This window comes from Cavia porcellus, unplaced genomic scaffold (assembly GCF_034190915.1).
Source record: "Cavia porcellus strain 051 isolate PalLab524CR breed Dunkin Hartley unplaced genomic scaffold, mCavPor4.1 scaffold_15, whole genome shotgun sequence".
Taxonomy (NCBI): Eukaryota; Metazoa; Chordata; class Mammalia; order Rodentia; family Caviidae; genus Cavia; species Cavia porcellus.
Window position 1 is genome coordinate 47,107,094 of NW_026947498.1, and position 121,896 is coordinate 47,228,989.

General features: G+C 36.6%; 1 protein-coding gene and 1 long non-coding RNA gene across 5 annotated transcripts; one reads left to right on the forward strand and one right to left on the reverse strand.

Annotated features, from left to right (window-relative positions):
* The first annotated feature begins 29,501 nt into the window (after window positions 1-29,501).
* Window positions 29,502-117,091, forward strand: Tmem45a (transmembrane protein 45A). Of its 4 annotated transcripts, XM_063224836.1 has the most exons (7): window positions 29,502-30,117; window positions 55,126-55,265; window positions 95,002-95,194; window positions 96,495-96,701; window positions 98,039-98,223; window positions 110,347-110,492; window positions 116,585-117,091. In XM_063224836.1, exons 3-7 carry the CDS (start codon window positions 95,005-95,007, stop codon window positions 116,676-116,678), a joined length of 822 nt encoding a protein of 273 aa, XP_063080906.1. In that variant the 5' UTR covers window positions 29,502-30,117; window positions 55,126-55,265; window positions 95,002-95,004; the 3' UTR covers window positions 116,679-117,091. The 4 variants fall into 4 exon arrangements, with proteins under 4 accessions (XP_063080906.1, XP_003469299.1, XP_063080907.1 ...); XM_003469251.4 differs by lacking the exon at window positions 55,126-55,265 and having other exon boundaries at window positions 29,504-30,117; XM_063224837.1 differs by lacking the exons at window positions 29,502-30,117; window positions 55,126-55,265 and adding an exon at window positions 55,349-55,365.
* On the reverse strand, window positions 32,971-37,130 carry LOC134470480 (uncharacterized). Its single transcript, XR_010039405.1, has 3 exons — window positions 37,064-37,130; window positions 36,747-36,931; window positions 32,971-34,406 (listed from the first exon to the last, which is right to left on the reverse strand). It is a non-coding gene; the product is annotated as an uncharacterized LOC134470480 (long non-coding RNA).
* Window positions 117,092-121,896: the final 4,805 nt, after the last annotated feature.

Below are 121,896 nucleotides of genomic sequence, written 5' to 3' on the forward strand. Positions count from 1 at the left end.
CTATTTGAGTTCTTTTGTAGCTTCCTGGAGTTGCTGTTTTATTTCAGTTGCTATCATTTCAGCTGTATGGCTTATATTGTCTTCTATGTACATGGCTTTTAGGCTTTCCTGGGATGGGCTGGAGGTTTGAGACTGCATTTTGGTCTTTCATCTTGTCATTTTCCTATATATCTGTGTTTTCAGCAATGTTCCAAAGCTTCCCCTGGGCATATAAACAATTGCCTCCTATGCTCTTGGGACTGAATGGAGGTTTGCTGAGCACAGTCCAGTCTGGCCCACAGGACATCCCATGCCACCTCTAGTGTTTCAGGAAGCTGGGCAGGCTCCTAACCATGGGGATGATGGTCCAAATCTCTCCCTAGGCCAGCACCAATGCACTGGAACTCACCTCTCATGGCCTCGGCTCTCTGGGTTGAAAGCAGGTTGCTTGGGTGTGGTACAGTTAGGCCTGCAAAACCTTCTGAGTCTAGTCCAGTGTGTATGGAAGTTGGGCTGCCACTTAACCTCTGGGAGTGATGGTCGTAAACTCACCCAGCAACGTGAACTGGAACTCACCTTGCGCGGCTTCAGGTCCCCAGGTTGAAATAAGGTCTCTGGGCATGATCCAGTTAGGCCTGCAAAGCATCATGGGCCTATTCCAGTATGTCTGGAAGCTGGGTGGGCACTTAACTGCTTGGATCAATGGTCTTAAACTCTCCTGCACCAGTGCTGCACACTGGAACTCACCTTGTGCAGCCTCAGCTCCCCAGGTTGAAAGAAGGTCGCTGGGTGTGGTCCAATTAGGCCCTCAAAACCTGTGGAGCCTAGTCCAGTGTGTCTGGTAGCTGGGCGAGCACTCCACATTTTCTTTATCAGATTCCCTGGTGATTGTTATACAGGCCACAACAGAAACTTACATACTATGAATTGTGCTATGATAAACATGATATACACGTATCACTGTAATGTGATGTATTTAGCTCTTTTTTTAGTAAGATATCCAGGCAAGGGATAGCTGGGAGAAATTTCTAGATTTCTATTTTCAGGGAGGTGAGCTGGTTGCTTGGTTTCTCAGTGCCCTAAGTTCCAACATGGTGCAGATCTCAGGAGACACTGGATGGTTCTCACCCTGGGGTGGCTGCAGCTTTCCTGAGTGACAGCCACTTACCAGAGAGGTGAATTTGTTGCTTGGCTTCCCAGTACCCTAGTTCCAACAATGTTTATTTTTTTATCCTGATACTTCACTGAATTATTTTATTTTCCAAGTCTTTTGGTGCACGTGAAGGATCATATCATCTGTGAATATAGATGGTTTGTTTTCTTCCTTTCCTATTAATATCTTTTTAATTTCTTTCTCTTGTCTTTTGTCTCTAGGTAAAAATCTAGAATACTATATTGGATAGAAGTGGTGAGAGTAGATACTCCTATCTTCTTTGGATTTTAGCAGAGTAGTTGCCTCTACTCTTAGACTTGATACTATCAAGCATACAAAATTAGAATAAAACCAGTCAAGGCAAAACAGCAGTCTAACAAACCAGCTTCAAATAAGATCAGTCATAGTAAGACAATGTAAGTAATGCAGTGTTTCAGTGTAAGTTAATAGGAAATTAAGGATAGTTACCATGGTATGCCCTGCTATTTTGGGGTTAGCTGTCTGTGCCATCAAATCTAATATGAGTAGACAGACTGGAACAAAATAAAATCAAACTAAACAGAGTGATAAGACTACTGTGACTTTTAAATCCTGACACACTATTAACAATGTCCTCTGCCTTCTTTTTTAGGCAGTTTCTCACATTTCCCCTTCTCAGGATGCTTTGTATATTTTGGGTCCTACTAGCTTCTTTAGTTTTTAGATTAGGAGGTCAACCCATTATCTATCTGAGTGTCGTTGAACCTTTTTACTCCTGAGCTTGCTCTTGAGCTGTACTCCTTTACTTATTAAAGCCACAAGGTTTTCCTTCCTTCTAGCTGTGTAGTTCTACACTGCCCAAAAGTGTCATAACTTTCCAATCTATTTGTGGCTGCAGGACAAGTTGTCCCTATTTTTCTATGGTTTCCTGTCACATATAGCGTCATTTTCTCACCTTTGACTTTCAGTTTATTAACCCTCTTTCAGGTTGAGCATATTTCCTATCCAGAGCATCTTGATGGATCCTGCCTCCTAATCTACTCTGCCTGTGTTTCTTTTTGTTAGTGTATCAAGGCTATCTATATTAAAGATTATAGCCTACCTTCTCTGCCTCATTGCTGCTATTCTATTTTTCTGCTTTTATTTGTCCACTTTACTCCTTTATTCCACTGTCTGCCCTGTTCATTGAGGCTTCTCTGTCACTGTTGCTGGAATCCTGTTTCTCTCTCTCTCTCTCTCTCTCTCTCTCTCTCTCTCTCTCTCTCTCTCTCTCTCTGGAATGTCCTTCAGTATTTTTTGTATGGTTGGGCTAGTGGCCATGAACTCCCAGTTCCTCCTTGTCATGGAAATATCTTATTTCTCCATTAATTTTTAGAGAGAGTTTTTCAGGGTACATCAATCTGAGTTGGAGGTTATTTTCTTTCAGGGCTTTGTATTATTTCCCCCCAGGCTCTTCTCAATTTGAGAGTTTGTGTTGATAAGTCTGTCACTATTTTGATAATTTTTCCTTTGTAGGTGATCTGCTTCTTTTTTCTGGCTGCTTTTAATATTCTGTGCTTGTGGTGGATTTCTGGGATCTTGATTATTATATATCTGGGTGTAGATCTGCTTTGGTTGTAGGTGTTTGGAGTTCTATATGCCTCATTTATCTGGATATCATTTCTTTTTCCTATGCTTGGGAATTTTTCCTTAATTATTTCTATGAACAGTCTTTGTAATTGATTTGTGATTACTCCTGCTTCTTCACTCACGTTTTTTATTTTTAATTTATAGATCCTCTTGTCATCTTGTAGCTTTTGAATTGTTTCTTCCTGGTTCCTTGTTATTTTTAAGAGATCTTTTCTTTCACAATCACACATTATAAATCTCTCTTAATGTTTCAAAAGGCTAACTTTAGTTTCTGTCTGGCATTTTTCCAGCTTTCCATGGAGTTTTTAGTTTCCTGGTAATCTCTTTGGATCTGTTTCATGTATTCTAGATTTTGTTTATACACTTCATCAAAGGTTTCTCTTCCTTTTCTGGGTTCCTCCATTCTTTCCTCTGTGTTTTTTTGGGAGGGGCTTAGCATTTCTTTAATTAATCTTTTTATATCTTGCCTCACTTGGTTTAGAATTTCAGTTTTAAATTAATCTATGAGGTCACAAAGGTATTTCTTTATCTGCTGATGTTGTGTCTAATATTATATGATTACTGTACTGGTTCCTTCTGTATTTAACTCTCCTGAGCTTATTTTTCTAGGGTCAGCAGCTGGAGGTGTTTTTTTTTTTTTTTTTTCTGTCTCTTGTCATGTTTCTGGTTTCTTTCAGAAAGATGTGTTGTGGAGGTTCCTGGCCCTCTCCATACTGTTTATGGTTTTTCTGAAGTGTGCTGACTGGGATTTTGCTGCCCTCTCTGATTTGCTGTTATCTGAGGTGCATGCAAGGACAATGCAGGCTAGCCTCAAGCCACAAGTGCCTTCAGCAACTTAGGCTGTGTTTTGTGGATGTCACAGGGTTGGGACAGTTTTGTCGCTGGCTATTGGGTCCCAACCTGGGTCATGGCTCAGCCCAAGCAGATCTCACCAATCCTCTCTGGGTCATGGGTGGCTGACTGATGCCACTGTGGTGCTAGGCTCTGCCCCACTCCAAGATGTCCTCCAGCCAGTGACACCCACTGTGGGACCCAATCTCCAGCAATCACTGGGAATCAATGTAGTTCTCCACCTTGGCTCCACTCCACACTGCACCACGTCCTCCCACCAAGGGCCTGGGACTCACCAATTCCTGATATTGATGGCCATGGCTTCAGCTCGACTTTGAGTTGCACAACTCCATGGTGCTCCCAGCACAGCCCGGACTGTTCTCAGTGAGCATGTTGGGCTCCAGCCCTCCAGTTGAATTTTCACTTCCTCTTCCTATTTTTCTTTTCACTTCAGTTTCCTCATGGGTTCATGAGAGTCCCTCTCTGCTCATCCAGCCCTCTCCATGTTGTCAAATTCCAGCATCTGAGCTGTTTTTCCAGAGAGGTTTTCCACCCAGTGGCTTAGCAAACTGCCATTTTCTCTCTATCCATAGTAGTTTTTTTTTTTAAAGAGGAAGGACATAACACAATCTCAAAACACAATAGTTACAGAGTAACAATGGCTAATACATAGCATATTGTTACCTTTAAAATAGTTTCTCAGAATATAAGATATCTACATTTAATTGTCCAAATAATATTAGCACAAGCCATTCTTTTCAAATGAACCAAAAAATTAGTAGTATGACTATCTTATGATTCATACATGTATATATGTGTATTTAGGTATTTTTCATATAACATTTATATATGTAACTATCATATATATGTATATATATCATGTATATATACACACATATGTATATGTGCAACTATCATTTATATATATACATGCATATTATTTCTTTCAATTTCTCACTCTAGGGAGACAATATAATGTTTATTAAAGTAAGTATGGTTTATTTCACTTGTGAATATGATCTCTAGTTGCATCCATTTAACCATAAATGTCTCAAGTTTATCCTTCTTTATGGCTGAGTAGTATTCACTCATATGCAAATACATCTTTTGTAACCATTCTTCAGTTGATGGACAGTTTGGTTGTTTCCAAGATCAAGCTATTACAAATTGTGTTGCTATAAATATGGATGCACATATATCACTGTGATATGATGATTTTACTGCTTCTGGTTATATACCCAGAAGGAAAATAGCTGGGTCAAATGCAAATAGATTTTAGAGAAATATCCATACTGATTTCTACAGTGGTTGCACCAGTCTACATTCCCAGCAACAGTGGAAAAGTGTTGCTTTTCCACACATCCCTGCCAGTATTTGTTATTATTTGATTTCTTGTTAATAACCATTCTTTTGAGGGTGAGGTGAAATCTCAGTATTGCTTTAATTTGTATCGGTTGAATGACTAGTGATGTTGAAATATTTTCATATATTAATTTTCTGTTTGTATTTCTTCATCTGAGAAGTGTGCTTTTATCTCTGATGCCCATTTTTGGACTAGGTCATTACATTTGGATGTCTGACGTTTTTGAGTTCTTTATATGTTCTCAGTAGTAATCCTTTGTCTGTTGGCAAATATTTTTTTCCATATTGTAGGTTGTCTCTTCCCTCTGTTAGTGGTTTTTCTTGCTTTGCAGAAGCTTTTTAATAATGTGAGATCTCAGATATTGATTCTTTGTGATAGTTCCTGCATAACTGGGGCTTTATTCATTCAGTCTTGGCCTACACCAATGTCTTCAAATGTTTTACCTATTCTATATTCCAGGAGAGTTCATGTTTCTGTTTTAATATTAGATCTTTCATTCATTCAGAATTTCATTTAGTGCATGCTGAAAAATACGGGTCTAATCTTAATGTTTGGCATGTGCAGGACCAATTTTTCCAGTACCATTTATTTAGAGGCTATTTTATTCCAGTGAATATGGTAGCCCAATATGTCTGGAGTTGTGTTTGCACCTTCTAAGCTGTTCATTTGATCTTCAGTTCTGTTTTAGTGCCAGTACTATGATGTTTTTATCACAGTAGTTTACAGCATAATTTCAAGCCAGGGATTTTTCTGACCCCATAGTTGGCCAGAATTGCCTTTGCTATTCTAGATGTCTTTTGGTTACACATGAATTTCAGGATTGCTTTCTCTATCTTATTGGAATTGCATGAAATCTGTATAACAGTTTTGGCTATATGGCCATTTTCACTATATTTTTTCTTCTTATCTAAGAGTAAGGAATGTTTCTCCATTTTCTAATATCCTTTTCAATTTCCTTTTACAGAGTGCTGTAGTTTTCAATGTAGAGGTCTTTTACATTTTTCAATTGATTGATCCCTAGGTATTTTATTTTTGGGGATACTGTTGTGAAAGGTGTTGTTCCCTTGATTTCTCCTTCAGTGAGTTTGTCACTCATGTACAGGAAAGCTACTGATTTTTGAGTGTTGAGTTTTATACAGCTTTGCTACTTAATTTGCTTTTTTGTGGAGTTTTTGGAGTCAACATGTCATCTGCAAATAATGACAATTTAACTTTTTCTTTTCCTGTCTTTATTCATTTTTATTTCTTTCTCTTGTCTAACTGCTCTGGCTAAATTTTTTAGGACAAAGTTGAATAAGAGTGGAGACACTGGACATCTTGTCTTGCTCCTGATTTTAGAAGGAAAGTTTTCAATTTTTGTATATTTAGTATGCTGTTGGTGGTGGGTTTTTCATAGATAGTATTTTATTGGATTGAGATAAGGACCACCTATTCCAATTTTCTATAGGATTTTTATCATGGATTGGTGCTGGGTTTTTTCTGCATCTATTGAGATGATCATTTGATTTTTGTTCTTGATTCTATTAATATGTTATATGATATTTATTGATTTGCATATGTTGAACCATCCTTGCTTCCCTGGGATGAATTTCACTTGGTCATGGTGTATAATCTTCTCAATCATTTGCTGCATTCTGTTTCCCAGTATCTTATTGAGAATTTTTGCATATATATTCATTATGAAGACTTGCTTGTAATTCTCTTTCTTAGTTGAGGCCTTCTCCAGTTTTGGTGTCTGGGTACTGCTTACTTCCAGAAATGAACTTGAGAGTATTACCTCCTTTTCAATTTCATTAAAGAGTTGGAGGAGCATTGGCATTTAAATCTTATCTAAAATTCTTCTAGAATTCAGCAGGGAACCTGTCAGGGCCTGGATTTTTGTTTGTTACTAGGTTTTTAATTATATCTTTGATTTTATTTTTTGATATTGGTTTATTTAGGATTTTTATACCTTTTCAGTTTAGCTTTGTACCTAGGAATTTATCCATTTCTCTACATTTTCCATCTTATTAGAATAAAAGTTTTCATAGCAGGTATAAATGATTTGTATTTCTGCAGGGTCTGTTGTGATTTCATCATTTTCATTCCTAATTGTGTAGATTTTAGTCTTTTCTTAATTTTTGATAAGATTTTATAACAATTTGTTGATTTTAATCTTTCAAAGAACCATCTCCTTGACTCACTGATTCTTTCTACTGTTTCAAAAGACTCCATTGCATTAATTTCTGCTCTGATCTTTACAGTTTCCTCTCGTATGAGCTTTTGGCTTATCCAGCTCTTCTTTATGTAGAATGTTTGAGGTTCATCATTAAGTTGTTTATATATGTTTGTTCTGTTTTCCTGGTATGAGTATTTTCTGATAAAATTGCCCTCTTGTGGCTGCTTTTATTGTGCCCTATAACTTCTGGTATGCTGTGTTTTCATTATCATTTAACTGTAAAAATTGTTTAACTTCTTAAATTTCATTTGTGATCTATTGGTTGTTAGGGAGGATGCTATTTAATTTCCATGTGACTATGAAGATTTTGTGGTTTCTTTTGCATGATATTCCAATTTTTTGTACCATGATTTGAAAATATGCATGCGATAATTCCAATTCTTTGCATTTCCTTAAATATATTCTATAAGGTAGCATGTGGCCTATTTTGGAGAACATCTTGTGTGCAGCTGGGAAGAATGTTTATTCTGATGTTGTGAGATGGAACACTGTAAGTACATCTACAAAGTACATTTATTCAAAAGTTTAGATCAGCTCTGATATTTTATTGTTGATTTTTTTGTCTAGTTGATCTGTGTTTTAGTGATAGTGGGATATTGAAACCCTTCAATAAAATTATATAAGTGCTTTTTTGATTTTTCATGCCCATTAATATTTGTTTTATACAGTCAGGTGTACTGGTATTTGTTGCATGTATGTTTATGATTTTTATCTCATCCTTTTGGATGGTTTCTTTACAAGGATACAGTGATCTTCTTTATCTCTATTAATCAGTCTTGGCTTGAAATTCATTTTGTCTTCAAATAGAATAAGTACCTCTGTTTTTTTTCTGGGTTCCTATTCCATGGAGTATTGTTTTCCATCCTTTGATTTCAGCCTGTGAATTTCTTTTTGAACTAAATGTGGGTTTTTTTTTGTGTATGTGTGCAGCATAATATGGGATCTTGCTTCTTGATCCATTCTGCAAGTCTGGTTTTTTTATTGGTGAATCGAGACAATTAACTTTGGTGATTGTAACCCATATGTATTGAGTTAACCTGGGCATGTTATTTTCCTATTGTTGGTTCCTTTCAGTTTTCCTCCCTCCCTCTGTTTGTTTGCCTTGCCTGGTGAGTTCCTTTGGTTGGAGTTCATGAAGTTGTAGTTCTTGATATCTCGCTCTAGAATGTCATTCAAAACATTTTAGAGTGCTGATTTAATGGTTATAAATTTCCTCAGATGCTAGTTATCATGGAAGTATTTCTTCTCTACTAGTTTTGAAAGATACTTTTACAGAATACATCAATCTGGATTTAAGCTTGTTTTTCTTGAGAACTTTAAATACTTCACTCCAAGCACTCCTTGACTTGAGAGTTTATTCTGATAAGTCAGATGTGGTTCTGATGTACTTTCCTTAATAGATGATTTGTTTCTTTTCCTGAACAGCTTTTAAAATTCTATTCTTGTGTTGTATTTCTGGACTCTTGACTACAATATGCCTGGCTGTAGATCCCTTTTGGTTGTGGCTAATTGGAAATTCTATATGCCTCACTCATCTGCATGTCAATTCTTTATCTCCACCAAGAAAATTTTCTGTTATAGCATGTGAACAATTTTTTAATATCCCTTGTTTGGTTTCCTGCCTTTTGTTGACTCCAATCAATCTTCAGCTATTCTTTATCTCATCTATCAGATGTTGGATTGGTTTCTCATGTTCTCTTGCTATTTTTGAGGAATCTTTCTTTTCATGATCACCAACTTCAAGCATGTCCTCTATACCTGAGATTCTGCCTTCATATTGGCTTAACCTGCTTCAAATACTTTCAATGGAATTTTTATTCTCTTAGACATCTGCTTGAATTTGCCTTATGGATTCCATTTCTTTCTTATGTTGAACATTCATGACTTCCATAATTTTCTTTCTTTTTTAATTTCTATTTTAAAGAGAATATAATTAAAGAAAACAAAACAGAATAAAGCTAATAAGAAGAAAACAATGAAAATGACATGGAATTTGAAAACAAATAATAGGAAATCAACAATGGCTACCACAATGTCTGTTGCTTTCTTTGAGATAGCTGTCAAATGAAATCAAACAAAACTAAGTGAATAAAACCAATGAAAAAAGCATAATCTAAAGAGAATAAAACCAAACAAATACAACAAAATAAAGCCAATTAAAACACAACTGAAAATGATACATGATTTCAAAACAGGATAATAGGAAATCATCAATGGCTATTTATCTTCAGAATGTCCCTTGTTATCTCCAAAATGCTGCGTATACCATCAGACATAATAAAGTCAAACAAAACAAGACAGAATGAAACAAATCAAAACAGAATATTGAATAAAACAAACAAAACAGAACAAAACAAAACAAAATAGTGAAAACAATATTTAATTTCAAAAACAAGACAGAAGAAAATATCTCATATTGTTATTTTCTTAACATATTGTTATTTTCTTAATAGATTCTCAGACTACTGGCCTTAGGCCTGCAAAGTTAATAAAAAATATAAGCATTAATTTATTTTTGTACCTTAGATGCCATCAATAGCCCTTCCTCTGAATCAGTGGGTTGCTTGGGAAGGGGTTCTTGTCTCCCAACTCACTTGCTGGTTTACTTACAAGAAGGGTGAATGAGATTCTTGTTCTTCTTCTTACTCCTGTTCAGTCCAGCATGGCTTCTGCCAGCTCACAGGAAAGGCAGAATTGGCTTATTCTTCTCTTTGGACCTACATGGCTTGTGCCGGGTCACATGGAGGGTGAACTGGATTCTTGTTTTCCTTGTCACTCCTTCCAGGCCCAGTATAGCTTCTATTGACTCACAGGAAATGAAGATTTGGTTCTTTCTTAGACCCCTTAGACCCTTATGCCTTGCCCACTACTTTCTTAAGCTTGTCTGTTTTTTCTGTATCTGCTCTGGCATCACTAAGGTATGGTCTTTATTTTGGACACCATCTCTGCAGTCATCTGAGAGATTATTTCTGATTTGATTTTTTCAAGACCCTCATTCAATTGCTTTGTTGTTATCACTTCAGAGAAGCCAGATGGGAGACTTTCAAACTGTCTCATCTCATTTTCCCTTGTGTTTGCCTTTGGAAAACTGGATATCTGGGGTTTTGTCTTAAGTGTCTTTTCATTTCATTTTCTTTTTGTAAAATTTAACTCCTGGAGTGATGCTTTTAAAGTATCTATAGTGGGTCACTTTATTGAAACCCTTAGGTGGTGGTTACTTTTCTGAGGTATCTTCCAGTTGTAGTTGGTTTTTGGGTTTTGAGTCTTTTGGAAGATCTTATCTCTTAAATTTGTTGAAGATAAGAAGTTGTTGCTTATTTGGTTTAATCTCTGGTTCTTTGGCACTGTGCTGTTATATTTACTGTGACTTTTAGTTAACCTCAGTAAAGGATTATCAGGACCACAACTATTTAGAACAATCTTGGCTATAGTGGTACCACTAGCACCAAACACAGCCTTGAAAACAACAAACTGAGCTAACCCTTAATTCACAGCTTTTAACTGTATGAACTAGATGTATGGTTATATAACAAATTCTAAAATAAACCATAAAATATGTTGATTTTGTCCTCAGGGGTTAAATTTTAAAGTGGATTAAGAAAGAAATAGAGAAATGTAAGAAGTTGAAGAGATTAGAAATAAGACTGGAATATAATAAGGGACCATGCTAACATTGGGAAACTGGTGCAGAAGACTTGAAGGAAAAGGAGAAGGAAGAGATAAAAAGAAGAGAACAGAACCACAACTACAAAGAGTTTAGAAGCCACATTCACACTCATATAAAAACAAAGTCAAACAATGAAGGAGAAAAATAAAGCAAAAAAAAGTAAGAAATAGACACAAATGTGTGTGTGTGAGAGAGAGAAAAAAGAGAAAAAAAGTCCAATTCAAGATTTTTCCAGGTTTGTCTCTGCTTTCACTGGCAAACAACCTGTGATGACAGAGTCCTGATCCTTGTCAATCTATCTCAGCAAGCCAGCATTAGCTTTTTGGCAGAGTAGTGAATAATTTCAGTAGGCCTGAACTTTCTGGCCAGGATCGGCTGCTTTTGGCTCCTTGTCTTCTGAGCACCTTCCATGGGCATGAGTCCTGCTGGGAGCCACTGGATGAAGCCAGTCACAGTTCTGAGTTTTGATCTGAGCTGCCCATCTCCCACATAACTCCAGTCCAAATGCTCTCTCTCAAGGGAAGACTGAGCCTTTGTACTCACAGTCAGCCAGTGCAGTTCTTCACACCCACTGTTCCCTTTCATGTGTGATGCTTCCCTCCACTGCTACCTCCACTGCAGAGGCCTCTGGGATCACCAACAAACACCATGTGTCCACAGGTTCAAATTGTTCCTTGCTGGTGCAGTGAGTCTCATCTCAAGGAGAAGGCACCAGTGTCTACCTTTTCCTACACTGAAGTTTCTGTCTTTACTCTATGTGGGCTTCCATTATATGCTTCAGATTCTTCCTCATCTAAGGGACCCACTTGCTTCCTTATCTTCTTCACATTGCTGTACTCTAGCATCTAGATGTGACTCTTCAAGAGGCTCTTTCTCTGTTGCTTACCACTCTGCTGTTTTAGCTATCCCATAATCTTTTTCAAATCTCAATTTCATTAATTTTCACCATGATTCTAATATTTTCTTTTATCCTGCTAGTTTTGTATTTGAATTGCTTTTGTTTTTCTACAAAATTGAGATGCATCATTAGCTTATTCATTCAGAATTACTCTATTCTTTTTGCCTGTGTGTGGATTTGTTTTTATTGACTGGGATTTAAAGGATGGGAAGGAAAATATCACTGTGGGGCACACCCCACTCTCACCCACAAGGAATGTCCATTATAATCTTCCTGGGATGCTCTTTGAAGCTTTTTATTCATTTTCTTGGCACTGCCCTTGCTAGCAGCAGCCTCCTTAAACCTGATGCTGACTGGCTCTTCCTTAGAAGAAAATTTTCTCTTTGTCTTGGGGACACTCTTGGTTTCCTTTTCTGGTTCACTAGCTGTCTCCTTCTTTGGGTAAAGACTTCTTCTTCTTGGGTAAACTTGTGTTGCCACCAGCTGTCTCTTATATATCACTATTAATCAACTCTTCCTTGGAAAAAGATTTATTTTTCTTGGGTTTAGAGACAAAGACAGATGTATCACTCACCCATTCTGTTCTACTAAGGTGCCTCTTGGAGGTTTTTTGTTTTTTGTTTTTGGCTTTTCCTCTGCCTCCTCATGCTCCTCTGGAGTGCTACTGCTGTTTTCTGAAGATGCCAGAGCAGCCAGTGCAGCCAGCTGCTTCTTTTTCTTCTTCAAGTGCTTCTCCTATTTCTCCAGCTTCCAGGCAATTTCAGCAGCAGTTTTCTTGGCCTGAAGCATTGCCTCCTTCATGACATCCAGATTTTTCTGTGGAATCTCTTCAGCCTCATAGAAGGATAGGTTCTCCTTAACTGGTTCTCAAAACTTCTTCCCAAATACAATGGTGGGCACCTCTGAGAAGCCATTAATTCTGGAAGCAATAATGCACTTGTTTGACAGGTTTCAGGAGATGTGGCCTTTGTTCTTGGTAGCTGCTTGGCCAATGAAGGTGAAGTGGAAAGTGAGCCTATATTCTGATGTGTTAGCCCTTGTCTTCAGGGATCTGGAAACTTCATCCCTTTGCTGGGCCCTGGGAATCACTCAGACACCAGGACTGGCCACCACTCCCATATTACTCTATTATTTTAATATGTATATACAGAGCTTTAATTTTCCTATTAGAAATGCCTACATTGTGTTCCATAGGCTTTGTTATGTTGTGTTCACATTTTCAATGATTCATGGAAATTTAAATGTCTTCCCTGATTTCTTTTACCATTGATTATTAGACATTGTATTTTAATTAAGTAAATAAGTAAGTTTATTGGTACATTTTAGATCTACTAAACAATCTTTATAAATAGGTTAAAAACATATACATAAATATTTGTATGCTTTTAGAGAAATGTTTATGAGGTGGAAACAATACTTACAAACACTTTTTCCAAGGAAATGCTAGCAATATCTATAGCTAAGAAATGCTCATAAATTAAGCACTCTATAATCCTAAATCTAATTTTTTAATTCAAATTTTATTTTTATTTTTTATTTTATTGGTACATTTTAGGTTTACATAATAATATCATTTGCAGAGGGAATTTTTACCTTACATATTTTACTTCTTTCCTATTCCCCTCCCTCCCCTCAACCCTACTTCACCTCTTTATTTACAAAAGCTTTATTTCCATCTTTCCTTCTATTCCTTTTTCTTCTTGTCCCTTGTTTTTTTTCCTCCTCCTCCCTTGCTCCTCTTCTAATTCAAATATTGCCTCCCATTTTACAATATGTATGATACATTTTGGTCCTTTTTACACTTCAGTTTGTCACACCAGAGACACCATATGTTTAAATATGTGTCTAATTTATTTCATTTAAGAGTAGGGTCTTAAGATTCATCTATTTAGGTAGAAATATCTCAGTCTTATCCTTTATGACAGAGTAGTACTCCATTGTATGAAAAGTCAATTCTTTTTTGTTAGTTCATTTGTTTATGGGCATGTGGGCTTGTAGGGAGCCACTGACACTGGAGATTGATCATATGTTTGGGAGCAAGGCCAGCCCTAAAAACTCAGAGAGCCTAAAACAAGCCACATACACAAGCTGTTATGTCTCTGAGAAGGAAAGGGGCCCAGGCCAGCCAGGCAAACAAGTTGCTAAGCATTGGGGTTGAAATTGACATCTTCCTCTTGAATGTATAAATAAACATGCTACAGTGGTTGAGCAGTTACTTCTCTCCCATCAGAGGTGTAAGAGCTCTACCTGATCCCAGATTTTATATCCTCTTTATTTTCTCATCCTCTCACAACTCTTCACTCCAAGAACCTCAAGAGCCACATGAGTCATGGTGTGGGTTGTTTCCAAGGTTTAGCTATTACACACTGTGGGACTGTAAGTATGGATGTGCATATATTGCTTTTATATAATGCATTTAGTTCTTTTGATAAGATGTCAAAAAGGGGAATAGCTGGATAGAGTGAAACATCTAGTTTTTAAAATCAGTATTTTGTCTAGTTGGCCTATTTGTGAGAATGGATTATTAAAGTCCCTACTCCACACTGTGGTTATATTGATCTCTTTTTCTTTTATGTCCCATAGAGTTTTTTTTGGGGGTGCTGACATTTGTTGCACAAATATTTACAATTGTCATTTTTTATTATTAGATTGCTCCATTTACCAATGTGTAGAGGGATTATTTGTCCCTTTTGATTAGTTTTTGTTCAGAGTCTACTTTGTCTGAGAGATAGCTATTGTGCTTGCTATTGGCCTCCAGTCTCATGAAGTATTAATTTCCATCCTTTCATTTTTAGTTTATATATTTGTGGATGAGATAGTCTCCAGCTAGTGAAATATTGTTGGAGACCACTGTGAAGCAGCTTTGAGCAAGATTTAAAATTAACTAATTGGCTTTCTATGTTTATCTGTGAGCCTGTCCTAGGCCTCAGCCCCTTGCCTGGTCATGGGAGCTGATTCATAGTAAGTAAACCTCTATGAATCACTGGTCCTGGCTGAGGGCTGTAGTGGCCTGTAAGGCCAGAGACACCTCAAAAGCAATAGAAGGCCACAGATAAAGACACCTTGGCTCCAACACTAATTAAATAAATACAGACTACAGCTAAAAAAACCCTCACTCCTACAGTCACTTCCTACCATGTATGTCATCCTGGAGAGAAGATGGTTCTCCTAAATTGGCATAATTTGCTATTTAAAAAAGTCTTTAAAGTGACTTCCAAGGTCCTGCTCATTTCCAGTGCTTTCCTCAATTTCCACACCATTTATTTTAGACCTAATAAATATGAGCAGTCCAAAAAAGTCTTTGTTTTAACCCCCAGAGTCTCAAACTCAACTGAAGCATTTTGACCCTCCTAGAGCCCTAAAATCATACCATTTGTCTCATTTTATTTAAGCCTTCACATACACTCATTTGGGAAATCAAGGATCTAGGTCAAGACCTGATAAAATGTAGATGGATTTTGGTTTTTCATCTAATCTACTGGTTTTTGTCTTTTGATTGAGAAGTTAAGACCACTAACATTGATACTTAAACTTATTATTGCAAGGCATTTACTGAATTCTGTAATTCTACAGGTGTTCCAGTGCTGGTTTCTTTGATTTTTCCTTTTGTTTGGCTACACTCCCAGTTATTTATGTACTTTTTTGGGGGCTCTTTAGTGCAGGCGATCTCTTTCTTTCTGTCTAATATTACCTTAAGTAACATTTGTAATGTTGGTTTAATGGTCAAGAATTTCTTTATGGTATTTCTGTTAATTAAGAAGGAAAATGTTATAGTCTATATAAATCTGGTTTGCCAATTGTTTTTTTATTTAGGGCTTGAAAAGTTTGAGACAAGATCTAAATATTTATGTTGAGAAATCTGTGTTATTCCCATTTACTTGCCTTAATGGATTACTTGCTGTTTTTCTCTAAAACCTTTTAGCATTCTCTTTGAGCTACATTTCTAAAATTTTGGAAAGGTACCTTTCTGCCAATGGCCAAATGCTTTTTCAAGCTTCAAAGAAAGGCTTTTCTTACTTGAAAATGTAGCTCATTCACTATACTTGGAAATTTTTCTGTTATTATTTTCGTGAGTGCATTTGTAATATATTAGTCATATTTGAATATCTTTTTTAGTCCAAGAACACTGAGGTTAGTTTTTAAAAACTTTATGTAAAGTGAAAAAAAGCAGAACAGAAAAAAGGGTAGCAAAAACACAGAATTCCAAAAAATAAACACTAAGAAATCATTAGTTGATGAATTACATATTGCCGTCTTAGAAATAGTTGTTCAAGTTACAAAAGTAAATCATACAAAGTGGACATTCAAACAGTGAGACTGCAAATAGTTCTGCTCAATAATCCAACAAAAACTTAGCTCAGTGATAAAATCAGCATGGCACTGGCAAGGAAATAGACCTGAGGATCAATGGAATGGATTAAAAGATGCAAGCATAACTAAAAAACACTCAGCTGGCTGATATTTGACAAAGGGGCTAAACATGTTCACTGGAACAAGGATAGCCTCTTTAACAAATGGTGCTGGAAAAATTGGCTTTCCACATGCCAAAGACTGAAACTAGACCCATGCCTATCACATGCACTAAACTAAAGTCTAAATAGATCAAGGACCTAAACATTAAAACAGAAACACTAAATCTACTGGAAGCCAAGGTAGGTAGAAGTTTTGGAGACATAGGGGTAGGCAGAAAATTCATGAACAAAATGCAAACTGCATGGGAAACATTTCAAAGAATCAACAACTGGGATCTCATATTATTGAAAAGTTTTTGCACTTCAAAAGAAATCACCAACAAAGTGAAAGGAAAACCCACAAAATGGGAAAGAATTTTAGCCAGCAACCCCTCAGATGAAGGACTTATACCCAGAACATATAAAGAATTGAAAAACATCAAGCCTCCCAAATTCAAAAACCTTCTCCAAAAATGGGCATCTGAGATGAACACACAATTTTCAGATGAAGATATACAAATGGCAAAGAAATACATGAAGAAATGTTCACCATCACTGGTCATTCAAGAAATGCAAATTAAAACAACATTGAGATTTCATCTCACTCCAGAAAGAATAGCTGCCATCAAGAAATCAACTGATAACAAATGTTGGCGAGACTTTAGGGAAAAAGGAACACTGATCCATTGTTGGTGGAGTGTAGATTGGTGCATCCACTATGGAAATCACTATGGAGAATTCTCAGAAAACTAGGATTGGAAGTTCCACTCAATCCAGCTATTTCCTTCCTGGGTATTTCCCCAGAAAACCTGAAAAAGTTGTGTCACAGTGATATATATGCGCCCATGTCCATAGCAGCACAATTTATAATAGCTAAATCTTGGAGCAACCAAAATGCCAATCAATCACAGAGTGGAAGAAAAAGATGTGATATTTTTAACAATGGAATATTACTCAGCTATAAAAAGGATGATCTTGAGGCCTTCATAGGCAAATGTAGACAACTTTGAGACTATCCTCATTAGTGGAATAAATCAGAATCATATTTATAGATATCACATTGTGCCTCTAGAATAAAAAATAATAAGAAATGTAGGAGTAATAAAACACAAAATGTCTTATTGCTATTATAAAAAAGAGAGGAAAAGAAAGTGCTCTAAAGGATATAACTGCATGTATGTTCAAGTGTGTAGGATTAATAACCATATTACTAAGTTTTTGTTGGATTATTGAACAAAAGTGTTTGCAGTCTTGCTGTTTGAATTCCCACTTTGTATGCTTTACTTTTGTAACTTGAACAACTGTTTCTAAAAGAACAATATTTAGTACCAATTAGTGATTTCTTACTGTTTTTTTACATTATGTATTATTTCTACTCTTTTTGGTTTTTTCTCTTTAAATGAAATTTTTTTAAAAAACAAAAAAGGACAAAAATAATACAGAATTTTAAAAAATAATAGGAAATTAACACTAGTTAATGTATTGCATATTGTTATCTTAATTGTAGTTCAGATTACAAAATTTAGGCCTGAAAGAAATGATCAAACAATGAAAACAAATTGTGTTCTCTTTGATGAACTAAAATATATTAGTATTACAGTTACCTACCATTTAACACATATTTCCTTCCATTTGGCCTGTGACCTTCTCTTAGAGTCTATGTGCACATCTGTCCTTAGTTTGAATGATAAGGGCCTTCTGTAAAGACTAAAGTAGTGGACTATGTCAAATTGACTTCTTTAATGTGTAAGTATTTTAAAAAATTTTTATATTTATTTTTTATTTTATTTTAAAGATAATAAAACCCAACAAAACAAAACAGAACAAATCCCATCGAAACAAAGTAGTGAAATTGGTGCAGAACTTCAAAGCAGAATAATAGGAAAACAACAATGGCTACCATAGTATATCTTGTTATCGTCACTATGGTTGTCCATTCCATCAGATATAGCAAAAGCAAAACAAACCAAAACAAAATAAAACCAATCAAAACAGAATATTGAATGAACCAAAACAATTGGAACAAAACAAAACAGTGAGAGCAATATTGGATTTCAAAAACAGGATAGAAGGAAATCTCTCATATTTGCTATACTGAATACTGTTATCCTCCCTGAAGATGGTCAGACCATTGGCCCCAGGCCTGCAAAGCTGGTCAAACAATACAAACACGTTGTTGCTTTTTGAACCTCAGTTGCTATTAACTCAACCTGTCCTACTAACAAACTGGTTGCTTATAGGGGCTGGGGGTGGTGGTGATTTTCAGCCTGCACACCAGCAAGCTCATGGGAGGTGTTGACTTTTCTCTTCCTGGCTCCTGCATGGCTTGTGTGGCTTTCCAGAAAACTGGCTAGTTGACTTCTTGGAATGCTTCTCTCAGTCTCAGCATGGCTGATTCTCTGGATATTTCATTGTAAAAAAGTCATTGTGACTTTTCTTACATAAGTACAATTTATAGTATCAAAGTTAAGAAATTACTATTGATGGAATATTTCACACACACTTGTGTGCACATGCACACTGTTCTGAGAGAATGTAGAAGTAATACCATCTCAGTACCAATTAGGACACAGCTCCCTACTCTTGATTACTAAATATATTAGATTTGGGGGTGACAGTGCACATCTGTAACCACAGCACTTGGGAGGCTAAGGCAGGTGGATCACTGTGAGTTTGAGACGAGCTTGGACTCCTAAGTGGGCTCAAGGCCAACCTGAACTGCATAGTTAGATCCTGTTTCAAAAAGACAAAAAATATCCTATTAGACTTAAAGGAATCAAGGATATGTATAGGAATGTCTGTTTTCAGGTATAGGGCAAAGGAAAAACAGCTGAGTCTAGAATATCTTCTTGTGGCAGAAAGTAAGACAACACACCAAGAGTGATGGGTACATGTCAAAAGGATACAAGTACTAAATTGAGGTGACTCCTACTTACAGAGTTTGGCAAAAAAATTTTTTTAATCAGTACCGGGGATCAAACTCACGACGGCACACTTGCAAGGCAGGCTCTTATGCTGCTGAGCTAAATCCCCAGCTTGAGCTAAATCCCCAGCGAGTCTGGAAAATTTTTGAATCAAAATAAATAATTTTATAATGTTACCCAATATAAAATAGAATCTAAGAATCTGTGCCTATTAAATAAATACATAACTAAATAAATAGGAGACAATGAAAATGTTACATTTTTGTCAAATGTTAATTAACAAATGAAGTATAGAGTCAAAGTATTTTCCCACAAAATATTTATTCCTTAAAATATACACTGAGAAAACCACAGCATTGCTTTTTTAGGTTTTGCTTTCTCACATGAAAGAATTACAAGGAAACATCACGAGGACCTCAACTGAGAGATATTCTTTAAAGTAACCTGCCAGCTCTTCAAGAGAAATATAGATCATGAAAGACAATGTAGTTATGGAAAACAGTCAGGATAGTGGATCTATGGGATCTGTGCCAGTGGCTAATAGACCATGCTGAAGGTCCTGAGATTTTACCCTAAATTTAGACTAATGAATTTATCTGTCACTGTATCTTGGATATGACAAAAGACATGGGATTCTTGACTCAAGACAGAGGATGATTTATTATTCACTGTAATAGAAGTATTCAGAGTATCAGCATTTACATTGGTTCCAAAATTCCAAATTCTAGAGATTTGACACACTGAGGGACAATTTATGCATCAATATGTAGTGGGCTCTTGATCTTAGAAAAATTCAGTATTTTAATAATATTTGCAAGAAAATATTTCACCAACTGCCCTAGAAAAAGGCCTTATCTTTATTAAACAAAGGGCCTCTTTTGTAGATGGAGACATCATGTTGATTTCCAAAGTTGCTGTACAAATATTCTTTAGAAGATAGGCTAGACAGGCATGCAGTTGCTCAGATATCTGCGGACACTTGCCTCCTAACAACATTCATCCATTACTTCTCTACATCTTTTTTTTTTTTGGTTACTGGGGTTTTAACTCATGACTTCATTCCTCCTGAGCAGGCATTCTGCTGAGCTAAATCCCTGGCTCTCTACATTACAACATTTCTGTGACTATACCACTCCATTGGACTGATTAATCTCACCAACAGGGGTAAAGACCAAATCCATTTGCTTTGTCTTATATAGCATTCACTAAAGGCAACACCAAGAGGACTCCAAGTTGAAGGAGGTCCCACAATATTAACTTTCCTCCCGGCACATATCTGGGTCAAACTAGCTCCAAAAATGCTATATATCATCAGAATCTACTTTATTAAGTCATGTGGCTTTCTCTTTAGATTGCTGATTTCACATTTGTACTTGTACACAGTATTAATATGGTCTCACTAGGATATATTTGTGATGGTGTAGCTCTGCTTTGATGTGTATGGAGAAAGTCCATTATTCATAATTATTCTGGCCAGTGAGTTGAGGATGACTTGAATGCTTTTGAAGACCAAAGTGGTGACTTCTATTAAAACAGAAGATAATCTTGCACTATCTTTTTTAATTAAGTGACTCATCAAGTTGGCCAGCAAGTTCTTTGCAGAGGAAGTACGGGAACTGGGTCTACTCCTTACTGGCTGCAATAGACTTCTTGGTAAGCTTAAGGGGAATGACCATCAAATTGTGATTAGTTATGTATGAAGAACTACAGTAAGTTAAATTTAAGGTGCTTGAAATAATTTGAAAGGGTGTCACTGATAAATTTTCTTGAAGAGAGTAGTTTTCGTGCAATTTTTTGAAAAACTATCCTTTTCTCCTCTCATATATCAGTGTGTAAGGTGTTCATTTTTCAGGTGCCAGAGTGGATGGTCACTCTATTCCTACCAAAACAATGCCTCTGTAAACCTTGCCCCATTTCTAGTCATAACTATTTAAGCTGCAGTCTTTCAACCAGAGGTTCAGGTACTAGATGGACAAGTACATTTTAATAAAGCCTACACAGATCCTTATGTCCTCTCTTGGATTCACACAGGTTACTTTGGGAGATCTTGGTGAGCAGTGTACTCAGTCAAGTGTTCATTATTCTTATGATCTAGAACCATATCCATCTAACAGTTCAGGCCTTCACCTGGAGGGCATACTAACTCAACTGGCCCTGCATTTACAGTAAAGGAAAGAATGAAGCTTCATGCCCCAAAACAGTCAGAAAGGAATTCCAATTTCTCAAAAACAACTTCAGATAATCCTCTTCAGCTGTCAACTAGAACGAAACCAAAGAAGAATCTGAGAGATACTTTCCACCTGGGGAAAGTTCCACTCAGTAATTTGCATTACCAAGTTGTGTAGACTAAGATGAGGGAGGAGATAGAGTCAGAAATATTTTTGAACAAAACTTCTTGCTTTACAATAATTATAGATCCACATATAATTGGTAGAAATAATGCAAAGAGATCTTGGCCACCCATTATCCAGTTCACTCAAATGTTATCATTTGCAGAATTATAGTGCAATGTCCTAACAATATCTCACAGATAAAGTCAGATACAAAGCATTTCTGTTAACACAAAAATCTCTTATGTTGCCCCTTCATAACCAAAAGTTATACAAAACCAAAGACATTTTCCTCTATTTCATACCTCCTTTACCTTGATAGCCACTCATGTCTTCCCCATTTTGTCACTTTAGAATATTGTATAAATAGAATTACAAATTATATATGAGGAGCATCCAGTCTTTTATAGTAAGGGTATTATTTACAGTGTATCTATTAAAGTTGCTCCTTATCTAAGTGTGGAAGATTTCTTCTATTACCATTTATCTGAGAATTTTTGTGGTGGTGACTTTTATCAAATATATCCTACATTGATTGACACATTCCTGGGATTTTTTTCTTCTTTAGAGAGCTAATATCATGGGCTTATCTGAATTTAATGATTTTGGAATACTGAATAAGTCTTATATCCCTGAAAATACTCCCATTGGACCATTGCATATAATTATTTTTATATATTACTAAATTTTATTTTCTATTATTTCATTAAGAAAATTTCCCCATTTTCTTTTAATTATAGTCTGATTTCGCCTACTAAATGTGGAAGACAAGATTCTCACTGTCTTTATTTGGATGTGGGTGTGAGCAGGGCTACAAGTTTTACTTGGTGTTTGGCCGAGTAAAGTGGCTATGTTATGACAGGATTTTTTTGTCTTTTCTTTGACTATAGAGAAAAAGACTTGGTATAGGGGTCATGTTTGAGTGTGCGTGTGTGCACACGCATGTGTATGTGTATCTGTGCATGCACATGTGTGTGTCTATATGATGCTTGTCTGCTGAGATTTCTCAGTTATTGGCTGTAGTAGCCAATTTATTATCATCACTGTGACAAAATACCTTAGATAAACAAATTATATGGAATAAGGTTTTATTTTTGGAGCATGATTTTAAAGTCTATAGTAGGATGACTCTTTCCTTTATGGTTCTGGGGTAAGGTAAAAATTTCTGATGGGAGTGCATGAAAGAGCAAGGTGCTTAACTTCATGATGGTCAGAAATTACAGAAAAGGAGGCTGGGTTAGGAATCTAACAGTCCTTTATGGATCTTCCACCAGTACCTAACTTCCTTCTTCTAGATCAAACCTCTAAAATGTTCTGTAACTTCCAGTAGAGCCATGGGCCGAGGGTCCAGCTTTTGACACATGGGACTTTGGGTGACATTACAGATCCAAAACTTAGTACTGGCATTGTCATCTTAAAGTCTGGGACAGTAAGGCAAAAAATAAAAGACAGGGATACCACATTACATTGCTCTTTGGATTGTAAGATTTCCAGCTAGCCTATCTTCTCTTACAAACCTTTCAGATTCTTATATGGTTTATATATGTCTAGGATTTTAAGCTGTGATTGGGAGAAGAATGGAAAAAATTAAGTCTACTCTTCCTTCCTGAAAAATATTGGGAATCTTTTTTAGTAGATTTTAATTGATGGTAACAAATGTGGAATATTTGGAATATTGATCATCACCTGGACTATAAGCCCATTTTTAGTTGCTTCTATGATAACAGATATATTATGTCAGATTACAAGTGATAAGGAAATCTGAGTGCATGACACAGATTGCTCCTTTGTAGTTTTCATTAACTGCCAGAGAGATTAACGACTGTGATTCCACCCACATAGTTCCACTTGGTGAGCAAGGCACTGAAGTTTTTTTTGTATAACTTTTGGGATTATGATAACACCACAGTCAGATTCACAGAAACTGAGGTGTCTGACTACACAATTGTGGTGTACAGACTCTAACATCTCTCTCCTGAACTTCACCTCCTGACTTTTAGTAAGTTTCTAAGTAGGAGCTAAGGATCTTTTTGCTGATATCCAAATTGAAATTGGGGACTTAGCTCTACATTTCCATAGAAATGAATTCTGTCAACAATTTGAGGGATCCTAGAAGCAGATTCTTGCTCAGAAGAGACTGCATGAAGAACGCAGTTTTGCTGAGACCTTAACTGTGATGTTGTGAGTACAGTATCCAGCCTAGCCATGCCTGAATTTTTGAGATTCAGAAAATATGCAATCATGTTTGCATGTTTTTTCAAGCACTGTTTGCAGTAATTTGTTATACAGCAATAGATAAAGAATATATCAAACACTAGGACCTCATTTATGTAGTGAAATCTTTATTTTTAAAAATCTTTTTATGGAGGAGCTGGGAAGATGGTGGATCAACAAGCAGCAAAGTAAAAAGCCTCTCTGAGAGAAACAGTTCAGATCCTGGAATAGAGCATCCTGGAGAAGGCCAGATGGAAGGAGATGAATCCTCTTGACCCAAGACAAAACTAAAGTGAAAAAAAAAACAGAAAGAAAAAAGAAAAGAAAAGGAAAACATAGGAAGAAGGCTGTAGCCAGATGCACTCTCACTGGAGCCAGTCCCACTGTGGGCGAAACGCCACTGGAATCCAAAGATGTATGGTCATGGTGCAGTTGGAGGTTTGCAAGCCTAAGGGCCTTGGTGGGAGGACACAGTTGTGAGGGGAGTGGCAGACTGGAAATTTGGACCCAGTTCTGGTGAGTGTGGGGAGCTCAATCCTCCCACAGGAGTGGGTGATTGACTGGGTGACATTTTGGAGTTGGGTAGGATAAGTCCAGAACCAGAACTGTAGCCAGCTTCATTTAGCCACTCCTAGAAAAGAACAGATTGGTGAGAATTGCTTGTACTGAGTCCTACTCCTGTGCACAATCCATTAGCCAAGGACGAGGTTTCCTTGAAGCTATTTCTAACCAGCCCCATCCAAGTGGGACACACTAACATGGTGAAGACCCCCAGTGGTTGACCACCTCAGAAGGGAGGGACCAGGTTTCCCCATCCCTGCTTGTACTCCAGTGGTCACCAGCAAACTGGGGAGGGCAGCAACCCCTAGCCAGCATACTCCAGTGTAATAGTGAGCAATACAGGAAGTGCTGGAGACACCCACTATCCACTTATCTGGAAGAAACCAGGAACATGACAAAAGGAATATACAAAGGAAGTCTCTAGCCTCCAACCCAAACAGCACTGGCTCAGGAGAGGTAAACATGAAGAGATCGGGGGTTGCACACTGGAAGTTTCTAAAGAAAGATTGTGAAATTATAAAAGAACTTAAAACAGAAATATTAATATAAGTAAAGGAAGATATAAGAAAAATAATAAAAGAAATGTTAAGCACCTCTCAAGAAGACACAGATGGAAGAATGGAGGAGCATAGAAAAAGGAGGGAAACCTTCGATGAGGAATATAAAAAAAAATCTAGAATACATGAAACAGATTCAAAGAGATTATCAGGAAATTAAAAACTCCACTGAAAACCAGCAAAACTTCTTGAAAAAAACTAAAGATAGACTATCAAACCTTGAAGACAGATTTGCAATGTGTGATCATGAAAGGAAATATCTCTTAAAAATAACAAGGAACCAGGATGTAACAATACAATGACTCGAAGATGACAAGAGGATCTATAACTTAAGAACAAAAAATGTGAGTGAAGAAGCAAGGATAAACACAAATGAAATACAAAGGCTATTTACAGAAATAAAGAAAACTTCCTAAGCATAGGATAAGGAAATAACATTGAGATATATGAGGTATACAGAACTCCAGCCAGCTATAACCAAAATAGATCTATACCCAAACATATAATAATCATGATCCCAGAAATTCATCACAAGGACGGAATATTAAAAGCTATCAGAGAAAAGAAATAGATCATAAAGGAAAACCCATCAAAATCATGATAGACTTCTTTTTTTTTTTTTTGGTCTTTTTCATTTTTATCGGTACCAGGGATCAAACTCACGACTGCCTGCTTGCAAGGCAGGTGCTTATGCCGCTTAGCTAAATCCCCAGCCCCCATGATAGACTTCTTGATACAAACTATCAAATCAAAAAGAGCTTGGAGTGAAGTATTCCAAGTCCTGAAAGAAAATAACCTCCAACCCAGATTGATGTACCCTGAAAAACTATTTCTCAAAATTAATGGAGAAACAAGATGTTTTCATGACAAAAAGAAACTGGGGGAGTTCATGATTCAACCCTACAAAAAATATTGAAGGACATACTAGAGAGAGAGAGAAAAAAAGACCATGGTTTCAGGAAAAGCAGCAGAGGGTGCTCACTGAATGGGGTAGACATTAAAATGAAGGGGAAAAATAGACAAATAATGACAGAAAAATAGCATGGCAGAGATGAGGCAGAGAAGGTTGGCTATAATCATTAACTGGATGGCCTTGATACAGTAATAAAAAGAAATACAGGCAGAGTGGATCAGGAGATAAGGTCCATCAAGATACTCTATACAAGAAATATAATTAAGCTGAAAGAAGGTTTATGGACTGAAAGTCAAAGATAAGAAAATAATGCTTTATGTGATAGGGAACCAGAAAAAAACTGGGGTAGCTCACCCATCAGCTACAGATTGGTTGAAAGACATAGCACTTTTATACATTGGAGAACTACTCAGCTATACGGAAGGAAAACCTTGAGGCTCTTGTAGCTAAATAGATACAACTTGAGACCAACCTCAGGGGTAAAAATGTTCAGAACCACTTAAGTAAATAGCTGGTTGCCTCCCTAATCTAAAAACTAAAGGAGTTAGTGAGATCCAAAATATACAATGCACCCTATGAAAGTGAAAGGGGAGAATTATCTAAAAAAGGAAGGCAGAGGACATTATCTTGTATTGTGATTTGAAACCCATATTGTTTTCATCACTCTAGTTTGCTTATATTCTGCTCCGGTTTGTCTACTTGTACTAGACTTGAGGGCATGGACAGCTATTCCAAAGATAGCAGGATATACTATGGTAACCATTTTTAATTTCTTATTAACTTAATCTGAAGCTCTGTATTGCTTTCACTGTCTTGTTTCAACTGATTTTATTTGCATCTGTTTTGTTTGATCACTGTCTTGTCTTGACTGATTTTATTTGAATCTATTATATTTGATAGTATCAATTCTGAGAGTAAAGGCAACTACTCTGAAGACAATAAGATTCACTCTCATACCCATTCTGGTTTGACTATTACCTTCATTTGAAGTCCTATAGTGTCTCCAGTGTTTTGTTCTTATTGATTTGGTTCTGTACTATTACATTCAGTTTTATTGTGATTGATGTTATGGGCAATTCTATTGAAGATAACAAGAGACATCATTGTAACCATTGTAGATCACCTTGTATTTTGTTTTTGTTTTTGTTTTTGTTTTTTTTTTTTGGTCTTTTTTATTTTTTTATCGGTACCAGGGATTGAATTCATGACTGCCTGCTTGCAAGGCAGGCGCTTATGCTGTTGAGCTAAATTCCCAGCCCCGTATTTTGGTTTTAAGTCATGTACTATGTCCATCTTTTTGTTTTGACTGACACCAGTTGGTTTTTTCCCATTTGGTTTTATTCTCTTTAAAATAAAAATAAAAAATAAAAAAATTTAACAGAATTGCCTCTTCTTGGAGTCTTTTCAAATTAATTTTATTGGTACAGTTTTGATACACAATATTATTACATTCATGATACAAAGTTTGTACTACCATATAATATATCTTGATTCTTCTTCTTTCCTCATTTCCTTTCCCTCCTTTTAACCTTCCCTGTCTTTCTGATTTACAAATGCTTTGTTTGTATTTTATCTCTTCTAAGCTCTTTTGCTTCCTTTTACCTTCCTTCCCTCTCCACTTCTGTTCCTCTTCTCATTTGAACACTTTTTCCCTACTTCTTAGTATCTAGTCCCCATTTTGGTCTTTATTTAGCATTCAGTTTCTCACACAAGAGAAAGCAGTATTTTAACACATGTGTCTGATTTATTTCACTTAAAACTATGTTATAAAGTTACATCCATTTACCAAAAAATGTCTGAAGTTTATCTTTCTTTATGACAGGATAGTAGTTTATAAAAACTGTATTTTCCTTACCCATCCATAGTGTATTGGTAACTGGGGGTCAACTTAAACACCAGCTAAACTGAATCAGCGTGGTGCTGAGTGTGGATGGCCCTCCTGAGGACTGTTGCCAGCATAAAAAGGAGGCCTGGAGAGGAAGACAAGCATTGTGGGTTCTCCTCAGTGTTGCTGTTGACTAGAGAGGAAGAGCAATATTGTTGACTTTATTGGAGGAGCTTGTCTTGCTGGCTCCCCTGAAATGCACTCAGGTGTTATCATCGGAGGAGCTTAGGACCTTGTTGTTGAGAATGGCTGCGGTTCACTTTGGGGGAGCTTTGGTCCTTACTTTGAGTATTGTTTCCTGGCTCCAGAGGGGAAGACGTGTGCTCTTTAATCTCCAGAAGTTTGTCACATTGGCTTCCACGGAGCCACGGAGTAGACTTGCACGAGTCATTGTCATGGGCTCTAGGTTTTCAGCTGAACTCATGCAGGTTATTGCCATGGAATCTAGGTTCTCAGCTGGATTTTCTAGGTCTTTAGTGTTGTGGACAGATTTCCTGACTTTCTTTGTATTTGATTCCTTGGGTGACCATTATAAATAATACTATAAGTTATATGTCATGTATATAATTGTTATTCTTGCAATTACCTAGTGATGGTTATCTGTACTGGTTCCAGATTTAGATATTACAAATTTTGCTGTTAGCAACATGGGTGTGCATATATTGCTGTGGTATGAAATTTTTAATTTTCCCAGGAAGATAACAAGAGGGAGAACATTAGGGTCAAATGTAACCTTTAGTTTCAGTTTTTTGAGAAATCTCCAAACTGATTTCCATATTAATTGCACCAACTCACACTCCCATCAACAGTGGAGACGGGTTCATTTTTTTCCCAGCCTTTGTTATCCGCTGATTTCTTGATGCTAGCCAGTCTTTGTGGAATGAGATGGAATCTCAGTGCTTTAATTTGCATCTCTTGAATGACCAGTGATGTTGAACATTTTTTTATTTATTCATTCGCTGTTTGTTCTTCCTTATCTGAGAAGAGTCTAATCACTTTAGATGCCCATTTTTTTAATTGGAGGGAGGGTATGATTTTTTTTTGAGTTTTTAAATATATTCGAGATATTAGTCCTTTGTAGAATAGCTGGTAAAAATTATTATTTCCCATTCTGTGGATTGTCTCTTCACTCTGTTAGTGAAAGCTTTGCACATCAGAAAGGAGAGGGACTTAATAAATTCTGACTCTCACACTGGCGACAGATGAATTTTTGTATCTGTAATGAAACAATGCAAACATTTGTTTGGAGGCATATGTAGCTGTCTGGGATAGGCTCCGAGTCTTGATCTCTTTAGGTGAAAACAGAGGTTATAATACTTACTTCATGGGGTGTACATGAGAATTGAATATGATAATGCAGGTGAAAGCTGTTTAGCACAGGGCCTGGCACTTTCATGGTGTGCAGCCCACTGTGTGGGGGCTCTGAGCTTGCTAATATTACAATGAGGACAGGTTTGTAGTAACAGTTGCACAGAAAAATATCAATTAATTTGCAGATCTCTTTTATCCTGCCCTCAGATTTTTCAGTCACTTCCCCCAATCAAAGCTTCCTTTGCTGCAGTCTTTTCTCAATTCTCACAAAGAAACACTTTTTGTTTTCCTATGACTATCAACTTACAGGTACATACACACCCAAAACAACACAAACCACAACCATGTCCATTGAGTCACTTCAGTACCTAGGCTTGGGCTTCTATGCAGAAGCCATCGTTTTTCTGGTTAATAAACAGTTCAATGATATGTTCATTAACTGTCCAAGAAAAGCCAGCAGAGAGTAGGCTCTTAAACCCTGTTATTTGCTCCCTTAAGAAAGTGGGGAGGGTGAAGCCAGAGGCGTGGCCTGAAAGCCCATTGGAGGCCTGCAAATTCCACAGGGAAGGGCAGGAGGCTTGGCCCATTTCATCACCCAAACGGACAGAAGTCATCCTGTTTAAACTAGTACTTCTAACTACCTGAGGGGATGGGCCTGACAAGACAGCAGCAAGTTCTGGGAGTCCAGCGGCTCTTTCTCGCCTGCTCCTGAGCCTGCAGCCACAGTGCCACATCAGCGACAGCACCGCACTTCCAGGTTCCTTAGGAGGATGCGGCGAGCTGGCCCGGTGGGCGGGGGCGGCCTGAGGCCCGCAGGAGTGTCGGACCGCTCAGCCAATGGGTTGCAAGCGCGGAGCCGAGGCCACCAATGAGCTGGGGCTTCTTCCAGCCCGGGGCGGCTCCCGCCGGTTACCCGCGGTGGGACCAGATGAAGCACATCTGGACAGCTGTGCTAGGAGGCTGTGTAGCCTCTTCGGAGGCAGGACGTCACCTAGGCACGTCCCCCACGTCGTCTCCTGCTAGCTATTTATTATTTATTCAGTTTCGCCAAGAAGCAACCAGGGCACCAAAGTTGAAACTTCCCCCACCCACACCCCCATGAGAAAAGGGCTAGGCCCGTCCAACACATAGTTTAGTTTTCAGAGGGCTCTGGGATCAAAAGAACAGAAACAGCAACAACAAAAGCCCAGCCGCGGCCTGATTTTAAACTGGCAAAGTTAGAAAAATAAAGTTTGGGTAAACAGAGCAAGCTGGGTAAGTTTTGAATACGTGCTGGATATCATATTTCTCCCGCTGTGATCTCTATCCTGTCTTTTTGCTGTTCTCACCATCCTTGTCTCATTAGAAGAGAAAAAATATCTCTTGATGGCACACACGACACGGACATTTTATTTCCTATTCATCTGTTTTGCAAACATTAAATAGTTTGTCTACTTTTTATATTTTGTGGTTTGCTACTGTAAAGTTTGCCGGAAATAAAAGTTTGATTGGTATGTTACTGTAAGCCTCTCATAACTCCAAAATTGAACGATGTTTTTTTTTTTTCTGTTTCTTCCCTGCGAAAACATTGTATACATTTGTAAAGACTGAAATCTTTATTCATCCTCTACTGCCTGCTTCGATGGAAGATTGAGAGAGTTATCTGGCTTATTCAGAATTAATACAACTTTTGCTTCTTTTAATAGGATGTTTGATATTAAAGTATTTAAAATTTGGCTTATATAGGGAATTGTCATCTTTCATTTAAAGTTAGTCTAATTGTAATCCAAATATGTGTGTTTTCTGTTTGCCCCTGTCTCCGGTGCAGGATCCAAACACTTTTATGATTGTTAAAAAAATAAGTAAATACATGGCAGTGTATCCATAAACTTATAATTGTATGTTCAACTTGTAATTCTATCAAGGTAATAATCACAGTGATTGCTACATTTCAATGTTTGAAATGTATGAAATTTTTGAAATGTTTGAAATTTATGGTTTATATTTCAGTATTTAGAAATGGAATGAAGGAAAATGTTGAGCTAGATATATTGCTGAGGTATAGATGTATCTGCAACATCTATAATTTTCTTCGTATGAAAGAAAGAAGGTTTTAAATTTGACATTTTGTTACATGTTATTTACTTCCATGGGAGATCTAACCAGAACTGAATTTTAATTTCTGGCTCACGAAGCACTAGGTTGGAATTTGGCACTGAAATTATATGTGGTGGAGAGTGTGTTTTGATTCAGAAAGGTAGTGTACATAAAAAGGTGGAACAACTGACATGGGTTTGGAGATGTGGCTGAGAAGGAATATCGGTGCAGAGAAATAATATTTAGAGCTAGCTGTTCAGTTTCAATTGAAACCTCATAGTGTGACCTGGCGCAAATTATTTGGCAAATCTGTGCTTCAGTTTCTTGCTCCATTATGTGCTAAGAATCATAGCATCTACTCCAGGAGGTTGTGGACAGGACTGAGTTCACATATGCACACTTAGGAACATCTAGTACTTGGTAGGTCTTTGCCGTTGTGCTCATTATTCATGACTTTCCTCCCAGCCTTCCCTGGTGTACATCAGTTTGCCCTGTTGTCATTTTGACTACTGTGCTAGAAACTAGCATTTAATCTGAGTACTTGATAGCAGGACTGTGAGAGCCCGTAGAGAGGAGTGAGTCTTTCATGGGAAGTGAGGTGGAATTGATCAAGGGCCTTACATCTAGAAGATTCTAGGTATACAGGGAATATTTTAAAAGGCTATTGTTTGATGGCATTTCTGGAAAGAAGTTTCTCAATCAGTTTCAGTTGGAGTGGGATCAAAGAGCAGTAGTAGTATTCCAGGAGTAAGGGGAAACCGGGACAAAGACAGTGTGGAGCTGTCCTGGAGGCTTCAGGGTCATCTGTGGGAGGGGAGTGGAAATAAAGCTTGGCAGGTGGAAGAAGAGTAGGGAATGACACAGCTTTCCAGATGGAGGAGAGGTTTGCGAGTTTGACTGGTAGAGGTGGGTGAACTGAGCTGGCAGAAGTGACGTAGTAGAGATGTTTCTGGAATAATTCATGTTGTGGGTTCATTCTCTACTCCCTACCCAACATGCTTTCCTCAGCCGATGCACTGCTTCAGTGTCTTCAATTTGGGGCTTCCTGTTTGGGCCAAGCAGGGCCACGTAGTAAATCCAGGCCACATGTTTTGAATTCATTCTATGACAGTTGTCTTGGCACTCGATTTAAATGATCTAAAGCACTGAACCATTAACCAGGCCACTTCATGTCAAGAGATCATACTCCAAAGTGTTTCGCATGGGCATGATTGCTATAACTATCCGATGTCCCCAGATAAACAGTGTGCAGAAACACTTTGTCATCCTGCTAATGGAGTCATCATAAGTAGTCACATGTTAATACTTACAATCTTAAAGTTTACTTATAATTTTATAATTTAGTATTAAACTTTAATTTGCTATTCTAGATAGTATTTATAATATGTACCTAATTTTGACATTCTCTTGGCTTCTCTTTCTTAAGGACATTGTGCTATGATAGAGATCGATGCCCTTATGCTGCTTTTGACCACCTGGCTAACCTCAGGCAAGACACTGAGCCACTATAGTTCTCTGTGCCATCATCTGTGAAATGTTCTCTAAGGTCTTTTTCTCTTAGATGATTATTTTCTTCTTTTCATTTCGTCCCTGGAACAGCCTGTTGCTCACAGTCTGTTTCTCACAGTCTGTCGCTCACATATTTTCGGACCATTTAATAGCAGATGTTGTGAGGGTTTTACATGTCTTAGCCCTTGGTATTGAGGGTTGGTACCTACTTATGTCCTTTTTTTTATGACTGAGGGGACAGAGTCAAAGACAACTTGAGAAACTTGCTCACAATTAGTGAGTAATGGCAGGTACAGTAAGGGGCAGTCTAGTTCCAGAAACCTAGCCTTAGTCATTAGACTGCCTCAGGTGTGGGAGTAACGATGACTGCTCTTGTATGTGGTCATGATATTGAAGAAGTCCAAGGAATAAGCATTACTGAAGGCACAGACACATTTAAACAGACAGAATTGATAACATTTGACTATCTATGACTCCAGAATACCAACCAGACTTTTGTGTATGAAATGTGGTCCACCCAGAGACAGGAAACATGTCACTTGATTATTAGATGGATCTCATTGCAAGGAAACACTCTATCTTTTATCTTGGATGGAATCCACCCTAATACTTGAACTTATGGTAAACTAATCCGTCCTGCAGATCAGTCCGTGGGCCTTCACCTGGAGAGAGGACGGCAATAAAGGGCAGGGCAAGAGAAAAGAGAGATGGAGACAGGATGAGACTCCAATCGAGTCTCATTTATTCAGGAAGTGTACATGGCTTATATAGAGTCAAAGGGGACGTAGCCTTACAGGGTAGGCCGGCTTGGATTTTCTCATTTGTCGTGGGCCTATCAGACCAGCAGGAAGTCATACGTGGGTAAGTGGAAGTGATGTCAACAGCAGGGGATTGTGGGAGATGTAGGCTGAAGCAGGAAGTTGCTTTCGTCATGCGCACTGTAGGTGAGGGGAGGATCATGGGAAATGTAGGCTGACACACAAAATGCCCTCAGGTGGGAGGGGTAGGGCAGCAGCTGCCATTCTGAGCTGCTCCCTACATCTCCTCCCTTATTATTTTATATATTTTTTAGGAACATGGCAGGCCCTGGGAGGACAGTGCCTGTCTTGGGTCAAAGACTCCTCATATGAACCCAATTGAGCCTTACCCATCATGAGCCTGCAGACAGCTGTTGGTCCTGGACCTGTCTTAGGTGGCCGATTGGCACTACATATGTGTCCTAGTTGCCCGTCTCTTGCTGCCTGTCCAGTGCCTCAGGGCATTTGGGCCACAGTATCATGTGGGTTGTCAGTGGGGGTTCTTTCCCGATAAGTTTGTTGTTCTGCCATTTCCAACCGGTGGTAATGTACCTGAAGGGGCTTTGCCATAAATGTGTCAATCCTGTTATTAACGTTATTAATGAGCAACGTGATCCTCTGAAAAATACAAGGTCCTACAGTAAGCAGTAACAGCAAGGCAGCTAGGGGTCCTAAGAGGGGGGCAATGTAAGGGAAGAGACCCCCCCACATGGAGGAGAAGGTGGTTTCTCCGAGGCGCTCTTTTTTTCTCTTTGAGGTGCTCTCTTAGTTTACTCATGGACTCTTTGATGACTCCCAAGTGGTCAGCATAAAAACAACACTCTTCCTTGAGGGCAGCACATAAGCCACCCTCCTTCATAAATAGGAGGTCTAGCCCTCTTCTGTTCTGTAGGACTACCTCAGATAGAGACGTCAGGGACGCCTGTAGAGCCGTCACAGATGTTTCTATTTCTTTTAAATTCTGATCTACTGCTGCCTGTAATTGAGCTACATGCTGATTTCCCAACACTAGAGCCGTAGTCCCTGTTCCTATTCCGTTGTGACTCCTAATCCCAGTAATACAGCTAAGGTGAGTGTCGCGGGTTCTCTCTTAAATATATAGCCGGTCTGCGATGCCTGGAGGTAGTAGTCTCCTGGGTGGAAGGTTATGCGAGGAAGAACCTGTACAAGAACACAAAAATCTGTAGACTTGTTAAAAACAGTAGTTGCTATACAGGGTGAGAGGCCAAAATTGCAGGCCCAAGACATTCCTGGGGGTGGAATGAGGTAATTATTTGGCTTGAACTCTGAATAAAGCTGGGTACAGAGTTGTGCTGCCAGTGCTGGTGGACGGCTGGAGTCCCCAAGACAAGTCCCTCTACCTGAGATGTCAAGGAGAGTCAGCTTGTGGTGACATCTTGTGGTGTCACAGGCAGATGAGCTAGAACAACTGTTAAAGGTTAAATTGAGGGCCTTTCCTTCATAATATGGGGGAGGAGCAGCCAAGCATAACCAACAGGATTGGGTGAGATCAGGTTGGGTATGATTTAAAGCCATGTATGCCCCTTTAATCAAACTGAATAGGTTAGAATGTGAATATTGAGGGGCAGGTATATGATCTGCCTGGTGTGGGGGGGCTTGAGAAACCCTTATGGTTGGGTGACTTACTGTGGTTGTTTGAACAGCAGTAATAGGATCTGTATTGGACTGATGGTATTTTGGATTTGGATTATGTTTTGGCTTTAGAGCAGGATTTGGGCCTATGGGCACGGATGAAATCTGGAGGGGAACCTTTTTATGAGAATAAGATTTCCTCTGTCTTTGTCTGACTCAGGTGTGTCCTGTCAGCCAGCCAGGGTCTTCAGGAGTGGTGACAGTGACATTTAGAACCTGACAGGGTCTTTGATTGGCTGGTGGGTAGTCATCTAGGCTGCACTCCAATGGCCCCCATGTCAGTTTAAGGTGTTTATCGGGGAAGGCGGGCGGGTTGCCACCCTGTTGCAACTGTTTCGCAGCCCCAACGAACACAAAAATATTCTCCCAGGGAATTACAATATGATCTGCCCCTGTTGCTGTAGGACAAAGGTAGAATTGACTTTGTCTGGGACACTGCAGCCCCAGAAAGAACCAACAGGGTGTGGGCGCAAACCATGGGCTTTGTGATTCTACCCAAGTGTCTTGGTCATTCTACCGGCTAAGCTCCCATTTCTTTCTTTCTTTCTTTCTTTTTTTTTTTTTTAACCTCGACTTGTAATGGATAAGCTCCCATTTCCGGGGTAGACAGGGCGGTATGGAGAAGGGAGCATGGCAGTGCCATTTTTTTTTGTCTTTTTAAATAAAAACAACCCTACATTTATTGCCCCCAGTAAAAACATAAGGGTAGACAAAACAATATGAACAAACATTTTACAAATACTCCCAAGGCAAACCACTTAATCAGCTGCCTTTTTTATATGGGTACACACTGTAATTGACATTTATCTTAATTGCCTGCCATTGCTTCTCACTGCTTTCTTAATTCACTGATCATTTCTAGTTGGAGACACTTTGCAGCAGAGTAATATTATCTCCTTTCAGCATGATCCAACCCAGTTGTTTTCTTGACTTGGTTTTAGAATGAATTTCTTCTGCATCATCTGATCACCGTTTTTTTTTTTTTTTTTTTTTTTTTTTTGTCTTTTCCTTTTTATCGGTACCGGGGATCGAACTTATGACTGCCTGCTTGCAAGGCAGGCGCTTATGCCGCTGAGCTAAACCTCCAGCCCCTATTTTTTTTTTTTTAACAGTACCAGGGATTGAACTCATGACCGCCTATTTGCAAGGCAGGCGCTTATGCTGCTGAGCTAAACCTCCAGCCCCTATTTTTTTTTTTAACAGTACCAGGGATTGAACTCATGACCACCTGTTTGCAAGGCAGGCGCTTATGCCACTGAGCTAAATCCCCAGCCCCTGTTTTTTTTTTTTTTTTACCACCAGAGTCAGTATGGAGGCAGCGCCATTTTGAGTATCAGGGCGGTGCACGCCATTTTGAGTACCCTCATGGCCTCCAGACAAAGAGAGTGGCGGCACATCGCCATCATGAAAAGGCTCCAGGATATCAAGGACCACAGAGCTGGGAGGGCTGGGCACCTTAGATAAGTCCAGTGGTGGTGGAGTACAATTGCAGGAGGCAGGTAATGCAGCCTCACCCTGGGCGAGCGTCTCCGCGACCTGGGGATCTGCATGACATTGTGCCAGCAGCTCAGAGATTAAAATCCAATATGAAAAAGCGGTTACTGGAATCTTTTTTGGGCCCAAAACTCCATAATAATCTTTAAGAGCATCCCCTACTCTTTTCCACCTGTTTAAATTAATGGTACCCTCTAGGGGGAACCATGGACACACTGAATGTATAAACTGAAACTACTGTATCAAATCTTTTGTCTTAACCTTAATCCCTCTAATTTTGATTGCCTCCCTGAGGCCATTCATGAACAATTTGTGCTCACTGAGTGCTTGCCCATGCTAATTCCGTTCACTTACCGTGATTCAGGCGAGACGTAAGGTGGCGGTGGCCGTCTGCACAGATCACAGGAATGAAGTCCCGAAACAGTCACGCCGGCGCTTTACCCCCGTGAACGGTCCTGTGTCATTATCCCTCGTGCCAGGTCTGCCCCATGGTTGGACGCCACTTGATCCGTCCCGCGGATCAGTCCATGGGCCTTTGCCTGGAGAGGGGACGGGGATGAAGGGCAGGGCAAGAGAAAAGAGAGATGGAGACAGGATGAGATTCCAATCGAGTTTCGTTTATTCAGGAGGTGTACATGGCTTATATAGAGTCAAAGGGGACGTGACCTTACAGGATAGGCCGGCTTGGATCTTCTCATTTGTCGTGGGCCTATCAGACCAGCAGGAAGTCATACATGGGTAAGTGGAAGTGATGTCAACAGCAGGGGATTGTGGGAGATGTAGGCTGAAGCAGGAAGTTGCTTTCGTCATGTGCACTGTAGGTGAGGGGAGGATCATGGGAAATGTAGGCTGACACACAAAATGCCCTCAGGTGGGAGGGGCAGGGCAGCAGCTGCCATTCTGAGCCGCTCCCTACAGTAAACATTCAATAAATGTCAGTTAAATGATTGTTCCCCCATCTAAGAAAGGAAAGTATAACCACAATATTTTTTATTAAAAATATAGAAACTATGAAGTATTGCAAAGCCTGTTAAAAAAATGGGACCGATGTGATGTAAACACTGCATTTCTACTTCTTGAACTTTTTTTCCTCATCCTTTTTTGTGGACAAATAGTGGATTAGGGGCAGAAAATTTTATGATAAAGATCAAAGAAGGGTTATTTTAGGAATAAAGTTATTACTCATACTCAGTCTCGATTTGAAATCTTTTAAAAAATTCACTCCTTAAATTTTTTAGATATTGAAGCAACTTTAAAATACTACTTGGAAAAAATTATAACTTGTTCTTTGTTTCATTACTTTTATGTATTCACCCCTTTCACTGTATCATATGAAATAATCAAGTACAGAGCTTTCTGGTCAGAGTAGCAAGGTTTGAATCTGAGATCTGCTGCTTGTTAGTGTGATTCTTGAGCAAGTCACTTTCTCTAGGATGCTTTAGCATACATAAAATAGGGCTATCAAAAGACATTACCAGACAGAAGCCATGTGAAGCATTTTAATATAGTGTTGTCTTACAGTAAAGCCTAATTATAAATAATCAATCTTTTACTGTGGTGTTTTATATGTTTATCATAAATATATTTCATATATGATACAAACACATTTATTTATATTATCTATGTATTCATATTTATGTACATTTTTATACATTTTTAAGAGGACAATTGAATGGCATTAAACTCATTGAAAACTTTGTTTTGCAGTCATTATAGTCATCTATGCCCTGAGCTTTTCATCTTTTCAAACTGAAGAGGCTATACTCATTAGCTGAACAAAATTCATTTGTATGTGGATAGCAGCTTTTGTTAATCCATGAATCCATTGGTGGATGAATTTGGTAGTTAAATTTATGTGTTAATCTGATGTGGGCACAGTACTCAGATATTTAGCAAAACATTATTCTACATGGTTCTATGAAGATATTTATTAGATAAGATTTACATTTAAATCAGTAGGTTGAATATGCTTTTATAATGTGAATGGGTCTCAGTCAAACATTTGAAGGTCTCTACAAAAAATGATGTTAAAGACGATAATTCTGTCTCAAAGTTGCCTTTGTTAAGACTCATGTATCTGTCTTTCCTAGGCTTCCAACCTTCTGGTCTACTCTGCACATTTTGGATTTGTTAATCTGCAAATTTGTGAATCTGTTACTAAAGTCAATAATGTGCTCCTCACCCTCTCTTTTATTTTAAATAAGCTCTGTAAGATTCTTTGGCTATTATGGATCATGAAATTATGACCATTAATGTACATATATCTAATGTACAGATATCTATTCAAGTCTTGGTTTTTAGTTTTCAGGTGTATAGTCAAAGTGGAATTGCTGAATCATACACTAATTCTATTTTTAGCTTTTTGATGAACTTCCCTACTGTTTTTCACAGTGACTGCACTGTTTATTTTCCCAGCTATACACAGAAACACTTTGTCTACTTCTTCATCAATATTTGTTATTTTCTGACTATCTTTGGTGTTATACATTTTTAAAATTAATTTTATTGGCACACATTTGATATGCATAATGACCACATTCATTGTAGGGAATTTGTACGTTTAAATGATATAGGTTGATTCTTCTCATTTTTCCCATTCTCTTCCTCTGCCTTCAATCCTTCTTCCCTCCCTTATTTACAAAAGCTTTGTTTCCATTTTTCACCTTTTTTTCTCTTTTATTTCCCTTGTCTTCCTTTTTGTCTCCCTCCTCCTCCCTTTGTTCCTCTTTCCATTTGAACATTGTCTTTCTACTTCCCAGTATCTAGTGTCCATTTTGGGCCTTATTTGTGCATTAAGTTCCTCACACAAAAGAAACAATGTGATATTTAAACGTGTGTGTCCAATTTATTTCACTAAAAATTGTGGTCTAAAGGTGCATCCATTTACCCAAAAATGTCTCAAGTTTATTCTACTTTATGGCAGGGTATTACTGTATTGTATATAAAGTCACATTTTCTTTATCCATTTATCTGATGATGGGCATCTGGGCTGTTTTCAAGATTTGGAAGCATGGGTGTGGATATATTGCTGTGGTATGATGCTTTCAATTCTTTTAGGAAAATACCAAGAATAGGAATAGTGGGATTGAATGTAATTTCTAGTTTCAGTGTTTTGGGAATCTCCATACTGATTTCCATATTAGTTGTACCAATTTACATTACCAGCAACAGTAAAGAATTTTTTTCCCTAACCCCTCACCAGACTTTGTTATTGTTTGATTTCTTGGTAATAGCCATTCATGCTAGAATGAGATGGAATCTCAAATCACCAGTGATGTTAAAATTTTTTTTTCTGTTTGTACTTTGTACAAATTTATTTGCTGTTTGTACTTTTCTGTCTGAGAAGTGTCTGATCATTTCAAACATCTATTTTTGGATAGAGTCTTTAAATTTGGGGGGAAGGCATCTAATATTTTCCAGATGATATCTCAATATTTTTTAAATTTGTATCTCTCAAATAACTAAATGACAAACATTTTTTCATATATTTGGTTTTTTTTTTGATATTTCTTCATCTGAGAAGTACATATTCATCTCAGATGCCCATTTTTGGATTGGGTTTTTGAATTTGGGAGGACTGATATTTTCAATTCTTTATATATTTTAGTTATAAGTCCTTTGTATGAGGGACAATTGGCTAAAATTTTTTTCCCACACTGTGGGTTATCTTTTCACTCTGTTCATGATTTTTTGATGTGAAAAAGCTTTTTAGTAAGGTAAGATCCCAGTTGCTGATTCTTTGAAGTATTTCCTGTGCAATTTGGGTTTTGTTCATGAACTCATTGCTTACCCCTATGTCTTTAAGATTTTTATCTACTCTCTCTCTCCCATTAGATTGAGTTTTTCTGTTTTAATATTTGGATCTTTGATCCATTTTGACTTTAGTGCATAATGGTAGACATGGGTTTAGTTTTAGTCTTCACCAGGGAGAAAGCCAGTTTTTCCAGTACCATTTATTAAAGAAGGTATCTTTCTTTTAGCTTGGCCCCTTCATCAAACATAAGGTGACTGAGTGTGTTTGTAGTTGTGTCTGTATCTTTTAATCTGTTCCACCTATCCTCAAATCTGTTTTTCAACAGTACCATCCTGACTTTATCACAGTAGCTTTGTAGTATAATTTCAAGTCAGGGATTTTATGTGATACCTCCTTTTTTGCCTTTGTTGCCCAGAATTGATTTTGCTATTGTGGTCTCTTTTGGCTCTAAATGAATTTTAGGAATGTTTTCCCTAGTTCTGTGAGGTATGCTAATGATATTTTGATTTGGATTGCATTAAATCTGTGTAACAGTTTTAAGAGTCATACAGAGTTAACAGTGTTAATTCTTTCTATACATGAACACAGAATATCACTCCATTTTTTTTGTTATTTATTTGTTTTTTGGTACCAGAGATTGAACTCATGATCTTGCACTTGCCAGGCAGGTGCTTGTGCCACTGAGCTAAATCCTCTACCCCTGAATCACCAATATTCATTTTTTGGTACCGAGGTCAAACTTACAACCTCATGCTTGCCAGGCAAGTGCTTATGCCACTGAGCTAAATTCCCAGCCCCTCCCATTTTCTGATATTCTGTTCAATCTTCTTTTTTCAGAGTACTGTAATTTTCAATGCATAGATTTTCACTTTTGTTAGGCTGACTCCTAAGTATTTCAATTTTTTTGGATGCTGTTATGAAGGATGGGGGTTTGCTAATTTCTCATTTGGTTTGTTGTTTTGTTTTTCTTGATGGTATTGTGAAAGGTGTTGCATTATTCCTTTCTCTTTCAGTGATCTTATTATTTATGTATAGGAATCCATTTGATTTTTGTGTGTTGACTTTATATTCAGCTACATTGTTGAACTTGGTTATTAAATCTAGAAGTCTTTTGGAATCTTCTGTGTAGAGCATCATGTCATCAACAAATAATGATCATTTAACTTATTTTTTTCTCTTTGTTCCTATTCTTTCTCTTGTCTTATTGTGCTGGTTAATGTTTCCAGGACTATATTGAATATGAGAGGTGATACTGGGCATCTTTGTTGTGTTCCTGATTTTAGAGTGAAACGCATTTTTTTCCCATCACCATTTAGTGTGATGTTGTCTATTGTTTTGTCTTGGATGGTTTTTATTTGACTGATTAAAAACTTTGTTATCGTTATACATTGCATCAACCTGAAATATTTAGAAGTTTAACTAAGTAACTCATCAGTTCTACATCATAGGATGTAAAGGACATGCTTTTGCCACTCTAGCATGTTTCTCATCATGTCAGCTTGAGAAATTTAGAAATTTAACTAGGTGGCTCAGTAGGGGACCAGGGGTCATCACTTTGTAAATATCTAGAACTTGTGCATAGGAGGGCAGGGAAATGTGAGTGCAGACAGGTAGGCTGCATAAAGTATAAAGAGGAAACGAGATTCGGTAACTTCCCTTTTGGCTCTTGTTGCTTTTGTTGTCTTTTATCACCATGAGCTGCTGCCTCTCTGCCATGCCACCTGCCTTGTAACCAGCTGGTTATGGACTGAAACTCTGTGAACTGTGAGCTAAGTAAACCTTTTTTCCTTAACTTTGGGTGCCAGGTATTTTGTCACAGCAATGAGAGAAAATTAATCAAGATACTTTCTATTCCAATCTTCTCTAGGTTGTTTTTTTTTTTTTTTAAACCATGAGTGGATGCTGGAGTTTGTCAGATGCTTTTTATGCATCTATTAAGATGATCATGTGGTTTTTGTCCTTGATTGTGTTAATGTGGTATATTACATTTATTGATTTGCATATGTTGAACTTCCATGTATCCCTGGGATGAATCCTCCTTGATCATAGTGATAATCTTGTCCATGATTTGCTGCATTCTGTTTGCCAGTGTCTTATGAAGGATTTTTGTGTCTGTGTTCATTAAGGAGATTGGCCTGTAATTCTCTTTTTTGGTTAGCTTCTTAGGTTTTTGATACCATGATAATTCTCGCTTCTAGGAATGAGTTTGAAGTATTACTTACCTTTCAGTTTCTTTAAAGAGTTTTAGGAGTACTGGCATTTAATATTTTCTAAGTTTTTGGAGAACTCAGCAATGAATCTGTGAGCACCTGGGCTTTTCTCTGTATCTAAATTTTTAGATACTTCTTGAACTTTGTGGGCTGATATTGGATTACTTAGAATATTTATCTTCTTGATTTAGCTTTAATAATTCATATGTATCAAGGAATATGTCCATTTCTTCTGCATTTTCTATTTTCTTAGGGTACAGGTAATCAGAGTAGGTATTGATGATCTGGATTTCTGCAGGATCTTTTTTGATTTCTCTCTCTCATTTCTATTTGCATGGGCTTTAAAAGTTTTTCTTTCCTTTTTTTTGATAAGGTTGGCTCAGTGTTTGTATATTTTATTTAAGATTTAAAAAAAACCTACAATTTTCTCCCTCATATGTACTTTGAGTTTAATTTGTTCTTCTTGTTTTAGAAGCTTGAGGTTTAACATTAGGTTTTTAGACCTTGCTCTGTTTTTCTGATGTGGGAACTCACTGCTACAAATTTCCCTCATAGAACTTTCACTGTGTCCCCTAAGTTCCATTATGTTATACTGACATTATTATTTAATTGTAGAAACTAATTTCTTCTTTAATTTCATGTGTGAGTCATTGGTTCTTCAGAGGGTGTTATTTAATTTTATGTTTTAATGCAGTTTTTGTGGTTTCCTTTGCCATTTACTTCCAACTTCATTGCACTATGGTGTGATAACATGCATGGGATAATTTTAATAGTTTTGCATTTACGTAAGCATGTTGTATGAACCAATATGTGGTCTCTTTTGGAGAAAGATCCATGTGTAACTGAGAAGAATGTGTAGTCTATTCTGTGGTGTGGAATACTCTGAAGGTACGTACTATTTGTTCAAAGGTTTGGTTTATTGCTGATATTTCTTTGTTTATGTTTTGTGTAATTGATATGTTTATTTGTGACCATTGGGTATCAGTACTTATTTGATTTTTCATGTCCATTAATGTCTTTTATATAATTAGGTGCACTAGTATTTGGTGCATATACATTATGAATGTTATTTCTTCCTCTTGAATTGTTCTCTTAACAAGTATGTTATGATCTCTTTGTCTCTTCTGATTACTCTTAGATTGAAATTCACTTATCTGCAGATAGAATAGCTACTCTTGATTTTTTTTCCGGGCTCTTTTTTTTAAACTTTTGCCATCAACTTTATTTTTTATTTATACATATTTTAATTAATTATTATTTTAAAAGGCAAAACAGAAAAAAAAAGATAGAAATGACAGAATTTCAAAAAAGAAAAAATAAGGAATTAACACCAGTTAATATATTACATATTGTTATCTTAGAACTAGTTGTTCAGGTTACAAAATCTATCTGGGTTCCTCTTGCATGGCGTATTGTTTTTTATACTGCCTATTTCTTATTGAATTTAATGTGTTTCTTGTATGCACCATATTTTTGCGTCTTGTTTCTTGATATCATGTTTTTTTAATAGTGAATTAAGACCTTTTACATTGATGATTATAACTGGTATGTATTGAGTTATCTTCATCTCCCTTAAGATCCTTCCAGGGTCCCAAGGATGCACCTCCCTCCTTCTTTTCTTGCCAAAGGTGTTATACTTCAATGTTTGGATTAGAAAGGCACATTTTCAGCTGGTTATTGCTCCACCATCTTTTCAGAAGTTTTGTTATTTAGTTATAGAATAATAGCCATTCTAATTGGTATGAAGGGATGGCATATTTTTTATTGTTTTGTTGTTGATTGTTTTAATTTGCATTTCCCTAATGATTAGTGGCACTGAGCATCTTTTCACGTGCTTGTTGGGCATTTGTATATGTTTAGTGGAGAAACATTTTTGTGTTTCACTTTAAAATCAGTTTTCTTCCTGTTATTTCATTATGAGTTCAGTATATTATGGGTATTAACTCTTTATCAAGTATGTGATAGCATGTCTTTTATTCATTCTTTGAATTATATTTTCTGTTATAATATATTTTGGATCATAAAAGTTTTAAATTTTGATGTTGTTTAGTTTATCCATTTTCACTTGTTATTTATGTTTACAGTGGTGATGGTTACTTGAGTGCTCATGGGTCTCTAGAGTCCAGATTCTTATGTGACATGAACAAAGAATTGGTTGAGTTACACAGATACAAAAGAGCAAATGAGAAAAATTTATTGAGGTGATAGTATGCTCAAAGAGGAGCAGGGTTTCATTGGAAAGGGAATTGTCATGAGCACTACTTGTACAGTTCGAGATGTTTTTCATTTCTGATCAGCAGTCCAGTTCCCTCCTAGAGTGCTGTTGTGGTCATGCTTGACAGCACAGACTGAGTTTTGTCCTGAGAGTTAACTGTGCATGTGCTTAACCACAATTCATTATATTATGTGTATCCATGATATTCAATGCATATGGATGAGTAAATGAGTTTGTTCATGGTTAAAGTTTATTTTCAGACACTTTGAGGTGTTTCTGCACCTGTGCCTGAGTTGGGAATTTCCTCAACAACCAATTTATGGGCTAGTATTTTGGCTGTGGCTTTTATATGGGAGTTAGAGAAGGAGCTTCCAGGTAAGAACCAGGACCCTTAAGGATTGATTGATGGGGAGGTTGTTTTTGGCCCATAACTGACAGGAAGGCAAACTCTGACCTGTACTAACTGCTATTCTACTTTGGTGCTATATACAGTGTAACACTGCCAAACTCAAAAGTCATGAAGTCTTTTACATATGTTTTCTTTTAAGGATTTTGTGTTTTTTGCATATATGTTAAAGTTTTTGGCCCATTTGGAGTTAGTTTTTGTAGGTGATATACATTGAGTGCAACTTTTTAATGTGCATATTTGATTGATTTATTAATAATTTTATCAACCATTAAAATGCTTATTTCCATATAGATACGAAGAGTAATATAGCCACGGTATTAAAAGCCATGATTCTTTCTTGTTTAACTATTCTAATTATGCCTAGAGTATTCAGTTTTTCTCATAGACTAATTCACCATTTCTACACTTCATAGCATTAAATGTTTGTGTGTAAGAGATATTTGGGATTATTATTGTGAAAGGTCACTGGTTCCTGATAGTTACCTTTTCTTTTTTAAAAATATTTCCCTTTTTGTGGCACTTAGAATTTCAGCAGTAATAGATGTATAACTTTGAAACAGTCTACAGAGTTAAAATCAGTAGCTATCCCCTGTGTTTATCAGTTTTATTCCCATTCCTCTGCTTTGGAGTCTATTGTTTGGACATGTTCTTCAAAGATGTATATATTAAAAGCTTTGTCTCCAATTTGGCACTGTTGGGAGGTGGTAGAAACTTTAAAAGTTGGATTTAATAGGAGGTCATAGGTAATTAAGGAGCGTGATCTTGAAGTAGATATGAGAAGTCTGTCTTCCTGTCTTCCTCTCTTTTTTATACCTAGTCATGAGGTGAATGAATCTCCTCCATATCTCCTTTTCATGATATATTGTGCCCCTGCAGGTCTAAAGCACAAGGGTTAAGCAATAAATCATGGACTAAAACTTCCAAAATTGTGAGCCAAGATAAACTTTTCCTCTCTTTAAGTTAATTTATCTTAGGTATTTGTTATAATAACAAAAATCTCACTAATATATAACCTTTCTTAGTTTGATCTACATTCTTGCCGAATTTCTCTAAGAGTCATTTTCAGGTCTAGAAATAAAACATTAATATAGTTTAAAATTATAAAATTATACCTCATCATATATTGATCTGCATTTACTTTTTAAATTTTTGTTTTATTTGTGGTTCTGGGAATCAAACTCAAGTCTCATGAATACTAGGCAACATCTATAATCAATGCCTTTATTTCTTTAAAATCTCAATATATATAATATCTACATCTTGACCTGTCCATGGAAACATATTTTTTGAGCATATTTTGTCATGGAGACTGGCCAATAGTGCTTAAGTGAAATAATTTTCTATTTCTTTACAAGTCTCAGTCTCTTAAAGTTTAACGGTGGAATTGGGATAAACTTGTTAGTACAGGCTTGTTTGCACTGTTCTCTCTCTCAGACTGTTGGTTTCTGTTTGTGAGCCACAATACTATTTTCACTCTGGACTTCCATGCTGCTGCCAATTTTTCTGAACTAGGCTGTCTCAGTGAAATCTTGGAAAATAATAAACCCTTTCTCTGCCTCACCTACCATGATATCTGACCAGATTGTGTCCTTCTGATGCCATCAATAATTCTGAAGTGCAAGAAGTCTGAAAGGCAAGTGTTGCCTTTATTTTTTCCTGTCCCGAATAGAGATTCTATTCAAGAAAAATGAAAAAAAAAATGACCAGGAGGAATGAGGTGGCACTTTGCATGGCACGGTAGTAAGTAGCAATTCTATACTTTTCCTCATTTTATCTGAAATTTCATGAGTTCTAATGTATATGTTATTTAATTTCCTTTAATAAAGAGAAAAACTTTTAGACAAGTAACATCAGACACCCAGTGAAATTGATGTTCAGAAAGATAAATTGTGGTACTTGGTTAGTAAATAAAAGATATAATATGATATGGGGTTAATACTCACTTTATTTAGTATCCTTGCTGCCTCTAAAAGATATCACAGTGCCTTAGATAATTCTATAGACTTGCACTGTTGCCCCACCCCTAGAGATTTTCTCATAGGAGGAATGGAATTGGGCCACAGCATTAGGAAAAGCTCCTTTGAGGTCTGATGTAACCTGGGCTTAAGTTTAGAGGGAGATGTTTTCAGCCAAGGATCATTATCCATTTGGTATATGTATAGCTTTCATTCTCAGTGCTCAGAACTAGTCCCAAGAAGTTACCCTTAAAGGAAAGCTCTATGCCAGATCCTAATTAAAAAACAAGTAAATTGAGTGGGAACCTCTACTTAGAGTGTTTACAGAAGTTATCTTTTCATCCTGCGGCCTCATCCCAGTGAAAACTCACTTGTTTAAGCCCTAATTAGTGTAAAGCTCCTATTAACTTTACTGTTTTCAGAGCCAAGCTTCCCTCAGTGCTGTATTTCCTAGCAGTAGCTTAGATGTTTCGGAGGCATCTGAATTCTTGCTAATGACCTGAAAGTATCATTAGTGCATTTCTGATCTGAGTAAACAGAGAGTTACCCAATTAATCTTGTGTCAGAGACTGTATTTGTCTTTGGTTCAGTCTACCACTACTATTCAGTAAAGTGGGTTATGTTGAGCATGTGTTAAATTCAGTAAAAGAAAAAGAAATATGTAAAGTGTAAGGAATTGCTCAACTTCAGATAAATGTTTAAATAAAGTAACTGTATTAGTTCCTCCAAAGATTCTTTTAACATTAAAATTGTGGACTGAAATATACAAATATTGGAATTACAGATTGAACATACCTAATATGAAACTTATTGAGCATTCCAACAATGTTCAAAAAGTTTCAGATTTTGAAGCCTTTTGGATTTTAGATTTTCAGATTAGGGATTCTCAGCCTGTAATAACTATACAAATATCCCAAATATGAAAAAAAAAGTCAGATATTTTTGAAACATTTTTGAATGTAAATATTTAAGACAAATACTCCTCAACCCATAGTAACTATCTTGTGTAATTTTAAAAACATGCCTCATGTCCAAATAGGTCTATATTTTAACTTATTACCCTTACATTATAAATAACAACAACAGCAACAAAAATGGAAGCTCTAAATATCACTTTGATATGTATACTTATGGATCTTTTGCTTTCTTTTTTGGGAAATAATTCGGCTTAGATATAGTGATATAGGTAGGGTCTTCATGATAGCATTAGTGTATAGATATATGAACAGTTAGAGACATCTGAACTAGCCTGCTCACTCTTTCTTTCCATATGATGCCCTCTGCCACATTATAATACTGCAAGAAGCCCCTTACCTTCTTGTGCAGGGGCCAGTGCTAAGATCTTCAAATTTCCACTCTCTGAAAATATAAGAAATAGATTTATTCCATTGTAAATTACCCAGTTTTAAGTACTTACTTATAGCAACATACAGTGGACCTAGGGGAGAAGAGAACTCAGCCCAGTTCTCACAGAGTGCTGAGAATACTTCTTGTTCCTTCCAAACAGACTGAAAACTTGTAATTCATGGAGAATATGGTACAATAATGAGGATGTTTAAAAAAATTTTTAAGAGAATAAAACCAAACACAATAAAACAATAAGACAGCCAATCAAAACAAAGCAGTTTAAGTGATACAGGACTTCAAAATAACGTAACAGGAAATCAACAATGGCTACGGTAATGCCTCTTGTTATCTTCAAAATAGCTGCCCATACCGTCAGATATAATAAAATTAAAAAATAAAAACAGAACAGAACAAAATCAATCAAAACAAAACAATGAAAATGATACAAGATTTCAATACAAGATAATAGGAAATCAACAATGGCTACCATAATGTATCTTGTTATCTTCTAAATAGCTGTCCACACCACCAGATATAGTAAAATAGAATAAGACCCAACAAAATGAAACAATGAAAATGATGCAGGACTTTAATGCAAGATAATAGGGAATTAACAATGCTACCACCTTCAGAAGGAAATTCTTCATAGCTGCTATATTGCAAGTTGTTATCCTCTAAATAGCTGCTCAGACTACTGGCTTTAGGCCTGAAAAGTCAGTCAAACAGTACAGGCATTAAGTTGTGTTTTTCCTTCAGCGGCCATCATCTCAGCCTGTGTTTCTCTGAATCAGCCAGGTGCTTATGGGGTGGGAGGGTTTCGAGGGTGGGGCTGGGCACTTCTTGTCTTCCAGCCTGTGAGCTTGCTTGCTCACAGGAAGAGGTGACCACTTCTGGCTCACAGAAAGGGTTGGCTTCTTCTTGGTTCTCTTTTGGGATGTGTGGTCGCTACTGGCTCACAGGAAGAGGTTGGCTGAGCCATGACTATGGCTGGCTCACAGGAAGAGGTTGGCTGAGCTATGATCATGGCTGGCTCACAGGAAGGAGTTGACTTCTTTTTGATTCTCTTCCTCAGATACACAATCCCCACTGGCTCGCAGGAAGGGGTCTGATCAGGAAGGTTTTGCCTTGGTAGTGGGGAATAATTAGCGCTAGACTAAAGCTACCTCAAATGTGCCTTACAACTCAAATAAATGCAACTTCTTAAAAGATCAAACTGTTTCTAACTCAACCTCATCCTAGTAAACAGCTTATAAATTTTTATAAGAATTTTTAGAAATCTAGTGCACAGCAAACAATGATTCACAATATTTGGTACCTTGAAGCAATTTTGTTTACATTAGAACTACATTAATCACGATACCCTAGAGATGTGCTTTTCAGGCACATTTTTATACTATGAGAAAATTCACCACTTGTGTCTTCAGTGTAACATTTTGTGGTGACAAATTGTGATCTATGTTGATAATTTAATTTGGCTGCTGAGATAGCAATTCTTATTTTTATATCTACTATTTTAAGTGTGCTTTCTAGTATTTTATACTTCCTCATTGGATTATACTAAGATAGTGGCCAAGTTTATCATGTAGCCTAATAAAAGTATGTGTGTGAAGTAGGATTAATTTTCTCAAGATAAAGGATGACTCAAAATCAAATATCTTACTAGGCATGAAGGAACAAACCAGAGAGGTAAGATCTGACAAATTGAAGGGGATTGTCTAATCCCAGATCCAGAATCAAAAGCCTTTAAACCAAATAAGGACCAGAAAGTGAAATGAGCCAGTAGGATGGTGGCTGAGGCTAAGCATCAAAGCCTGTTTAGTACCAGAGGTTAGAGCCTGGTCAGAGAGGAATGTGGGAATCTCCCGGGAACTGACTGTTCTGGAGGCTCTTAATTGGACCCTATACTTTGAACCTGGCTGTCTATTCTCCCTTTGAAACATAGAAAGGTTTTAATTTGGTTACAATGCCTGCATCTCTGATCTGTTTTGAGGGCCTGATGCTTCATTTTCTGGTGTCTTTACCTAGACATTTTGCTGTTAGAGCAGACATGTTCTTCAGATTGGCAGGTTACAAGTACCTTGATATTATTCCCCAGTCTGTGCAGATATGTGGCTTTTCTTTATATAACTTGCTAATCTCTTAGCTACTGGAAAACTATCTATTTCTTAAAATGTTTCACCCAGAAAATTTATAGTCAGTCTCTTATTTGAAGATGATGATGAGACAACACTATCTTATTTTAATTGAAATTTTATGTTCTTTAGGAGATGAGATTAGGAATAAATGACCAGTCTTCAGGAAACTGCAGTTCAGTTTGTCCATTAAAGGAGAAATACTTCAATCACTTGTTATCTAGATAGGAGGTTTTTCACCAGTGGTCTTTGGGCCATTTTATTTCCTTTCCCAAGGCTGACCACTGTGGATTGGGTAATTAGAACTGAGATATATGGTGCATATTACTCAATATGCTTATGGTCATAATGATCATCTTCATGGTAGTAAAGATTCACTCACATCATTTAATAATGACAACAAGAATTGTACTATTATGTGGAGTATGTTTATCACTATTTTCTTTCAAGTCACCAAGGACTGGAGGAAGTTCTATTCTTCTGTTTTCTAGTGAGAAAGACATAGATACAATGTTCTATGTCTTTCTTGAACTAAAACGTTAAAGTGGGAATACTCTGCTTTATCTGATGAACCAAAATCTGCCCTCTATACTTGGTTGTTGAAAAACATCAGCTTTTATATCTATCTATCTATCTGTCTGTCTGTCTGTCTGTCTGTCTGTCTGTGTGTGTGTGTGTGTGTGTGTGTGTGTGTGTGTGTGTGTGTATACCAAGGGCAAGATTTTACTTTCTGGAGAGAAATGTACTGAAAATTGATATAGCCTAGTTGTATTACCTGTGACAGGTATTTCTAGTTTTCCAGTTGGCTTCATATTTATTTATTTATGTTTTGTGGTGTAGTGAGTAAGTGTGAGTGGAGTCATTAAATGACACTGTTCCTAATAAGTGGTTATGTCCTGATTGGTTCTCGTAAGAAGAAACTTTGCTTTACAATGTGAAACTATGGAAGACTAAATCAATAGCCTCAAGAGCATTTTACCTTGCTTCAGCCTTACTTTTACGTCTATTCCCCATTTTGAATTCACACTGTTTTTCCCTAAGCCTGGGTTTGCTCATCTACCTGCAAGTCTTTCAGGTTCCTCACTGACTCAAAATTCTGAAGAGTCTCTGATGGGTTATCTCCACACAGACGTACACCATCTGTTTCTGTAGATCTTATTCTTCATTTGGAAGTAGAATTTGCAAACCACTTAGTGATCCTTCTTCAGTTTACTTGAAATTTAGAGAGAGCATCTAGAGATTTTTAAAAGTAGTTCTTAAAAGTTAGGAGTAGAAAAAGATAATTGTTGAAATATTTTGATTTTGAGATATCCTAACTCTCATAAGAAATGAGTCTGTGGTAAAACAAAAGATGGGAGCACTCCTGGCCTTGGGGAGAATAGTCTTACATTTTATGCGGAGCAGAAGTGATTCTCCCACTAAGCACACTTAAGGTGCTGAATTTTCCTTTCTGTGTGTGCTTTATCAATCACTCATGGTGCTAAATCATGAGGTGTATCCCTAGATTTGGAGATGAAATATCATTAATGAAGAACCTAGTAAGACATGGAAAAAATAGATTTTCAGGACATAACATAGGCTTGAAGGGTTTTATCTCTAAGGGTCTTATCTTTCCTACATTACTTTGCCCATCATCACTTTTCCACCATTAACAAATGACATTTACAAATTACTTGTCTTGCACTGTCTTCAGTCTTCAAACTGAAGTTCACCTTTTTATATTTATCCTCAATTGTCCAAGGGACATTTGGGGATATAAACTGGTATTCTGTAATACAGTGGATGTGAGTTGGGAAGCACTTTATGGAGGATAATTCTGAGTCCATGGTTAGTGAAAAACAAGAATAAGCATGCTTGTACTTCCCATACTCTAGTAGGTTAAAAAGAGGATCACAAGTTCAAGTTCAGCCTGAGAAACTTGCAGCTTATTGAGACCTATTGAGGTAGGGATGTAATTCAGAGTCAGTTTTCTGGATTCAATCCCCAATATTGTCCAAATGAGAAAACAAGAAGGATGAATATATTTTTTTTAGGTTCAAAGTCCAGTTGGAAAATGATGAGTAGGTTACTTTTTGTTAGCTGAGTGTCTTATAGAAAACACTACGTTGTTGATGATTAGAGGAAACAGTTCATATGTAGGATCAGTTTAGGAAATTCTCTGGTTTAAATGAGCCTCCATAGTAGTCTTCATTTTAGGTTTATTTCCATTTCTAACTCATACTTTATCATCAATAATGTTTTAAAAATTAATTTATCAGAAGAACTATTGAATTTATGAGATTAAGTAGATTTTGAGGTGAAGGTGATGGCTAGAGTCACTGAGCCCCTGAACAGCATGGAAGCCAATGTTAGTTAATAAGCAGAAAAATCAATCAATCCAATCTTCTCAAAAACTTTGTAAGAAGTTACTTGAAGGGTCACTTTGCTCTTGGCTCCACAAATTGTGTATTTCCTATAGCCTGTAGGTTTTCAGATCTCTTAAGTATAATGAAACAAGGTCTCCTTTTTTTACCTTCCTCCATGTTTATGTGTTCAGATGAGCAGGTAATGAACATGCTGCTCATTCTATGGTCCTAATTGATTTAATGTTTAATATTTTTTAATAAAAAGTTTTCAGAGGTCTCTTCTTCTAAAATGATTGGTATTGATTTATAAATCAATAGTAATTAAAAGAGTGGGGGGAGTTCAATCCTCAGTACCAAAAAAAAATTATAGACAAGAAGATATTATAGCAACCTTTGTTCGTTTTCTGTTAGTTGGTTCTGAACACCTTGTAATATTTTCATTCTCTTGAATGGTTTTACACTGTCTTTTTACACTGTCTTTCCTTGAAATATTTGAGTATACTTTCATATACGATACTATCTCTTTCCTTGAAATATTTGAGTATATGAAGGTATACTCAAATATTTCAAGGAAAGAGACACTATGGTAACTACTGTTATGTAGGATTGTCTTGTGGTGAAACACTATGTTGCTTAAATTGTTCTGTTCTGACCTTTTTTGTTATATCCTCTTTTATCTTAATCTTTTTTTAATACAAAAATAAAAAATAAAAAAAGAAATAGTTTTATTGACTGGTAGGTTCAAATGCTGAAACCAGGAACAATTCTATGGTTATTCATTGAGATATTTTCTTATTCTTCATATACACAGTTCAGGTGCAACCTAGAGTATTTATTTATTTGTGTGGATGGGAATTAATGTGAATTGTGAGTTTTGGTTGGTTGTCCCAGTGAGAGAAACCGAGTTGTGAGTGGGTCTGATCTCATAGAGCCTTGCATTTCCATGCATAAACCGTGGATACCTAATTTGGCTGGTTGAATAATTTCACAGAAATAATTAATCAGGAGGTAGAATTGCTGAGAATGGAAATGAGTATGGTTACCTCATGGTTATTAGAGAAACACCAGCTAACAGTGACTCAGTAGTGCTTTCTTGACTCTACAGGACCATATCTTCTAATAAGCTGAAAGTTTGACCAGTGGTGTTACAGTCAGAATGTGATATCTAAGATGCTATGGGCACAGATTCTTTAGTTTGGTTGGAGGTGGAGGCCACTGGCACTGTGTCCAATTCCTAGGGAGAAACATGTTAATGGGAAGAAGAAAAGAGATTTTTTTCTGGGCTGTTGCATGGTTGATGTTGGTGACATAGAATTTTCTTGAGCAGTAAGCAACAGCTTCTAAGTTTAATTCCTCAGTAGCACTTCTTCAGTATTCATGACCAGTGCAAGACTTGAACAAAGGTAAAAGTGCAGTGGAAGATGCGTTTCCTTACTAAATTCTCTTGACTTACATAGCAATGGTTGTGTGTGTGTGTGTGTGTGTGTGTGTGTGTGTGTGTGTGTGTGTGAGACATTGTTCAAGAAACGCAATTGAACTTCAGTTCCAAGGCTGGTAAAATTAGTAAAGTAATAGCTTTATCAAGTAGTAAAAATGTTGAGATAATTTTTGCAAACAGCCTGGGGCAACCACTCTTGACTTTTATAGTTATAAGTGTCTTCCCACCTATTTAGTTTTGGTTGTAGCAGGGGCTGACCTACTGTATCTTTAAAAAATGATTCTGGAAATTTGTAGGTATTTTAAAAGAAGTCCTGCCTAGGCTGAGCCCAGTAGATGGATCAGCTGGTTTAGACCCACCCAGGATTTTTTGGAGCAGCAAGAACACTTCCTTGCCTTGGTCTGAACACATCTGCAGACAGTCTCCTCTCGTTCTTAGCAAGTAGCATGCCTGTTGCTTCCTTCTCTTACCTCTTGTCTATTCACAGAGGTCTCACCAATTTGGCTTATGAAAACAATGACAGGAACACAGAATATTGTTCTAGATTTTCCTTTAGGGGTCTGTTTTGATGCTAATAGATAATACATAAAGGCTAAATTATTGGGGTTCCCTCTTTGCTGGAGCTGGAAAGGGATACCTTCTGCTGTGTTATCTATGTGTTTTACATTGGGTATCCACCTATAGTCTCTTTTACATAGCCATTCTGGTCCCATTCTACATCCTTTGACAAATACTTGTGACTGTGGCTTCATGTGATTCTTTCTGAAGCTGGACCTCTGCTTTTGTCTTTTCCTTGCTTCTTAAAAGCCAGCCTAATTTTATTGTTTTGGAGAAGCAGTCTCTGCTACTGCCATTTGCCATCTCAAAGAGTGGGAGCAGAATATCTCATTACCAGTAGAATCTTCTTAATGTCCTTGTCTTTATCCAGGAGGTGAGCATCATGGGGACATTAATAAATCAGAGATGTAATGGTGTCACTACAAGGTGGGACCTGGAAGCAACATTTGCTGTATGAGAATCAGTCAACTCAAAGAAGCAACCTGCTCTTCCTTGTCCCAGTGCAGATGAGTAAGAAATTTTTAAGTTCATAAAGGAAGATACCTATTTGGAGGTCATTTTCAAAACATTTCAAAAAACAGAAATCCTTTTGAAGCCTGAGTAAATTTGGGTGAGTGCAGTTCTGTGGAGGTCTTTTTAATTTGTGACTTAGTAGAATTTAACTTCCTTCCATCATCTGCTGAGCTCCTCACTTGTGATACAGATTGATGGGCCCAAGACATACCTGTGTCTCTGCCAAGGAAGGACATAATCAGGACTTGCTTTAATTTCCTCTCTGCAACCTTAGTTGGGCCTATTTGGATCTTAAGAGATAGCACGTCCTTCACTAGCACACTGGCAGTGCCAAGGCATCTTCAGCATGTATACACAGCTTGAGGATGTTCACATTATGTCATCTTTGTGCCAGCTGAACTTGTTGTCTTCCTGCCTAGCTGGCTATAAGAAAGGACCAATGGCAGCCGGAGCTGTGTGGCATGTGCATCTGGTAAAGTTGGTGAGAGCTTCCTTGGCACATTCAACCGATGACCTTTTTCTGTACCAAGGCACAGCTGTAGGCTCATTTACTATGCCTGCAAAGAATATTTCTGACATCTAGGAGTGTATGTTCAACTGCCTCTTCCTCTTCCTCTTTTCTCCTTCTAACCTCCTCACCATTACTTGTTAGATTTTGATATTTATTTTTAATTTATTAATTTTTATATTAATAATTCTAAGCACAGAGAAATATATTCTCATTATTGTTTTGATTTGCATTTTCATAACTAATGATATTAACCATTTTCATATATTTAGTTATTTGCATTTTTTTCTAATTAGATCATTTGATCATTTTCAATTGGATTACATGGAAGTTTTGATTGGTTTGTCACCTTTTCTTGAAGACTAATATTTTATTTGCCATATATATTGGCATTTTGACTATAATGTTATAAAGAGGTTCTTTTTGAAGACTTGTCTATTTGGGTTTCTAAGAGTTTCTTGTACCTGAATTTCAGGTACCTGAATATTCACATCTCTTCCAAGATTTCAGGAATTTCTTCTGTTATGTCATTGAATAGATTTTCCTCCAACCTTAGTTCTACTTGGGGTATGCTGATTATGCCAGTTGCATCTTTTTTTTCAAATTTTATCTTAAAGAGGGTAAAATTTAACAGAACAGGACAGAACAAAACAAAACAGAACATAAGAAAGCAATGTAAGAGGCATCAATTTCAAAGCAAGACAATCAGAGATCTTCACTATCATTCATACTGCCTGTTTTTTTCCAAATAGTTGACCATATCTTCACATACAGAGAATTCACATGAAACAACATAGTATAGAACTGATCTGAACAAGATGAGGAAGGCATTTTAGGTTTTCAAGATCAGACAAAAGGGAAGTCAACAATGGTTGTCATTGTGTCTCTGATTCTCTTCAAACTAGTTGTTCATACCTTCATGTATATTAAGATTAAAGAAAACAAAACAAACTAAAATCACCCTGAACAAAGAATAATAGTATTACTGGATTTCACATCATGATGCTATGGGATCAGCACTGGGTAGTATAGTGCCTCTTTTTCTTTAAAGTAGTTGTTCATTTCATCATGCGTTATATGATCAGTTCTCACAAACTGTTTATAGGTTCTATGCATGCATGAGTCTCTACATGTATTTTATCCTTTATATATTAGAGGGAGAAACAAAACAAAGCAAGAGAACACAGAACATATTCCTCTAAAAACATGAAATGAAAAAGTCATATAAAACCACAGTACAAGGTGATCTGCAGTGCTTACTGTGTTGTCTCTTGTTATCTTCAATAGAATTGTGTATATCATCAGGCTTAGTATAATTGAATATAACAGTACATAACAATATTAATAAAAACAAAACATTGTAGATAGTGTAAAACTTCAAAAGCAAGTAATAATCAAACCAGAATGGGTATCATAGTGAATTTTATCATCTTTAGTGTAGTTGCCTATACTCTCACACTTGATACTATCAATCATAACAGTTTTGAATAAAATCTGTTGACACCAAATAGCAATCTAACAAATCAGATTCAACTAAGATCAGTCATGGTAGAATAGTGTAGTTTATACAAACTTCAGATTAAATTGATAGGATGATTACCATACTATATTCTGCTATTTTGGGGATAGCTATCTGTGCCTTCAAATCTAGTGCAAGTAGACAGGCTAGAACAGAATATAATCTATCTAAAGAGAGTGGTATGAGCAATTTGGATTTTAAATCCTGATACACTATTAAAATATGCTCTTCTATTTTAAGGCTGTTCCTCCCCTTTCACTCCCACAGGGTCCACTGTGCATTTTGGGTCCCACCAACTCCCTCAGTTTTTAGATTGGGGTGCCATCTTGCTATTTACCCAAGTAAGTCTGAACCTTCTCCGTCCTGGACTTGATCTCAAGTTGTATTCCTTTACCTACTACAGCCTGTCTTTCCAACTTATCTGCAGGTGCTGGTCAGTTGCCCCTATTACTCTCTGGTTCCATGTCACATGGAGCATTGTTTTCTGATATTTGATTTTCAGTCCATAAACCCTTTTTCAGGTTAATTATATTTCTTATAAAGAGTATCTTGGTGGACTCTACCTCCTGATCTACTCTACCTGTGTTTCTTTTTTTTTTCAGTGTATCAAGGCCATCTATATTAGAGATTATAGCCAACCTTCCTGCCTCTTTTCTGCTATGCTATTTTCTGCCATTCATTATCTGCTTTTCTTCTTCATTCCACTTTCTGCTCCATTCATTGAGGCCTCTCTACCAGTGTTCCTGATACTTTTTTTCTCTCTCTAGAATGTCCTTCAGTATTCTCTGTAAGGTTGGATTGGTGGTCATGAATTCCCCCAGTTCCTCTTTGTCTTGGAAACATCTTGCTTCTCCATTAATTTCTAAAGAGAGTTTTTCAGGGTACATCAATCTGGGTTGTAGGTTATTTACTTTCAGGGCTTGGAATATTTCACTTCAGGCTCTTCTTGACTTGATGGTTTATGTTGAGAAGTCTGCTGTGATTTTGATGGGCTTTCCTTTATAGGTGATCTGTTTCTTTTCTATGATGGCTTTTAATATTCTGTTCTTATATTGAATTTCTGGGATCTTCATTATTACATGCCTGGGTATAGCTATGTTTTGGTTGTAGGTGGCTGGAGTTCTGTATGCCTCATACATCTGAATATCATTTCCTTTTTATATGCTTGAGAAGTTTTCCTTAATTATTACTGTGAATAGCTTTTGTATTTCCTTTGTTTTTACCCTTGCTTCTTCATTCATATTCTTTATTCTTAAGTTATAGATCCTCTTGTCATCTTCTAGCCTTTGTATTATTACTGTTTCCTTGTTTTTAAGAGATCTTTCCTTTCATGATAGCCTTTGTATTATTACTGTCTGTTTCCTTGTTGTTTTTAAGAGTTTTTCCTTTCATGATCACACATTGCAAACCTGTTTTCAAGTTTTGATAGTATATCCTTAGTTTCTTTCAAATGGTTTAGCCAACTTATAATGGGGTTTTTAATTTCCTGGTAATCTCTTTGAATCTGCTTCATGTATTCTAGGTTTACTTTACATTCCTCATTGAATGTTTATCTCCTTTTTTGTGTTCTTCCATTTTTTCATCTGTGTCTTCTTGAGAGGTGCTTAGCATTTCTTTTATTAATCTATTTATATCTTGCTTTACTTGATTAAATATTTCACTTTGGAGCTCATCTATGAGGTCCCGAAGACAATGTGTCCACTGATGCTGTGTCTGATATTGCATGTTTGCTGCCCTCAATCTCTTTTTTATTTACCTCTCCTGGATCAGTGTTCTCAGGGCTAGGGGCTGGGGACTTTTTCTTATTTCTTTCTCTTGTCATGCTTTTGGTTTCTTCTATAAAGGTGTACAGAGAAGGCCCCAGCACCTCTCTTTTTTGGTTATGGTTCTTCTGAAGCATGCTGGCTAGGGACTTCTGCCCTCTCCATTTGCTGTCGGTCATTGAGGTGCAAACAGGGATGTCATATGTTGGCCTCTCCCCTCCAGGTCAGTCAATCTGTAGGAGCCTTCATTGCATTAGTGTGTGCCACACATATGGAATTAGTTTGGGATGACTTTTTGGGTCCCAGCTGGGGCTGTGACCCAAGCCAAGCAGATCCCGCCAATCTGGTCTGGGAAGGGAACAACTGACTGAAGTCACTGCTGTTCCTTGTTCCTGCCCATCCTGCCCAATTCCAACATGTCTTCCAGCTGGTCACCCCTTTCCTGTGGGAGGGTCTTATTCCCAGCACTCATCGTGAGTCAATGCAGGCTCCTTGCTGGCTCCATTCTCCTTTGGGCTCACTGACCTCTGACTTCAGCACAACTGTGGATCTCGCGGGTCGCACTGGTGTAGTTAAGGTGGCTCCAGTGAGTCATTGTGGCATGAGTTCGGGCTCTCTGGGGAGAGCATCATGGCCGTTAATCTTAGCTGCTCCAATGATAGCCCCAGGACTGCATGTCTGACCAGCTCTTTTCCCTTTAGTTTCTTCCTGGGTCGAGAGGATCCATCTCCCTCTGTCCAGACCTCTCCACAATGTTTTATTCTAGCATCTGAGTGGTTTGTCTCAGGGAGCCTCTGTATTCTGCCGCTTATCAATCCACCATCTTTAGCTCCTCCAAAACCAGTGTTTCATCTTTTAATGGAATTCCAGAGATCTTGAAGGTGCCTCTTTTTTTCTGAATGTAATATTTCAAGAAACCTATCTTCAAGCTCCACTGCTATTTTTTCTTCTACTTGACCTAGTCTGTTCTTGAGCATTCAACTGAATTTTTTTTCTGTCTGATTTATTGAAGTTTTTATTTTCAAGGTTCTATTTGTTTTTTTTTTTTTTCAAAATCTGTTTCTTCACTGAATTTCTCAAGTATTATCCTGCATTGTCTTCTGTACTTTATTCATCTATTTTCATGTTTTTCTTGGATTTCATTGAGTTTTTTGTGATAATTCCTTTGAATTCTTTATATAGCATTTAATATATGCAACATCTTTAGAATTTGTAACTGAGAATTATGAACTTTGGAAATATATAAACTTGTTTTTCATACTTTGTATGTTTCTACATTGAGATCTATACATATGTTGAAATATAATATCTTCTGCTCTTATGTAGTGGTCTTTTTAGTTAGAAACTTTCTCCTGACAGTGTTTTTTGGGGTATTGGTTTATGTGTAATGTTGAGTTTATTTCCAACTTACCATAGTATAATATCTTGTGGTTTCTTTGTGTGTGAATAGTGAGTTTGAACACAATGTGTATCATGTCTGAATTGGAAAGACTTATCATCTTTGTAGATTTTGCAATAGTGGGGATGCTGCAGTAAGCCAGGCAAATATGATTAGAGAGCAGAATATGTCAGGTATACCCTTTATGGTTACTTCTACAGTGGGAGTAATAGTCCATATGAATTGGTGAGAGTTTTCATGGCATTTTTGAGATAGATTCTGTTACCTGAAAGCAATTTTGAGGCTTGTTGCTCCAGTCATAGTTAAGGACCTGAAGCTGTGTCCTCTGTCTAGACACTGGTACAGATCTAGTTGTTTTTCAGGGAGACATAGGGGCTAGAACCACAGCTCTGCCCTGAAGCACTCACATATAGTCTTATCAGCAATGTACTATCTGACGAGGGGCAAGTAAATGTGATATAGAAAACCCTTGTAAATGCCATAACTCAAAGAATTGTATAATTACGACCTATTGTTATTGTGATGGCTTCTGCCATGAAACAAGAGACCCTCAGACCCCTCCTGAGCCAGGGCCACCTGCGTTCAGGTCAGTAGTGAGGAGCTTCTATTCCCCTATCCTTTAAATTGAAGTGTATGCCAGGGTTCTACTGTGAGAGTGTTGAGGCTAGAGCTAGGTGCAGCTCTTCTCAGCCAGGAATGTAGCTCCATGGCAGGAGACTTACCTGTATTAGACAGATTTTCATCACTGAATTCAAATACCTGACATACACACTTTAAAAGAGGAAACATTTATTCTGGCTCACAGTTTTAGGGATTTCCATGCATGATTGTCTGACTGTAAGGACGAAACAGCAGAGTGAAAAGTGATAGCAACAGAAAGTTTCTTAGTCATGGTAGCCAGAATCAGAGAGAGAAGGAATGACCTGGGATGAATAAACACCCTTTAGGCCATATTCCAAACAAATCACCTGTTTCAAACTGGCCCTATCTCTTAGTGGCACATTAAGCTGTCAACTAATCCACAGATTAATCCAAATGCCTCAAGGTCTAATTGCCTTTTGCCAGCCTCACCTTTGAGCACATAAGGATGTTTTAAACCATAGCACTGTTAGTGTTCACAAGGCCTTTAGCTTGATTCCCAGCATTGAATAAAAAATCAATAACATTAACAGCAGTAAGTGAAAAGAAAAAAAAGTGAAAAAAAAGTCTTCCCAACCAAGGTCCTCTGATGAATGATTGAGAGTGGATGATCACCACCAATGTTGAACACAGCTAGCTTCAGGGGCTTCTTAGGCAGAGTACTGGCAAACTTTTAAAAAAAATTTATTTAAAGAAAGACCAAACAAAACAGAAAAAGGGTAGAAATAATACATACTTTCAAAGAAAAAATAAACAGTAAGAATCCACATATTGTCCTCTTACAAATAGTTGTCCAAGTTATAAAAGTGAAGGCTATAAAGTGGGGATTCAAACAGTGAGACTGCAAACAGTTCTGTTCAACTGTCTAACAAAAAGTTAGTAATATGGTTAGCAATCCTATACACTTACACATACATGCAGTTATTCATATCTTCATTTATGCTAAGATTAAAGAAATCAAAGCAGGCTAAAATCACTCTGAACAAAGAATAATAGTATTGCTTGTTTTCACATCATGGCACTATGGGATCAGCACTGGGTACTGTAGTGTCTCTTTTTCTTCAAAGTAGTTGTTCATTTCATCATGTGTTATATGATCAGTTCTCATAAACTGTTTATAAGTTCTACACATGCATGAGTCTCTACATGTATTTTATCCTTTCTGTATTAGAGGGAATGATAAAGCATAGCAAGGCAAAACAAAACAACTTCCTATAAAACATGAAATGAAAAAGTCATATAAAACCACCATATAAGGTGATCCACAATGCTTTTACTGTGTTGTCTCGTGTTATCTTCAATAGAATTGTCTATATTATCAGGCTTAGTATAATTGAATATAGCAGTACATAACAATATCAATAGAAACAGAACACTGTAGATAGTGTAAAACTTCAAAAGCAGGTAATAATCAAATGAGAATGGGTATTGTAGTGAATCTTGTCATCTTCAGTGTAGCTGCCTATTCTCTCAGATTTGATACTACCTATCATAACAGTTTTGAATAGAATCCATCGGTACCAAACAACAATTTAACAAACCAGATTCAACTAAGATCAGTCATGGTAAAACAGTTTAAGTTATACAGGGCTTCAGATTAAGTTAATAGGGAATTAAGTATGGTTACTGTACTATATCCTGCTATTTTGGGGACAGCTGTCTGTGCCTTCAGATCTAGTGCAAGTAGATTAGAACAGAATATAATCTATCTAAACAGGGTGGTTTGAGTGATATGGGTTTTAAAACCTGATACATTATCAACAATATCCTCTGTCTTCTATTTTAAGACTGTTCCTCCCCTTTGCTCTCCCTGGGTGCACTGTGCATTTTGAGGTCTTCACCAACTCCCTCAGTCTTTAGACTGGGATGGGGCATCCTGCTATTTACCTAAGAGGGTCTGAACCTTCTCCCTCCTGGACTTGATCTCAAGTTGTGTTCCTTTACCTACTAAAGCCTGTCTTTCCCACATATCTTCAGGTGCTGGTCAGTTGCGCCTATTACTCTCTGGTTCCCTGTCACCTAGAGTATTGTTTTCTGATATTTGATTTTCAGTCCATAAACCTTTTTTCAGGTTAATTATATTTCCTATAAAGAACATCTTGGTGGACCCTACCTCCTGCTCTACTTTGCCTGTGTTTCTCTTTTTTAATAGTGTACCAAGGCCATCTATATTAGAAATTATAGCCAATCTTCTCTGCTTCATTTCTGTTGTGTTATTTTTCTGCCATTAGTTGTCTGCTTCCCTTCATTTCACTTTCTGCTCCATTCATTAAGGCCTCTCCATCACTGTTCCTGAAATCCTGGTCCTTTTCTCTCTCTCTAGAATGCCCTGCAGTATTCTCTGTAGAGTTGGATTGGTGGTCACGAATTCCCCCAGTTCCTCTTTGTCTTGGAAGCATCTTGATTCTCCATTAATTTCCAAAGACAGTTTTGCAGGGGTACTGGAAAACTTTGTTCATGCCTTCCCATTCTTTCAGTTGTGGTACTTACCAGGTTTTGATCAGGAGTAAGTAGTGACTTAAGTTAATTAAAATTTCTATCAATTTAATTATAGGCTGGGATGAGCTAGTGTGGAATGTGGTCCATGGAGGCCTTAGATTCTCTCAGGAAAATTTTGGTTATGCACCACAAGGATAATGCAAAAGATGCAGCCACAAAATGTTCCCTAGCCATCTCTGAGGATGGAGATGGAAGCAATGGAACTCCTAATTGCAGTGCTTGAGTGGGGATGGCATAGCCTGTGCCTTGGTTCTGGCATTGTCAGTCCCAGCACCTTGCTAGAACACTGGCAACTGGTCATGACTTTCTTTTTTTTTTTTTTTTTGTCTTTTTCATTTTTATCGGTACCGGGGATCGAACTCACGACCGCCTGCTTGCAAGGCAGGTGCTTATGCCGCTGAGCTAAACCCCAGCCCCTCTGGTCATGACTTTCATCTCAGTGATTCTCTAATCTGTCACTTTTATATTTTCACTCCCAGTGTTTTACAATGTGTATTCCCCACAGTATATAGAAATCTCAGAGGAATCACCATCTGGCCAAGACTATCTCATAAGGCAGCCACCTACTAAGACAGTGCAGTGGAATGTTTGCAGTATTCTAAAGATGGATTTTTGACCCTCTGAGGAGTATAAACATATTCAATAAGACCCTTCTCAAGATAGTCTCAGCATTAGCATTTTGAGAGTATAAATGCTTTTTCTAAAAGCAGTCTGCTATGTAGATCCTGGGTCTTTTAACTGTGAAACTCTCTCTCTCTCTCTCTCTCTCTCTCTCTCTCTCTCTCTCTCGCTCTCTCTCTTTCTCTCTCTCTCATACCCTAAAGCACAGGAGAATTTTCCTCCACCAGACCATGGTGCTAGGTGTTAGGTGCTAGATATTCTGTTGCTCTTCCTATGTTATTATCGAAACGCTCTGGATTTTACCAGGCATCTGTAGCTCTTCTGCTGAATTCTGGAGGTCTCCTGGGGCAGCTCACTTCAGCATGCAGATTTATGCTTGTTGCTTTGATCCTATCCTATTACCAACAGGAGAATGCTGAGTACCTTTGTCTTGGTTTGAGATCATTCTTAGAAGTTCTAACTCTTGGGGCTGGGAATTTAGCTCAGTGGCATAAGCACCTGCCTTGCAAGAAGGCAGTTGTGAGTTCGATCCCCGGTACCAATAAAAAGGAAAAAGACAAAAAAAAATTTAAAAAAAGAAGTTCTAACTCTCTCATGCCCTAATCATCCCTTGTAGTCCAACTCAGTGATTCCCAAATATCTTTTTGTCACAGAATATATATCCATACTATTACTTATGCATGTAAGAGACTTCATTTAGAGCAGTGATTAGTGAGGTATGTCTACCACTGTTCTTGTCATCCCTAGTTTTCTGTGGTTGTTTATGGGGTGCAGAGATATTGTGTTTTCCTCTGGCACACCTCTGCCAATTGGAGGCATAGAAGTATTCTCCAGCAAAGGCTAGAAGTTCTGGCCCAAGATGTAGCACAGACTACAGTCTCAAGATACAATAAAGTGTCTCATTTGTAAGCATTTTTCAAGGTGATCTCAGAGGATAAACATTTGGCCCAAGATGTGGTGAGTTAGGGTGAACTAAGTTCCTGTGGTTGTACCTACTTCTTGGTCTGCCTCTCTCTGTACTTCTGAGGGAAAGGGCAAAAGATATCATCACTATTTGTGCCCTTTTCCTTTTAGGTTAGACCAAGTTGCTTGACTCTGTTGCCATACTATAATATTAGCATTGCTTCTTTCTGTCTTACTACATTCTAATATTTCACCTGACTCCCACATATTCTTGCCCTGAAAACTTTGATATATCTTCTGCTTATCTTACAAAGTTGCTTCTTATGAAATGGTTGTAGGTGTTGTTGTGTGTTCTGGTGATATTGCTTGTTCATTATGGCAAGCCCACACCTGGAAGACTGGTACATGGGATAGCACAAGATTGCTGCCTAGACCTTTTAAAACCCTTTGAACTGTTGGTACCAGTGAGTGCTTCTTAGGCTTAAACAGGGCTGTGAGCATGGCTATCAGTTCATTCATTCATTCAGTCAGTCACTTATTCAATAACCTCATGCAAGAAATACTCATAATGGGGATATAAAGATAAAAGTGATTGTCCTTTTCTCCCAGGATCCCACAGTCCAATGAAGGAGAACCTGGAAGTAAAAAACTGACAGTTGCAGAAAAATTGCTTGGGAAAAGGGGAGGCTCTCACATACAGAAAGTAAGTCAGAAGAGGTTCCCTGTGATAACTCCTCAACTCTATTTTTCTTGCGTTCACTGCAATTCCTCCTTCTTCACTTTCTCCTCCTTTTCTTTTCTTTTCCCCCTCTGCCTCTTCTCCTTTTTCTTTGAAACTGAGCTATGTAAGACATATGTTAATTTGGTGAAGTAGGAAAGTCTGTTGGCAATGGGAAACTGTCTGGAGCCAATGATGCATTCTAGAGGGATTGGCACATTTGAGGATTATGTGGATTATTTCATTTGGTTCTGGCAAGTAGACAGCAGCAAATAAAATAAGGATCACTGCTATGAGAAAACTCTCACATTAGCCTGTTGTAGTGAAGCCATAGTTTTTGAAGAAATACACCAGCGGGATTAAATACGATATCTTATAAGACCACTGAAATGTGCCATCTTGAGGAGACATAGATTTTTAGTCATTTTGACCAATTTATTATGGATAACTTCTTGTAATTGCAGGATAAAATGGTGGAGGAGTTTGTATCTTGAATTCTGCTTCTCTCATTCAAAAGATTAGATGATGTTGGGCAAGTTACATGGTATCTGTGAATCAATGTTTTTTATCCTTAAATGATCTACTAATACCTACCTTACCAAGATTGATGTTAGGATTAAGTGACATAGTTTGTTGGTATAGGAAACTAACATAGTACCCACTCAACAAATATTCATGTCTCTTTCTTTCACACCTGTGGTTTTTTTTCTCTTTTCTTTCTTTTGTCTTTACCTCCCTTTTCAACTATTTTATTAGATAAGTAATATATGTTAGCCATCTTGCAAGATCTACACTGTCTATGATGGTAGCTAGTAGCCAAATATGGCTATGAAATACAGCAGATGTCAGCTGAGATGTGCTACATGAAATATATTAGACAGGTACTTAGCCATTTGCTTTGTTCCCTAAACATTATGTTCCTTGCATACCTTTGTATGGCCAGGTAATTAGGGACTTCTTGAATCCCTGGAGTTGTTTCCTATAGAAAGCCAGTCATTGATGGGTTTCTCAGATGGTTTTCAGTGTGGCTGGTGATTTCTCCTTTATTCTTTCAAGAACAATCTTATAAGTGTCAAAAATTTGCCTTCAAATTTTTACTTTGTTGTTTTTCAGAGAAGTCTAGAAATTTCAACCTGGTACAAAAGAAAAGAGAACAAAGTATACAGTGTCCTATTAATTTTTATTTATTGACTGCGTGTATAAATCATAATATTTGTATTTATATTATGAAGCTTGACTTTACCAATTTCTTTTTACTTTGAAAAATGTTACATAAAAATTTGAGATTACTTGCGTGGTTTGCATTTTATTTATTTGGGTAACACTGTGCTAGCTGCTGGAAATTTAATGGAGTAAAGAAAAACTGACTTTGGAGAGCGTATAGTCTTGTGGGGAAGGGACTTAAAAATCAATTTAGAACACATTATAATCCTAAAGTTACACATTATAAAACATGCTGTGAAAATGTGTTTCAATAGAGGGAAAATGGGAAGACAATTTGGCTAGTAAAGGTCTCTCTGAGAGGCAGACATTAGTGCTGAGCCTGAAGGAAGTCTCTTCCCACTCAGACTTTCAGGGAAAAATTTAGATAGAGCACTTTAGGCAGAAGAAAGGTCTACCAGAGAGTATTTATTGTATTGACCCAACACCAGGCTGGTGATGGCAAGCTATGGGAAAACTGTAGGCCTGACAGATGCATGAAGGAGGCTCCTTGATCCCCTGGAGCTTGTGCTTTGGTGAGGAGACAGGCAAAAGAGGCAAGTAAGTAGTACCTCAAGGAGGTACCATTACTTCTTTCCACAAGTCTGGTTGCAAATCAAATTGAATGAGAACTGAGATGGCACTGTACATGAGGATGCAGGGATGGGGCAAATCCTCACCTTGAATTGCCTTTCCTCCTTCCTTCTCTCCATTTCAGAGCCATCATTGACACATTCCGTCTCATTCAGGTCTCTAAGATGGGTCATTTTTCTTCAAGAGAGATAATAGCTAACATACACATTTGTTCCTTCAGTTCCTGTTCTTACTGCCCTGTTCTAACTCAGACTTACCTGACAAATGAGTGTTTGCAATATTTATTAACCAGTTTCTTTGCCTGAAACCTTTTTCTCTCTTTGATGTATTCTATCCATAGCTGTAAAGATAATCATCCTGAAATACCATTTAGAATCCGTAACTTCCTTGTTCTAGTTCTTTTAGTAACACCTTGCTGGCAGCTCAGTAATTTGCTAGGATGTACCCTACCTCTCTCATTTCTAATTTTTACCTTTTTCTTTCACAATGCACAGAGTAGAAGAGTCTATAGCTAATGTCTTGAGATAGGGGTGACTTTGAAGCCTGACATCTAGCCATCTTGCCATACTTCTATTCTTATGGTCCAGGCATAGAGAAGTCCTCCTTGTCCCTTCAATCCTAAAGGACACAGCTTTCCAGGGAAGGGTGACAGCATATTGGTAAGAACTCAGATTTTAGGATTGGTCAGACAAGATTCAAAATCCAGCTCTGCTATTAACTGATTGTGGGAACATTTTCAATAAAATTCCTTACCCTTTCTAAGCCTCAACTTCCTCAACTCTTACTACCAAGAAACTAACAGTAATTTTTCCTTTTGAAGTTGGGAGATGAGGCACTGTACGCAAGCCATTTTATAAGTACCAGACATCAGTGAGTCTTTAATCCATAGCCCCTGTTTAAATCCATGGTAAGCCATATATGTCTTGATTAACAGATTTGCCTCAAGAGACCACTGGTGTGGCTTTTATTCTGTAACACTTGTAATCATTTTGCAGTCTTTTTAACAGTAGTATTTGACTGAGGACCAGTTTTTGTGTGTTGGTGGTATCCTATTAATTTTTATCTGTTGATTGCATGTATAAATGATAATATATTGGTTGGTGGTGGCTGAGAACACTGGCTAGGAACACTCAGTTGTAGCATCCAAAAAATAGATTCAACGATGTTGAATTCTAACCTTGTGGGTTTATTTTTCTTTTTTGGCCATCTCTAATTGAACCCTCTACCTACCACAAAGTTATATAGTGGGTGATTTATCTCTTGCTTTTGGTTATTGTTAATGAAATTGTCTTTTGTAAATAAGGAATAGTGAAAAAGGCTTGGAGGTGGATGTATAAGAGATTGGGGTCTGCTCACAGCTCAACTCTTCTTCTTGTGTCTCTGTTCTTACTTTTTAAGGCCCTTCCTGTGGTTAAACAGGCCACAGACATGTGAATATCAAATTCACAAATTTCAAGTGCTATTTATTATCCAGTCTTTCCTTACTTAGAGGCTTTTTATTTAATGGAACTTGGTATCAGATCCACTGGTAGAAAGAAGAGCAAACTTAAAATCTTATAGGGAACATTTTTCAGCTGGTATTCCAGATAGAGTTAAAACAAATTGGCCACAAAGTACTCTCTTTTATTAAATGGAAATAAAATAAAAACCATACTCTGAAGTTAAGTAAGTCGAATGCACATGGAGAAACCCAAAGGGTAAATAAAGTCCAAAATATACATTAGACATTGGGAAATAGGAAGAAAATGTTCAAATGAGAAGGGGAACAGAGAAGAGAGAATGGGGAAAGAAGGAAGGAAAAAAAATAAAAAGTAAATAGGAGGAAAACAAAGAAGGCAAAGTCTTTGTAAATAAGGAGGCAAAGACAAGTTGAAAGGAGGGGACTGGGGAAAAAGAAAAATCAAGATATACCATGTATAGGTACAAATGCCCTATAATAAATGTCATCATTATGTGTATCTACATTATACCAATAAAAATAATCTTTTTAGCTGGACATGGTGGTGCATGCCTGTAATCCCAGCACCTGGGAGGGAGGGAAATCGCTGTAAGTCTGAGGCCAGCCTGGGCTACAAGGCGGGTCCAAAGCCAGCCTGGACTAAGACCTTACCTTAAACAATCAAAAGGCAAAACAAACACAAAACAAAACAACAACTACAACAATAAAACTAATTTACAAAATGTAATCTATCATAAAATTCTAGCTATTTGTTTTACTCAAATAGAAAGATCCCTCTTTATGTCATTATCCTGCAATTTCATAGTAGCTATACTCCTGGTATCTATTGATTGAGAGAGCAAAAGACATATACATACCAGTTCACATGGCCTCTTGCAATGAAAATTTGGCTTACAGATTCTCAGCTCATCCAGTGGGACCACCAACATTTTATTGTGATTTTTTTTCTTGTATCAGTACCGGGGATCAAACTTACGACCACCTGCTTGCAAGGCAGGTGCTTATGCCGCTGAGCTAAATCTCCAGCCCCACCAACATTTTAGATCAAACTACTAATTGTATAAATTAGGCAAGAGGCATTTTGGTAAGAAATAGCCTGTGTACTATTTAGAAAGACAACTCAGAGATTTGTAGCTCAAAAGTTACAATCAAGCTATGATTAAGTTGTCTCATTATACTGGGTAAGAGTCCCTGGGTATTGATTGAGAAATCTTTAACCTGATCTGTTGTTATCTACTGGAAATTCTGTCATAGGTTTCTAGATAAAGAACACTTAGTAAACTTTGAATGCCAGATAAGCAACATAGATAATGCATAGGGCATATTTATGCTAAAAAAGTATTCATTGTTCCTATGAAATTCAACTTTCACCAAGTGCCCTGTTATTGTTGTTGCTAAATGCAGCCACTTTACTTGCAGGTAACCAAATCAGTGCCAGGTGTATTAAAGGAAAGTGACTGAAAACATGTATGACACTCCTATACAGCTGTTTAAACAAATTGCTGTTGTGTTTGGGATTGTTCAGATCTCTGTCAAAAGCAATCAGCCTCTGGGCTAGGTTTTTTCAGACAATTTTGGAATTGTTTATAGATGCGCAAGCCAATTTAGACAGTGGGAGGAGTGGAGGCAGTTAGTGATTTTCCTTTATTCCTTTTGTTTATTTTCTTTTTTTAATTTTTTAAATTTTATTTAAGGAGGGGAAAAAAAGCAGAGAAAGGGTACAAGTTATACAGATTTACAGAAAAAAATAAACAATAGGAAATCACTAGTTAATGGATTCCATATTGTCATCTTAGAAATAATTGTTCAAGTCACAAAGTTAAAGCTTGTAAAGTGGACATTCCAACAGTGAGACTGCAAACAGTTCTGTTCAATGATCCAATAAAACTCAGTGATATCATTTTCTATCTTATACACTTAAACACACATGCAGTTATATCATTTAGAGCACTTTCTTTTCCTCTCTTTTGTACAATGACAATTACACATTTTGGGTTTTGTTACTCCCACAGTTCTTATTACTTTTTTGGAAGGGAGTAGAACCAAATGTGACATAACAGAACAGAGTCAATCAAATCAAAAGGGTGGACATAATAGATAATGTAAAAGCATAATACAAGGTGATCAATAATGGTTACCATAATGCCTCCCGCTATCTCTAATCGAATTGCCTATATCATCAGTTATAATAAAATTGAACAAAACAGAAAAGAACAAAACCAACAAAACCAAAACATTGGAGACATTGTAGGTCTCCAAAAGTAGATAAAAGTCATCGAGAATGGGCGTCATAATGAATCTCACTATCTTCACAGCTATTGCCTAAACTTTCGAACCTGGTACTATCAAGCAAAACAGAATAGGGGGATATCAGTCAAAAACAAGATGGTGAGAGTAATACAGAGCTTTAAATCAAGATAATGGAAAGTCAAAGTGGGTTGCTATAATATATTCTGCTATTTTTATTTATTTTTCCCTTAATTAAAAGGATAAAAATAAAAAAGTAAATAATGGAGTGGAGATTGAGATAAAAGAGGGCATAACAGCAAAACAGCGCAGATCAAAACGTAACCATTTAAGCAGAATAGTGTTTCACCACAAGATAATCCTGACATAAAAGTAGTTATCATATTGTCTCTTTCCTTGAAATCCTTGAGTACAACTGTGTATACTGTAGCATTAAATATATCAAAACAATGTAAAACCATTTAAGAGAATAACAGCATTACAGGGTATTTAGAATCAACTAACAGAAAATGAACAATGGTTTCTGTATAATCTCCTTGTCTTTAAAAGTTTTTGCTTATACTATCGTACATAATAAAATCTAATAAGATACAACCTGTTTAGACCAATGGAGACAGAAGAACAAAAGTTTGATGAGACTTCAAAACAAGATGATACTAAATCAGTATTACCTATTAAGACGTCATTTTCTCCAAAATAGCTGTTCCTATCATCCAATCTTCTCTGCCTCATTTCTGTTGAGCTCTTTTTCTGTCATTAGTTGTCAGTTTGTCTTCTTCATTTTGTTCTCTGCTCCATTCATTGTGGCCTCCCCGCCACTATTTCTGGATTCTTTGTATTTTTCTTTTTTAGAATATCCTGCAATATCCTCTGTAGAGTTGAATTGGTGGTTGCAAATTTCCCCAGTTCCTCTTTATCCTGGAAGCACCTTGTTTTTCCATCAATTTCCAGGGACAGTTATGCAGGATATCTCAATCTTGGCTGGAGATTATTATCTTTCTTTTTTTTTTTGTCTTTTTCCTTTTCATCGGTACCAGGGATCGAACTCACGACTGCCTGCTTGCAAGGCAGGCGCTTATGCCGCTGAGCTAAATCCCCAGCCCTAGAGATTATTATCTTTCAAAGCTTGAATTATTTCCCCCCACGCTCTTCGTGATTTGATGGTTTGTGCAGAGAAATCTGCTGTAATTCTGATGGGTGTTCCCTTGTAAGTGGTCTGTTTCTTGTCTCTGACAGCTTTTAATATTCTGTTCTTGTATTGAATTTCTGGAATTTTTATTATTATATGCCTGGGTGTTGCTCTGTTTGGGTTGTAGGTGGCTGGGGTCCTGTATGCCTCATACATCTGAGTATCTTTACCTTTTGCTAAATTAGGAAAATTCTCCTGGATTATTTCTGTGAGTAGCTTTTGTAGTTCATTTGTTTGTGTCCCTACTTCTTCTTTTATGTTCTTAATTCTTAAGTTATGGATCCTCTTATCATCTTCTTGTCTTTGTATTATTGCTGTTTGTTTCTTTGTTACTTTTAAGAAGTTTTTCATTTCATTCTCCCATATTACAAATCTGCCCTCCAGTTCAGATAGTCTGTCCTTAGTTTCTTTCAAGCTGTTATGCCAGTTTTCGATAGACTTTTTAGTTTCCTGGTAGTCCCTTTGAACCTGCTTCACGTATTCTACGCTTTCTCTATTTTCTCCATCAAACAATTCTCCCCTCTTTTTCTGTTCTTCCACTCCACCATCTGTTTTTTCTTGGGTGGTGCTTAGCATTTCTCTAACTATTCTGCTTACTTCTAGCTTCAGGTCATTGATAACTTCATTCCTGAACTGATCTATGAGGCTCTCTAGATGGCGCTTTATGTCTATTGGTGCGGTGTCCGCTATTACCTGTTTCTCAGGACTGGGGGCCAAAGGGCCTTTCTTGTTGCTGCCTCTTCCCATATTCTTTGTTCCTTATATATGCAAGTTTGTATAGGAGGCCCAGCTTCCCTCCCTGTCAGCCACAGCCTGATTGAATTGCACCGGCTAGGTGTTCCCGCCCACCGTAGCACACCAGGAAGTTGCAGACCAGGCAGCCTATGCAGGGCCCGCCCCTCCAGGCCACCCTCAGGCTCTGGGATCTGGGTTGGGCTAGCCTACTGGGTCCACCAGCAGCGTCACGTAGGCTAGGCACTTTTCACCAATCCCGCCTGAGAGGGGGATATGTGGCTGAAGTCACCACTGCGCCCTGCTCCCACAAGTCTGTCCAGTCCCAGAATATCCTCCACTGGAGTCAAACTGTGGTAGAGTGTCAGTTTCTCTCACTCACCTCACCAGAAGTCAGTGCACGGCTCCCCGCCCGTCCCGCTCTCAACTCCATTCACCGATTCCCGTTCTCAGAGCTTCCGCGCGTCTCTCTCCCTCCCAAGCTGATGTAGATGCAGCAGCAGCGGTGGGAAACCCAAATCCAGGCTTCCAATGGCGCTGGCTCCAGCCTCCACACTGAGGCTCTTCTGTTCCTGTTCTAGCACCAGGACTGCATTCCAAGTTGGTTTCTCTCAGTTCATTCCTGGGTCAGCAGAGCATATCTCCACCTGCTTATGACTCCTTACTCTGCACCATTCCTGAATTATGAGCCGAGTCTTTCAGAGAGCCTCCGTAGCTGCTGTTATCTGTCTGCCATGTTCTCCCAGAAGTCCGTTTATTTTCTTAGAAGATAGCAAGATATAAAATTCTCTACCTTTTCTGGCCCAAATGTAAATTAGTTTAGATACCTAATTTTTTCCCCAGGCAGTTTGCATCCCCATTGATTATAAAATCAATGAATTTGTTATGGAATCATGCAGAATGCTATGGCAAAACCAAAGAAAGAGGTTACTGGAATGGATATTCATGTCTAATTTTTCTGTCACCAGAAGGAAATGCTATGAGAAAATTAGTTTCATAACAAGTCCTAGAGGGTCATAGAGTTTTTGTTTCATATGAATTTGGAAAGAAAGCACTGAAAATTAAGCTCCTATCTGTTAGATGAGATTTTCTCTTCTATCGAGAATAGAGATTTTGAAGTTTTATCTTAATAAAGTTTTTAGTAGTGGATGCCAATGTTTCTACAGCTCTTCCTTTCCCTATAACTTCAAATATTTGGTAATGAGAGGGGAGATTTGAATTCAGAAAATATTGAAAAACTAAACATGGATCATTAATTGTGGATTCTAATAAGAAAACAAGGACTGGAAACAATGTGTCATATGAGTTTGAGAAAACACTGTTTAATCCCATTTCTGCTTTCATAGAGCCATTGGCTAGTCACATGCTCAGCACTGAATCATTCATCAAATGCCTTATGTGCACGACCTTGGTGCTGGGATAAGAGTAAGGAGCTCCTGGCTAGTGACAGAAGATGGAGAGTAAAGCAGGTCATCTCAGCATGGAGCATGTGGGAAGTGCTATGGTGAAAGAATCTGCAGGTGTCTTGAGTGTGGAGGAGGTGCAGCTGAAATCAGATATCAAGAGAAGTGTCAGTTATAAGAATGAGGCCTTCCAGATTTAACTGCTTCATTGTGAGATAAGGGCTGGATATCTCAAAATAGTAGCTTGGTTTCTGATAATATAGTTCTTCCATTGGACCTTGATAGTCTACACAGGAAAAGCAGATTTTCTACATCTTTTCTGTTTTTAAGAATTTAACAAAGGTTATCATATTGCACATTGTTATCTTCAAAATAGTTGCAGGTGACTAGATATTGGAACAAACAAAACAATAAAATAGAATAAAATATTGGATTTCCAAAGCAAGACAAAAGAAAATCCCCTACAGTTGGTATAATATATGTTGTTATCCTCCAAATAGATACTCAGCTTTAGAACTACAAAGTCAATCAAACAATACAAGCATTAAATTATATTTTTTACTTCAGTTGCTATCATCTCAGCCTGCGTTCCTTTGAATTAGCTGGTTGCTTACGCGGGGGTGGGGGTGTGGGTGGGCAGCATTGCTCTTCTTGTCTCCCGGTCGGTGTGCTTGCTGGCTTATGGGACGACATGGGTTGGCTTCTTGATTCTCCTCCTGGCCTGCATGGCTCCTCCTTACTTTTTTAATCTTCCCAATTTGGTAAAGGGAAACTTCAAGCAGATACAAAAATAAAGTAAAAGAGTGTATACTTTGTCTAGTTTCAATGGTTACTCACAACCAATTTTGTTTTTATCTACATACTTCTCGCTTCCTGCAGAAAAATTTTGTGAGTCAAAGTTCTCCTGAGAAACAAAACCAAAACTATGCATGTACATGTGTACCCATACACATGTGGTTCTCAACTTACGATTTTTTTGACTTTACAATGAGGCAAAGTTGATATACATCCATTAGTAATATGGAGTACAATATTCGCTTAAGATGCTAAGTAGCAATAATGAACTATAGTACCAAGCTGTTCTCTTTGTTGCTATGAGATGAGTATAGTTTTTACCAAAGTTTTCATGCATTAGAAACTTTGTTCTCAGTGGGTCAGTGTTGGGTGGTGATGGAACTTTTAAGAAATGGAATGTATTAAAGGTTGTTAAGTCATTGTAGATGCTGCCTTTGAAATGGATTAGCATAATATTCATGGGTCCCAGTTGGTTCTTGAGGGGGGGGGTTGTTATAAAAGAATAAGACTGGCCCCTCTACTACCTCAGGCTTTCTATCTTGCCATGTGATCTCTCTTTATGGTATATATTTCTAGTATACCACCTCCTGTGAAGCCTCAACAGAGACCAAAAAAATGGGAACACCTGATTTTGGGCTTTTACTTCCACAACTATGCTTAAATGAACTTTTGTTTTCTTCATACATTACCCAGTATCAGATCTTTTCTCATAGCAATGGAAACTGACTTAGAAAACTGGTATTTATTAGTGGGTTTGTTCTATATCACAAAATGAGGAAGTGGCTTTAGAAGTGAACAATATGCAGAAATTGGAAAAATTTGGAAGGAAACACTGTAGAAAGCCTTACAAACTATCGTGGTGAGGGCTCAGAAGATGAGGATCCTTTTGGAAACTAACCTCAATAGAAATGAGCATTCTGTTGAAAGTTAGAGTAAAGGCCATAGTCATTACACTATAGCAAAGATCTTGGCTCCACTATGTATGTGAGTCAGAAAATTATGAAAGACTGAATTTACTAACAGTAGAATAGATAATCTGATGAAAGAGGTTTCTGAGCATCCAAGTTTTTAGGCTGTGACTTTGGTATCATTGGCTGCTTTTAATGAAATTTGCAATGTAACTCAGAAAAAAAAGATAGGAGAGATTTGAAAAATTTATAGCTTGATGGAGAAAAAAAATCATGAATGACTTCTTACTACAAAGATTAATATGGATGCTAATTGTCACAACAAGAAAAGGGCCTGAGGGCATATCTGAAATCTTCAAGCATCCCTACCATCAGAGACCCAGGGATCTAAAATGGCAAATTTGTTCTAGTGTAAAAGCTTGGGATACCCTGCATGAATTTACTGCCCATGGCATTCTGAGGATTCTGTTCCCCACTTCCTACTGGCAAAATATTCCATGGCTTTAACCATAGTGGGTCTGCTCTTGGCTTGTGCTACAGCAGATTTTGGTAACATCCACGTGGTGCTGCCTTTGCAAGAGTATGGGATGGAATAGTTGTAAGACATGATGGATTTCACTGAGATTTTAGAAAAAGGCTGAGAGACTAGAAGTCTGTTGCAGAAGTAGAAACGTCACAGAGATTCCCCAGGAGGGCAGTGCTTAGTAAAGCCCTGTGAGTGAAACTGTAACTAGGACCTCAGAAATGTAAATCCATCAACAGCATGAAATGCCAGCCTTGGAAAACTCTTGCCATTAAAATCAGTTCCAGACAGCAATCTTGTGGGATGCATGTAGAAAAGCTGTTGGGGTGAGGTGGCCTCAGGCCTTGAGGGCCTGCCACATAGTTACGTAAATTGCGGGACTTTAAAGCTTTAGGATTTGATGTCAGTGATGCTGTGTTTAGGTCTTGCTTTTGGCTGGCTGTTCTCTTACCACCTTTTCTTTCCCTTTGGAAGAGAAATGTTTGTCTTATACCTGTGTTACCACAGTGTATTGCAAGTTTTTTTTTTTTTAGTTTATTTAAGTTTATTGGTAAAATTTAGGTATACTCAATGACCACATTCATTATAGGGAATTTGTACATGACACATCTTGACTCCTCATTTTGTTTCCTGTCCTTATTTCCTCCTTTCAAACCCCCTTCCCCTACCCATCATTCACAAAGGTTGATTTTCTTCCTTCCTTTCTTTCTTTCTTCCTTCCTTCCTTTCTTTCTTTCTTTCTTTCTTTCTTTCTTTCTTTCTTTCTTTCTTTCTTTCTTTCTTTCTGTTGTTATCTGGATTTGAACTCCACACCTTGCACTTGCAAGGCAGGTACTAGGCCACTGTGCTATAGCCCTTGCCCTGGGTTTTCATTTCTCATTTTTTTCTTTCCCTTCCTTTCTTTTCCCCTCTCCACTCCCTAGTCCCATTTTCCTTTTGAACAGTTCCTTCTTATTTCACAATATCTACTGTAGTTTTTATTTTTTTCTACATTTTCAGTTTCTCACATCAGAGAGAGAGTGTGATTTTACCCATGAGTCTGGTTATGTTCTCAAGGTCTATCCAGTTAGTTATAAGGTCTCAATTTTATCATTCTTTATGGCTGAGTGATACTTCTTTATATTAAAAAACTATATTTTTAAAACACATTTATTGGTTTATGAGTAGTTGGGTTGCTTCCAAGATTTAACTGTTACGAACTGTTCTGCTATAAACATGGGTATGCACATATCCCTGTGGTATGCTGCTTTTAATTCTTCTAGGAAGATACCCAGAAGAGGAATTAATAGGATTATTTCCAAAAGATGTGAAGTATAAAACAAAAGAGGCCTTTATTCTGAGAACACAGAGAGAGATAACTGACGCCCCCCAACTGCTGGAGTCTGGCTTTCTTTCTGGCGGACATGTGGCGTGTGTGTGTGTGTGTGTGTGTGTGTGTGTGTGTGTGTGTGTGTGTGGTATAAGTAGCTTAAGCTTAGGATAGTGCCCTAAGGCCATTAGAGATGCACAGGTATCTCATTGGCACACATTTGGCGCCAGGGGCAGATTCCTAAGGGTGGGGGGAGATAGAGTCACAGGTAAATCTCTAGGGGCAGGGGAGGTTCCGGTTGAGGCTTTCCTGGCTACAGTGTCCCATCTGGGCCAAAACCCTTTCAGGAATAGCTGGGTCAAATGAGAGCTTTAATCCTAGTTTTTTGAGAAATCTCTACACTGATTTCCACAGTGATTGTATCAGTCTGTACTTTCACCAACAGTGAAAAAAATGCTCCTTTTTCCCCACAGCCCTCTAGCATTTGCTATTTGTTGACTTCTTGCTAATTGCCATTTTTTCTGGAGTGGGATGGCATTTCAGTGTTGTTTTAATTTGCATTTCTCTAATTACCAGTGATGGTGAACATTGTTCACATATTTATTTGCCATTTGTACATCTGAAAGGTGTCCATTGCTTATTTTTGGATTGGGTATTTGAATTTGCAGGCTCTGATTTTTTTTAGTTCTTTTTACGTTTTAGATATTAGGCCTTTGTCTGAAGAACAGCTGACATACCTTTTTTTCCCACTCTATGAGTTGTCTTTTTACTCTGTTGTCTGGGCATGGTGGCACACAACTGTAATTCCAGCACTCAGGAGGCTGAGGCAGGAGGATCACCATGAGTCCAAGGCTACAAAGCAAGTTCAAGGCCAGCCTGGACTATATAATGAGACCTGACTCAAAATTTAAACAAAAAGAGAAAAGCTTTTTAGCAAGATGAGATCCTAGTTTTTTTATTTTTTGTGGTAGGTCCTGTGCAATCAGGATATTGTCCATAAAGTTTTTATCTACATCTATGTTGTATAGAGGTTATCATTTCTGTCTTCCAGCGGGTCTAGTGGTTCTGTTTTAGTATTTAGATCTTTGAACTATTTTGATTTTAGTTTACTGAATAGTGATAGACATGAATCTAGTTTTAGTCTTCAGCATGTGGAAAGCCAGTTTTCCCTGCAGCATTTATTAAAGAGGCTATTTTTCTCTCAATGAATGTGTTAGGTTCCTTTGTTAAAATTAAGGTAGTTGAGTACTTTTGGAGTTGTTTCTGCATCTTCTAGTTTGTTCTGTTGATCCTTAGATTTGGTTTTTGCCATTAGCATGCTGTTGTGATCATAGTAGCTCTATAGTATAATTTCAAGTTAGGGATTGTGATGCCTCCTGCTTTGCCTTTGTTGTCATCTAGAATTGCTTTTGCTATTCTAGGTCTCTTGATTCGAATGAATTTTAAGAATGTTTTATATAATATTATTCTGAGTAGAACTGCATTAAATCTGTCTAGGAATTTTGAGAGTATAACCATTTTCAGTATGTTTACTATCTTTCCCCTCCACTTTTTGATATTCTCTTTAATCTTTTTTTTTTGAGAGTATTGTAGTTTTCAGTGTAGAAATCTTGTACTTTCTTTGTTAGATTGATCCTTAAGTACCATTTGTAAAATGCTATTGTGAAGAGTATTTTTTCTTTAATTTTTCTCTTAGTGAGTTTGTTATTTGGGTTTAGGAATGCTATTGATTTTGAGTGTTGTATCTAGTTATTTTACCAACTCTGGTTATTAAATCTAGAAGTCTTTTGGTGGAGTTTTGAGGTTTTCTATAGAAAGTATCATGTCATCTGCAAATAATGATAATTTATATTTTCCCTTTCCTTTCTTTATTCTTTTTATTTCTCATGTCTAATTGCTCTGATCAACATTTGCAGAACTATATTGAATAGGAATAATGACAGTGAACATCTTTGTCTTGTTCTTCATTTTAGAGTGAAAGCTATCAGTTTTTGACCATTTAGTATGGTGTTGGCTGTTTGTCACTGATGACTTTTATCAGATTGTGCTACTGACCATCTATTTCAATTTTCCATAAGGTTTTTATCATGAATGGGTGTTGGGCTTTGTCAAATGATTTTTCTGCATCTATTGAAATGATCATGTGACTTTTGCCCTTTGTTCTGTTGATTTGACATATTATATTCATTGATTTGCATATTTTGAACCATCTCTGTATCCCTGGGATGAATCCTACTTGGTCATGGTATATCAGCTTGATGATTTGCTACATTCTGTTTGCGAGTATATTATTCAGGATTTTTGCTTCTATGTTCATTAAAGAAATAGGCCTGTAGTTTCTCTTTTATTGTTGAATCCTTCGCTGGTTTTGGTATCAGAATAGTACTTGCTTGTAGGAATGAGTTTGGGAGTGTTGCTTCCTTTTCTGCTTCATTAAAAAGTCTGAAGAATAATGGCATTAGATACTCTCTAAATTTTGTAGAATTCAGCTGTGCATCCATCAGAACCTTTTCTTTGTTGGTAGATTTTTAATTATATTTTCAAGTTCTTTGACTGACTTTGGGTTATTTAGAAATTTTATATCTTCCTAATTCAGCTCTGAAAATTCATATGAATCTAGGAATCTGTTCATGTCATCAGGATTTTGAATTTTATTGAATAAAGCTCTCAAAGTAGGTATTGATGAAACTAGATTACTGCAAGATCTGTTGTGGCTTTTCCCTTTTAATTCCAATTGCATGAATTTGTGTCTTTACCTTTATTTTTGAGAAGATGTGGAAAAAGCTTATTAATTTTATTTAATTCGGGGCTGGGGATTTAGCTCAGCGGCATAAGTGCCTGTCTTGTAAGCAGGCAGTCATGAGTTCAATCCCTGGTACCGAGAAAAACGAAAAAGATCAAAAAAAATTTTTTTATTTAATTCTTCAAAGAACACACTTTTTGATTTACTGACTCTTTGTATTGTTTTCTTAGTCTCAACTGCATTAATTTCTGCTCAGATCATTATAATTCTTCCCTCATACGAACTTTGGGCTTGACTTTTTTATTTTCTAGAAATTTGACATTCAATAGTAGGTTGTTTGAGCTTGTTCTGTCTTCCTGTTGTGGGTTTTCACCACTATAACCTTCCCTCTTCAGTGTCCCACCATTCCTGCGGTATGATTAGTACTGGACTGAATGTGGGGTTGATCTTGGCCTCCAGATGTGATGGCCAGTCATTAGCCAGCAGCTTTCTGGATAGCCTTTTAGAAAGTCTATAGGCCTCTTCCATTTCTCTTTTTCATTGGATCAAATTCCTTCACTCACTCTAACAGAAACTCAGGTAATTTAGAAACATGTGTCTGAGCAACAGCAAAATGAAGAGAACTGCCAGTAAAGGTCAAAGCAAATGGCTATGAATGTCCCTCTACTTAGAACTTTCTATTTTCTCCTTCTTAAATGCTAATGAAAGAGGTTTCTACGTTTACTATCTTATTACAGTCTATTCATTGCTTTAATTCTTTACATGATCCTAGTCAAAAACCTGAATTGGATGAGAATCAAATGAAATTCAATGATTAGGTTCAGTGTTGACCTCATGAAGACATTTGATTTGATTCTCTTTCAATATATTTTGCAACTAGAATCATGGAAATAATAACCAAGGTACCAATGTACTGAGATAAATTTAAGATATATTGTTTCCCAAGTGGCTAACAGAGTTCCCAAGGACTCCACCCTGATCACTTAGGAGTTTATTATTTCACAAGTGGCTAAAGGAGACTTCATAGGGCTCTACCCTTCTCTCTAAGGAATCAGTGGGCCCCAAGATGTGCTACTGTAAACACCCAGAGGATCCCAACCACCTCATCAGTAAGGTGAACCAGGAAATGGCAAAAAATAAGTATAGAAAGACAGTTACTATTCTTCAGATCTTTTAGGTCTTTTTGAAAAAAATCAAGGAAAATGGTGTAAAATATCTTATGTTCAGGCTTTTATGGCTCTTTATCTCTGAAAAGGTCTAAGAACAATGGTCTGTCTTACTGGTTGTGGACAAATACAGAGACCATGCACTTTGCCTCCTTAGCACTCAGTGGGACACACTAGAAAACTGTTACAGGGCCATGGGAAAACTTCTTGAATTCCCTAGATTTTATTAGTCTTTATTATCTTCTGACTCCTTGTCTTTCCCCAACAACCAACATCATAAAAAAATGTTAAAGGACTTATGCCTCCAATAGATAAAAGCCTATCCTGAGAAAGAAGTGGTTTGGAGAGGAAAGCAAAGAAGCAGACTTCAGCTTGAGTCCATAGACTTCAGGGAGAGAGGTGTGTAAAGGCCTTACCTCCTCCTGGGTAGCTTGCCGAAATATGTTCCCAGGTTCCATGCTGCTGCGATTTTCTTTTGGAGGTGCTTTCTAGGTTCTTTCTGTACTGAACAAAAAATTGAAGAAGCTAAATATGTAGAAAGGTTTTACATTTTTTATAGGTAGGAAAAGAAATATGTTCTGTGCTGGGACTGGGAAGAGCCAACAAGAAGCCATCTAGCCAGGCTTTCTGGTCAACCATGCAAGCCACGTGGCTTCCAACAAGAGAAAAGTCAGCACTTCCTGTGAGCCTACTAGTAGCGTGTGGGCTGAGAATCACCCCCCCACCCCCCATTTAAGCAGGTTCCTGGTTCCGACAGGCTGAGTTGATAGCAACTTAAAGTATATAAAGCAACTAAAGGATTGTATTGTCTGATCGATTTTGCAGGCCTGGGGCCCATAGTCCGAGCATCTCCTGGGAGGATGACAGTATGCAATGCAGCAAATATGAAGGATTTTCTTCTATTTCGTCTTTGAAATTCAAGATTGTTTTCACTGTTTTGCTTTGTTCTGATTGTTGCTTTATTCAACATTCTGTTTTGAGTGGTTTTATTCTGTTTTGTTTTTGGTTTGATTTTGCTATACCTAATGGAAGGGACAAGTATTGTGAAGATAACAAGATATTCTATGATAGCTATTGTTGTTTTCCTAGCATCCTGCTTTGAAGTTCTGCACCAGTTTTGCTGCTGTGCTTTGATTGGCTTTTTTCTGTCTTATTTTGTTGGATTTTACTATCTTCAAAATAAAAAAAAAAAAAAAAAGAAGTATGTTCTGCCGAGTGAGTGCAGACCAGTTAAAGTTAGGAAAAGAAGTATGCTGTACACATGAAAAGGATTGGTGAAAGGCTCACAGTGGCCATGAGCTTGCTGGCTTCCATCTTTTTGTATCTCCCACTCTCAGGCTGATGTCAGGTCTCTAGGTTGTCTTATCACAAACCTACTTGAGTTCTCCTGAGAATTGGAGCTAGTATTCCCTTATCGATTCCAGGTACAGGGCTTGCAGGCATGTCTCCTGAATCTCCATGACTAATACCTGAAAGGGTTGTTGACCCAGACCAGACACTGTAGCCAGAAAAAGCTCCAGCTGGAATTAGGGACCTCCTATCTCCCCCGCCCCTAGAGATTTACCTGTAACCCTATATCCCCCCACCCTTTGGAATCTGCCCCTGGCGCCAAACGTGTGCCAGTGAAATACCCGTGCATTTCTAATGGCCTTAGGGCACTGTCCTAAGCTTAGGCTATTTATATTCCCCCATACCACGTGTCCGCGAGAGAGGTGGCCAGACCTCAGCGGCCGGCATGCCAGTCATCTCTCTCTATGTTCTCAGAATAAAGGCCTCTTTTGTTTTATACTTCTCATCTTTTGGAAATATTTTTCATCTTTTGGAAATAATCCTATCAATACCCGCTTGCCTGGCCAGTTTGCCACACCCCAATGCCTTTCCTCACTACTATAATCCCCCCTCTTAAGAAGTGTCCTTAGCTGTTCTTAGGTGAGAAGGAATGAAAAATGAATGAATCTGGCTGCTTCTTGCTGAGAAGGGTCCAAGTAGGGAAGAAGGCAGTTAGAGATTTTCTCTAGGGAGCTAATCAGAGGCGCCCTCAGTAAAGGTTGGGTTGGATTTCAGCAGCTGATTCTATTCAGAGGATCAGTTCTGTGGACCTCAGTCAAAGAAGTTTGGCACATTTATCATTGGTTCCACTTGTCTAATCATTTGGAGTTCAGCAGATTTTAGATGATAAAAAACAAATTTCACTAAGAGATTAAGAATGTAGAGTTCAAATGTAAGGAGCAGAATGAAAAAACAAAAGGTATAATTAGAGGAAGAAAGGGGCCGGGTCTAGTTGCTGTCCTTAAGGGAGTGAAGTAGAGATTACAACCAGCTGGGTCCTACACCTACCTGTTCTCTCAGAAAAATGAATGAGCACAGGTATGGCCCTATTGCCGGCCCTACTCTTCCTTAAACTGCCCATGCTTCTGGATTAACCTCTGTCTTCACTAGAGGAAAATAGAGCACTGAATTTGAACGCATATAAATGATAGTATTTAAGAAGGATAGGATAGCTGTAAAAGGGGAGTTGGGTTTTCTGGCATAATTAGAAAAGCATGAGAAAATAAAAATCATCACAATGATAGCAACAGTGCTGTGAGAAATATCTAACTACAGCATTTCCAGTTATGCCTCTGATAGTCAGAATGTCTGAGAAGGGCAGGCCAGAACTGGAGAGAACAGAAGTAGACACTCCCAAATTGAGGAGATTAATTCTCTTCCATCACCTGGAACTTTTGAATGGTGATGACAGCAGATTTCTGGAAGCTCGTGAAGGGTGAGCCAGGTGCCCTTAGTCTTCTTGAACCAACTGAAAGACTGAATTTGATCCTGGAGACCTTTGTCTCTGGGGGAAATTCTACTTCCAGTAGTTTTCTACAGGTTGGGCACAGGGTAGGTGGTTCCTTGACCTTCTGGTTGTGACACCTTTATCATAGCATCGATGGAAGTGTCCTAGTTTTTGCGGCTGTAGCAAGCGGGTGTATCACCTTTAGAGCCACGGGGATTTGATTGCCCCTCCCCCACTTCAGAGGGTGACTAGTAGTGTACCTGCCTTTTTCTGATCTCCCTTATCCTTCTCCTTGGCCTCCTTTTGGTTTCAGTTGTGAAAGACCGTAGTGGCTAGTATGATGAGGGAATCTAAAGAGCTATCAGGTTCTAATGCCTTCTTTTTAGATTTTATCCTTGTGTCCAGGGCAGTTTGGGTTAGAAATGTATTTTTAAGGATCACCTCTAAGTCGTCTTAGGGTAGATGGATAACTTTAGTTAAAGCAACCTGGAATTTGAAATCTCTCTGTATACTTAGGAGGATCATCAGAAGTTTCCTAAGTCTTGCTTGATCTGCTTTAAATCTGTCAAAGAAAAGGGCACATGGACTTGGAAGACACTGAATTCTCTCACACTTACCTTTTAAAGAGGATAAAGTCCCTGTTTGGAGGCTTCTTGTGACCTGGGAAGCAGCTTGGCTTTGGGGGATGCACTAGAAAGTCTAGACAGAACTGCCTGATTCCCAGCAGGGCCTTGTGAGCCTGCATTGTCAGAAAAGATTGTGGTTGTCTGTTACAGCAAAAACATGTCTAGGCATACAGAACTTCTGATCATTTTCCCTCTCTTTTACAAATAGACCTAATTGAAGGACTGTTTAATAATTTATACTTCCCTGAGTTGGCCATTTTTGATTTTTAAGGCTGCAGTCAGGCCAAGCTTTTGTGCAGAAAATTTAGGTGCTTTTTCTTTAAACTCTGGAAGGTCAAATGAGTTCCAGTGATTTAGTGTACAATCCAAAGGCCTATAGAAAGCTGCTGAGTTTGAGTTTCTCATTTTGAAAAACAAGCAGAGAGGCACCCCTTTTGCCTGCTTATTTTAGCTAATAGTTTGGGGCATCCTCCAACTCAGATCCCTCCAGGGCCAGAGTTAACTCAGATCCCTCCAGGGCCAGGGCCACTTTCTTAAGCAATCACTTTTACCAGTGATTATGTGCCTTTCTCAAAGTCCTTTGGCTCATACTAATGACTGGGACATTTAGCCCTCATGTAGTATTTATTTCTCTGGCGGCATGGTCCCGAGGGAACCCAGCAATGGAAGGGCAGTTCTTGACTTTCACTAATATCTGTTTTGTTTAAACCTGCTTCCATCCCTTCAGACCTCTAAAGAGTTGTTAATTTAATCACCTATGTTAGGATTGCCACACCTTAAAAAAAGCGCAATCAGTTCACCCTGTCAAACCAGCCTTCCTGAGGGTATATGTGGGAGTGGTGGATGGGGGTGGAGATACTTCCTAGTTCTCAGAGCCCTAAGTTACAGAAAGAAAATAAGATAAATTGAGAACTAGAACAACTTTTTAGGGTGTATTTTTCTGGTCTTTAGTGAAAATATGCCTTCAAAAATGAGAATGTCGTTTCTCCTAAATGAAAATATGCTTTAGCAAAGTGAAAAGGTAATAAAATTCCTTAGGGTTTATTCCTTGTATAGACCCTCTAATGATGTTACCCTATGAACCTAATTTGTGGTTTGTGAGCCATGAGGAATGAAGTTACAAGCCAAAGGAGAGAGTTATGAAAGTTTTATGAAAAATAACAATAAGACAACGCTCATAATAGAGATCTATTACAAGGGAATTCCAAGCAGAAATTATGATCATGGATTTCTGTTCAATCTTACTGTATACATAAACAGAGCAGGGAAAAGGTCTGGAATTTAAGAGCTTGAAAACTAAACTCATTATCTTGCATATAAGTTCACTTCAAGTCCAGATAAAAAGAGCTGTTATTAAAGTCTAACCAAATCAGCATATTCTAGATTAAGAATCTTTTTTCTGGAGGAAAGAATCTTTCTCTGTCTCCATCTCAATCTTCTATCTTTTCCTTTTTGTGTTTATTTTTGCTTCTCTAAATTTGTTAGGTCACTGAATTAGATCTTAACCTAGGTGGGCTACTTTCTTTTTAAAAAATTGTTGCTGCTTTTGATTTTATAAAGTACTTATATTGCTTTGTTCTTCTCTCTGGCTTTTTAAAAATTTTTTTATTAGTACACGTTTACAGTGCATGCAATTTGCAGTCATCTTGGGGAGTGGATAAATGTACATACTGCAGCTCCTTTCTTTGTAAAATCTCCTTTCCTTTCCTCTGTCTACCCCTGTAACTTCCCTGTTTCAATTTTCATTCTTGTTGATATTATTAATCTTAACTCATGTTATGGGCTACATTTTTTTTATTTAAAAGTATAATAGGCTTCTTGCTTAACTTTTCCATTGGATCTTCTTTTAGGCTTTTAATTGCTGCTTATAATAACTAAAATAAACCACTACAACAGCATCCCACCAGCTACCTCCTGATATCTCTCTTTTAGGTTATTATACAAAGGCAAGTCCACCCCTCCTCTCCGGCTTACTGCATCACCACATGATTGCATTCTTTTGCATCCATTCTATTCATGACGCCTTCTACCATGAGATAGACTCTCACCAGAGTCTGAACAAATTGGGCTGCCCAATCTCAGCATGTCATCCTCTAATATTGAAAATTAAATGATTTAAAATGCAGAACACATAAATATGAGTGGGTAATGATACACAGAAAGCAATTCATAAATGTCAACTCTGATATTGATGTAGAGAAATTTTAAGTTTTTGGGGATGTTGTACAAAGTAGTGAAAGATTCTTGCTCCAGTATAAATCACTGTACAATTATGTTGGTGGTCTAACACGGTGGAAGGCCAAAGCAGGAACGCTTGCCACTTTCTCCTTTTTCTTCGCCCTAATTACAACTCCCTTTCCTGTTTGTGTGCAAAGAAAATTCCAATTAGTTCCTCATGTATCGTCAATGTCTGCTCCACCCACCACTTCTTAACAGAGATCATATAATCCTCTGCCTCTCTGTATCTGGTCAAAGGAGATAGCCCAACCGCCATGGGCTGTATGCTCCTTTCCATATCCTCCATAAACCTGTTCTTTCTTTTTTTGCTTTTCACTTCTCTATTGTCCCAGAAAACTCTAACAGGTGGATTTAACTATTTTTTGTTCTCGTCATACACTATAAAATTTTACTTCTATCTCTAACAAAATACATATTTAGAGATAAAATTGTCTATCCACTGGAATATGCCTCTTTCAGATTTACTGCTCCTATCCCTGATATATGGGCAGGGTCTTTATAATCTAAGGTTGGTGCCAAAACTAGCCATTGTACCCAAGGGAGAAGTCACAAATATTCCTGTCTTTTCAGTCTAAATTTATTTGCAGTGAAATTTACCCTTTCTAAGATCACAATGTGATAATTTTTGACAAATGCATACAGTTGTATAATTATCACAATCAACATGCAGAAATTCTGATCAATTTGAAGTTTTTTTTCCCTCTCTAGCAGTCATTATACTTACTCTAAAAAGCACTCATCTTATTTCTATCAGTGTAGTGTGCCTTTTCTAAACTTTCATATAAATGGTATTGTATGTCTGGTTTGTTTCACTTAGTGTAATGTTTCTTGGATTCTCTTGCATAGATCAGTAGTTTTTTCCTTTTCATTGTACAAATGTACTACAGTTTATGGGCATTTTGGTTTGAGTTACTATGAATAAAGCTATTATGAATGTTTAAATACAAATCTTTATGTGCACATAATTTTCATTTCTCTTGGATAAATATTTAGCGGCAGAGTTGCTGGATTGAGTGATAAATGTGTGTTTAATGTTGTAAGAAGTGGCAAGGTGCTTTCCAATGTATTTGGAAACATCAAGGTGCATTTCTAGGATAGCATTTGGTAGCTATTACAATTTATTATGTAGTTACTTTTTTTCTTTAATAAGATTTTCCCCACCAGGTGTAGTGGTGCATGCCTGTAATCCCAGCACTAGGGAGGCTGAGGCAAGAAGATCATTGTGAGTTTGAGGCCAGCCTAGGTAAAAGCAAAATCCTGACATAAAAAAACCCAAAAACAACAACAAGAAGAAAAGAAAAGCTTTTCCTATATAACATTTTTAAATTTGTTTTTAAATTGACAAATAATTATATATATTTATGGGGCACAGTGTAATATTTTGCAAGGCAGGTGCCTATTTCACTGAGCTAAATCCCCAGCCCCTCAGTGTAATATTTTGATACGTAGACATTGTATAAAAAATCAGGATATTTTGCATGCCCATTTTCTTATATGTTTATCATTCCTTATGATGTGAGTAAAATCCTCTCTTAACAGTTATTTTGAAACATTCAATATAATATTGTTGAATTTAGTTTCCCTATTTTGCAGAATAGCAGAACTTATGCCTCTTCTTTAATTTTGTGCCTACTGACCATTCTCTACAGCCTTTGGTAACCACTATTTTACTCTGCTTCTATGAAATCACCTTCTTTGGATTCCACATACGAGTGTGATAATGTAGAACCTTTCTTTTCTTTTCTTCCTTTCATTCTTTCTTTCTTTTTTGTTTTTGCTTTTTGTTTCACGAGACAGGGACTTGCTATGTAGTTCAGGCTGGCCTTGAACTAACCACATAGCCCAGACTGCAGTGATGCTCCTGCCTCAGCTTCCTAAGTGCTAGAATTATAGGCATATGCCACCATATGCCTATATCTTTCTTTTTGTGTCTAACTTATTTTACTTAATGTCCTGTAGGCTCATGCATGTTTTTACAAGTAAAAGGATTCATTTATTTTTCCACAGCTAGAGCATATTTCATTTTTTAAAAATCTAACCATCTTGATTCTATGGCCTGGATATTATGAATAGGGCTACAATAAGCTGATAGTATGGATATATCTTCAACCTACTGATTTTAATTCCTTTGGATGTATAACCAATCTTAGGACTGCTGGATCATTTAGTAATTATATATTTAAGATTTTAGAAATCCCATGTGGTTTTGCATAGTAGCTACAATAATTTACATTCCCACCAACAGTGTATAAAAGTCATCTTTCTCTACATCCATACCAGCATTTATTTTAAAAAATAATTTTGAAAAGTCATTCTAATTGGTGTAAAGTGGGGTTTTTTTGGTAAAACTCCAAAAATACAGATGACAAAAGCAAAAAGGGAATAGTATCAAACTATAAACTTCTGCATGTTCAAGGAAACAATCAAGAGTGAAGAGATAGTCTTCAGAATGGGCCAAAACATTTGCAAATCATGTATCTGACAAAGAATTTATGTGCAGTATAGGTGAAGAACTCAACTCGATAGTAAAAACAAAACACTAATCTGGTTAAAGAAATAGGCAAAAGATCTGTATATACTTTTTCAAAAGGAAAAAACAGTTGGGCTACCTGTATATGAGAAAATGCAAAGTATTGTTAATCATCAAAGAAATGCAGATTAAAATATGTTTTTATTCAAATAAGAGTATGCTGCCAAGGTGCAATAATCTGCCAAGGTGCAGTATAACCTGTGATGAAACACTCATCCTCTTCCCAATGGGATGATGGGTGGGGCTGGACTCTAGTGATTGAGAAACTATAGCAGATCAAAACTCTTGTTTCATCATTCTTCTACTTAAGACATTCTCCATTATCATTATGCTGATTTCCCACTACACACTGGTTGTCATCCAACCTATCCTTATCCTCTATGCTATTTTACAATTAGCTCCACCACATGCCTTTCTCATATAGAACCCTATTCCCATTTATGTGTGAAAGTCTCACTAACAATTCTCAAATAACTTATAATCAGCTTGTTAGTAAAGCCATGTTTCGATATTTCTGCTTTTATGGTTTTCCCATTTCTTACATTTGCTTAAGTAAAGGCAGTGTCTATCCTCTAGGAGGTTCCTCAAGTACCTATTTCCTACCATACAGTGCAGACAAAGATTAGGATATGTTTTCAAATGAAATCAGCCTTCTGTGTGTTTGTTCATTTCTATTATGACTTCAGTTATGCCTATGACTCAACTCTTATACCTGTATGACAGGAACTGGCTTCTTGTCTTAGAGTTTATATTAATCATATTAGTGTTACCCATCTTGATTGGCATAAAAAGGTAACGTAACTTTTGCTCCATTGGCTTTGCTTCTCAGAGCAGGCAGCACATTATTGAGGTCAGTACATTAGTGTGTGGGATAGCATGGTGATTATCACTTAGTCTATGGCAAAACAGCCAGACAAGGAGGCAGGATGGTCAGGAGGTTGGATTTAAATACATTGTGATATTGTCTGAAAGTTTATCTGCTTGACTTCATGTTGAAAAGATAAGCACACTGGTTTAGTCTTACAGGATGAGAAGGAAGCAGATTTAGATTTAGAGTCAGCCAGAATCTACTTTTCCAAAACCACTGTAAGTTATTAAGAGAAGAGATCTGAGTTGGACTTGACTTTGAGGAACTGCAAAGGTAAGGATAATTTATGACAATTCTATCAAAACAATTGAAATGTGGGAAAGTGCTGGAATGGAATGATGAAAAATCAAGAAATTTTAAAGCTACATATGCTTGTATATACTTTGCTGTTAGTGAGACAAGTGGTAAAATGAGTGAAATAATACAGTAAAGACATAGTATATATTTATTCACTGTTTCACAATTTAAAAATCTGTCTTGAACCATGAGTCACTAATTAAGTTTCAGGGATACAGTGCTTGTGGTTGTATGTGATGGCTCAGGATAAAATTTTAGCTTGAGTGTCTTCTCATCATAGTACTGCTTTCATTTTGCATTGAAATTAGCTGTTTGATTGAGATCCTACTAGAAGGATCTCTGGGCTATTTTTAGTTTTCTCTTTGATAGACCTGGCCTGTGCTCACTTTTTTCCTTTCACTCTGATTGCCTCATGTCCTTCATTAAAAACCTTCCACAACTCTCTATTGCTTACTTACTGTGTTCCGGTGCATGGGCTGAGATGTGTTGTTCCTCTTCTCTGTGAGGAAGCAGGCTCTTGCTAGTGGGTCTAGAGGTGGGTCAGGAATTATACGTTCAGGAGGGATCCTCATTGTAAAGTTTATGACATAAGCAATACGTTTTACTTGTTATGTTGAAAATACTAATAGGTAAATTTAAGCAAATAAAAAATGTATTTAAAAAGCAACTGTAATTTTTGCAATTTTGTTTCACATTCTCTTTTTAAAATATGCAAAAGAAAAACTAGAGATAGCTTGTCCTCTAACTTCTGAAAGGCCCCAGTTAACGTCCTTGTAGCTCTTATGATATGTTGAGATCATAGAGAAAAAAAAGACAATGTTTTCTACAACTAATCCCACATAGAAGTCATTAAAGTGGAGTGAAGACTGGGGCCTTGAGAAGACACAAGTGAAAACCTCTCCTGTTGGGGCATCAGAGAAATTTTGAAGAAGCACATGAAATTGAAGCAGTTTGGGGGAATTCATCTAAGTTTGTGTTGGGGAATGTTGATGTTAGGAGCAAAGACAATAAGTCTCAATGAGTAATTATTTTTAGGGACGTAGGAACACCCCAGGATGGGTTCATATTTGGATTTGGGTGAATGATATAGTGTTGTCAAATATGAATTACCCCCAGTAGGCAACTGGAAAAAGTTACTTTCTGGCTGGGAGTTGTAAATAAAATGTGTAGCTCACTTGTAGGTATGTTAGGTATGAAATAAATGCTTTCTGAGACATCAGTGATGTTTTATAAGTAAATGATCTTGTATTATAAGAAAAACTTGTTATTTTTATTACTTTAAAATTTAATAGTATATAAGACACTATTAACTTCAGTTCCAATGGGACTAGAAGAATAGATTTATTATTCCTTTTATCAAGGAGTTTATTTACTATTTATTAAAGAAGTTGAATGACCAAAGGGGGGCCCAATAACTCTCTTAAGATTACTAGACAAAATGTTGTAGTTGTCACATGAATAATTGTATAGAAATTTTACTGTTCTGTAACTAGTGTCCAATGAGTTTTTTATTTGGTTTTACTTTGGTAGTTTGAGGATAGCATGAGGTTTTTGTTTTTAAATAGTACTATATGTTGTTTGCTTTGGAGTAACTCAATTTAATTTTATGAAGTAAAAATTATTTATCTCATTTTCTAGAAGAGGAGATTTAGAAGCTGAGAGGTTAAATAACTTGCCAAAACCATGTAGTTAGTAAATAATAAAATTGGCATTCAGACTTACTCAATCTGAATTCAAGCCACTGCCCCTAATTTTTATCCTATTTTTGTCACTAAATATATGTCCTATCATTAAATACATTTTAAAACTGTGTTTTGGTAGATGCATAATCATTTATTCATTCTCCTAATTTTTGACACATATATTATTTTTAATTTGTGTATACATTTCCAAATGTGTTTTCAGGATAAATTCCTGCAAATTAGTTACCCATATAATAGAATATAAAATGTTTTATAAGATTTTATTAATCTTATATAAGATTTATAAGATTTTTTAAATCATATGAAATTTTTTAAGAAAAGTTCAAAAACTTTACAATCCCATAGAATTACTAGACAAATGTCTGTCGTTCTTATGGGATTGCCCAAATCAAAACAAACAGATAGCTTCAGTAACACTGTGATACAGGTGATGGTTGGGATAACGAAATAGATAGAGCAAGAACTGGATTATTCGGGCTCATTTGCTCCTTTTATTTATTAAGAACTAAAGCTAAGAAAGGTTAAAGGTCATGACCGGGACTCAAAAGTCAAAGTTAGGTTGAGAGCTTGCCCTGAGTACTATATGATTATTCAGTTTGATTCTTTTGGGTGGCCTGAATGATTCAAAGTTACACTAAAATGAGCATCTGGGATTGGTGTTTGGGTCCACTTTGCTGTTTTCTGAAAGTTTACCTTAAACTCAGAGGACCTTTAAAGTAACCTAAAATGGTCTGCCTTGCAACTGAGATGTACTGTACTCATTGAAGGAGATAAAGTATTCTCGTGGGCCAGGGGGACCTTTGAAACTCTCTTTCATGTGTTGGAATTGGATCTTTCTGACCTAGTGTTAAATAAACAAGGATGATCTTGACCCTGTTTTCATTATTCTGTTGATATAATATGTTTGAACAAAGAGCTACTTGTGTCATTAAAAGCTCAAGACTGATTTTTATATCATTGGCCCAAAATGGAGGGTGTTTCTATTAATCAGTGGTGACTCTATCATGTGATATAGTGTAAACAAAATTTTCAATATAATGTGGTTGGTATACGTCTGCTTAAGGACTAAATTGAAAGATAAACCTCAAAGTTTCAATAGATTAGTGCAATTAAGTGTTGTTCCTTGAAAATTCTGAAGCAGGGTGCGTAATTATCCTTTGTGTTCGAGATAATGCCATGCCAAAGATGTGAAGACAGGGAAAGAGAGAGAGAAAAGAATTAGAGCCCTGACAGCCTCAGGCTAGAAGTGACTCAGTGCATCAACCAAAACGTAAAGATATAGTTCCAGTCCAACAAAAAGAGAGGCTGAAAGGTGTGGAAAAGAACACAAAAACATTTGATGAACTCTCATGGTCTCAATCTGATGTTTGATGCTTTGAAATTATCTAGTTATAACATTGGTTTGCAAGCAATTTAATATTACTTTAAATTTTAAACATATGGATCAAACTTTTATGTTAGTTTTAAATATAATTAAAGGTCAACTGTATGCTAAAATACATACTGCCTTTTAAAGAAATTCTTTTGAGCAAGTCTTGCCTAATGGGTGTGAGATCTGGGCAAGTTACAAATTTTCTAAGCCAGTATCATAACTGAAATTGAGCTAATACTCTCTCATGCATGTGTATGCTACAAAAATAAGGTTACAGGTACCATGTAAACCATTTGGCATTGCTTATTACATGGAAAGTGTTCAAAAATGTGAATTTGTATTTTATATTCATTGATGTTGGTATAATAGTGGGATCTACAATGTGTCCATAATTATCAAAAGGTAGCATATTCTATGTAGATAAGAGATATTTTGGTCAATTCCTAAAATGAAATGTCTGCTTTTTATATATTCTTATTTTTGTAGATCATGGGAAGTTTTAAAGGTCATATCCTTCCTGGAAGCTTCTTTTTAATCATGGGTTTTTGGTGGAGTACAAAGAGTATTCTGAAGTATGTCTGCAAAAAGCAAATGAGGGCTTGCCACCTTGATTCCAAAACATTATTCCATCGAATGGAAATTTTGGAGGGAATTACATTAATCTGCATGGCCTTAACTGGTGAGTAGGACATTTCTGTATTCCAATTTCTTCTTTGAGGTATATCCACATATAAAAAGAAGATTCAACATACAAAATAGAAAATTTGCTATAAAGAATTTTGTGACTCAATGTACATCCTAATTATAACTTTTATCTGATAACAGTTTGTTAGGAAATTGATACTTTATGTTTACACAAAAGCCTATTCCTTAATGAATTAATCACAAAACTTAATTTGCTTACCCAGTCAAAGTGAATTTCCCCTACAGAATTTGTTAGAATCTTTGCAACAATTTTAATATAGATGGTTTTAATACTTGGAGAAATGAAAACTGTTAGAAACTGTTTTTCAAATGACACCAAAATAATCAAGTTCATGTGGTTCAGTAATATGGATTCTATGAAATATTCTGTTTTAGGGTCCTATTTAGGTTCCTAAAATCTTTCTTTTGTACAAGATAAAACCTCTTATTAAATTTTTTTTCATTCTTTCTCTATGACAATAGGATTTTGCTATGGCCATAAAATTACAGAGTAACCATTTCCAAGAAGAAATTTCCTTGCTAAATTCAGTGGATTACACATGCCTAGAAGAGCTTGATAGCTTGGCTTGCCTCATGATAGTTCACGCTCCTTTCTCCAGGGTGTACTGTTATCTTGCTTTTTCCTTTTACTCAGCCCAAGTTCTCTCTGCAGAGCAAGTTTCTCCCTCATTTCAAATAAACTTTGCCACTGCTAAAATAAACAAATAAACAAATTCAATGAATTAACAAATAAGGAAACATCTCAAAGAAAATTAAATTGTTTGTGTAAATGACTAGATCATATGCTATATCTGTCCGAGTCTTCTTTGTTATCTTATTAGGGAAAGCAGAACATTTTAGCACTTTTATTGAGAAGCCAGGACAACCTCTTATTTTGTGGAGGCTCCCCAAAGATGTAATATCTAAGAAGTAATCAGCCTTTATAAGGCTAATCCCATAAATCCAAAACCCTAAGTAAGTCAAGATTTACCTCAGTCATTAGAATGCAATAGACAATTTAACTAAAACCATTAGTATTGAAGATCTGAAGTAGCTGTTTGAATAAATTAGTAATTTTTAACTAAAATTGAAGTTTTAAAAAATACTTTTAATTTTATTTTTTATTTTTTATTTTTTAAGCCTAAATAACCATTGCTAGCCTATTAGGGAACAACTCAGAGAAGGAATCAATGACACAAGACAACAGCAGATTGGAACAGGCAATGGGCATACTTCTCTTGTGCTACTACACATGCTAGGTATAATTATGGAAACTGTGATATGTTCTTTTTCAGGTATAGTTGGGGAACAGTTTATTTCTGGAGGACCCTACCTGATTTTATACAAAGAAGGCCAGTGGAACCAACTGACCGGCTGGCATCATTGTACCATGTATTTCTTCTTTGGGCTGGTGGGTGTGGCTAATATCTTATGTTTCACCATCAGTCCACTTCCAGTCTCCTTAATCAAGTTAATATTGTCAAATGCATTTTTTGTGGAGAGTAAGTATGAGTATTTTTTTGTACTTTTTCTACTAAGTAGGCATTTGTGTAGCTCCTTTTAGTAATACAGCTTTAGTGAAGTTTTGATTAATAGATCAAAGTGAGACATTTTGGCAGTCTTAGGCAGGAGGCGAAGATCTTCCTTACAGATTAATTTAGTGGAACTGGTCAAGCACAGTTAAAATACGCTTTATTCACATTTCACACCTTTCTTAAGGAATTACCTGCAGTGGTTTCTTACCTCCTGGTTGTCTGGGAGACCGTAATTTTCCCGTTTTTAAGAAAGAAAACTGAACTTAGAGAAATGGACCAAGAATATTCAGAAATGGAGCAATCACTTACAGCAGAACACATTTCATTATTTACTAACCAGCTCCTAACATATTAGTATGGCAAAACTCTGTCACTAAACATGGAAAGTAGGATCTAAAACATTCAACTACAAATTGTGAGGCTTTAATTTTGAAAGACTGATAAAAATGAGTGTTTTTATTTAGCTGGTTTTCCTGTTTTCTGTAGAGAAAGTAAACAAGTGTTTAATGATTTGTTTTTATTTACTACAGATATAAGAAATAAGTTTATTATGCAACAACAAAAGCCCCAAATGACTAGGAGACAGTCACTTGCTGACTTTTCTCATCTCCCCCATTTGAAGATAAGAACTTTGAGAACAAAGGCTAGATAAAGGATAGATGCCAAACACTGATAGCATAATTCTCATTATCTCAGGATGTTTATATTTTGAAGGAATATCTTATTTTCTTTGAATAAAATGGCTAGATGGAACTGGACTCTGTCCATGAAATGAAAGAATGCAGCTAATTACTACTTCTTGGAAAGGCAATTCCCAGTTTGTTCCTAGGAAATGAGATTCTAGAAGGTCACACCTAGCAGGGTACACCTTTAAGATTATATTTGCATTTGCTTCCTCCTATGGACTGCATTCATTCAAGGAATCTTCAGCTTCAGTTTGTTCATTTGCAAATGTACCCTAAATATAGGCATCCACCCCTGCTGTGTTTATTATTTATCGTGCTAGATAGGTGATGTTTTGAAACATAGTTAATTGAAAAATGTCATGGCATGTTAGAGGCTAGATTAAAGATTGAAGAAAGTTAGATTTTCAAAATTCCATTATGAAAAGGTAGTTATGATTCCAAGAATGAAAAAAAATGCATTATTGTTGGAGTCAGTGTGGATCTGACCTTTGAAACAGTTGTGCCTGCGTGTGTATAAAATTCTGTGGGAAAAGAGAGAGGTTGACAGAAAGGCAGTGGGTAGCCTTGTGCTTTGCTGAAAAGGATGAACTGTGTGTGTGTGTTTTTTTTTATTATTAGCTTTTATCTTCCACAATCATACTCATGGTCGGGAAATGCTAGACATCTTTGTGCACCAGATGCTGGTGTTAGTCTCTTTTGTGACGGGCCTGCTTGCCTTTATGGAGTTCCTCATGCGGAACAATGTACTCCTGGAGCTGCTGCGGACAAGTCTCATCCTGCTGCAGGGAAGCTGGTTTTGGCAGGTGAGTTGGGCTTCCAGTTTACCTTGCTGTATCTTGGCATGTAACTTCGCCTTTATATGATGGGGCACTTTGATTTTAGACCTCAGAGATTTGTGCTGCCTGGAGTGAGAATGTGGGCCTCATGGAACTGGGTGTTTGTTCGAGTGGCTTAGCAGCCCTGGTGGGGGTGTTGTCAGAGCAGCTGGCTAGAAAGTAGCATGTGCACATCTTCATCGGATACCTAAATATCCATTTGTGTGAGATCTGTTAACTGATATTTTTAATCAGAAGACCTGATTAGAGTAATAGTAAATTGGTGAAATACATAGAAGGCGGGAAGGGAGAAAATATATTCTTCTTGAGAAACAGCTGTATGTTTAGTTCTTGTACTAGATTTTTGTGTATACATTATTTCATTCTGTCAGCGCAACATTCTAGAAGTTGGGCATTATTGTTTCTAATGTACAGCTAGGAAGCCCACGGTAGTCTCCCAGGCTTACACATAATGGATCTAGGTCCTTAAGATGGATTTATCTAACCCTAAAATCTAAGATTTTTTCCATTTTATGACATTAACTCCTTAACTTTCTTGTGTTGCTGAAAAGATGAGTTCCAGTTAGTGAACATGTATTTTATAAGTACTGACAAATAATAATCCAGCATAAAGTCTGGGGTGGAAACAAAATGTGATTTAATGAGGAAAGACATCTTAGAAGAGACTTTTAGTCACTAGAAAGTGGGATTTGGACTGATGATTGGTAGGTGAGGAATTAAGAAATATAATAGTAAAAACAGGATAGGTTTTAAGAAATATAAGGATCAAAACAGTATCGTAGCAAAGGCTTGTAAGGAAGGGCTGGATTATTGGACTACTTTAAAGGAACACTTTTTAGAAAAATATAAGTTCCCAGTAATGAATGTAAAAAGCTGATAATTTATAACTTTATCCAGTTTATATACAGAAGTTCTTTTGTTGCTTGTCATTTACTGGGAACCTAAGCAGCATAAATAGAATGGAGTATAAAACACTATTGTATGCCCTATTCCTCTTAATTGAAATCTTTTATTTTGTACATGCATGTATTAAAAAATAAAAATAAATCTTTAAAATTTTAAAAGAAGTAACTTCTGATCAGCATAACAAGTGAGTTTATACTTCAATGTATTTCATCTCCTCCAAATATGTCACAGTGACAGATAAGATACTATATTTTAAAATACCAGAAAAGTAAAAGGAAATTGAAAAGAAATAAATTCAAAACTAAAAAAGAACATGTAACTATATGTAAGTAAAAAATAAATAAAATCAGCGTAGAAAAACCTTGAGCCAGATACAGGATACAAATGCCCTTCAGGGGTAGAGGTGAGCCATACTTCTACTGGTTTGAGTTGTAGAGCAAAGACAGGGATGGATGGTTGCTGGAGAATAAAGCCAAGCATTTGGAACTCTTTAATTGTATTGTTTGTATATTCAGGATTGCTAATTTTTTTCTGCTTGATCTCTCACTTTATGATATTTGTCTCCTAGAGTTTATTAGTATAGTTCATTTTCAGTTTTTATTTTGTTATAAGGTATCATCTGATTTTCTAGTCCTCTTCGGAGCTGATTTGTGATTTCATTTTTGATTTGTCTTTGCTTTTAAAATAATATATTTATGGCTAAAAATTCTCTTCACTTACTACTGAGTTGCCCATTTGACTGACTTTGAACATTGATTTTCCATTAACTTCCTTACTTAATGTTTTTAGACTGAACATTTTTTTTGTGGTGCCTGGATTGAGCCCAGTGCCTTGCACATTTTTAACATTACCCCACCACTGAGCAATACTGCTCCAAATATATTTTCTTTCTTATTATCCTTGCTAAACTATTTTGTGGACAGATAATGAACTCTTTGTTTTTGGACTCGGTAGTATTGGGGGTTGAACACAGATCTTCATGCATGATAGACAAGAGCACTATCACTGAGGTACAGCCTCAGTCTTTTTTGAAAGTTTTGTTTTGTTACATCTTGGTAAATTGTCTAGTCTGGCCTTGAACTTTAGATCCTCCTGCCTCACCTTCCACATCAGCTAATATTACAGGAATGTGCCAACATGCTCAAATTCTTTAATTAAACAATTTATTTAATAGGCAAACAGAGGAAAGTTCCCTCTTAACCTGTAATACATTGCTTCTTTCCTGAATTATGTTAGATTTAAAGATGTTTTCTCAAAACCCAATCCATATCAAGCAATTAAAAACAAATCCTCATACCCCTTCATTTCACAAGTCATGTTTTCCCCATGTCTCTTGGGTGAGAGAATGTTTCAAGCTCCTATTATTCCTCATTAAAGCATGTGCAATCAGCCAAAGAGGAAGCTGCTTTCTTTGCATCTTTATACTTTGGACAGTAGTTTCCTCTGTATCTCCTAGATCCATCTCCCTCTTCAGTTTTTTGAGGTAAGATCTTTCTGTGTAGTCTAGATCAATCTTTCACTTGGTTTGAAGCCCAGGCTGACTTTGAACTCTTGAATCAGCCTCCCAAGTACAGGGCTCAGGCTTTGGGCAAAGGATACTGATCCACTGTGATTCCGACTGCTGTTTGTGTGAAGGCTGCAATAATTTTTCACCTAGTGAGTAACTTAAAACAACAGAAATTTACTCTTTTATTGGCCTTTAGGCCAATAATCTGAAATGAAGGTAAAATAAAGCCTGGAGGGAAAATCTATGATGTGTGCTCTCTGGTTTGGTTGTTAGAAATTCTCAGTATTCTGTGGCATTTAGTTTGGAACAGCACATCTTCACCCTCTGCCTCCATTATCTTGCGATATTTTCCCAGTTATTGTTTTTGTTATTCTCTCTTCATGTGATCTTTTTTATTATGATTCTCAACATATAATTATTATTAACTATTAATTATGCAGCAGAATGAGACTCACTCTGATAATAACACCCATGCCTGCATACATGTGGAATAAACATGTACACACCTTTTCCATCCTCATCAGCTCCTCACTCTGGCATCTTCCCTTCTTCCTAGTAATCCTCTTCTATTTAAACTGAGTAGCCTACTTTGTTTTCCAAGGATCCTCTGGTTCCATTCATTTTTCTGCAAAAAACAGGATTTCATTTTTGGCTGAGTCATACTCCATGGTGTATATACTATATTTTCTTTCCCCTTTCATCTGTTGATGGGTACCTAGGCTAATTCCATATCTTAGCTATTGTCAATAGGGATCAAAAAATACAAGTATGCAGTTATCTCTTTGTATGCTGATTTCACTTTCTTTAGCTTATGATCATAATTTCAGTAGCTGGAGTATATGGCAATTCTTCTATTTATTTATGGAGGAATGTTCATACTATTTTTCGTAGTTGCTATCCTAGGGTACATTTCCATCAAAAGTGCACAAGGAACTTTTTTTCTCCATTTCCTCTTTAGAATTTGTTACTTTCTATTTATAATATTCATTCTAATTGAGGTTAGATGAAATCTCATTGCAGTTTTGATTGCACATCCCTGAAATATAATAGTATTGAGCATTTTTCATATATTTATATGTCATTTACAATTCTTTTGTTGAAAAGCATCTATTCAGATCATTTACCTATTTTTTTACCTGAAATATTTATTCTTTTGTTATTGATATTTTTGAATGCTTTATATATTCTATGTATTAATTCTCCATCAGATAAAAAGCTAGCAAAATTTTTCTCTCATTCTGTAGGTTGTTTCTTCACCTTTTTTTTCCCTTTGCTGTGCAGAAGACTTTTATTTTGATGTAATGCATTTATTAAATCTTGCTTTTGTTTCCTATGCTTTTGCAGTTCTATCTAGAAATTCATTGCCTGTACCAATATCGTGAAGTGATTCCTCTATCTTTACCTTTAGTAGTTACAGAGTTTCAGGTCTTACCTCAAGATCTCTTATCCATTTTGTGTTGATTTTTGAACAAAGTGAGAGGATTTAGTTTCAATCTTATGAATATGGATATCCACTTTTCCCACAGGTATTAACGAGGCTTCACATGACATTTTATGAGGATGTTAGTCATTGGATTAGAGCCAAATCAACTCCAGAAATACCTCCCTTTAATTTGATTACACCTATAAAGACCCTATTTTTATTTTTTTTGGCTCCCTCTTCAAAGTTAAAAAGATCCTATTTTATAAGGAGCTCACACTGAGGTAGTAAGAATTAAAATTACAACATTTTGGAGGACACAGTTTAGCCTACAGCAGCTGCTGATCTTTATCTCTGTTAATTGGAGTTAATCACTTCAGAGTCAGGGGTCCATGGGTTCTGTGGGTGGCACACAGGAGCACTGGTGAAGCTGCTGTGTGGTTGTCAGGGAGCAGGTCTTCCTTTCCTTACACTGCATTCCTGTAAGCTGCCTTTCTAAAAACAGGATTTTCTATCACTTATAAGAATTGCATTAAGGGAAACACAAGAAAAGCAGATTTCTTGGATCTTACACTCTGGTCTAAAAGTGGGCCTTTGAACTGGGAGTTGAAAATGAGACTTTGCTCTTGTTGTTTCAAACAGTGAATACACAGAAGTTGGAAATGCTTGCTTTCTTCCAGAAGCTTCAAAGAAGCCTCTAATTACTTTGGTCTTCATAGAGAACTCTCCTAAAAGAATATAAAAGGTATAAAATACCAGTGTGTCCAAAGTATTAGGCAAACCAGCTAGCTAAAATTTTATCTGTATTTTCTGTGTACTGTAGTGTAATTTTCCTTCCTTCCTCTTTCTTGTTTCCTGCTTTCTTATCTTTCTACCTTTCTTCCTTCCCTCCTTCCTTCCCTCATTCCCTCCTTTCCTTCTTCCTTCTTCCTGTCCTTTCTTCCTTCCAGTTGGTATGTGTTTGTAATACATAATGATTACATTCATCTTGGGGAACTGACACATGTACACATTGCATCTTAATCAATTTTATCTCCTCTTCCTCTCACAGTGATTTCCTCTCTTCTGATTCTCAAATGCCATTTTCATCTTCATTAAGTCCCTTCCTATTCCCTGTCATTTCTGCTTTATTTTGCTTTTTAAATTATTTATACTTTGGGCATCTTATACACAAGAGAAACCATACAATGTTTAAACTTTTGTGTGGGATTTATTCCACTGTATTTTCACTTTAATACCTGATATATCTTTTCATCTTTATTGACACTTTTATCTTTCGGAATGTAGTTATGTTCTAGTGTAGAGTCCTATTTTTTGGTGAGCAAGCCATGGCACAATTGGTGTAGACACATTTACAACTGTAGAAGTTGGGGTGGCAAGGTCACACACTAACTTTCCTATCTGTAAACAAGTCAGAGCATTCTGTCTCCTGGGATGTAAAGGGAGGAAGAAATTAGTATAAAGTACTTCACTAATTTTAACTAAAGTGATATTTTGAGAAAAGTTATGACAAAATTTATGTAGATAAATGCATAGGTTCAGCACAAAAAGAGGAAACCCTGCTCTACTGTGCTCCATTATGTCAAACAGGTTGTCTGAGTGATCACTGGCAGGGTGCACATATTTCTATTCATATTTGCACCTGGGAATACAGGGTCCAGGTTGCCAGATATTTTTATTCTTAGAAAAAGCTGGAAAAGTGTTCAAGTGATAGTCCTTACTTTTTAAATGTTATCAATTAATTTAGCATAAAAATTTGCAGACTAGAAAATTATTCTTATGAATTAGATTTGCCAGTGCTTTGAATTAAATGGATTGCCCATATGTAATGTATGCTTTGATTTAGTGCAGTGCAGTGAGATATAATCTAGCTCATTTTTGTTACAGGGCTTGCTCTTTTGCCAGGATGCTCTTGAACTCCTGTAACAATACTCCTGCCTCAGCCTCCCCAGTAGCTGAGACACATACAGACTACTACTGTCTTTGATCATAATCTTTGTTTTAAGAGTAACTCTATCCTTGGTTTTGACTGACAGCTTTGTTTTGCCATATTTGACTTTATTCTCTTCCAAAAAAAAGTAATAAGAACTAAGGAGTAATAAAACCCAAAATGTGCAAATTTTGTTGTAAAAAAGAGAGGGAAAAAAATGCCCTTAAGGATACAACTCCAAGTGTGTTTAGGGGTGTTAAACAGCTGACCATATTAATGTTTTTGGTTGGATCATTGAACACAACTGTTTGCAGTCTCTCTGTTTGAATGTTCACTTTGTATGCTTTGATACTGTGACTTGAGCAACTATCTCTAAGACGATAATGTGTAATCTATTAACTGGTGATTTCTTACTGTTTTTTTTTTGTAGTTCTGTATTACTTGTACCCTTACACCGCTTTGTCTTGTTTTGTTTTTTCTCTTTTTCCTTTTAAATAAAATTTTAAAAAAAGAGTAACTCAATATTATGACTTCATGGGAAAGCTTCTTCCTTTTTTTTTAAAATCTTTTGGGACTGAGTCTCACTGTGTAGTTCAGGCTGGCCTTAAACTCTCTATATAATCCAGGTTGGCCTCAAACTCACAGCAGTCCTTCTGCCTCAGCCTCCTGAGTGCTAGGATTACAGGAATGCACCACCACGCAGGGATCAGAACTTCCATCTTGATTCTTATATTCAACCTATATGAGAATTGCTGAGATGTTGCAGACTGACATTGTTATCCAGGCCACTGGCCTCTATATTGTCCTATGTGGAAAGGATATATGGGAAAGACACATGGGATAGAGAAGAAAAGATAATAAATAATTGTTGAGGCCAGATATTTCTAGTTTGGAACCTTGCTTTAGTCATTCGGGTGTTTTCAATACTGAGGAAATTATTAAAGTTATTGAGTTCCATTTTTCCCTCTAGATAGAGATAACAAAGTCTCTTTCTTGGAACTGCTTTGAGGACTAAGAACTATTGTGAGATTTATGTGTACCAATAAAAGCAAAGATCCCAGCACCTGGGGAACCTTCTGTGAGATGCTGTAAGTGGTAGTTCTCTTGTAGTTAAAATGAATTCATAAATAGGAATCAATGGTTAGGGCACTAATCTTAGTTTTTGCTGATTTGCTCAGAATATCTGAAATTTCAAGCAGGAATGAAGTTAAAATTTCACTCACTATCAGACACTAATTGCTTTTTTCTGTCAGATTTTATTTAAATGTGTAATCATGCACAAGTCATTAAACCACTCACTTTTCTTATCGTGATAGTTAGGATAATAATGAACATGAGGGGAATAAACCATACCCAAAGGGCCACTGTAGGGAATCACTTAAGCCATGTACATGACACATGGCCAGTAGACAGGAGACATTTGGTGTTCCATTTTATTTAATTCTACAGACTTGAAATCTATCTATCTAACTAATATGGTGTGTTTATTTTTTGTTGGAATAAACTTCATATATCACAGAATTAGACCTTTTTAAAGTGTACAATTCAGGGGCATTTATTCAAAGTATTGTATCCTTATCACCTATAACAAGCTTCAAAACATTTTCATCTCTCCAAAAGAATACCCTGGACCTGATAAAAATTATTGCTCTTTCCTCTCAGTCCGTAGAAACCACTAATTGGCTATTTGTCTTTGCCGATATTTACATATTTTGGAAATTTAATGTGAAACAAAATCATATAATATGTGACCCATTTTTTCCTAGTTAAATAATATAATATTTTTTGAGTTTTATTGATGTTGTAGCATGTATTAATATTCATTCCTTTTTATGACTGATTAATATTACATTGTATGGGTATGCACATTTTTTTATCATCAGTTGATGGATATTTGGATTATTTTCTTATTTTGACTATTAAAATAATGCTGCTGTAGATATTTACATACAAATTTTTGTCTACTTTGAGTATGTACCCAGTAGTGGAATTGCCAACTCATATAGCAATTTGACAACCAACTTTCTAATTGTCAGCTATTAATCCATTGAGGCTACACATTCTCATCAACAATGTGCTGTGTAAGGATCCCAATCTCTCCTTATGCTTACCAACACTAACAGTTTTTTGTTAATTGTTATTATTGCCATTGTACAAAGTGATAGTTCCTTGTATTTTGATTTACCTTTCCCCAGTGATGGTGATATTACTCATCTCTCCATGTGCTTATTTACTATCTGTTTACTTGCTTTGGAGAAATGTTTTTTGTTGCCAATTGAAATGATTTTGGAGGGTTATTTTTCGTCTTTTACATTATGTACAATAATCCTTTATCAGATACATGATTTACAGATATTTTCTCCAATGTGATGAGTTGTCTTTTTATTTACTTAACAGTATCCTTTGAAAATAAAGTTTTTAATTTTGATGAAGTTCAGTTTATGTGATTTTTCTCTGATACATTGTATTTGGGTTACCAAATCCCAGGTTATAACACTTTCTGTTTTCTTGTAAGAGTTGTATGGTTTTAGAGTTAATTTTGTATATATAGTAAGGTGGAAGTCCAAATTTAGTGTTTTTAATATGAAATCCAGTTGGCCCAGCACCATTTGTTGAAGGGATTCTTATTTCTTCATTTGAGTGACCTTGAAATCTTGTTAAAATTCAATGGATCATAGATATATGGTTTTATTTCTGGACTCAATAATATTTCTTTGAACTATATGCATGTCTTTATACTATTACAATTTTGTTTACTATAGTTTTGTAGTAAACTTTGAAATAAGGAGGTGTCTGTCCTTCAACTTTGATTCTTTTTTCCCCTTGGTTAATTAGGTCAACTGCAATTGCATATGAAATTTGCAATCAATTTTTATTTATGCAAAAAAGCAATTAAGATTTTAATAGGAGTTGCATTAAATCTGTAGCTAGCTTTGGGTGGTTTTATAATCTCAACAATATTAAGCCTAGTCTTTATAAATGCAACACCTTTTCATTTCTTAAGATTTACTTTGATTTATTTTAACAATGTTGTATAGTTTTTGGTGTCCAAATCCTGAATTTCTTGCATTTCATTTTATTTTATTTGGGAAATGGTATTGAGGATTCATCTTAGAGCCTCGTGCATGCTCGACAAGCACTGTACAATACAGTTACCATCCCAGCCATGAGTTTCCTTGACTGGATTTATTTATTTATTTTACTTTTTTCAATGTTCTTGTAATTGGAATTATTTTCTTAATTACATTTTGGGTTGTTCATTGCTTGTCTGTTAAAATACAACTGATTTTCATGAGTTGATTTGCAACATACTAAACTGGTTCATTAGTCTTGATAATTTTTTGGGTAGGTTCTTTAAGATTTTCTCTATACAGTATAAGATCATGTCATTAGTAAATATAGATAATTTTACTTTTTCCTTTCCAATAGAAATGTAACCCCCTTTTTATTCCTAATTGCTGAGCTAAAATTTCTAGTATATTTTTGAAAGAAGTGAAGTAAGTAAACATCTCTTAAAAGTTTTTATTAGTATATGTTTGTGGTATATAACAATTATATTCACTTTGGGGTATTGGTATATATGAATCATATTTTGATTATTTTTTGACCAGCTCCCCCTTTCACTATGTCCACAAAGTCTAATTCATTGTTTCCTAAAATCTTTATTTGGTTCTCTAAATTTATACTTCGAGTTTCTCATGTAAGAGAATGTGTAATATTTTACCTTCTATGTCTGATTTATTTCCTTTAACATTAAGATACTAAGATCTATTTATTTTCAACTAATGATTTAAACTTACTCTTCTTTATGACTAACACTCCATTGTGAATACTTACGAGGGATCCCCTAGCCATTCATCTGTTGATGAGTATACAGGTTGTTTCTATAACATAGCTATTGTGAAGTGGATTGCTATAAACATGAATATGAATGTATCACTCTAATATGATGATCAGAAGAGGCATGGTTGGATCAAATGAAGCTTCTGTTTTTAGGTTTTTGAGAAATTTCCATACTGATTTCCATATTAATTGTACTATTTTACATTCCTACCAACAAGGTAGAAGGTTCCTCCTGCCCCCAACCTCACCAATATTTGATTTTTAGTCCTTGATTCTAGCTATTTCTTTTGGACTAAGACAGAATGTCAATACTGTTTTGAGTTGCTTTTCCTTTATAGCTAAAGTTGCTGAACATTTTTTATGTTCTTACTGGCCGTTTACACTCTTTTGAGATGTATCTATTCACTTTAGTTGCCTATTTTTAAATTGGGTCTTTTGTTTTGGGAGGCATAACTGTATGCCTAGAAAATATATGTATGCATTTTTTTGGTAGAGTTGCTAATTATTGACTCAGTTTTAATGTCTGTTGTTTGTTAATTCAAAGATTTCTATATTCTTGGGTTAATTTTTGTAAGTTTTGTGTGTCTAGGAATTTATCAATTTCTTCCAGATTTTCCAGTTTTTTGGATTACAAATTTTCAAAATAGTTTCATATATTACTGTGGATTTCATCAGTGTCTGTCATTTGCTTTCTTCGTTTCTAATTTCACAGATTTGGATTTTTTTGATTCGCTTGTTTGCTTTCTTTTTTATAAATTTAGTTAATGGTTTAATGATCTTTCTCTTCTTAAAGAGATAACTGATGCACTGATTCTTTGTATTTTTAGTCTCGATTTCTGTGGTTTCTATTTGAATCTTTATAATTTCTTTCTACAAGTTTTAGATTTGATTTGCTCTTACTTTTCTAGGCCCTTAATATGTATCATTAAGTTATTTATTTGGCAATACTGTATTTTTCTAATGTAGTTGCTCAGAGCCATAAATTTCTCTATTGCAACTGGTTTCATTGTGACACACAGGTTCTGGTACTGCCATTATCACTTCATTCTTGTAACCCTTAAATTTCTTCTCTGATTTTTTTCTGTCCACTGAATATTTAGGAATGTATTGCTCTCCACATGTTTGCATATTTTCTGCAGTTTCTTTTGCTGTTGATTTCTAGTTTCAATTTTATTGCATGGTGATCTAATAGAATGTAAAAAATTTTTTCAATTTTTTGTATTTATTTTAAATGGTTTATGACCAAACATATTGTTTATTTTGTACAAAGTTCTAGAAACTGCTAAGAAGAATGTGTATTCTGTTGTTGAATGAAATACTTTGTAGGTATCTGTTAAGTCTATTTGTTCAATGTTGTGATTCAACTCTGATATTTCTTTTTTTGGTTTTGGCTTGGTTGGTCTCTTTGTTAGAGTGTGGTGTTATCTTTCCTTCATGTCAAGAGGCTTTTGTTTTATGAAATTTCATATGCTGATATTTGATGCATATGTATTTACAATTGCTACTTCTCCTTTACCAATATGTAATTGGTCTTGATTTGAAGTCTACTTTGTTTGAAATTGGGATAGTTCTGCTTTGTTGTTTGGGGCTCCAGTTGCATGAAGTATAATTTTCCATCCTTTCACAGCCTGTGTGTTTTTTGACAAGTGACATTTCTCTTTTCTAGTTGAGTTTTGTTTTTTATTCCAGTTTGCCAGTTGATATCTTTTGATTGGTGAGTTAACACCAGGTACTTTGAGTGTTGTTACTGAAGGGTATTTACTGATTCTTATCACTCTATTCTTTTTGGTGATGATTCATTCCTATTCTGCTTTAGTTTAACTAATGTTGCAATTAGAGTTAGATGTATTCTTTCCTTTGGGCTCTTTAGTAACTTTGGTTTAGTAATTTTGTGTTTACAGTTTCCTTGACTATTTTCTGCAGTGCTTGTTTGGTGGTCATGAATCTTTTTAGATACTCTTTTCATTAATATTAAAGCATATTTCCAAGTTGTATTAATCTTTACTGGAAATTGTTTTCTTCTAAGGCTTGAAAAACTTCATTCCAAGTTCTTCAATCTAAGGCCTGTTTTGAGAAATCTGAAAGCAGGTATCTTTTTGTTGTTTTTAATCACAGAAGGAAAGCTTCCATGTTTTATTTAATGAAGTTTGTGTACATTCATTAATTTTACAACATTTTTACTCTGATTTTGAAATAGAGTAAAACGACACAATATAGACATGTAGCGAATTCTGAAATTTTACCCATCCCCAGAAATAAGTACTATTGGTATTTTGAAACTTGAACAATAACTACTCTTTTAATATTTTTCAGATATATAGCTTGGCAGATATTGTTTATATTATTAAAATAAGAAGGAAAAAAACCAATGTCATATCTGCAGTACCTCACATAAGTGATGATAGCTACGAAACATTTTGAAATGTGCTATCTTTGAAAATTTGTTGGTTATTTTAATATGTGCTTTCTGGTTTTGAATTTTAGATTGGTTTTGTCCTGTATCCCCCCAGTGGAGGTCCTGCATGGGATCTGAATGATCATGACAATATTATGTTTCTTGCCATATGCTTTTGTTGGCATTATGCCTTATCCTATATCATCATTGGAGTGGATTATGCTTTTGTCACCTGGTAAGTTAGTACCTTTTGCTCATGGAAGAAGATTCATTCTTTGGTATACATGTATGATCATCGAGGTTTAATATTTTTGAACTAAAAATTCAAAAGCTCTTTTTCATTCCTTACCATTTCATAAGACAGAGTAGTTTAGGTGAAGAATATCTATAAATGCAGATATTTTCAGTAAAAAGAATATATTCTGATTTGAAAGTGAAAAAGCTGTGCCTCTGATCCACGACTCATTTGTTATCACCCTCTTCTTTGCATGTGCTGTTTACTCTTTTGAGTGATCCGCCCCAGTCTGTAGTGAGTCATTTACCCATGTGTATAGATTGTATGTACAGTAGTTTCTAAGCTTCGAACTATTATTTCACAAACTCCTGTGAAATTCTTTAAATTTGAGGACCTGCAAATCTTGGCATGAACTCCACTATTTCCAAAAGTTATGTGGTACATTTTTATAAGAATCCTGATACAATGTTCCATGAACAAATGACAACCAGTCAACAAATAGGTAAGAACATATATGCGTAGGCATGGTGCCTATTGGCTACTTAATTTCAGAACAATTATTTAACCACAACAAGTCTCAGTTTTGTTATTTGTAAAATTAGGATAATAATGGTACCTAAATTAGAGCATGTGTTTAAACTGTTTAAAACATAGTAAGAGTTCAATAAACATTATCATAACCCTTTTGTTGTTGTTCTCCTCCCCTTGCATTTTCTTTCTCCTTTCTCTTTGGTACAAAAAAATATGAAGTTTAGATCTTACTTATGAGGAATTTTTAGTCCTGTAGTTAGGACCAACTTAGAGAAATATACAACTAAAATTCAGGAATTAAGGGGGAAAAAAGACAAAGCATTGTTAGAGCTTAGGGGATGTTTCTCAGCATTGAAAATTAAGCCTCAACTTGTAAGATAAGTGGGAATAAAAAGGATGATAATGATTTTTTTTCTTAAGGTATCTAGTGCCAAACCCTAATGAATTTAGCTAATCGCAGTTACCAGGTTTAAAGACTCCAGCGCCTAATCCTCTAGAATTCAATCCTGCTTGAAATGTCCTTTATCTGCAATGTTTTATATTTACGGTGTTCAACACGGCAGCCACTTGCTAGTGAGCATTTGAAATGGGGCTAAGTATCATGTAATTTTTCTGTGCATATGTAGGTAATTTAACTATTCATGTGCAGATACTGGCTACCATATAAGATGCTATACATGTAAAAGATTCCTAGAATGCTGGAGCCTCTTCGAGGTCTACTGGGTCTCAGCTTCAGTTAGAAACTGCTTTCATTCTCCCTGGATATAAACTCCAACTCAACCCTCCTGCTTTATGTTTGTGTTTTATGACTACTACTGACACTGGGTTTTAGAAACTATTCTCTTGTCTAATTCCCAAATGTCATTGCTAGACTTTGGGCCAGCCCATTTTCATCTGTGGTTGACTCCTTTTAGAGGTTTAAATTTTAGTGGGTGCCCAGAAATTTTGTCTCCTTATTGCCTGACTTCTACTTCTGTTCCATTCTCCAAAAGCATGTGCATGAATTCATCCTTGAGGCTGTCTCTACCTCTGAGTGAAACTTGACTTCTTCCCCTTTTGTTCTAGGCTGACAACTGGGCCTCATCTCCATAAGGTCTGGGCAGCCTCCAAGAATAGTGCCAGAATTCAAGGAAATTTTCTCCCCCATGTCAGATCCCCTCCAGAGTCAGAAGAAGATTATGACCTCTTCCTGTTTCAAAAACCTTCAGAAGACTGATATACTTATTTATTTACCGTTCTCTAGAAACCAAAAAGTCCTTTCTTGTCTTTAATAACAACTCTTCCTGACCCATCACATGTCATTTTAATCTTTGTGACCAGACATTCCCCTCTGTCAGATCTATCCACAATACATGCACATGTCTTCTATGAAAGCTTCTGTGACTCTTGTAGCTTTTGCTCATCTTGCATCCTAAGCTTTACTGCACTTTTGTATCTACTAGACAGTTCAGCAGTTGTGAACTGTCTTGTACTGTTGACTTCTGGGTCTTATGTGTTAGCTAGATTGTTGTCTGTTTGTGAAAGAAACCTTTCATAGTCCCACACCTGCCGGCACACTGCTAAACGTAAAGTATATGCTTAATAAACATTTGTTGGCTATTTTAATAAATTTGTGCTTTTTGAATATGTAAACATAGGCTTCATTTGTTGAAAACCATGTTTTATATGCTTTCTGGTTTCATTTTCTTATTGCTTTTGGGACGATAAAACCAAGAGTTCAATATTTCTAAACATATTTTGATAAAACTTAAAAATCATAACTTTAAAATATTTACAGATTCAGTACTACCTTTTGATGAGGTCATATGACTGGCTCTTTTGGTCGTAAATTTCAGGCCAGTGAGCCTTGAAAACTTGCTGGTCAGGATTTCACTGTGTAATACTTTATAACTAATTCATAATAATAAGTGTCAGGATTTGAGATAAAACTGAGACCCTCATTGAAGTGTAAGTAGGTTATGAACTGTATTGCTTCTAAAATATCTGAAAGATAAATCTGCACTACTCAGTTTTTCAGAGGAATAGTTGAAAGAAAGACTGGCCCATCCAGTTCCACGCTTGCAGTGTTATTTCCTTATCTATTAGTCATAGGTGAGATCAAACTGTGTGGAAATCTCATTACTTGATTATACTTTATTTCACATTTAAACACTTCTGTTGCACAAAACTAATTCAAAAGTCATCCTTTTATTGGTAGGAAAATGTTATCATACAGACGTATCTTCTAGGCATTGAATTGTATAAATGATTTTGACCAACACATAGAGAAGTCCAAATGCCAGGCAGTTTTCTGGAAGTAGATCCACTATCTCAGTTCTGGTTTTTTATCAGACTAATGACATTAAATGAATAAAACATGTGAGATCAAGTGCACAAACGCACCCTGACCCTAGTTCAGTGGCTGGCATCATATTAGTAACTAGCCTTTATTAACACTTTATCTTTGTTTCCTCAGATGTAAATCTGCCTTCAGTAGTTATATCCACATAAGCAAATCCTAGAGCTTCACTTGGTAGATAAAGCCTGATAAAAGTTTCTGAATGTGTTTCAGTTTGGCGTTCTGTAGCAGCAGCAGATGCACCTTAGAGACAAGAAGTGGGAAACAGGAGGAGTCATCAGAGTCTGTGTTAACAACTGTTTTCAATAAGTAGCCATGAATTGTTTTATTAATCACAAGAGTCTTCAGGAATGAAACTAATCAATTACTTAATTGTGTTTCACATGTATAGAACTTGTGTAATGTGGAAATAACATGGAATTTTTTTTCTTTTGGAGACAAGGTCTTGTTATACAGTTCAGGCTAGCCTTAAATTCATTATGTAACCCAGACTAACCTAAAACTTGCACATAGAGATCCTCCTGCCTCAGCCTGCAGAGTACTAGCATTATAGGTGTGTGCTACCATGCCCGGCCTAACATGTGGTTTTAAAAAGATGACAAAAATCCTCTTCAGTCTTTGATGTGTTAGACAGTACCAGCCTTTTGTGAGAACCATAGCTTAAAGGTGTGAGGACACTGGGTTCAACACAGTCAATTAATAATTAAGAAAAATAAATTTGAACAATTTTTCTTGGCCCTTAAGCTAGCAGATTTTATTGATACTGCTCAGACCTTGTTGTATAAAGGAGTTAATGTTAAATTGGAAGTGAAGAATTAACCTCTATGAAAATGTGACTTATATGAGCTCCTGGCACATTTTCCCAAGTAAGAAATGTCAAATGTGTGTTGAACTACTATTATGTACCAAACATTGCTCTGGATTCTGCTTTGGTTAAAGTAGCAAATAAGATGAAATCTCTGCTCTTATAAAGCCTTAGTATGACTTAGAGCACAAGTAAAGTCATGACAATCTGACAAGGACAGTCAGAATTTCATCAGAAGAGAAAGTAAGACATGGCTTGAATCCTTTGTAAGTCCTTAGTCATTCATGTGTGGTAAATAAAACTGGAAGAAAGAAGAAGAAGTATAAGAGGGAGAGAGAAAAGGAGGAAAGTCAGAAAATAAGAATTAAGAGCCAAAAGATGACAAGCCATACATAGTCTGAGAGGAGAAGCAAGAAGTTAATTTGCCCTTCCTGTGAGCTAACACAAGCTACGTGGGACCCAGCAAGAGAAACAACTCATTCTGTACTCCCTGTAAGTCAACGGAAGCCATTCTGGGCCTGGGAAGAGAAACCAGGAACTAATTTATCCTTCTCATGAGTCATCACAAGCCATGTGGGGCCCTGGAGGAGAAAGAAGCCAATATACTATTCCTGTGAGTGGGAAGAAGTTTTTTCTAGAAGGAGAAACAAGAAACTAATGCACCCTTCCCATAAGCCAGCACAAATTATGCAAGGCCCAGGAGTACAAACAAGTCATTTTGCCTTTCCCATGAGTCTGTAGAAGCCATGCTGGGGTCTGGGAGGAGTAATAAGAAGCTAATTTGCCCTTCTTGTAAGCCAGCACAAGCCTTGTGGGACCTGGGAGGAGAAAGAAGCCAATATGCCTTTCCCGTGAATTGCCAGAAGACATGCCAGGCCTGGAAAGAGAAACAAGAAGCTAATTCACCCTTTGCATGAGCCAGCACAAGCCATGTGGGACCCAGGAGGAGAAACTGGTGACCTAGCTGGTGTGTGGGCTGGAAGACAATAAATCCCCCCCCCTTCCTGTAAGCAATCAACTGATTTGGAACACTGGCTGAGTTGATAGCAGTTAAGGTACAAAAACAACTTAATGTTTGTATTGTTTGACTAGCTTTGCAGGCCTAAAGCCACAGTTTTAATGTGTATTACAAGGATAATTATATGCAGTATAGCAAACATAGGGCTTTCCTTCTGTCTTGGCTTTGAAATCCAATATTGTTTTCACTGTTTTGTCTTGTTCCATTTTATTGTTTTGTTTTATTCAATATTCTGTTTTGATTGCTTTTATTCTGTTCTATTTTATTTGATTTTATTATGTCTGATGGTATAGGCAACAGTTTTGAAGATAATAAGAGACATTATGGTAACCATTGTTGATTTCCTATTATCCTGTTTTCAAGTCCCCTATCACTTTCAGTGTTCTGTTTTGTTTGGCTTTATTCTGTTTTATTTCATTTGGTTTTGTTCTCTTTAAAAAATAAATAAAGAAGATGCAGATAGACCAGGAAAATTTTATCCAAAAGAAAATTAACTTTGATTTGGTTTATCAAATTTGTTTCCATTTCTGTATGCATCTCTGGAAATTATTTTATTGATGTATATGTAATGCAGTGTGTTAAGATAAATGTGCACAGAAAAAGCTTTACATAATTCTTTTTTCTTTTTTCGTGTCATCAGGGAAGTGGAGAGCCTGATGAACTTTGTCATTAAGCAATCTCAGATATTTCATTCTCAAAAATTATAATCCCTGTCCTGCCCAACCTGTAGTCAGTTTCTCTGGCACAATAAAATAGTCACAGGATCAAGGATACCTCAGGGCCATAACATGTGGTTGAAGCACCTGTTCCCTACTCAAAAAAGGGCTGTGTCTTTTTAGCAAGTGTTAGCTGGATTTGAGATCAGACTTGATATGAGACTTGTCTTGACCTTCCAGATTTATAGGGGGAGATGACTTCCTGCTATTCCTTTTTAGGGGTGAACATCTTTGAGAACCATTTAGGTGTGATTTTAATGAAGAAATTCTTCAGTTCTCTGACATTTAGGATTGCTACAGCCCAGATATTCTCTCCTTTATTTAAGAAATGTTCAATGTTGTTTTCTAATACCTGACTACACAATCACATAGCCAGGCATGGTAGTGCATGCCTATAATCCGACCTTTGTGAGAGGCTGAGATGGGAAGATTGTGAGTTCAAGGCCAGCCTGAAAACATGGTAAAAATAAAATATCTAAAAATAAAAATCACATTTTATGTGTTCACTTATATCATGCTTTAACAAACAAAATTTTTCATCTAGCTCCAAAGCTATATAAAAATGATTTTATATTTGGATTGTCTCCCTTATTTACACAAAAAATCTGGATTTCATTGCATTGTAGTTGAATATTAAGTTATTTTAGACATTGTCTAATCTGAAATGATTTTTTTTTCCTTTAGGTTGGTAAAGACTAGACTTAGGAAACTCTGCTCCTCAGAACTTGGACTCCTGAAAAATGCTGAACGAGAACATGAATCAGAAGAAGAGATGTGATTTATGGGCAGTCGCTCTGTTTAGATAAACATTTTTGTTTTTTGCACTACCTTTGATCATTGTTTTCTTTCTCGACCATTTGAAAGCAACTGGCTGAAGATGACTCTATACTGCTTGTGTTTTCAATTTTGTTGAAATATTTGAATTTGAGTATTTTTTTTTAGCTTTTAAACACTTTGAGTGATAAGTACATTTTGCTTATCATTCATATTATGGTATTCAGAGCTTAGACTGATTTTTTCAACATCAACCATAGTTTGAGGATCATACTATGAAAAATGTTTATTTGCCTTACAGATACAGGTTCAGTGTTCCTGGAATTGCTACCATTTAAACCTACTGAACATGGAATTATAAATGTTTATCTTTTGCTGCAATGAGAAATAAATGAAGGCATAAAAGTTGGTGCAAAAGCCTGAAATCTTTGATTTTGTTATTAAACTATGCTTTGTTATTTAACTCCCCTTGAATGATGCAGAAGCTGCATAACACAAAAATTCTTTTCTGTGAGACATTCCTAGCAGGAACATCTTGGTTCTACCAAAGAAAAAGTGAATTAGAAATCTTACTGAAGAGCATGAAGAAGATGATTCCCAAGACACATAGTTACAAAGCCAACAGGAATAGTGTTATTAGAGTTTTCTGTAAGAGTAAAAAATTGTAGCATAGCATGGCCATCATGCCAGCACCTCTGTTAAAGCAGGTAAAGGGTTAAAACAAGGAAAAATCTTACAGAACGTTTGAATAAAATGTCAGAGCCTTCACTCAGCCTGTGGAAAAAGTAGTTCTCAGTGGAGAATCAGGCAATCTTGGTTCTAATTCTAGCTTTATCATTAAGCAGCCACTACATCTGTAGCAATCAGCATGTCCTCTCTCAAGTGAGAGAATTGAATTGAGCTACTCATGGTCTTCTTTCTTGGCTGTCACATTTTAGAAATCTCAGAATGGAAGCATGTGAACAGGTAGAAAGACCAGTCTCTGCCTAAGAAAGAAAAGAGGACTGCAGGAATCCCGAGGAATGACCCACATGTGAAGAGAAGGAGCCAATCTTGTGGACAGCTGGGGCTGCAATGTGGGCCAGTTCAGCCTGAAGCCTGCTGCCATTCAAAAGCACAAACAGTTCCAAAAACTGCTTTATGTGGTACACGTCACAGTGGCATTGAAGAGGGATGTGAGCAGATTCTTCTGGCCCGAAAACTGGACGCAGTCATTTATTTATGTAAGATTTGAAAAGAACAGATGTGGCTATTCAAGTGCTTATCTTGAATAATGCATTAAAATGTTCACTTTAGCATAAGAAAATGCTCACATACCATGGTCCTCTGGGAATCACATTCTCTAAGCAAGGTGTGTTGAATGTCTGAGAACTCTTCCACCCCAGCAATATCTGAGGACTCTTCACTCCAGCAGTTTCTGAGCACTCTTCGATTGTATGACTTTGGCAAATCTGAGTTTCAAAGGAATGAGTGAAAAAGCAGCTACTGTCACTTAATGCTAGCGTTCCTGGTATCAAAGTCTAAGCAGAAACCTTAGCAATTACCAATATGAATCACATTAAGCCTGGAATTTTGAAAACTAATAAATATGCTAATGCTCTTCAGTTTCTCAGCGAGCAGAAATGTCTATTTCTCCTGTCTGCACAGCGAATACAAGGAAGGGGCAGCCTAGTGAATCTTCACAAGAGGAATATTTGATTCATGTCTAAGAACACAGTGTAGAGATACCTGCTGAGTCCTTAAAATGAATTTTAAAACTATTGTTGTAACTTTATAATTATATTACTAAATTTGTATTTCAGAATCATGATTTTTAAGTAATGATATGAAAAATTAGTAAACTGAAATTAAGCCAAAACAGAAGAGTCTGGTGTTTTTTATAGTAGAAAGACCTGGGTCAATAGGTAGAATCTGTTAAGATTTTGAGTTATAAAGAAGTGTATTTCAGGGAGTTTTCTGTACCACCACAAATATTTTACAACAAAAATCTGTGAAATTTTTAATTCTAGAGCATAAGATGAAAATTAACTTCTGGCTTTGCTTGTCAGTGTGTGAGTACCAATGAGATCATTCACCCAACAATGTTTATTAATCATTTTCCATATGCCACGTGGTGTGCAAGAATCTAGGAATATAGTGATACTCAAGTTAAAGTACTCACTGTGATCATTAAAATTAATACCAGTGGAGAAGACAGACAATAACCTTGTCAAATATGCTTTATAACTGAGATAATTAATGATATGTGGAAAAATAAAGCTGGGAAGGAAGCCAGAGAATGACACAGTGGAGAAGCGATATGATTTTCACAAGGTTGGTCCTGTTCTAGAAGTGTTTCAGTGATCGCCTTGAGGAAAAAGCCCTCCACTCCTGCCTCTCCATCATTATTTGAAGTTGTAATGAAAGTGAAGTACAAAAGTCACCCAATGTTATTGTATTGGGGCCTATTTGTCCTTTGTATTAAAGAACATTTTGTCCAACAACTGAAGAATACACATCATGTTTAGCAATTTATGGAATTTTCTCAAAGCAGGTCATCTTAGTTTTAATGCAGGTAAGAAAATTTCTTGAATCACACCAGAAAATAATGGAGCAAAACTAGAAATCAACAATAAGAGAAACTGCAGAATTCTTACGAATGTATGGAGAGTGAGCAGTTCAGTTTTCAACAATCAGTAGGTCATTAAAAGATATCAAGGGAGAAATAAAAATTCTTAGGACCAAATGAAAATGGGAATGCAATATACCAGAATCTTGGAAATATAGCAAAGGCACATCTAAAAGGATAGTTTTTACCTATGTGATGCATAGAACTATGGAATGGAATGCAGCACACTAAAACAAAGCTAAACTATAGTTATCTGATTCTTGACAAAGGGACCTGAACCGTCCATGGGAAAAAAGATAACCTCTTTAACTAATGCTGCTGAGAAAACTGTATAACCACGTGTAGAAGATTGAAACCAGAGCCCGGCCTCTCACAAAAATCAGTTCAAAATGAGTCATAGACCTAAGTATAAGACCTGAAACATTGAAGCTGCAAGAAGAAAAACATTTGGAATCATAGACACAGATAAAAATTTTCTGAAAAGGACTCCAAAAGCAAAATAATAGCAAGAATCAACAAATTGGAATGTATAAAGTTTCAGCCTAGCAAAAGAAACAATCAACAAAGATACAACTTACACAACATGACAAAATCTTTGCCACTTTCCTGAATATTTAGAATATTGAAACAAGTAAAAGTCAAAACACACATACACGCACACACAGTCCCACCACAAATGCCCAAATTATACCTACGCAAATGAATAGCTATTTCTCAAAAGAAATATTACAAATGGCTAATAAGTATATATAGAAATGTCCAAAATGTTTAGTCTTTAGGAAAATAAGGAAAATACAAATCAAAACTACATTGAAAGTCTATCTTGCCAGTCAAAATGGTCATCATTAACAATACAAAAATAATAAATGCTGATGAGGATGTGAAAAGAAGTGAAACACTTCTACACTGTTGCTAACAATGTTATTCATTACAGGTACTATTGAAATCAGTATGGTGTTTTCTCAAAAAAAAAAAAAAAAACCTCTAAAAATAGAACACCATATGATCCCGCCATCCCTCCTTGATATATACAGAAAGATATTAAAGTCAGAATACTATAGGGATATCTGCATATCCATGTTCATTCACTCTAGCAAAATTCAAAGTAGCCAACCAATGGAATCCATGTAGGTGCCCACCAGCAATTATATCATTTGTACAAACATAAATAAAATTAGAGATTATCATGTTAAGCTAAATAAGCCAGACTCAGAAAGGCAAGTAGTTTTCTCTAATGTGTGGAATTTTAAAAACAAGAGGAAGCAAATAAGGGAGAGTGAAGATGGAAGTGTAAGGGAAAACAATAGAGGCAATTTGGATATGAACAAAATACGTTGCCTGTATATGTATGAAAATTAAAAATATAATAAAATGTGTGTCAACAGAATAAAAAAGATTAAAAATAATGCATTATGATTTTCTCATTGAAGTACTTGAGGAAGATAAAAATATACATACCATTTGCAATGTTTTAAGAGAAATCTAACAACACAAGTTTAGAATTATGCTCCCAAAATTAAAATCTACCTAATATTGGATACTGCAGTTTCTAGATTTAAAAATAGAGTAATTGATTGAGGAAGTAGCTCAGTGCATGCACAAACTTTGATATCCCAAAAAAAACAAGGATAAAAGAAAATGAGATAGCATAATAATATTTACAAGTAAACTCCAGAGTATAAGGAAAACATTTTTATTAGTTTTGTCCAATCTTCCACTACAAATGTCTTGAATGTACTTCACTTCCCAAGATTAAAGCACAAATCATTGATTGGGGTGCTTTTTCCCAAGATCTGAGAAACAGATCTGAGAAACTGTTATCTGAGAAACAGCTCCAGGAAAGGACCACATTGGAAAAAGCATCATTATTCCATGACTCTATTCTCTATATTTCCATGTGTGGGGAGATTCTTTCATCTAATTCATTTCTGTCTTCTGTTTTCCTATGTTTCTCCATCAGGCTTTCACATCAGACAGAATATGGAATTACTGGATCTACTCTCTGTATAACATTTCATTCTTTTTATCAATCATCTCCTTGTATTTGGGCAGAATTACTTGCTTTTTAGCTTTTATTTTCACTATTTCTGCCATATCCAGTGAGTCCTTCATCACCTTATTAACCCGCACTCAGTATACAATCAGCAATCGATGAGTTTCTACAATGATGAAAGGATGAAAATGCAATATGATCGTAATGCAGCCTCTCATTTTGACAGGGAGCTGCAGTCAGAGGCCACTGTTCACTACAAGCTTGTTATGTCTTCTCTGGGGATTATTCCCTTTACCAATATGTAGTGGTCTTCTCCGCCTCTTCTAATTTTGTCTTAAAGTCTGGGTAATTGGAAATATATATAACTTCTCTTGATTGCTCCTGAATTCCATTTCCCATCTGTTCACTTTCACTTTGTATATGTCTTTTCTAGTGATGTATGTTTCTTGCAGTCAACAGAGTTGTATCTTGTTTTTTTAATTCAATCTTCTACCCTGTGGGGTTTTTTTTTTTGTTGTTGTTGTTGTTTGTGTGTTTGTTTTTGTTTTTATCTTTGAGTCAGAGTCTCACTATGTAGTTCAGGCTGGCCTTGTGTTCACTTTGTAGCTCAAGCTGGCCTGA

What these genes read in the sequence shown, in the direction of transcription:
- Tmem45a (XM_063224836.1), top strand. Translation starts at nt 95,005, where the DNA reads ATGGGAAGTTTTAAAGGTCATATCCTTCCTGGAAGCTTCTTTTTAATC. An exon ending in AGGGAAGCTGGTTTTGGCAG is followed by an intron (nt 98,224 to 110,346) that starts GTGAGTTGGGCT and finishes TTTGAATTTTAG; the next exon opens with ATTGGTTTTGTCCTGTATCC. An exon ending in GATTATGCTTTTGTCACCTG is followed by an intron (nt 110,493 to 116,584) that starts GTAAGTTAGTAC and finishes TTTTTCCTTTAG; the next exon opens with GTTGGTAAAGACTAGACTTA.